This window comes from Fundulus heteroclitus, chromosome 21 (assembly GCF_011125445.2).
Source record: "Fundulus heteroclitus isolate FHET01 chromosome 21, MU-UCD_Fhet_4.1, whole genome shotgun sequence".
NCBI classification, from domain to species: domain Eukaryota; kingdom Metazoa; phylum Chordata; class Actinopteri; order Cyprinodontiformes; family Fundulidae; genus Fundulus; species Fundulus heteroclitus.
The window spans coordinates 34,285,440-34,429,618 of NC_046381.1; the positions used below are offsets into that span (position 1 = coordinate 34,285,440).

General features: G+C 39.0%; 4 protein-coding genes and 2 long non-coding RNA genes across 7 annotated transcripts in view; 1 reads left to right on the forward strand and 5 right to left on the reverse strand.

Annotated features, from left to right (window-relative positions):
- Positions 1-1,443: 1,443 nt before the first annotated feature.
- On the forward strand, positions 1,444-5,998 carry LOC118556991 (sialic acid-binding Ig-like lectin 14). Its single transcript, XM_036125781.1, has 3 exons — positions 1,444-1,498; positions 5,324-5,623; positions 5,700-5,998. Exons 1-3 carry the CDS (start codon positions 1,444-1,446, stop codon positions 5,978-5,980), a joined length of 636 nt encoding a protein of 211 aa, XP_035981674.1. The 3' UTR covers positions 5,981-5,998.
- LOC118556830 lies at positions 3,656-4,915 on the reverse strand. The gene is made up of 3 exons (XR_004927404.1): positions 4,538-4,915; positions 3,967-4,432; positions 3,656-3,845 (listed from the first exon to the last, which is right to left on the reverse strand). It is a non-coding gene; the product is annotated as an uncharacterized LOC118556830 (long non-coding RNA).
- Positions 5,999-23,254: 17,256 nt separating the features above from the next.
- LOC105922379 lies at positions 23,255-25,174 on the reverse strand. 2 transcript variants are annotated; one of them, XR_004927401.1, is made up of 6 exons: positions 24,693-25,174; positions 24,537-24,613; positions 24,246-24,412; positions 23,907-24,178; positions 23,629-23,817; positions 23,255-23,554 (listed from the first exon to the last, which is right to left on the reverse strand). It is a non-coding gene; the product is annotated as an uncharacterized LOC105922379 (long non-coding RNA). The 2 variants fall into 2 exon arrangements; XR_004927400.1 differs by having other exon boundaries at positions 24,537-25,174.
- Positions 25,175-28,274: 3,100 nt separating this feature from the next.
- LOC105922377 lies at positions 28,275-32,722 on the reverse strand. The gene is made up of 3 exons (XM_012858270.3): positions 32,631-32,722; positions 32,212-32,426; positions 28,275-29,576 (listed from the first exon to the last, which is right to left on the reverse strand). Exons 2-3 carry the CDS (start codon positions 32,252-32,254, stop codon positions 28,450-28,452), a joined length of 1,170 nt encoding a protein of 389 aa, XP_012713724.2. The 5' UTR covers positions 32,255-32,426; positions 32,631-32,722; the 3' UTR covers positions 28,275-28,449.
- Positions 32,723-43,736: 11,014 nt separating this feature from the next.
- On the reverse strand, positions 43,737-83,780 carry LOC105924887 (B-cell receptor CD22). Its single transcript, XM_036125116.1, has 6 exons — positions 83,448-83,780; positions 78,891-78,972; positions 76,594-76,893; positions 76,260-76,517; positions 44,071-44,122; positions 43,737-43,746 (listed from the first exon to the last, which is right to left on the reverse strand). The coding sequence occupies exons 1-6, from the start codon at positions 83,778-83,780 to the stop codon at positions 43,737-43,739; spliced, it is 1,035 nt and encodes a 344-aa protein (XP_035981009.1).
- Positions 83,781-93,668: 9,888 nt separating this feature from the next.
- LOC118556788 (vascular cell adhesion protein 1-like) overlaps positions 93,669-144,179 on the reverse strand; it is a 52,271-nt gene continuing 1,760 nt past the window's right edge. The window contains exons 4-15 of the mRNA XM_036125117.1: positions 144,055-144,179; positions 124,701-125,000; positions 124,367-124,624; positions 123,820-124,119; positions 123,525-123,743; positions 111,889-112,188; positions 111,594-111,812; positions 98,533-98,832; positions 98,199-98,456; positions 98,024-98,102; positions 94,674-94,713; positions 93,669-94,578 (exon numbers count right to left, since the gene is read on the reverse strand). The exon at positions 144,055-144,179 is cut by the window's right edge and continues 94 nt beyond it. Coding sequence (XP_035981010.1) covers positions 94,351-94,578; positions 94,674-94,713; positions 98,024-98,102; positions 98,199-98,456; positions 98,533-98,832; positions 111,594-111,812; positions 111,889-112,188; positions 123,525-123,743; positions 123,820-124,119; positions 124,367-124,624; positions 124,701-125,000; positions 144,055-144,179 — 2,626 coding nt within the window. The 3' untranslated portion in view covers positions 93,669-94,350. The remainder of the gene's footprint in view (positions 94,579-94,673; positions 94,714-98,023; positions 98,103-98,198; positions 98,457-98,532; positions 98,833-111,593; positions 111,813-111,888; positions 112,189-123,524; positions 123,744-123,819; positions 124,120-124,366; positions 124,625-124,700; positions 125,001-144,054) is intronic.

The following is a 144,179-nucleotide window of genomic DNA, read 5'->3' on the forward strand; positions in this document are numbered from 1 at the left end:
TATCCTCTGCTTCCAGAGTTTGTATTGGAAATGCAGACCCCGTTCTCAGTATTAAAACCAAAAATAAACTTATGATAATAATCCAAAGAAATACTGAGTAAACCTGCTTCAGTGTTTTTTTCTGGAACAATCTGGATCCTGATATAGATTGGGAACAGACATGGCTGTTGCCAAGAAAAATCTTTGTCTTAATAAAGTTCGAGAAATGTTTTTTACATAGATGTATTCCTGGTAATTCAGTACTGGCTAAAAAATATCTTCAAAACTTCAATCCACTTTGTTTGATTTCGGTGACGGTGCCACTAGAGTGAGGGAGTCCGTCCTGTTAGCGAAGGGTTGCCAGTTCAATCCCCCGGTCTGACCGTCTCAGTCGCTGTGTCCTTGGAGTCCATTCTCAGTTGAGGACGTTTGTGGGTATTTGAATCCCACGCGGGCCCATGGCTTGTCTCTCCAATATAGAACTCCTCTCTCCTCGAGGGTTCACAGGCAAAGAGAAAGGTGTGAGAAGGTGGCTTAGCTTGCAGTCTGCAGCTTCTCAAGTTTCAGGAACAGTCAACTTTTTTTTCAACAAAGGCCGATGGCACAACACTATCATGGGATTTGAGCTGAGAGTCCTCCTTCCAGGGACATGTGATTAAAAATGGGGTAATGTTTTTTTCTCTGATTTTAGTCCAGTCTTTATTCTCCTCACATGGCCAGACCCAACGGCTGTTCTTTTGTAAAAGTCAGATTTTAATCTGCCTTAAAGCACAATATTTCCTCTGTGCACCTTTTAAAAATATATATCTGTAAATCTATATATGAATTTGGGAAATTAAATTAGTTGCTTAGAAGGAATTTTCATCAGCATTTTTATTTTCAGCATGAAAGATGGAGGACGGTGAGAGTCTGAGGGCAGCTCTTTGTGTGAACAGGCTGAGAGTCATCATGTTAGTGAGTGTCTTCTTTCTTCCAGGTGAGCAGGTTGTTTTCTGTAAATCATTATTTACAAATGACTCATTTCTAGTCTGAGGTATTTGGTTCAGATATTGTTTAAAAGGCATCATGTGTAACATGCTGCTGCTGAATTGGATTTTGTGAATTGTGAACTTTCTCTGCAGGAATATTTTGCTCATTATTGTTCTGTTTTCATAGGGGTTTTGGCGTTTTGTCCATCACACCTCATAATTACCACACCTGGGAAGATGGAAGCACTTAATGGCTGTTGTTTGCACATCCCGTGTAACTTTACAGCTAGACGGGGAGATTATTCTTTTGACAGCAGTAGAGAAACTATTGGAAAATGGTTCAAAGATGGTGGAACTGATCTGGTTTTCAACAGTGGGGAGTCAGTTAACCGCTATCCAATGAATATTACTGGAGATCTGCGTCAGAAAATCTGCACCACTATGTTTATTGAAATGCAAACGTCTTTTTCACACAAGTACTACTTTAGAATTGAGAATGGACTCTACAAAGCAACAGATGATTGTAATTCCCTTGAAAAAAAAAGTGCTTGGTAAGACTTTTAACTTTACAATTTTACAAATGTATTTGTAAAACCAGAATCTAAATTGATGCAAACCTTATTTACTTTTTTATATCAATAATCTGTGTGTGCTACAAGTGACGCATGTTCAAACTTCAATCATCATTTCATGAGTTTTACATGCAAATAGGAATCATTCTGAGCGATCAAAAAAGAATAGGCTGCCGACCCGGCCTTCCACCTGACCTACACTGCTCTCAACCCTTAATCCCCCTTTAGCGGCTAAACTCAACTTGTTTTAGCTGCTGTCTCTGATGCAAAGACAGAATAATTTAAGATGTTGCAGTGGCTTTCTGTTTGTGTGAAGCGAGAAAGCAATCCACTGGAGGCATCTTCTGCTTGGTGCATTTATTGCTCGAGAGAAAAGATGCCCATACAGCATTCTGCATATGGACAAAAAATCACCAAGGCGTTACCATTCATTCAAACAGTAGCTACACCCCGTCTCCGTCTAGCAACCTGTCACCCATGAAAAGGTTGTGACCTATACTGGTTCAACCACAGTGACGCCTAGCCGAACATTTTTTACGGCTCACACACCCTCTTGGCATGTACAGGCCCCACATGTAGGTGCCCTTATGTTACATTTTTTGGGCTGTGCACAGCCGTGCCCACGGAGTCAAGGCTCAACCACCAGGTGGATTATGTTGAGCTCCACCCAAGAGGTCCACAGCCTAGGCCTCCTCGATGGGGTGCCATGGGGTCCCCAGAAAATTGTTTTTGTTTTTGAAAATGAATATAAAATAATAATAAAATAAATATATTCTTAACGGAATATAACAAAAACTATTCTGCGGCAATCACACATGAATGTCCAGTAACATTGCAACTCTCCTTTTTTAAAAGGATATATGAGCTGAGCACTAAAACACCGTCTGGTAGTGACAAATACAAAATCAACTCAAGTCCAGTGGAGCTGTGCATTGTGCAATTCTGCAATCATCACCTATGGAGAATTAACAATTATTTGGCAAAAAAAAAAAAAAACAGATCTGCTTTTTCAGGAAGGATATGCAATTATTTTCAGGACTTACGGTGTCTCCAGCTGCAGAGAACACCCCCTCAGACAGGGTGGAGGATGCCTGCACACACAGAAACCTTTGAGCCAGTCCAAACACCAGGAGCAGAGTCTCTCTCTTGCTCCACCACCATAGGGTGGCATTATCTTAGCAGGGGATTGGAGGCAGGCGTCTGTACACCTGGATCTCCTGATCCAGTCTTTGGGCCAAGGAAAGAATCAGTGTTGTTGGAATGACTGCAACTTGTTGTTCTCCTCTTCAAAGAGTTCCTCCAAGGTTGTCTTTTTTTTTTTTGCTTTACTGGAGGCGTCTAAAAATCTATGACTAATAAAAAAATCAAGCAAAAATATATAATCCATTTCATCTAAACTATCGTCACAATAAGCTAAATACTTAAATAGTCTTCTCCCTCCTCATCTTCAACTTCGAACCCCTCCCTCTGTGTCTCACCTTGCTCCTGGAGCTTGAGAAAAAAGTGACAAATAAACAACTAAATTTAAGAACCACAGAGCCATAAATAAAAGGTCTCACTCTCCCGATGTTAATGTGCTACAATCAGAGAAACTGTCAAATTCAAATATTTCATCTGCTTCTGCCTCTGTGTTTGATGCTTTGCTGCTTCTCTGATCCTGTCCCACACTTCATCCTTATCCACTTTGGATTTAAATTTGGGGTCTAAGATGGTGGCCTCCTCCAAGAATTTAGTAATATAGTCATAGTAATATCATCTTTATTGTCATTGAAACATACATTGAGAAATATATTACAATGAAATTTGTTTTCTGCTTTTAACCCACCACCCTTTTGGGAACAGTGGGCTGCCATGTGCAGCGACTGTTTGCTTGATAGTGGGCTCTGATTGGAGAATATGAATTACAAAGAGAGAAAACCTACATAGTTCTGAGCAAATTAACAAAGCTGACTGCCCCTGAACAGGTTCTTTTGGGACTCACTTTTGACAACACAGCCTAAAGAGTGCACAACAGATCATATTAAACCCCTAAAACCTCAGAAAAATTTAATTTGTTGTCATGGCCCCTTTAAGTATTTATAACTGTCATCTTCCATCCATCCATCCATTTTCTGACCCGCTTAAGTTGTACCTCGTACCGTTTAGAAATAACTTTTCAAATGTACTCCTTGATACTCTTCGTGATGGTAGTCATCTTCTTGCACGTTGTAGTGCTGTTGTAGCTTTTGCGGGATGAGCAAAACATCTCAACACAAGTCGGACGTTTGTCGCTGGAAAGGTATAGTGCCTCCGCATGAACAGTCCAAACTCCTCGGCTTTTCTTAGTCTGCAATATATAAAAAAAACAAAATTCTTTATCTTGGTTCATGAATTTAATGGTCATGTAAATCATCGATCATAATGTAATGTTTTACATGTGCACAATCTTAAGTACTTGATAAACGTACTGAGCACGTCTCGCTTCTCCTGGAGGACCACTTTTGCCATGTGGGACCTCTTCATCCATACAATCACAGACATGGTAACTTGACATCCTGTAGCTTTTTGACAGCTACCTCCATGTCTGCCGCATTATCAACAGTGGCTGCCACGACCTTTTCTTTGACATCATACACCTCCAAGATCTCATCAATCTACTCTGCCACAGCTGTCCTTTGTCTGGGCTTGGTACACGCCTTTGGTTTTGAGGTCTTTTATTTTAAGCCAGCCCTGACATATTGCAGAGTTAATGTGAGGTAATGATCTTGACTAAAACTTGTCCATCCAACAGCATTAATGGCTGCCTGCAACACATATTCCAGCTCAGAAATCAGATTTGCCTTTTCAGCCGCATACCAAGCAGGGATCAAGTGGCTGGTTAAATTGTCTCTGTTTGGGGCGTTGTACTTTGGGTTGAGAGTCTTTGTCATCCCTCTGAAAAAAAATAGATAGTGATAACGGGTAAAACATCTGGTAAGAGGAGAACAGGCAACTTTTACATTCTCTGACTTAAACCTTAAATTGAACACATTCACCTACCGAAAACCAGGGGCATATATCGTGGCAAACGGGTGCATGGCTTTTACCACAAACTTAGTCACTACTCTGTGACATTTGTCTTCTCTGGCCTGGGTCATTTTACTCTTCCCTGCCTCTCTGAAAGGATAAGCTTGCGGAAAACTGGAGCAAGAACTGCCACCCTCTGAGCCTGTCAGACTCTGTCTCTCCTCATGGTCATCTGTGCAATGTATGAGAAGAGATTGACTTAACGTTAACAGTTAGTGAAACCAGGTTTTTCAATAAGGCAAATTGCGCTAACATGATAGGTTGTTGGTTAGTTACCTGCGGCATTAACAGGAGAGGACGCGCTAACATGGCAGCTGCTGCTGGGTTGAAATTCCCTCCGGCAACATTCATTTAAAGTTATCACATCATGTGTGTGCAAATACTTTTGCATATTCGTAGTGTTTCCTCCCTTTGATGAAATATCCACAACAGTCGGTTTTTGATTCCCATCCCTACACTTAATTAAGTCTCTTTATGCCAGATGAGACCAAACAAATACATCTTTACCCTTGACCTGTCTGGTGGGGATATCACTGATGCCTCATGTTAACCATACTGTATTTAATTAGTTTTAAAATGGGTAACTTTCATGTAAGAATGATTCAGTATGGGTCAATTACATAACAGCAAATCAAGCTTGTAGTGTATATTAAACAGTTTTGAAACCTATGTATATTTATTACTTAAGTGTTTAGTCATTGCTGTGTTCACTAAATTTATTTTACCTTCTAATTCACACCGTCTTATGTGAACTCCCAGATACTCCTTGGAGTCCCAGCATTAACATCCCTGCTGATCTGAAGGAGCATCAGTCTGTCACTATCAGCTGCTCAGCTTTGACTCCCTGTCCACACTCACCTCCTGAACTCACCTGGAATCTCCAACAAGACTCTCACAGACAAACAGAGAAAAACACAGAGGGAACCTTTACAACTAAAATCCAGGAGAACATCACTCTGTCAGACACACATGATGGATACAACATCAGCTGTTCTGCCACATATCCTGTGAATGGAGGAAACAAGACAGCAGAGACAGAAGTGACTCTCAGTGTTTCATGTAAGTGATCCTGTCAGCACGTCATGGTTCAGCTGTTTCTGATCAGTAAAGTTAATGTGTGTCCAATTTTCCTCAGATGCTCCTAGAAACACCTCAGCATCCATCAGTCCATCAGGTTTGGTGTCAGCAGGTAGCTGGGTGGAGCTGAGCTGCTCCAGCAGAGCCAAGCCTCCTGCCAGCTTCACCTGGTTCAGGAACAGCAAACATGGAGCCATTAATGTATCTGTGGGGCAGGTTTACAGCTTCAATGCTACTGAGGGAGGAGAGTATTACTGTGAGGCTACAAATGATCTTGGAAATGAGACATCTTTAGTGATTCATATCACTGTTAATGGTAAATTGTTTATCTTTTTATAATTTACAGTCAAATTTACTCTACTCTATGTACTCAGCACATGTTGTTTCATTAAGGTTTACTGCATGAGTGTCTTTACTGGGCAGCAATTCCAGCGGGATGTGCTCTTTTCGCCTGTCTGTTTACTGGTCTGTGGTGAGTATCAGTTTAAAGTGTCTCAGTAGATGAAAGTAAGCTACAATTTAATCACATTGTTTTGAATCAGGTATTTTGTAAGGTCTCTTTATTTCTTCCTCCCATCCGATCTTGCTGTGTAAACAACCTGCAAGAGATTTAAAAGTTTGTATGAGGTCATGATTTACAGTGATAAGAAAACACGTTTCATTCCTTAAAGAATTCTTTTGTTTTCATGTAACACTTAAGTCTGCTTCATACTGCAAGAGAACAGATTTGTTTATCGCTCCCACAGTGAATGACGTCATTTTGTTCTCTCAGCCCCGTCTTGGGGTCTCACACTGCTTGTTCTCAACACAAACCCTCTTTGGTGTGTGTTATAGTGAGCCGGACTTCAGCAGCTGAGCTTCTCATGGCATTTGACCAGACCGAGCCAAAACAAACCTTTTTCATGTACTTGCCAGCCCGACAACAAAAGCTAAATTCAAGGTTCTCATGGAGTATGTAACAAGCTAAAAAACTATCTGAAGAATTCCCACTTTATTGTGGTAGATGGGTCTGAGTGTCCCTTTTTTGGCGTATTTGTTGGTCAGAGCTTCATTATTGATTTAAAGAAACACCAGCAGATTGCATCAAGTCAACGACTTGCAGCATTCACAGTTACAGTGAGCCAAAAAAAGTATTTAGTCAGTTACTGATTGTGTAAGTTCACCTACTTAGAAAGATGAGAGGTCTGTCATTTTCATCAGTGGTACACTTCTATGGAGCTAAACCAGTGACAGCTTGCAATGATATTGAAAAAGAGATTTGACAGTGTAAAACCAAACATTGAAAAGTTAAACATTTAAAAGTAAAGTATTTGAATAATCAAATATTGAAAAAATCAAACATTGATTAGTGAAACATTGTTAGAAAGTAAAAACATGACAATGTTCTCATTTTATGCAGGATCAAATTTAGTGTCACTGTAGATTTCCCTCAGCTACAATGTCACTACAGGCATGAGCTGTATAAGCTAATGAAGATAATATTAATTAGAATAATACCTTTTCTTGTGGTTGAACAGCGGTACTTTAACCAGAGCCTTCCTTAAGTTCACTGCAAGTAGATGAAGAGGAGATAAAATATTCTTGATTCTTGAGGAGTACCAGAAAAAAGAGAAGACTCGTGAAGGAGTCTTCAATTTAGCCCCACCCCTGACACCAAAACAGTGCCAGATTGTAATGACATCACAGCTGAAGGAAATCTTTAGTGACATCTCTCATTCAAAAGAGCTACAGCATAACATGGGAATATCATCATATGTTTTTAGTTTCTAACAATGTTTGAATTTACACTGTTTTACTTTTCAATGTTTGAGATTGCAATGTTTAAATTTTTCGACGCTTTCATTTTTTAACGTTTAATTTTTTAATATTTGATTTTGTGTTATGAACGGAACTGAACAGGTGGACTCAGTATTCAGGCTAACAAGCAGAGATTTCGGGTTCAGATGTTTTATTGCTCTCAGACAAGCAAGACAGGAACAAGCAGGCTCAATGGTCAAAATGGCAGTCCAAAAACCGGTACACAAAAAGCAGTCCAAAACAGGCAGAGGTACAGACAGGGCTAAAGCAAGCTCGGATAATGCTGGGACAGAATCAGGTCGGTAAAACGGTAAATCAGTCAGACCGGGCAGGAAAAACAGGTTCAGGGATCAGGCTGGCTCAGAATAAAAAAAAACACTCGGGTTTGCATCTACAGGTCAGTCAGAAAAGATACACTGGAACAAAACTCACCAAGTGGCTCGAAAATGATCTGGCAGAGAACTGAAGACCGACGCAGAACTATATAGTGGAGTACACAGGTGAAATGGAGTGAAAACTAATTACAGGGAAGGCAGGTGAAACTAATCAGGGCAAGAAAGCTGACAGATTGCTGAGGGGAGACCAAACAGAGCTAATAAAGTGACAGGTGGAAAACAGGTAACCTAAACAGAACAACACGTCTAAATCAAAACCAAACAAGAAAGACCCCAAAAGCAGAAACTTAACTAATAAATCTGATAACATAAACCAAGACAAAACCCAAATCGTGACATTTTGCAATGCCAAATCTCTTTTTTGATGTCATTGCAAGCTGTCACTGGTTTAGCTCCCTACATTTCGACTACGAGAGACAAAATGAGAAAAAAAACAGGATTTTGCATTGTAGGATTTTTAAACCATTTACTTGGGAATTATGGTGGAAAATAAGTATTTGGTCATAACAAAAGTTCATCTCAATGCTTTGTAACATAACCTTTGTTGGAAATGAGGCCAATCAAAAACAAGGTCTTCACCAGGTTTCACACACTGTAGCTGGTATTTTTGGCTCATTCTTCCATGCAGATCTCCTCCAGAGCAGTGATGTTTTGGGGCAATGCTGAATAACACGGACTTTCGACTTCCTCTACAAATTGTCCTTGGGGTTGAGGTCTGTAGACTGACTAGGCCACTCCATGACCTTAAAAATGTTTTTTACGGAGCCACTTCTTTCATTGCCCGAGCGGTGTGTTTGGGATAATTGTCATGCTGGAAAACCAAGCTATGTTCCATCTTCAACGCTCTGTCTAATGGAAGACGTTTTGGCTTAAAATCTCATAAAACATGTGCACCATTCATTCTTCCCTTAACCCCCCTAGGGCCAAAACACATAGATCAGTCGTCCTGTCCCCTTTTCAGCAAAAACAGCCCCAATGGATAAGGTTTCCATAAACAAAACTGTTATGTTTCATAATCATGTTCTGACAGGTCTCTAATGTCTTCCAGGTGCTTGAAGTCCAAACGTGCATCTGCCCAGAAGACTCGGGTGGGTAAACATTCATCTTCTGTGTACAGTATGATGCTGTTCCTAGTTGTAGATCTTCTTCCTGAAGAATATAAAATTTAAACCCTGCAAATACATACAATGTATAGGCATACAATTTTATTTTCTCGTTTCCTGACTTTAGATCAAAATAAATAAAAAAATTTCCCATTTTAAAATCAATTAGGATTATCAAATTATTCCATTTTCTAAATGCCAGGGTAATGAGAAAGAAAGCTGTTTTGATGTTTTATTATTATTATTATTATTATTATTATTATTATTATTATTATTATTATGCTTTTTTAAATTTTGAAGTTTACAGAAAATTCCTTACTATTGCCTCAGAAATTGTATAATTTGGGTCAAACATTTCAGATTGGTGTTTCAGAAGCATTTTTAATGTGGGAGGGGGCACAGCGGGGAATCTGATCATTACATTTACTGCATTCTGGTGTATTTTAAAAAAGGTTTTAAATGTGGTATATATCTGATGTCAACTGTATTTCTTTTTTCACAGAGCCAAACTCGTGATGTTCAATTGTCACCAAATAAACCAAAAGAAGAACTTCATTATGGAGAAGTAACATTTTACAAAAAGAAACCTAAAAATTCCTCTGTGCAGGTACCAGATAATGAACGTCAGGAGACCGTGTACTCAGAGGTAAAAGTTTCTAAACCAGAAAACAACTCAACATAGAATGCTGACATTTCTGAAGTTCTTTGTAATCAAAGAAAGGAAGAATGAATTCTGATGCGTGATGAAAAACTTTCTTTTGGTGTAACAAAACAATGACAGACTTATTTGGGACAATTTCATGGAAGAAGTTGAAGAGTTAGGCTACGTTCACGCTGCAGGGAAATGCGATTGAAATCCAATATTTTTGCCCATATGTGACCCATATGTGTCTTTTTCACTGCAGTGTGAACAGCCAAATTCTGGTGTTTTTACCCCCTCCCAAAAAAACAAACAAAAAAAAGATTTGTGCCTCTTCCATGTGTGATACTAGTTTGGATGTGTATCAGATATAAGATATGTGTTCAGATATGTCTGAATGGTCATGTCACATTTTATCCATCTTTCACGTCACTCTCCTGTCTCACACTACACATCCACACACTCCATTAAAGACTATTGTTAATAGCAGCACTGATTTCTTCTTACCTTACTTCGTCTTGCTATGATATAGTCTTAATATTATCCACTCTCACTGCTCAATAGCTTTCTACTAATAAGGAGAGATGCGGGCCAGCATTTGCATTTTTTTTTAAACAAAACTTTATTGAACACTTCTCGAAACAATTACATTCACCATTACTTCTGCAAACGGGCTGCTTTGCAGTCTTGAACCGTTCACACCGAAGTCTGATGACAGCCACATTTAATAGTAGCATGAACGGCCACCCACTGAATTTGAGAAGTTCAATGGCGTATTTTGAATATTTTGTCTTCCTGCCAATCTTCAGTATACATACAAAGGCTTTAAAACTGTTTTTCAGGCAACTGACTGGCAGTGTGCACCAACAGGTAGGGAAAGGGCAGCGCTTTCCTCAATGCAGCTAGAAAACGTGTTGGTCTCTCTGACATTTGCTCTTGTTTCTTCTTGATATGACTTTAAACTGTAGGTCCAATAGGATGTAAAAATTTATTAAAACTGTCACTTTTTAAAACCTCAGTCATGACTTACAATAATTCCAATGTATTCATCATCATCATCATCATCATCATCATCATCATCATCATCATCATCATCATCATATCAGGCCTTTAAAACATTAATTTAGCTAAATCCAGAAGTTGTAAAAACAAAGTGCACTTGCTATTTAAAAAACGTATTAAAACATAACGAAACAAAAATGGTTTTGAACATGCTTCATTTCAGGAAAAGGACAGACAATTCAACCCTTTCACAATTATAGCCTTTTATTGAATGAAAACATAGCCTAGAAGGAGAAGCTTTGTCTGGGGGAAAACAAAGAACACCGTTTTGATTAGTATTTAAGAGGGAAAGTAGCACCAAATACAGGCCAACCAAATGCAACTAATTAGCTGATCACAAACAAATAAGATCACCATCTCAAAGAAGGAATTTTGTCAGTTTGCTAGTCTGGGATATACAAGTGTGTGTAAAGACAATGCAGTGAAGGGAGAGACATCAGCAATGAAGCAATTTTTGCTTCCCATCTATCCTGAAAGGATTATAATGCTGTGTTTCAGCTATTTTAACATCATCAGTTTCCAATATAAGATACATTATTCACAACTATATAACATTATCGACAACTGATCAATCTTACAGGGCATTAATGTCCAAGTAAATTAATACCAAGGTCAGACTGGAAATCAACAGTCTACGAGCCTTACTTAGTATGTCTAATCTTAAAGTTTATTACTCTACAATTAAAGAATAAAATACAGATTGTTCTATAAGGTTTCTCAGGAAACAACATCTTCTTTAAAAAAGATGTATACTCTGAGACCTAGAAAAAGTGTACCTGTTAGTTTTCAGTTTACCACGTTTGATGTAAAAATGTTTAGCCTTTTCTTCTTTTGTTTTAGCTTCTGTCTTGTTTTTACCACCACCACAGAGCAAATGGATGTTGTACTTTTGGTGCACTAACAAGATTAATCAAACGTTAAAGGGGAATCCCTAAAATATACATATTTTTATCTGACACAGTTTTATAATTTAACATTTATGTATATAGCTTGTAAAATAGAAAAGCATTCGGGAATTCCTTACCACGCAGCAGATAAATGTGTTTGGTATCAGTTTCTATTGTTCTATGGTTTATGTGATATGTTATGTGATTTATTCTACTAAATAAAGTCATTAAATGTTTAAGTGTATTCTCTAGTCATTTATGTTGGACAAAGAATTCAAGCAGCTGTTTAAAATCATTGCTCTACAAAATTATAAACATTCCAAATTACTGAGTAAAAATACAGAAACTAACAGAAATTATGTGTTACAAGTAAAATTTTCTTTTAAATGAGAAAAATGCTTTTTACAAGCTAAGTTTTCTCACTGTCTCCACAGAATGTACAAAAAATAGCAGAAGGGTGAATTCTAGAACGAGTTTGGTTTTAAACATTTGAGCTAAATATCAGACAAACCTGCCAAGAGGAGCTTTTCCAAAATGTTACCCCATAATTCCACATTGCTCCTGCACGTGTCCAACGTGGAACCATGCTCTTAAATGAAATAAAATTACAACGTATTTGCTCCGTCGGTCAGACATGTATGGAGGACCAATCCTGCCATAATTAAAAATACACACAGAAATAAATGAAGGACTTAATAATATAAAATGGCTTAAGAAAAGTGGCTAATAATATGAATTTGTGTGCCATTTAATGTGACAAAATAATAAAAATAAGATATTTCTTCAACAATTCATCAATTATTCATCAAAAAATATATATTTTAACTTACACTTTTATTTTTACTTTTCTTCTTGCTTTTATGCTGACTTATTTTTAACCCTTGTATTTCTGAAACAATCATTTATTTCTGCCTCTAACATTTCTAGCTGTTTTTTTACCCAAAGGATTTACACCTGCCCATTTATTTCCTTTTCCCCTTTTTCCACTTTGTGTATTTCTAGTTCTTGTATTTAAAGCAACATTTTTAAAGCATGTTTTTACTCCACCATAAATATTTCTTTCTATTTTATTTTAACCTTATATTTCTGAAACATATATTTATTTCTGCCTCTAACTTTTCTAGCTGTTTTTTTACCCAAAGGATTTACGCCTGCCCTTTTATTTCCTTTTCCCCTTTTTCCACTTCGTGTATTTCTACTTCTTGTTTTTAAAGCAACATTTCTAAAGCATGTTTTTCCTCCACCATAAATATTTCTTTCTATTTTATTTTAAACTTATATTTCTGAAACAATCATTTATTTCTGCCTCTAACTTTTCTAACTGTTTTTTTACCAACCCAATTTTTGCCTGCCCTTTTTATTTCCTTCTCCCCTTTTTCCACTTCGTGTATTTCTACTTGGTGTTTTTTTTACTTCCTCTTTTTCCACTTTGTTTATTTCTACTTGGTGTTTTTTTACTTCCTCTTTTTCCACTTTGTTTATTTCTACTTGGTGTTTTTTTACTTCCTCTTTTTCCACTTTGTGTATTTCTACTTCGTGTTTTTTTACTTCTTCTTTTTCCACTTCGTGTATTTCCACTTCATGTATTTCTACTTGGTGTTTTTTTTACCTCCTCTTTTTCCACTTCGTGTATTTGTGCTTCGTGTTTTATTACTTCCTCTTTTTCCACTTGGTCTGACTGCAGCTGTTAATGTTAATACGATGGCAGGGAGGGAGGGGGGAGAGGGGGGCGGTGTCACCGGCAAAGCTTCACAACTATTGGCCAAGGCCTGCCTCCCCGGAAACGAGCCTGCATCAGCTGGCCGCTTTCCCAGAATGCACCGCGGCCGCAGCTTGCTTATGGACAGTGCTAACAGATCACAGTGGTAAGTTAAAAATTACCTTTTCTGCTGCTGTTGTTCTTTAAAAGTACGTTTGAGGCGACAACATTATACTTTTAAGCTTCCCTATATGGCCTGTTTACAGAGTTAGTGTGTAATTAAAAAAGAACAAGTCCGACATGAGTGGACCACAGTGAACCGCAGATTCATTCGGGAGCGTCAGAAAGCCATGGTGCGTTCAGGAGCATGGGACATTTCATATTTACAAGGAAAGAGGCATAAAACGGAACAGAACTTCACTCATACAATATTGTGTCTATCCAGAAACAGTGTGGGCTTTCTTACAATACTGAATGCTCTATAATTGTATTTCTGTTATTTTTTGATTATGCACACCTGCTAGCTTTTTATTCTGAAACTTCTAATGTCCCATGCTCCTGAATGCACCATAGCTTTCTGAATGCGCTGTGCTGTGTAGATAGATGCACGGCTGATCTTCCGCTGAAGACAAAGCTTTGCGGTTTCAAAACTCATGTCGGTTCTCACGGTTTACTGTTGTGTGAATGACAAGAGACCACAACAAATAAATCAGCCATTCCTCTAGGGAACGCAAAAGTATTCTGAGGTAACGCAAAAAAATATATATTTTCCCCATGTCCCCTAAAGGGCTCTGTATACACTTACCTCGGCCTTGTCGTGTGTCAAGTGCTGCTGGTTCTGATGTCGTTTTTTGTTGTTTTAATTCGGCAAAACGTTCATTTTTGTGTTTATCTCACTGACTTGTGTTGCTTTGCTAGCTCAACTGTGCCAACTGGTAGTCATTTTAATATTAACATGCCTATTTCCTACTTTTATCTTAAAAAAAACATTGAGGATGGTATTGAACAAGTGATAAGGTTGTGACTGACCACAGCATTGATCATTAAGATAGGAAAAGTCATTTCTATGTCTGCCCACTTATACAGTGATTAATCTATAAATGATGTGCAGTTAGTTCAGTTCATTCTCTTAGTGAAATGGCAAAATTAATCAATACATCTTACAATGAGAATCTTTACATTATAAAAACACCAGAGAAGAGAAGCCATTTGTTACATTTGCTATACTTGACTAGTTTTACAGGACTATACATTTTACTTTTTCTTTCTTGAGAACTATATCAATTTACATGTTAACCAGGTATAGTTTTATGATGTGAAAAGGTGAGAAATTAAAAAACAATTATAGTAACATTTGGCATTTTTTATTTACAGGAAGAAACACCAACAAAACATGTGAGGATAAGGAGAGTGCTGGTGACCCTCTTCTGGCTGGCGGCGGTGCATCCTATAGGGAAACAGCCGATATCTTTGTGATGCCCTTGTGTGCCAGGTGGTGCACAGAGTCATGAACTCCCTGATGGGGATCATTAAAAAAAAAAAAATTCTTCCCAAAAAGACAAGATTTGGAGGGAGTGGGTGCTGGTTTTGCCCGCCTTGCCGGGATCGAGGCGCTCAAAGGAGCAGTCGGTGCCATTGATGGGTGACGTGCGAATTGTTCCACCTGCAGAGCCACAAAATAAATGTTATTTAAACAGAAGACTCTTCCCTTCAATCATCCTGCAGGGTGTGTGTGACGCACGGGGAAAGATTTTGAATGTTTACATCGACAATGTAGGCTTTGTCCATCACTCACTGGTACTATGGCGCTCTCCGTTGTATAAAAATGCTTTATACCCACCTATGGGATTTTTTTTCTACACTGCAATGGTGCGTTCCCATGCCTCCTGGACCCAATCACCTCCCTGACGCCCTATCGCCCCCCAGTTGCCATTAAGATTCTCATTGTAAGATGTATTGATTAATTTTGCCATTTCACTAAGAGAATGAACTGAACTAACTGCACATCATTTATAGATTAATCACTGTATAAGTGGGCAGACATAGAAATGACTTTTCCTATCTTAATGATCAATGCTGTGGTCAGTCACAACCTTATCACTTGTTCAATACCATCCTCAATGTTTTTTTTAAGATAAAAGTAGGAAATAGGCATGTTAATATTAAAATGACTACCAGTTGGCACAGTTGAGCTAGCAAAGCAACACAAGTCAGTGAGATAAACACAAAAATGAACGTTTTGCCGAATTAAAACAACAAAAAACGACATCAGAACCAGCAGCACTTGACACACGACAAGGCCGAGGTAAGTGTATACAGAGCCCTTTAGGGGACATGGGGAAAATATATATTTTTTTGCGTTACCTCAGAATACTTTTGCGTTCCCTAGAGGAATGGCTGATTTATTTGTTGTGGTCTCTTGTCATTCACACAACAGTAAACCGTGAGAACCGACATGAGTTTTGAAACCGCAAAGCTTTGTCTTCAGCGGAAGATCAGCCGTGCATCTATCTACACAGCACAGCGCATTCAGAAAGCTATGGTGCATTCAGGAGCATGGGACATTAGAAGTTTCAGAATAAAAAGCTAGCAGGTGTGCATAATCAAAAAATAACAGAAATACAATTATAGAGCATTCAGTATTGTAAGAAAGCCCACACTGTTTCTGGATAGACACAATATTGTATGAGTGAAGTTCTGTTCCGTTTTATGCCTCTTTCCTTGTAAATATGAAATGTCCCATGCTCCTGAACGCACCATGGCTTTCTGACGCTCCCGAATGAATCTGCGGTTCACTGTGGTCCACTCATGTCGGACTTGTTCTTTTTTAATTACACACTAACTCTGTAAACAGGCCATATAGGGAAGCTTAAAAGTATAATGTTGTCGCCTCAAACGTACTTTTAAAGAACAACAGCAGCAGAAAAGGTAATTTTTAACTTACCACTGTGATCTGTTAGCACTGTCCATAAGCAAGCTGCGGCCGCGGTGCATTCTGGGAAAGCGGCCAGCTGATGCAGGCTCGTTTCCGGGGAGGCAGGCCTTGGCCAATAGTTGTGAAGCTTTGCCGGTGACACCGCCCCCCTCTCCCCCCTCCCTCCCTGCCATCGTATTAACATTAACAGCTGCAGTCAGACCAAGTGGAAAAAGAGGAAGTAATAAAACACGAAGCACAAATACACGAAGTGGAAAAAGAGGAGGTAAAAAAAACACCAAGTAGAAATACATGAAGTGGAAATACACGAAGTGGAAAAAGAAGAAGTAAAAAAACACGAAGTAGAAATACACAAAGTGGAAAAAGAGGAAGTAAAAAAACACCAAGTAGAAATAAACAAAGTGGAAAAAGAGGAAGTAAAAAAACACCAAGTAGAAATAAACAAAGTGGAAAAAGAGGAAGTAAAAAAAACACCAAGTAGAAATACACGAAGTGGAAAAAGGGGAGAAGGAAATAAAAAGGGCAGGCAAAAATTGGGTTGGTAAAAAAACAGTTAGAAAAGTTAGAGGCAGAAATAAATGATTGTTTCAGAAATATAAGTTTAAAATAAAATAGAAAGAAATATTTATGGTGGAGGAAAAACATGCTTTAGAAATGTTGCTTTAAAAACAAGAAGTAGAAATACACGAAGTGGAAAAAGGGGAAAAGGAAATAAAAGGGCAGGTGTAAATCCTTTGGGTAAAAAAACAGCTAGAAAAGTTAGAGGCAGAAATAAATATATGTTTCAGAAATATAAGGTTAAAATAAAATAGAAAGAAATATTTATGGTGGAGTAAAAACATGCTTTAAAAATGTTGCTTTAAATACAAGAACTAGAAATACACAAAGTGGAAAAAGGGGAAAAGGAAATAAATGGGCAGGTGTAAATCCTTTGGGTAAAAAAACAGCTAGAAATGTTAGAGGCAGAAATAAATGATTGTTTCAGAAATACAAGGGTTAAAAATAAGTCAGCATAAAAGCAAGAAGAAAAGTAAAAATAAAAGTGTAAGTTAAAATATATATTTTTTGATGAATAATTGATGAATTGTTGAAGAAATATCTTATTTTTATTATTTTGTCACATTAAATGGCACACAAATTCATATTATTAGCCACTTTTCTTAAGCCATTTTATATTATTAAGTCCTTCATTTATTTCTGTGTGTATTTTTAATTATGGCAGGATTGGTCCTCCATAGACATGCACATACAAGAACGTAACGGAGCCAGCACGGAGTATGTGGAATCTGGGGGTAATTGTCTCACTTTCATGCTCTAAAAATCTCATCCTATTGTCAAATTCTAAGTTAATTTCATTTTATTATCAGGGCCCTTCAGGCATGGGATCCACTAAAATCTCAATGAGACTAGAAACAAAGGAAATTTGAGTTCCTGCATCCAAGGTGTGTCTACGTCTTGTGCTTCAGCAAAATAAAGATCAAAATTGATAGTTGATAGCAGGAATGTCACATATTTAATCAAATATTCAGATTCATGACTTCAAAAATACTCTATTCAAGGACAAGTGCCGTTAAGAACTGACATTGTTCATTGACATCCTGACAGTTATGGACTGGAGAGCTGGAACCAAACTTATGTAGCATTCCATTTGCAGTCGGTACTCATAAATACCGGCTGCCCATCAGAAAAATCGAACTGTAACGGCCAAAAATGGTCAGAAAGTCGAAGAAATTTTAAGGACGATTGACGGATCCAATATGGCAGCTCCTTAACTTAAAGACTGTAAGCTGTGATAAAAAGAAAAAAATTCAAGACAGTTGTAAGAGTGCATCTAATATCAATGTTACATGTAGTGGCAGCAACTCTCCAGCAGTGGCTGCAACAAATTAAAAGTGGTGTTTGCATGTGGAACGTACAGCTTCAAAGGACATTAATAAGAGGAACTAGGAACAAACCAACGGCTTTCCTGACCGTCGCCATATGGGAATCCTAAACTTTTGTTTTGTTTTTTTTTATTTTGGAATCCTGACTTCTCCGTCTGTGTTAACGGTTTACTTGGGTTTGCCCCATTCCCGGCTCCCATTTCTGATTTCCAAGGCAAATGTAATGCAACATTACACACATTTGCCTGCAAACATGCAGACAGAGCAACAACAGAGTGTTTCCGTGAGACTAGCAAGTGTGGCAAAGTCACTGGATCAAAAGCAAGTTTTGATGTCAAGTTAAATGAGAAAATTTGACATTTTTCACCCGATCAGAGTGTTCCTAACACAAAATCAAGCGCTTCTATTCCTTTCCCTTCTCCATCGCAGCTGTTCATCTAAAAATAAATTCTGATTACCTGCGCTTCACACATTGATCTCACACCAAACAAAGATCTTCTGTTTAAAGGTTCAACAAGAGACAACACTGGCAGGACAAAATGTATCTAGTCAAATGGACACTGTTACACAAACTTTACATTATTCAAATTTGTTGCAGTAAATCCAAGGTAGAGTTCATAGGTACAGGGTGTGATGTGTCTCATTTGCATTTAAGAGACTGCACCAAAACAAGTTGCTCTCAGACACACCTCAGAACAGCTACATACATGCTGCCATACATACTGACAGCCCTGCCTCTGTCAGTCTACCCCAGGGCAGCTGCCACCGTCAGGGTGTGAATGGGTTCATGAATCAGTGAATAACTGATTGTGGTGTAAAACGCTCTGGGGTCGTCGGACTGAATAAAACAAGTACAGGCCATTTACCATTTTTTACAGAGTTAAGAATGAGCCATTCCAAGCAACTTATAATCATACTCTGCTAATAACTAAAAACTGTGGCAGGTGGTGATAGAATTTGGGAGGGTGCTGTTGATGTTGGAGGTTACCACACAAAAATAAACTACTTGAACATAAATCCATGCAGTCACTTGCTTGCTGCTGAGGTTTGGAGTCTGGTTGGTCCAGTCTAAAGTCCTTTATCTGCTGTTGGTCCATTTATCGCTCTAGTGAAAGCCTCGGATTCAAAAAAGCAGAAGCACACAAAGGTGATTTGTTCTGTGCGGCTAGCCTGTTCCAGACCAGGCTAACGGCCAGGCTTAGATAATCCTGCTGCTTTATCTGTTCAGTCAGCGGTCACACTGATCAGAAACCATGTGTTTTGTCGGTGATTGTTTTCTTATCTGAGTGTTTTGGTATTTTTATCAGCCTGCTTTAAAAAAAAAAAACAATGTCATCTTGCATCAATATAATTTGATTGTCAATCTTTTAATAGATATATTGATCTGAATCGATGTGTTGTAACACCGTAATTCAGTTGAGTACTATTATTATTTCCACATTATGGTGGTATCCTATACCATTACTAACGTTACTGTTTGTTTGTGTTTATGAAAACTGCTTTTGTTCTAAGTATTACAGAAAGGCCTTTAATAGACTATTTCATGTTGAAGGAATTAGAAAAATGGCTGATGAAGGAACAAAGGTGTTGTCAATAAAGTCATCTGTTACACCATTTTAACCAAGACATATTCGATTTTGTGTCTCTGGGGTCAACTATTTTGCTCTAGAACAAACGTAGTGCCCTGAAGTGCACAGAACTGATATATCTTACAGCCCCAAAAGTCAAAAATAAACATACCATAAGGCCCGGTGACTTAGCAACTGTTAATGGAAAGACTGTGATGCTATTTCAGAATCAGAATCAGAAATACTTTAATAATCCCAGAGGGAAATTGCTGTTACAGTACAACCGCCATCACATACATCATGAACATTTGGGGGAGGTCCGCATGATGCCGTTCCTCCATGTTTCACATTGGAGATCGTGTGTCCAGGGTGACGTCCGAAAATAAATTTCCCAGCATAAATATAGTTTTGCATGTAGACAGAATTGTTGGATTTAGTTTCTATCTGACTAGAGCACCATCCTCCACATGTTTGCTGCGTCCTCTACATGGCTTGGGACTGTAAAGCGGATGTTTTTTGGCTTTCTCTCAACAGTTGCTTGCTTCTTGCCACTCCTCTATAAAGGCCAGATCTGAAGCGTGCTTAACTAACAGTTTTTGTCCTTTCTTGTCCCGTCAGCTCAGGCAAACCATGTGTGGCCAGGTTTGCAGCGGTGCCGCAATCTTTCCATGTTTGGGTGATGGAAAGATTGTCCTTCAGGATTTAAGCTTCTCCACAACCTTCTCCCTGACCTGCCTGCTCAGTGTTTTGAACAAGATGTTATTTGCTTCATAATTATTTATTTCCTTCTTAGGTAACTTCTGACAGCAGTTGGTTGCACTGGATATTGGTTTGGGCTATTAGAGAAAAGGAGGCTGAATCCAAATGCATGCCACAGTCTGGATTTTTGTGTAAAGACGTGTTAAGAGCCGATTCCAACTCCTGTAATAGTCTTTCACTTGAACTACTTTGGTAACGGGTCATAGTCCTAGAGTTAGTCTACTCAAAGGTGAAATAATCTGATTCCCTCAAAGAAAACTAGAGCTACACCAAATGGGGTTTGAATGAAATCTCCCAGCTGGCAGGTTTGATTCTTTAAGATTATTTCTTTCCCGTTAAGGAAAACACGGGAAAGACCGAGGTTGTCTGTGAGTCTGACTACTACAATGTTTTAGATAATTTGTTTTTATCTCAAGAATGTCATGGTTGAGTTTTGGTTTGGCTTTGTTTTTCTGTTACTTTCATTTTTTCATCTCTTTTGGGTTAGGTTTGACTTTATTTATTGTTAGTTTTCAGTCATCAGTTATTTTCTGTCAATTTTCACTTCACCTCCTCAGCAGTCAGTCACACCTGATAATCAACCTGACTAGCCGCCCTGGAGAAGCTCAGCTCTGTGCCCTGGTGTCTCTCAAGTTCTGCTAACCTGACTAGCCGCCCTGGTGAAGCTCAGCTCTGTGCCCTGGTGTCTCCAATGAACTGATAACCTGAGTGCTATGAGGCTTGCTAGCCGAGCAGCACCTAGCAAGTGTGGACTCTCTGTCTCCGGGCCGTCAGCTCCTGCCATCACATTCATCCCTGACCTTCTGCAGTCCTGAACCTCCGGTCTTCATCACTCACCACCCAGCATACTTCCTTCAATAAAAACTCAAACTTTTAGTCCCGTGTGTGCGTCCTGAGTTCATCGGTAAACAAAACCCTGACAAAGAAAGATTTATTTGGCAAGTGATCCAGATTCTACTGACTTTAGAAATGTGTGTGGTGTCAGTAAATCAGCAGATTTTTTCCCTGAATGCTACTCTGATTCTGAGGTGAACAAGACTGAAACACAGGCTTCTAAAGATGTGGATAAACTGAATTCCTCAACTTCATTTTTAAACATTTCTTAGATCAAAATCACATCATATTATTGGTAAAAAATGCTACTCAAATATCTAATATTTTGAAACAAAGAAAAGTCACAGAGAGGAGTTTTGTGTAGTTTTCATGTTCTCCTCGCATATGTAAAAACCGTCTCCAGGTTCAGCAGCTTTCTTCAGTTAAGCTGTCCTTCCAGTGTTTGCCTCCATGTAGGGGGAAGGTACTTGCCTGTGACTTTTGCACATTTCAGCAACAAGACTAGTAATGTGCTTTACATAATAAAAACATAATAAAACACAAAAAGTACATTGCAGTAGTATTTGTGGCCAGGTAGAGCCAAAAAGCTGCTAAAAACAACCGCGCTGTGCTTTTTACTAGGAACTCTTTAATATATATATATATATATATATATATATATATAGAGAGAGAGAGAGAGAGAGAGAGAGAGAGAGAGAGAGAGAGAGAGAGAGAGAGAAAAAGAGAGAGAAAAAGAGAGAGAGAGAGAGAGAGAGAAAGAGAGAGAGAGAAACAAAGAGAGAGAGAGAGAGAGAGAGAGAGAGAGAGAGAGAGAGAGAGAGAGAGAGAGAGAGAGAGAGAGAGAGAGAGAGAGAGAGAGAGAGAGAGAGAGAGAAAAACAAAAACAAAAAAAACAAAAAAAAAAAAAAAAAGAGAGATAGATGAGTAGAGATAGAGAGAGATAGATAGATATATAGAGATATATATATATATATATATATATATATATATATATAGATATATATATATATATATATATATATATATATATATATTAAAAATATATTAAAATGGGACACCAGCCAGTGTGAGACTCAAGACCTACCAACTACAAAATCAATGCTTAATGGACTGCGTTATCTTGGCAGATAACTTTCACTGTGCAAGCAGTATAAAGCTAGAACTATCTGTGAGTCTTATTCATGCTGTGAAAACATTCCTATTATTTAACTCCCTCCCTCACCTGTCTTGGCAACATCTGCGCTGCGTCCTCTCTGGGTCCCAAACTACTCTGTCTGACCATTAAGGCTGCTGACATCAGGTACAATACAGCAAATTCTCTCTCCTCTTTCATCTTGTCTAGAGTACATTTCTGTAACTAGTTTTCAGCGACTTTTTTAATTTCTTCTAAAATGTTTATTATTGAGCATTTCTGTAAGGAGGAAAGGAACGGAGCAGCATAACCCACACCCTGAAGGTGTGTTCACAGCCAATGCAAATGTGCCGGCCCAAGCGATTTACAGATTTACATGTTATCCCTATGTACAGGTGCAACACAGGAGCGATGGCATGGCAAGCCATGCAGCAGACGTGTTTCTAGCGACGCAACAGCCACAATCTTGGTGTCGAACAGTGAAGCCACAGTGACACGACACCTACAATGGATGTGAAGCGACAGTTGGTGTGTTGTTGTGTTGCAACAACCAATCAGGAGCTAGGTGTGGCTGTGAGGTTATTATTATTAACGAGACAAGTCCAGAAAGGACCGAGCCTGAGAAGAGTGAGTGAGGAGACTGCAGTGGCAGGGGAGTGAAAGCGTCATTAGATGGCGCCATTGCACTCCAAAAACGGATCTAAAAATAAGTAAAATGTTTTTAAAATTAGTGTTTTTGTCCTAGACTTGAGCAGGGAAATAAGATTATCTGCCAATGGAATGAGTATTTTGACCCCTAAAATAGATAATTAGATATACTGTGCTTGAAATAAGATGATGGGGATGAATTGTTCCTATTTTAGGAGCAAAAATCTTATTCTATTGGCAGATCATCCTATTTACCTGGTCAAATCAAGGAAAAATATACTAATATTGAGAACATTATACTTATTTTTAGTTCTGTTTTTGTAGCGTGTACTGCTGTATTTTTGGCTGGTCGCCCCTAAACGAATTGCTGGCAATATGTCAGGCGAGCAACAACACCATATGTGGCCACAATAGAAACGCGTTGGGTGTGAAGACACCATGACAGCTATCTTCCTGACCCACAAGCAGAAACCAAGGGGAGACTCTGGGTAACTAAGGAGACAAGTTTATTCTCTCCAGGAGAAAAGTTAATTTGGGCTCAGCGGGGTTTCCACAGGTGGCCCAACAGTTTCTGGGGACGAGAAGACAATTAGTTGGTGGATGAGGAAAGGACAGCAGCTGGTTGCTGAGGGGAGGAGGGCTTACTGTGATGAGACTGCAGATGAACTGAGGGAGTGGAGGATCCTGGTAGCTGTGAGGTGGAGAGCGGGCAGGAGGGAGGAAGGGGCAGCTTGGAGACGACCGTGGATGGAGAACCCCAAAGTCTGAGCGGACTGAGGCGATCAGACCGAGAGAAATCCTGGTCAGGTGAATGGGCCGCTGGCAGGCAGCATCCTGGAGGAAAGAGGAGCCAAATGTGTGAACTCTGCTAAATAAACTCAAAGAAGATTAGTCTAGAAGTACTAATATTGACTTTACCCTACCAGAGGTTCAGCATCAGGTCAAGTTGGACCGTCTCAGCGCCTCTTATATCCCCCACAGCATCATTAAGGCACCATGAGCCACACCATCCAAGCTGATTCCTCCACTCTGCAGGTAGCAACACATGCTCAGGATCATGACGACTACAGACAACAGAAGATCGTTGAAACAATTACTGATACAACTGAAGAGTGGTTCTCCTGGGATCTGGTTCCACAACGGCACTGATCATCCTGGGATGATCAGAGACCTCAGAGGTCTGCAGAGTCTGGTCCTGTAATCAGAACCTGTTCAGGGTTTTCTGTCGACCATCAAGCTTGGTTTATCCTTCTAGGACTTACTGCGCATGTCTTCCGCCTCTTTATCCTGTGTGCTGTCCTTTGGTGTCCCTCTATTCTGACTGGAAACATGTTGTATCCAGAGGTTTCCAACCTGAGGAGACCCAACCAACCAGGATCAGCCGTTAAATGAAATCCAACCATCCGCCCTACAAAACTTAAGGCATCTCCTGCAATCATAAACATTTTATTTGTACAGTAAAAAGAGTAACACAATCAGGATATTCCACATAAAATGTAGTTAATAATAGTTAAAGTAAAGAAAAAGTGTGACTGAATGAGGGAATAATTTACTCTGATTAGTGAGTAAAATAAGTGGTGGACTCTCTGGAAGGCTCTGTGTTGATTCCAGCTCAGCTGCAGTGGCATCCCTGTCAAAGCAGAGACACCAATGGAAGATGAAGGAGGAGGATTGGCAATAAAATCTGGAACCACTGGAAGTTTCCTCACATCTGCAAACATCACAAGACCACTTTTATCCTCTCTGAAGTGTGCCAGGAGGAGTTTTAGGACCATCAGTCCACCTTCTTCTCCAGGGGACATGGCTTTCTGGACAACTTTGTTTTTGCAGTCTGCTGTCCTCCAGGTTCTAGCTGCTTTCTATCAGTCAGGCTAGCTTTGTTGACTGGACCAGCGGCTACTGACCTCATTACACTCTTGTGTGTGCAATGCTGTGTTCAGGTGGGCATGGATAATCAGCCACTCCTTCCCTCACTCGCTAACACAACGATGCGTTTAGGTACCAACACACAGTAATGTTTGATTTTAAGTGAGTACGTAGCCGCGCCCATGTATGAGGGGCTTGTTGCTTCAAGGCCTCAGTAAGACACAGACGGCTCCTCTGATGGCCGAGCGCTAAGTGTTCACGTCCATCGCTGTCGTGATTTTTGATGAGTTAGCGCAGCGGCAACCTTGGAGGACGGTGAGGTGGGGGGCCTCTGCCTCTGGGGAAGAGAAAGAGCCAACAGGAATGACACAGAGGGAAGGAGATCAGGGGGTTCCACACAACCAGAGGAAAAACTTTCATTTGGCAACAACCTGAGCCTTAAGTAACTTTACATCAACTGAATGATTCATCACATTCACTAAAACAATCTGAAATGACCAACCAAGGAAAAAATACAATATTTAGTCAAAATAAAGAGCCTAGTAAACCCTCCTCAGATACATACATTTATAACGAGTGAGGCTCCAATCAGGGGAGCCAGCCAGAGAGCTGCTCTGACTGCAGAGTGATGAGTGAAGCAACGCCGAGCAGCCAAGCCTAAAAACTAAATAGAAACAATCAATAAGAAATGAAGCAAAGCAGCAGGACGTCCTGCAGAGCTGCAGCAGCTACAATTTCTAGAAAGTCACACGTTGCAGTTTAAATGTAGAGCCAAGTGCTGAAGAGAACAGGCAGCTTCTACATACCAGAGCCGCTGACTTCCTCCAGCTGGACAGAAGAGGAGCGCATCCTGAGCCAGCAGCAACAGGTGGCATCGCAGGTCAGGAACGTCTGCCGTGCAGACAGCTCAGGTGAGAAGGTTTCCATCCAAAAGCCACAAACACTGAGATCAGCATGGTACACACCTACATCATGTTCTCACCACCCTGGAGGAGATAGACGTCACACCTCAGCACACCACTGTTTCTACGTGGACAAACAGGTTAGATTAAGCAAACCAAGCTCTACAGCCGCCGTGCAGACAGACACCATGTACCTACCACCCAGTCTGTTGTTTGCATGCTGCTGATCGTTGGAAAACCACAGAAAAGGCCAGGAAGGGCAATCGCACCAGTCAGCTAAACAGACAGGTGGTAGAGCCTCTTTATATACAGCGCCCCCTGCTGGCAGCTGGTCAGCAGATCCAAAACAGGCCTGATTACAGCTTGAAGGCCGGTTTAAATCATCTGGCTAAGTTAGCCTAGAAAAGGATGGTCTCCACATCCTGTCCCCCTGGCTTGTCTTCACTGAGTTCAATTGTCCCTAGGAAGCTCCTCGCTGTGCATCACTGAAACCCTGGATCACCAACGGGAGTTTTACCTTCCTGAACTCCAGAGAATCCTAAATGAAAAACATAACAGAGCCAGCCTACAATACTGGCTTTACTTTAAATTAGGGGTTGTAGGGTGAACTTTCTGAACATTTACTCACCTGTCCCTCACACTGCATTAAAGGTACATAGCCACGTTATACGCTTCGAAAAAACAAGAACAGCTAATACGCCAGCAGGACGTGATAATCTTTCATAAAAACTTTGTATGCAGCCAGAGTGAACTACTGATGTATAAATAAAAAAGTTAAATAATGTGGCTATGCACCTTTAAAATTTGCAGCTGAGATGAGGGTCATCTGTTGAAGTCACTGTAGATCTAGTCGGCATCTTCCTTCAGCCACAAAGCCACAGTAGTCCTGGTGCAAGGCGCTACTGAGAGCATCACCAGCCCTGAAAGACTCTAACATTTAAAACACAAACTCCTGCAGTGAGTAATAGAAAAGCCTCAGTGAGAGGCGCTACCGAGGGCATCACAAGCCCTGAAAGACTCTAACATTTTATTTTTTTAAATAGTGTCCTGTCTGGCAAGGTGGCAATAAGAATTGTTGTCTTAATGCCAAAAAGTGCCCAACAGATTTTACTTTCACAAGTGGAGCAGTACTGCTTTCGCTATAGTGCTCCGCTTGAATTACACATGTACATAGTTTTATTATAATTTATGCAGGGAGTATTTAATGTTTTATGGACACTACAATGATGAAGTAGAAGAGGAAAAGAAAAACAAGAAAAAGATAAAAGATAAAAGATAAAAGAAAGAAGAGATAAAAGGGAGAGAATTATAAAAAGTCTTCAGTCTGCTTCATGACCTGCAAGGAGAGATGTAAAAACAACAGCACAACCAATGGATATAGAATTATATAGTAACTACTGGATACCATCGCCGGAGTATATGTAGTATTATTTAATACAACATGTAATTACGCGGCAGCTGAAGATAACGATAAGGGTTTTCTGTATGTAAGTGAATCTGTAAGTATGCAATGAATTAGGAACTGAACCCAATATTCAGCCAGACAAAGGTGAAAACGTTAAGCAGGTTTTTTTGAGGGGTGAACAACTGGAGGGTGAGCATGAACAAATATAAACAGTCCTTGGGAGAATCCAGAGGGGAGACAGGCAGGATGAGCTGCAGGGAGCAGACACAGACCAGGGGAGTTATCCAGGAGGAAGGCAGAGCTCCAGTGGCCATCCAGACCGGGGACTCAGAACCAGGTCCACACCAGGTCAGAGTTACAGGCAACTCAGGAGCAAAAGGGATTAGACAGGCTTGGCAACTTACAGACAGACAAGGGTCGGGCTCACAGGTAGACAATCCTGGTGCAAACAGAAACCGAGGTCTAGTAGCAGATCAGGTCCGATAATCAGGCAGATAAAACAGAATCCAAACAAGGGTCGGGCAGGCTTGGTAACAGGAAGAAGACAAAGGTCAGAAACACAGGCAGGCAGGACAAGAAAATGCTGGAAGTTTGCACCAGGAGGATTGAGACGTTCTGGTAGAGTGCAGAGGGCAGAGGCAGGATTTAAATAGGCTGATAAACAGGTTGGCAGAATGAACTAATTAGGCAGAAACAGGTGGAGGAGATCAGGGGAAGGAAAGTGGCTTAAGGAGGAAACAAGCTGACAGAACATAAGTGGAAAGGGACAGAAACTAAACTAAACCAATTCAGAACATAAATAACCACAAAGACCAAACCTGAGATAGAAAATCAAACTAAGACTAAACAGAACACAAGCAAATAATAAAAACCTTTACCAATACTAAGACAGGAACTAAAACTATGATAAAGTACCTGGAATCAAGCACCTGTTTGTAAGAGTGCGCTTGAGTATGTAAAGTTTAACCAAAATAAAAATCCTCAATACTTGTTGTGAAGAGCCAAACACCTGTCCCCCACAGAGCACCAAGGCAGGCGCTGGTGGGGGACCCAAAGGGGGCCCCCAAAGTAAAGGTGCCTAAGAGAGGCCAACACAGGAACCCCCCCCCCCCCCCACCAAGGGAAGAGCAGATATGAGCTCTGTAGCATTTAAAAACACAAAATCCTTCAGTGAGCTACAGAAAGCCCGGTGCAAGGCACTACTGAGAGCTTCCCCAGCCCTGCTACAAAGACATGAGCTTTTGTAACAAAGAACCAAGAAATGATCTCCTTCAGTCATCAGGGATCAACACTCTAATCAGAGTCGCTGTCGGACTCGTTTCTTGGTCTAAACCACCAGGCTAAGGATCTCCCCCAAGTACTACCCCACGATGTGGAAGGCTGCGCATCCTCAAAGTCCTCTTCAGCTTCCGGTCTTCCTGATGAGCTGACACCTGGGGTTGAGGGACTGCTCTCTCGGAGGGTCAGCTTCTCCTGGGGGACCTTCTTCTTAATCTTCTTCACGCAGCACTCCTCCTCCTCAGCTCCTTCCTCCCTTCTCCTCTTCTTGGAAACCCAAACACCAGATGATGACGGAGTCGGCTCTTGAGGGGACTGCTCCTCTCTAAAACCCTCCTCCGCATTCATCTTCTTTGGACAAACCAAGGGAGCCAGGTCCTCCTCAAAACAGCCAGAATCCGCAGACTCCTCACCAGACACCACCTGAACACCTGCAGCTTCTAGAAGAGCACTAAAACTACAATCCTCTCCCTCATCCTCAGAAATATGAAGCACAAATGGACGCGGGGAGGTCCCTTGAGGTTCGGCGTCTTCTTCGTGCTCCAGGGGTTCTTCTGGCTCGTCTAGGTCCCACAAGATCTTGAAATTAGGTAAAAGTACCTGGACAATCCTACGTTTGGGAGAAGGCTCTTCTACAACACAAGTGTCTTCTTCTTCCTCAGTGTCCCAGCTAGAATGCCCTGACTCCTCACTAGACACCATCTGAACACCAGCAGCTTCTGGAAGATCACTACAACTGAAATCTGACTCATCCTCATCCTCAGAACTATGAAGACCATATGGACCCCGGGAGGTCCCTCGAGGTCCGGCATCTTCTTCATGCTCCAGGGGTTCTTCTGGCACATCTAGGTCCCACAAGATCCTGAAGTTAGGAAGAAGTACCTCGTCATCACCAGCGTCTTCTTCCTCAGCATCCCGGCTAGAATACCCTGACTCCTCACTAGACACCACCTTAACTCTAGCAGCTTCTGGTAGAGTGCTACAACTACAATCTGACTCATCCTCATCATCCTCTCTCTCATCCCCAGAACTGAACTCAGCAAAAAAGTGTGGAAACACAACAAAGTCATGCTCATCTTTACCCTCCTCCAGGTTACCTATCCGCGGTGGGAATCCATCAGCTGGACGCTCCACGATGTGGGCTGTGAGGAACAAAAAACACACCACTTCAAGATCTAGTTCTGCACAGAAATCTAAATTGAGATTAAAAACTGAAATAGAGAGGAAAACCTTAACCATGTGAACACCTTTGTGTGCTCTGAGCAGATTTCATCAATAAAATGTGATTAGGCAATAATAGCCTGAACTGTTATTTAAAGCCCATCTCCACACCAAACCAAACAGCAAGAAAACCGTCAAACATATTTTGGCATAAAAACAAGAATGACAACAAATGTTCTTGACTTTCTAAGAGAAACCCTTTTTTTCCTGCATGAGAACGTGAATACGTCAGAGAAACAACCGCAGCTTCAGCTTTGCTACCAATCAGTCACTGCAGACGGTTCATCACGTTCTCATAAGCTGGTAGAACAAATCAGCACTGGGTGGACGTTTAATATCAGCTCTAGATGGTGTGGAGGAGGACTTTAACTGGCAGATAAAACATCTTTAATCCCAAACTGTACCGATTTGTGAATAAAATAAAACGATCCAACAAGATGATTGTATTTCTGCTGAAGACGTAGGGTCCACAGGCGCTGGTTGTCTCACATTTTACGCTTGCATCAGCCGTTCATTAATGAAAAAGACTTCATTAATCTGTCCGTCACGAAGGCAAAGCTCAGGATGATGGACCAAAGAGGCTCCATTTTTCTTTTTCCCAATATTGTGACAATAAACCTGCTATGGGTTTGGTTATTCCTGCAGTTATCAACAAAGTACTTGTTTAAAAATATAACTATTTAACACTGGATACTACCTGCTCACACATCTTTTATGCAGCTCAATAAGTACTTTTTAATTCCTTCTTAATCTCCAAGGACACATGATCCATTCATTACTGTAACATAGTAACATGAATCACAAAACTCTTTCTGACCAAAATTAAATTGTTTCAATTCTTTTCAACTCCTTGATTTTTCAGAATCACAGCCAAAGCCAACCTGACACCCCATTATTAAATCCTATAGTATGACTAATGACCTACACACTGACACATATTTCCTAGAGCAGAAATGTACATCTATACAACCGAGTGTTTAAAGAGAGGCGATCTAGAGAACTAGGTCGAAACAAGTGATCTTTCCTTAAATCCTCCTACACAAACAGAAGTGTTTCACTGGTTTAGAAATCTAGAACCGGTGTTGAAATGCTCATTAGTTTGTCTGGAGATAAGGCCGTTCCATTTTTGCCTGTGCGAGTGCGTCTGCAGAACCACAGTTAGCTACTGGGGTTAGTTATTGCTCTTGTAGAAAATGTGTTAAGAAGACATACAGAACTGGAATACATTCATTTTCCTTATGACATTTTTCTCTTTGCTTACTCACACATTAAAAGAAAACAACAGGTCAATATTGTATATAAAGAGCTTCAAAAACCCTAAACCATTTATGGCTGCTAGTAGCATTATGAAATGTTATGAAATGTTATGAAATGTTTTACATCAACCTAAAGGTCAGCATCCCAGCAGCATTAACTCAGGTAAAAGCTCAGAACTTATATTGTTCTAAATGCTTCTTTTAATATTAGCGTCTCCATGGAGACAAAGCATTTCCTTGTTTTGTTTTTTTGCATTTTTTAAAAACGTGCGCATGCTAGGTTTCATCTTGTTTTCTAAAATCTGGACATCAAATTCAGCAAAATGGATTCTCCCAAACTAAAAGGAGTGATTTTTCCAGTCACCACCATTAACAAGCCCGACTCTGAAAAATGTTGCAGCTCCAGAAATGGAATGGACAAAGACAGCATTTTACAAACATGTAACACATTAAAAGCTCGCCTTTTAATACTTCTGAAGTAATCAAGTTGTTGTATTTTAAGCAATGTATCCAATTAGATCGATCACAGGTGCTTTCAGGGACATTTTTACTAAAAATGGACCATAAGCTGAGAAAAAACACGTTTTCCACAGCTTCTCTCAAACCAAAATAACCCCTTTTTTCTCTAATCAATTACTACATTTAGCATTGCTGATATTTCCCCACAAATATCTGCAAACCGACAAATTAGTCAGAAAGTAAATTATCTCAAAACAACAGCATTTAATGAACCTCAAAATTCTCTGTCTTAATAATAGTAATAAATAAATAATAAAGAATTTAGGATACTATTGGAAACACGTTGTCTTTCTAATGTTTTTAAAGTTTCATACTTATTTGATGCACTTTACCCGCTGTATCCATGGAGACCAAACATGTTTATCAAAGCATTTTTCAATGCTTGGCTATGCACCATCTAGTTTTCTAAGCCCTGGACATCAAAATTAACAAAACAGATTTCTTCCAACATTTTTCTTAAAATCAAAAACATACACTACTGTTAACATCTCAAACATTTCTCCTCAAATGTCAACAACCTAACTAGTAAGTCACAAAGAAACAAGAGTTTTCTCCAAATGTCTACCGCACATTTAACATTCCTGGCCTTTCCAGCTAAATTTAGTCAACTATAAAGCACTTAAATCCTAAAAAAACAACTATGCTAAAACATATGCTATCTGGGGTTTTTATACAGCAGAAAGAATTTCTTACATAGCACACAAAAACAAAATAAATTAAATGATGCATTACCATTCTAGTACCAATTTGTTAATTAAACCAGTAGAAAAATGCAATTAACCTTCCAACTGGTCCTCCAGGCGCTTCTCTCGGGCAGCAGTCATCTTCAGCAGTAGGCGAAGTACAGGCTTATTCAGCGAGTTTATTTCCTTCAGAGGCTTTTTAGGCTCCTTCAGGTTTCTCCGTCCGACCAAAGTCTAGGCGTAGAAGGAAGCACTGAAGAACGCGAAGGCCTTTTATAGGCGTTCTAACTCAACCGTTCCGTTTCCATGGCTTCTGTGGAAGAAGGCCCGCCTGAGAGAGAATTGGACTACAGACGCATGCTAATGACACCAGCTTTTTTATTTGATAAAATAACTGAAACAGAATCTTGTAGGAAATTACTGATGAATGTACATCAGTAACTTCAGGAGGAATCATCTACAGCCATCTGTTACCAGGGGCGGACTGGGGCAAAAAAGTGGCCCGGGAATTTAGTACCTGGCTGGCTCACCCAGGGGCCGGGGCGGCACATGATGGTGGTGAATGCTGGAGACCGATGATGGAGGTGGATTATAGAGGCGGATTATGCCGCTGGAACAATATGTTCACATATGTGGGAGACAAAGAATATGCATGTAAACAATATTGAAGAGATAATGACATAATTTCCTCTGAGGCCTTGATTAGAATGAATGTAGAATAGTTTTCATAGTTTCTTTGAATTGCCAGGAATAGTTGCTTAATAGTGTAAAGCAGGAAGAGGAGCAGACAGCACCTCAGCGTCAGGACTCTTCCTGCCTTCCCATCTTCCCTTGGAGTTTTGTTTATGGACTTTTAGGGTTTAATACTTTAGTTAATCTCTAAGTATTATTTTAGAGTTTGTAATAAATTATGTATTTTTAACCATTTTATTGATTTGTTTTTTTTCCATTATTACACTGCTTTTCTTGTTTTGGAATATTTTAATATATATATTAAAGAGTTCCTAATAAAAAGCACTGCGTGGTTGTTTTTAGCAGCTTTTTGGCTCTACCTGGCCACAAATACTACTGCAATGTACTTTTTGTGTTTTCTTATGTTTTCATCATGTAAAGAACATTACTAGTCTTGTCGCTGAAATGTGCAAAAGTCACAGGCATGTACCTTCCCCCAACATGGAGGCAAACACTGGAAGGACAGCTTAACTGAAGAAAGCTGCTGAACCTGGAGACGGTTTTTACATATGCGAGGAGAACATGAAAACTACACACACATCTCCTCCCTGTGACCTTTCTTTTTTTTTTTTAAATATTAGATATTTGAGTAGCATTTTTTACCAATAAGTATGATGTGTTTTTGATCGAAGAAATGTTCAAAATGAAGTTGGGGAATTCAGTTTACCCACATCTTTAGAAGCCTGTGTTTCAGTCTTGTTCACCTCAGAATCAGATTAGCATTCAGGGAAAAATCTGCTGATTTACTGATACCACACACATTTCTAAAGTCAGTAGAATTTGGATCACCTGCCAAATGAATCTTTCTTGAGATAAAAACAAATTATCTAAAACATTGTAGTAGTCAGACTCACAGACAACCTCGGTCTTTCCCATGTTTTCCTTAACGGGGAAGAAATAATCTTAAAGAAATTAAACCTGCCAGCTGGGAGATTTCATTCAAACCCCATTTGGTGTAGCTCTAGTTTTCTTTGAGGGAATCAGATTATTTCACCTTTGAGTAGACTAACTCCAGGACTATATTACATGATGACCCATTACCAAAGTAGTTCAAGTGGAAGACTATTACAGGAATTGGAATCGGCTCTTAACACGTGCCTTGACTCTCCAGAGGGAGATTTTTGTAAAGGAAACTTCAAAAAACTCAATCAGCAGCTCCCACATTAAAATATTTCCACTAGTGTGACCCTTCAGGATCACAGATGTTGATAACTGCTAGAATTAAAGGCACAGATAAATCGAGAAGCACAATGACCCAGTGGGGACAACAACAACAGGATTAGTGATAGCAACAGCAACTAAAACCTCTTTGTGGAGCATGTTAAAGTAGATCTGAATCTATTACTTCTGTCTTATCTGGTATTACCAACTGCATTTATTTACCACAAAAGGATTCTATGTGATAGACCAACATAATGCAGCGCATAATTATGAAGTTGAAGGAACATTTTTACACCAAAATCCAGACTGTGGCATGCATTTGGATTCAGCCTCCTTTTCTCTAATAGCCCAAACCAATATCCAGTGCAACCAACTGCTGTCAGAAGTTACCTAAGAAGGAAATAAATAATTATGAAGCAAATAACATCTTGTTCAAAACACTGAGCAGGCAGGTCAGGGAGAAGGTTGTGGAGAAGCTTAAATCCTGAAGGGCAATCTTTCCATCACCCAAACATGGAGAGATTGTGGCACCGCTGCAAACCTGGCCACACATGGTTTGCCTGAGCTGACGGGACAAGAAAGGACAACAACTGTTAGTTAAGCACGCTTCAGATCTGACCTTCATAGAGGAGTGGCAAGAAGCAAGCAACTGTTGAGAGAAAGCCAAAAAACATCTGCTTTACAGTCCCAAGCCATGTAGAGGACGCAGCAAACATGTGGAGGATGGTGCTCTAGTCAGACAGAAACTAAATCCAACAATTCTGTCTACATGCAAAACTATATTTATGCTGGGAAAATCATTTTCGGACGTCACCCTGGACACACGATCTCCAATGTGAAACATGGAGGAATGGCATCATGCGGACCTCCCCTAAATATTTGTGATGTATGTGATGGCGGTTGTACTGAAACAGCAATTTCCCTCTGGGATTATTAAAGTATTTCTGATTCTGATTCTGAAATAACATCACAGTCTTTCCCTTAACAGTTGCTAAGTCACCGGGCCTTATGGTATGTATATTTTTGACTTTTGGGGCTGTAAGATATATCAGTTCTGTGCACTTCAGGGCACTACGTTTGTTCTGGAGCAAAATAGTTGACCCCAGAGACACAAAATCGAATATGTCTTGGTTAAAATGGTTTAACACCTAACTTTATTGACAACACCTTTGTTCCTTCATCAGCCATTTTTCTAATTCCTTCAACATCAAATAGTCTATTAAAGGCCTTTCTGTAATACTTAGAACAAAAGCAGTTTTCATAAACACAAACAAACAGTAACGTTAGTAATGGTATAGGATACCAACATGATGTGGAAATAATAATAGTACTCGACTGAATTACGGTGTAACAATACATCGATTCAGATCAATATATCTATTAAAAGATTGACAATCAAATTATATTGATGCAAGATGACATTGTTTTTTTTTTTTAAAGCAGGCTGATAAAAAATACCAAAACACTCAGATAAGAAAACAATCACTGACAAAACACATGGTTTCTGATCAGTGTGACCGCTGACTGAACAGATAAAGCAGCAGGATTATCTAAGCCTGGCCGTTAGCCTGGTCTGGAACAGGCCAGCCGCACAGAACAAATCACCTTTGTAAGGTATGTGCTTCTGCTTTTTTGAATCCGAGGCTTTCACTAGAGCGATAAATGGACCAACAGCAGATAAAGGACTTTAGACTGGACCAACCAGACTCCAAACCTCAGCAGCAAGCAAGTGACTGCATGGATTTATGTTCAAGTAGTTTATTTTTGTGTGGTAACCTCCAACATCAACAGCACCCTCCCGAATTCTATCACCACCTGCCACTGTTTTTAGTTATTAGCAGAGTATGATTATAAGTTGCCTGGAATGGCTCATTCTTAACTCTGTAAAAAATGGTAAATGGCCTGTACTTGTTTTATTCAGTCCGACGACCCCAGAGCGTTTTACACCACAATCAGTTATTCACTGATTCATGAACCCATTCACACCCTGACGGTGGCAGCTGCCCTGGGGTAGACTGACAGAGGCAGGGCTGTCAGTATGTATGGCAGCATGTATGTAGCTGTTCTGAGGTGTGTCTGAGAGCAACTTGTTTTGGTGCAGTCTCTTAAATGCAAATGAGACACATCACACCCTGTACCTATGAACTCTACCTTGGATTCACTGCAACAAATTTGAATAATGTAAAGTTTGTGTAACAGTGTCCATTTGACTAGATACATTTTGTCCTGCCAGTGTTGTCTCTTGTTGAACCTTTAAACAGAAGATCTTTTTTTTTGGTGTGAGATCAATGTGTGAAGCGCAGGTAATCAGAATTTATTTTTAGATGAACAGCTGCGATGGAGAAGGGAAAGGAATAGAAGCGCTTGATTTTGTGTTAGGAACACTCTGATCGGGTGAAAAATGTCAAATTTTCTCATTTAACTTGACATCAAAACTTGCTTTTGATCCACCACAGTTTTTTTTTTTTTTTTTTTTACAGTATATGCTTGAACACGGCTTCTGTAGTGAAGAATTTTAGAAGTTGGCTTTGCAGATGACCAATTGAATATTTACCAAGAGCCATTCCTTATTTTCATTTGTTTAATTTTTGGATTTACTGTTTGTTTTATCTAAATAGAGTTTTTCTTTTTCCACCGGCTGCAGTAGATATCTAAATTATTTACATATTTTATGCTTTTATAATTTATTAGGAAGAGAGTGAAATGATGCCTTGGAGGTGTTCCTTTCCTACTGCATTTATAACCTGAACTGCAAATTAAAACTGCTCAAAGTTCTTTATCCCATCCCTGTCCAAACAGGTAAGTTTTGACTGCAGTTCACTTTAATAGAACTGAGCTTTTCCCACATAAACTGCTCTGTGTTGCAATGAAATTACAACTTTCCTTTACATTCTGGTAAGCAGTGACTTTGCCACACTTGCCAGTCTCACGGAAACACTCTGTTGTTGCTCTGTCTGCATGTTTGCAGGCAAATGTGTGTAATGTTGCATTACATTTGCCTTGGAAATCAGAAATGGGAGCTGGGAATGGGGCAAACCCAAGTAAACCGTTAACACAGACGGAGAAGTCAGGATTCCAAAATCCAAAAAACAAACTAAAACAAAAGGTTAGGATTCCCATATGGCGACGGTCAGGAAAGCCGTTGGTTTGTTCCTAGTTCCTCATATTAATGTCCTTTGAAGCTGTACGTTCCACATGCAAACACCACTTTTAATTTGTTGCAGCCACTGCTGGAGAGTTGCAGCCACTACATGTAACATTGATATTAGATGCACTCTTACAACTGTCTTGAATTTTTTTTTATCACATCTTACAGTCTTTAAGTTAAGGAGCTGCCATATTGGATCCGTCAATCGTCCTTAAAATTTCTTCGACTTTCTGACCATTTTTGACCGTTACAGTTGATTTTTCTGATGGGCAGCCGGTATTTATGAGTACCGACTGCAAATGGAATGAAACATAATATGGTTCCAGCTCTCCAGTCCATAACTGTCAGGATGTCAATGAACAATGTCAGTTCTTAACGGCATTTGTCCTTGAATAAAGTATTTTTGAAGTCATGAATCTGAATATTTGATTAAATATGTGACATTCCTGCTAACTATCAATTTTGATCTTTATTTTGCTAAAGCACAAGACGTAGACACACCTTGGATGCAGGAACTCAAATTTCCTTTGTTTCTAGTCTCATTGAGATTTTAGTGGATCCCATGCCTGAAGGGCCCTGATAATAAAATGAAATGAACTTAGGATTCGGCAATAGGATGAGATTTTTAGAGCATGAAAGTGAGACAATTACCCCCAGATTCCACATACACGGTGCTCGCTTCGTTACGTTCTTGTATGTGCATATCTGGCCGACGGAGCAAATACGTTGTCATTTTATTTCATTTAAGAGCACGGTTCCACGTTCTCCCTGACTACTCCGAACGTTACCGTCTGCAGACCCGCTCTCCGTCATTTACTGTCAAATTATGGAACAACTCCAATTTTCAGTTTAGTTCCAGTCCGTCTGGCTCCGGCCGGGTCAAGCTTCCAAATTGCAATCGTAGCAAACAGGAAAAAGAACGTCAGCAACCTAGAGATTGTTAACCACAAATTAAATATATTTTTTAACATTCACAATATAATTAACTGTTTTATTTAGATATCAGATTGAAACCACTCATTTTGCACCAAATAAGCAGATTTGTCATTTTAACATTTAATTTAGAATGTGGTATTCCTCTCCTAATAGATTTGAATTCTGCTTTCTAGACGCAGTAATCGCGGTTGTAGTAGGCCTTGTTTGTCATGGACTTATGGAGCCAGTCTGGAACAGAGTGGAAACGTGCAGGAGCAATGTGGAATTATGGGGTAACATTTTGGAAAAGCTCCTCTTGGCAGGTTTATCTGAAATGTTTAAAATCAAACTCTTTCTAGAATTCACCCTTCTGCAACTTTTTGTACATTCTGTGGAGACAGTGAGAAACTTAGCTTGTAAAAAGCATTTTTCTCATTTAAAAGAAAATTTTATTTGTAACACATAATTTCTGTTAGTTTCTGTATTTTTACTCAGTAATTTGGAATGTTTATAATTTTTTAGAGCAATGATTTTAAACAGCTGCTTGAATTATTTGTCCAACATAAATGACTAGAGAATACACTTAAACACTTGATGACTTTATTTAGTAGGAAAAATCACATAACATATCACATAAGCCATAGAACAATAGAAACTGACACCAAACACATTTATCTGCTGCGTGGTAAGGAATTCCCGAATGCTTTCCTATTTTACAAGCTATATACATAAATGTTAAATTATAAAACTGTGTCAGATAAAAATATGTATATTTTAGGGATTCCCCTTTAACGTTTGATTAATCTTGTTAGTGCACCAAAAGTACAACATCCATTTGCTCTGTGGTGGTGGTAAAAACAAGACAGAAGCTAAAACAAAAGAAGAAAAGGCTAAACATTTTTACATCAAATGTGGTAAACTGAAAACTAACAGGTACACTTAGTTGCATTTGGTTGGCCTGTACTTGGTGCTACTTTCCCTCTTAAATACTAATCAAAACGGTGTTCTTTGTTTTCCCCCCAGATAAAGCTTCTCCTTCTAGGTTATGTTTTCATTCAATAAAAGGCTGTAATTGTGAAAGGGTTGAATTTTCTGTCCTTTTCCTGAAATGAAGCATGTTCAAAACCATTTTTGTTTCGTTATGTTTTAATACGTTTTTTAAATAGCAAGTGCACTTTGTTTTTACAACTTCTGGATTTAGCTAAATTAATGTTTTAAAGGCCTGATATGATGATGATGATGATGATAATGATGATGATGATGATGATGATGATGATGATGATGATGATGATGATGATGATGATGATGATGATGATGATGATGATGAATACATTGGAATTATTGTAATTCATGACTGAGGTTTTAAAAAGTGACAGTTTTAATACATTTTTACATCCTATTGGACCTACAGTTTAAAGTCATATCAAGAAGAAACAAGAGCAAATGTCAGAGAGACCAACACGTTTTCTAGCTGCATTGAGGAAAGCGCTGCCCTTTCCCTACCTGTTGGTGCACACTGCCAGTCAGTTGCCTGAAAAACAGTTTTAAAGCCTTTGTATGTATACTGAAGATTGGCAGGAAGACAAAATATTCAAAATACGCCATTGAACTTCTCAAATTCAGTGGGTGGCCGATCATACTACTATTAAATTTGGCTGTTATCAGACTTCGGTATGAACAGTTCAAGACTGCAAAGCAGCCCATTTGCAGATGTAATGGTGAATGTAATTGTTTCGAGAAGTGTTCAATAAAGTTTTGTTTAAAAAACAAAACTGGCCCGCATCTCTCCTTATTAGTAGAAATAATAGTATTGAAATAGTAGTATTGAGCAGTGAGAGTGGATAATTAAGACTATATCATAGCAAGACGAAGTAAGGTAAGAAGAAATCAGCACTGCTATTAACAATAGTCTTTAATGAAGTGTGTGGATGTGTAGTGTGAGACAGGAAAGTGACGTGAAAGATGGATAAAATGTGACATGACCATTCAGACAGCAGACGCTTTGAAAAATATCTGATACACATCCAAACTAGTACCACATATGGAAGAGGCACAAATCTTCTTTTTTTTTTTTTTTTTTTTTGGGAGGGGGTGAAAAGACCAGAATTCGGCTGCTCACACTGCAGTGAAAAAGACACATATGGGTCACATATGGGCAAAAATATTGGATTTCAGTCGCACTTCAATGCAGCGTGAACGTAGCCTAACTCTTCAACTTCTTCCATGAAATTGTCCCAAATAAATCTGTCATTGTTTTGTTATACCAAAAGAAAGTTTTTCATCACGCATCAGAATTCATTCTTCCTTTCTTTGATTACAAAGAACTTCAGAAATGTCAGCATTCTAATTTGAGTTGTTTTCTGGTTTAGAAACTTTTACCTCTGCGTACACGGTCTCCTGATGTTCATTATCCGGTACCTGCACAGAGGAATTTTGAGGTTTCTTTTTGTAAAACGTTACTTCTCCATAATGAAGTTCTTCTTTTGGTTTATTGGGTGACAATTGAACATCACTAGTTTGGCTCTGTGAAAAAAGAAATACAGTTGACATCAGATATATACCACATTTAAAACCTTTTTTAAAATACACCAGAATGCAGTAAAATGCTTCTGAAACACCAATCTGAAATGTTTGACCCAAATCATACAATTTATTAGGCAATTGTAAGGAATTTTCTAAAAACTTCAAAATTTAAAGAAAGCAGTATAATAATAATAATAATAATAATAATAATAATAATAATAATAATAATAATAATACATCAAAACAGCTATCTTTCTCATTACCCTGGCATTTAGAAAATGGAATAATTTGATAATTCCGATTGACTCTAAAATGGGAAAATGATTGTTTATTTTGATCTAAAGTCAGGAAACGAGAAAATAAAATTGTGTGTCTATTTATACAATGTATGTATTTGCAGGGTTTCAATTTTATAGTCTTCAGGAAGAAGATCTACAATTAGAAACCGCATCATACTGTACACAGAAGATGAATGTTTACCCACCCGAGTCTTCTGGGCAGATGCACGTTTGGACTTAAAGCACCTGGAAGACATTAGAGACCTGTCAGAACATGACTATGAAACATAACAATTGTGTTTATGGAAACATTATGCATTGGGGCTGTTTTTGCTGTAAAGGGGACAGGACGACTGATCTATGTTAAGGGAAGAATGAACGGGGCCACACATCATGAGATTTTAAGCCAAAACGTCTTCCTTCAGAGAGAGCGTTGAAGATGGAGCATAGCTTGGTTTTCCAGCATGACAATTATCCCAAACACACCACATCCTACAATGTGATATCCTGTTTTTTTCTCATTTTGTCTCTTATAGTTGAAATGTATGGAGCTAAACCAGTGACAGCTTGCAATGACATCAGAAAAAGAGATTTGGCATTGCAAAATCAAATATTAAAAAATTAAACATTGAAAAATTAAAAAATTGAAAAATGTAAACATTGGAAACTCAAACATTGTTAGAAACTAAAAACTTATGATGATATTCTCATGTTATACTGCAGCTTTTTTTTGAATAAGAGATGTTTCCATCTTACTACAGATTTCCTTCAGCTGTGATGTCATTACAATCTGGCACTGTTTTGGTGTCGGGGGTGGGGCTAAATTGAAGACTCCTTCACGAGTCTTCTGTTTTTTCTGGTAAACCTCACGAATTAAGAATATTTTCTTTCTGCTTCATCTACTTGCAGTGAACTTATGGAAGGCTCTGGTTCAAGTACTGCTGTTCAAGAAAAGGTATCATTTCAATTAATATTATCTTAATTAGCTTATACAGCTCATGCCTGTAGTGATATTGTAGCTGAGGGAAATCTGCAGTGACACTAAATTTTATCCTGCATAAAATGAGAATATCGTCATGTTTTTATTTTCTAACAATGTTTCACTTATCGATGTTTGGTATTTCAATGTTTAATTTTTCAAATACTTTACTTTTTTATGTTTAACTTTTCAATGTTTGGTTTTACACTGTCAAATCTCTTTTTCAATATCATTGCAAGCTGTCACTGGTTTAGCTCCATAGAAGTGTACCACTGATGAAAATGACAGACCTCTCATCTTTCTATGTAGGTGAACTTACACAATCAGTAACTGCCTTAATACTTTTTTGGCTCACTGTAACTGTGAATGCTGCAAGTCGTTGACTTGATGCAATCTGCTGGTGTTTCTTTAAATCAATAATGAAGCTCTGACCAACAAATACGCCAGAAAAGGGACGCTCAGACCCATTTACCACAATAAAGTGGGAATTCTTCAGATAGTTTTTAAGCTTGTTACATACTCCTGGAGAACCGTGAATTTAGCTTTTGTTGTCGAGCTGGCAAGAACTAGCCTCGTGAGACCATCCTGATCTCGCGAGCTTTCAAGGTTTCACTCGCAGATCAGTCTGGCTACCCTCCGTTAAAGAAAATTTGGAGCCGTTCACCAAACGAACGTCCAATCAGCGTTGGCTTTGAGGCAGGTTGAGGTGTGACGCAATGAGGAGCGACAGTTCAGTCTAAAGAACATGGCGGCTTCAGCCGACGAAACTAGCGTTAGCGTGGCTATCGAGCAAGTTTTATCGGAATTACAGAGTATTTCTTTGCTGAGCTAACGAGCCTTTACCTGCAGCAGCAAGAGTAGCTTGGCTTGTGGTTGTGTTTTCGTCGTCGCTCTGTTACGAGCGACGACGAATCTGATTGGTTTATTTGGCCCGTCTATCACCAACATAGGCCAATCAGCTAACTAGTATTTTCGCCCCTTCCCAAAATTACTTCAACGGAAGGTTTCCAGATGGATATGCGGAGCAAATCTATCTGGCGGAGTCAGGTAAGGCAAGAACATGAAAAACGTTTGTTTTGGCTCGGTCTGGTCAAATGCCATGAGAAGCTCAGCTGCTGAAGTCTGCCTCACTATAACACAGGGTTTGTGTCGAGAACAAGCAGTGTGAGACCCCAAGACGGGGCTGAGAGAACAAAATGACGTCATTCACTTTGGGAGCTATAAACACATCTGTTCTCTTGCAGTATGAAGCAGATTTAAGTGTTACATGAAAACAAAAGAATTCTTTAAGGAATGAAACGTGTTTTCTTATCACTGTAAATCATGACCTCATACAAACTTTTAAATCTCTTGCAGGTTGTTTACACAGCAAGATCGGATGGGAGGAAGAAATAAAGAGACCTTACAAAATACCTGATTCAAAATAATTTGATTAAATTGTAGCTTTCTTTCATCTACTGAGACACTTTAAACTGATACTCACCAAAGACCAGTAAACAGACAGGCGAAAAGAACACATCCCGCTGGAAATGCTGCCCAGTAAAGACACTCATGCAGTGAACCTTAATGAAACAACATGTGCTGAGTACATAGAGTAGAGTAAATTTGACTGTAAATTTTAAAAAGATAAACAATTTACCATTAACAGTGATATGAATCACTAAAGATGTCTCATTTCCAAGATCATTTGTAGCCACACAGTAATACTCTCCTCCCTCAGTCACACTGAAGCTGTAAAAATCCCCTGAAGCTACTTTTCTGGCTCCCTCTGTGCTGTTCCTGAACCAGGTGAAGCTGGCAGGAGGCTTGGCTCTGCTGGAGCAGCTCAGCTCCACCCAGCTACCTGCTGACACCAAACCTGATGGACTGATGGATGCTGAGGTGTCTTTAGGAGCATCTGAGGAAAATGGGACACGCATTAACTTTACTGATCAGAAACAGCTGAACCATGACGTGCTGACAGGATCACTTACATGAAACACTGAGAGTCACTTCTGTCTCTGCTGCCTTGCTTCCTCCATTCACAGGATATGTGGCATAACATCTGATGTTGTATCCATCATGTGTGTCTGACAGAGTGATGGTCTCCTGGATTTTAGTTGTAAAGGTTCCCTCTGTGTTTTTCTCTGTTTGTCTGTGAGAGTCTTGTTGGAGACTCCAGGTGAGTTCAGGAGGTGAGTGTGGACAGGGAGTCAAAGCTGAGCAGCTGATAGTGACAGACTGATGTTCCTTCAGATCAGCAGGGATGTTAATGCTGGGACTCCAAGGAGAATCTGGGAGTACACATGAAAGATATTTAACAAAGGGAATTATAAGGCTCGCGTAGTTAACTTTCTTTTGCATTTACAAAAAAACATGAGGTTCGTTTGAGACAATTTCAATATTGATATTGAATGCATAAAATTCTGTAACGTTCCTGGCACTGGGGCTGCTAATTGCTGTCACCTGTTCCGGCTCCACCCCACCAGTATAAAGGTTCCGTCCCTCTCAGCCTCCAGTGCCAGAACGTCTCGAGCCATCTCGGTGAGAACTTCCAGCCATTCTAGTAACCTGTCTGTCCGTCTGAAGCCCGACCTGTTTTTGCCCTGTTTTTGAGCCAGCTCTGCCCCTCTTGGATTTTCCTGCCCACCTGAGTTCTGCCTGTCAGCCTCTGGATTTCGGACTGCCCACCCGTGTTCTGACCAAAACCAGCCTGTGAGTACCGGAGATTGCCTGTCCCTTAAACTGTCTCTTCTTCTGGATTCTGACCCGGACCTGGACCTGGAACCTCCTTTTGGATTCGCCCTCGGAAACCTCTGCCTGTTCTATTGACCTCCCGCTATCGGACCCGGACTGCTCTAGGACAAACGGCCTTGGATTATCCAGCACGGACTCTGCCGGTCTCAGGGACCAGAAGTAGCCCTGACAAGCCCGCCCTCAACCAGGTTAGTGATCAAGCTTCAAGTCCACAGTTCTGTCTGGCTCTGCTGATCACTAACCTGTCGTCTCACCTCCAGGAGCTGCCAGCCGGTGAGCGTGAGCCGCACGCAGCAAGGGCCGTGCAAACCCTTCCTTTTAATAAAACATCAAAGCGTCACTGACCTGTTTTCGGGTTGTCTTTTGGGTCCATCCAAATTCATAACAAATTCTTAAACTACTATTCTACGTTTTTTTTCTTGTAAAGAGGATCATGTGATCCTAAGAAACTCACAAGTCTTGAAGAACATGAATTGAGGAACTGAAGCAAGAAACAGGCAGAAAATCACCTTTGATACTGATACAGACTGTTGGTGATGTGCCATTATCCAGATCATTTGTAGCCTCACAGTAATACTCTCCTCCCTCTGTAGCATTGAAGCTGTAAACCTGCCCCACAGATACATTAATGGCTCCATGTTTGCTGTTCCTGAACCAGTTGAAGCTGGCAGGAGGCTTGGCTTTGCTGAAGCAGCTCAGCTCCACCCAGCTACCTGCTGACACCAAACCTGATGGACTGATGGATGCTGAGGTGTCTTTAGGAGCATCTGAGGAAAATGGGACACACATTAACTTTACTGATCAGAAACAGCTGAACCATGACGTGCTGACAGGATCACTTACATGAAACACTGAGAGTCACTTCTGTCTCTGCTGTCTTGCTTCCTCCATTCACAGGATATGTGGCATAACATCTGATGTTGTATCCATCATGTGTGTCTGACAGAGTGACGGTCTCCTGGATTTTAGTTGTAAAGGTTCCTTCTGTGTTTTTCTCTGTTTGTCTGTGAAAGTCTTGTTGGAGACTCCAGGTGAGTTCAGGAGGTGAGTGTGGACAGGGAGTCAAAGCTGAGCAGCTGATAGTGACAGACTGATGCTCCTTCAGATTAGCAGGGATGTTAATGCTGGGACTCCAAGGAGAATCTGTGAGTACACATGAAAGATATTTAACAAAGGGAATTATAAGGCTCGCGTAGTTAACTTTCTTTTGCATTTACAAAAAAACATGAGGTTCATTTGAGACAATTTCAATATTGATATTGAATGCATAAAATTCTGTAACGTTCCTGGCACTGGGGCTGCTAATTGCTGTCACCTGTTCCGGCTCCACCCCACCAGTATAAAGGTTCCGTCCCTCTCAGCCTCCAGTGCCAGAACGTCTCGAGCCATCTCGGTGAGAACTTCCAGCCATTCTAGTAACCTGTCTGTCCGTCTGAAGCCCGACCTGTTTTTGCCCTGTTTTTGAGCCAGCTCTGCCCATCTTGGATTTCCCTGCCTGCCTGAGTTCTGCCTGTCAGCCTCTGGATTTCGGACTGCCCACCCATGTTCTGACCAAAACCAGCCTGTGAGTACCGGAGATTGCCTGTCCCTTAAACTGTCTCTTCTTCTGGATTCTGACCCGGACCTGGACCTGGAACCTCCTTTTGGATTCGCCCTCGGAAACCTCTGCCTGTTCTATTGACCTCCCGCTATCGGACCCGGACTGCTCTAGGACAAACGGCCTTGGATTATCCAGCACAGACTCTGCGGGTCTCAGGGACCAGAAGTAGCCCTGACAAGCCCGCCCTCAACCAGGTTAGTGATCAAGCTTCAAGTCCACAGTTCTGTCTGGCTCTGCTGATCACTAACCTGTCGTCTCACCTCCAGGAGCTGCCAGCCGGTGAGCGTGAGCCGCACGCAGCAAGGGCCGTGCAAACCCTTCCTTTTAATAAAACATCAAAGCGTCACTGACCTGTTTTCGGGTTGTCTTTTGGGTCCATCCAAATTCATAACAAATTCTTAGACTACTATTCTACGTTTTTTCTTGTAAAGAGGATCGTGTGATCCTAAGAACCTCACAAGTCTTGAAGAACATGAATTGAGGAACTGAAGGCAAGAAACGGGCAGAAAATTACCTTTGATACTGATACAGACTGTTGGTGATGTGGCATTATCCAGATCATTTGTAGCCTCACAGTAATACTCTCCTCCCTCAGTAGCATAGAAGCTGTAAACCTGCCCCACAGATACTTTAATGGCTCCATGTTTGCTGTTCCTGAACCAGGTGAAGCTGGCAGGAGGCTTGGCTCTGCTGGAGCAGCTCAGCTCCACCCAGCTACCTGCTGACACCAAACCTGATGGACTGATGGATGCTGAGGTGTTTCTAGGAGCATCTGAGGAAAATGGGACACACATTAACTTTACGGATCAGAAACAGCTGAACCATGACGTGCTGACATATTTTAGACTTGATCATCACTAAAGGTCTAAACATTTCACAGGTCAATGTAACTGATGTTGCCTTATCCGATCACTTCTCCATTACCTTTGAATGTATCATTTCCAGTGACTCATTTAGCCAAAGGGACATCGTAAGAAAATGCACCTTTAAGGACAATGCCACAGAAAATTTTATTCAAGCTTACTCTGATACTTCAACCTTGGGCTGCAACTCAGTAGATGAGCTAGTAGATAACTTTCAGTCTAAAGTCTCAGACATCATAGACTGCATTGCTCCAGTTAAAGTGAAAGTTGTTTCAGGGAAGAAAAAATCTCCTTGGAGAAATGCTCCAGCAGCTAGAAGTGAAAAAAGGGAGTGCCAGAAAGCTGAACGCAGGTGGAGAAAGAATAGACTCCAGGTTCACTACGACATATATAAAGAGAGACTTTATAGATATAACTTACAACTGAAAAATGCAAGAGAATCTTTCTTCTCAGAGATCATCAAGAAAAACATTAATGATGCTCGTGTCTTATTTTCCACAGTCGACAGATTAACAAATCCTCCTGTGTCCGTGGCTTCCGAACTCCACTCCACCAGAGCCTGTAATGAATTTGCTAACTTCTTTACTGAAAAAATCCAAAAGATTAGAGGATCTGTTTGTACATCCACACCAGCTCCAGAACCAAAGCCGTATTCAGCTGGAACTTATCCTGACAAAATGTCCCAATTCAGCCAAATGAACCACAAAAGCTTAGAGCAGATCATTCAGCAGCTAAGTTCCTCTTCATGCTGCCTTGATGTTCTACCCACAGTTTTTCTTAAGAAAGTTTTACCTGTCATAGCGTCTGAGTTGACTCAAATAATAAACATGTCCCTTATGTCAGGTGTTTTCCCCCAGTCCCTAAAAACAGCAATTATCAAACCACTGTTAAAAAAGAACAGTTTAGACAAACTTCTGCTCCAGAACTACAGGCCCATCTCAAACCTCCCCTTTAACAGTAAGATTATTGAAAAAGCTGTATTTCAACAATTAAACACCTTAACAACGACCAGCTGCTTTGACGTTTTCCAGTCAGGCTTCCGTGCTCACCACAGTACAGAGACCGCCCTTATCAAGGTGTTTAATGACATCCATATAAATACAGACTGTGGAAGAACCACCGTGCTGGTTCTATTGGATCTCAGTGCAGCATTTGATACTGTCGATCACTCCATTCTGTTAGAAAGCCTGGAAAACTGGGTCTGCCTCTCTGGTACAGCTCTCAACTGGTTTAAATCCTACTTAAAGGACAGGGAATTTTTTGTATCAGTAGGTAACTTTACATCAAAGATGACAAAAATCACATGTGGGGTTCCCCAAGGGTCCATCCTGGGTCCCCTCCTCTTCAATATCTACATGCTCCCTCTAGCTCAGATAATAAAAAACAACAACATCAGCTATCATAACTATGCAGACGACACACAGCTTTACATCACCATGTCACCAGGTGACTATGAACCAGTTCAAGCACTGAGTAAATGCCTAGAAGAAATCAATACGTGGATGTGCCAAAATTTTCTTCAGTTGAATAAAAACAAAACAGAAGTAATAACATTTGGACCAATAGAGGAGAGATCAAAAGTTAGCACACAGCTCCAACTGCTTCAGCTAAAAACCACTAATCAGGCCCGAAACCTGGGAGTAGTGATGGACTCAGACCTGAACCTTCAAAAGCACCTAAAGACAGTTACAAGGTCAGCTTTCTATCACCTGAAGAACATTTCTAGGATTAAAGGACTGATGTCTTAGCAGGATCTGGAAAAACTAATCCATGCGTTTATTTTTAGTCGAATTGATTACTGCAACGGTGTTTTCACAGGTCTGCCTAAAAAGTGGATCAGACAGCTGCAGCTGATCCAGAACGCTGCTGCCCGCGTCCTCACTAAGACTAAGAAAGTAGAGCACATCACCCCAGTTCTAAAGTCCTTACACTGGCTCCCTGTATCTCAGAGAATAGACTTTAAAATACTTCTGTTAGTCTATAAATCCCTGAATGGCTTAGCACCTAAATACGTTACAGACTTGTTATCGGTGTATCAACCTTCCAGACCACTAAGGTCTTCTGGCTCCAGCCTACTCTGCATACCTAGAACCAGAACCAAACACGGAGAAGCAGCATTTAGTTCCTATGCTCCACTGATCTGGAACAAACTTCCAGAAAATTGTAAAGGTGCGGAAAGCCTAACTTCCTTTAAATCAAGATTAAAAACACATTTGTTTAGGATTGCCTTCAACTGTTCTAGTTAACTGAATCACCACTTCTTTGTTCTATTTTCTATCTACATTTTATTCCCACTTGCTTTTATTCTGTTTTAATTTGCTATATTTTAATCATGTAAAGCACTTTGCATTGTCCCTGTACTGAATTGTGCTATATAAATAAATTTGCCTTGCCTTGCCTTGACAGGATCACTTACATGAAACACTGAGAGTCACTTCTGTCTCTGCTGTCTTGTTTCCTCCATTCACAGGATATGTGGCAGAACAGCTGATGTTGTATCCATCATGTGTGTCTGACAGAGTGATGGTCTCCTGGATTTTAGTTGTAAAGGTTCCCTCTGTGTTTTTCTCTGTTTGTCTGTGAGAGTCTTGTTGGAGACTCCAGATGAGTTCAGGAGGTGAGTGTGGACAGGGAGTCAAAGCTGAGCAGCTGATGGTGACAGACTGATGCTCCTTCAGATCAGAAGGGATGTTAATGCTGGGACTCCAAGGAGTATCTGGGAGTTCACATAAGACGGTGTGAATTAAAAGGTAAAACAAATTTAGTGAACACAGCAATGACTAAGAAGTTAAGTAATAAATATACTAGGGCTGGGCAACGATTAAAATATTTAATCGCGATTAATCGCCCTGATTAATCGCGATTAATCGCGATTAATCGCATTGTATTTACAAACTCCAAGAATGAATTCAAAAGTAGTGTAAAGAGCACTTTTATTTTAATGTTCTGCTGCCATATGAACAAAAGTGTTGTAACATTTGTAGCACTTATTTTATACTGGATATTTTCAACCCATCTATTGAATTTAGTGCACTAGTTGATCTTTTCTTCATAAGAGAACAGCAAGCACTGCAGCCAAAATATGGCCTTTTTTGACCTGCTGTATATTAGCCAGTCCCTAAGCTTGATCTATCATGAAACTGTTGACCTTTTGGGTTTTGTGGTTTATATTTTATTATTACAATTAAATAATATTAATAATAATAATAATAATAATAATAATGTTATGTTCAGTGTTTTTTTGCTAATCCACCTCTTATATATTTCAATCCTTATGTAATTTTGTCTGTGTTGTGTGCACCTGCCTGTTGCTTTAATCCTATAAATTTCCCCGTCGTGGGATAAAAAAAGGATTAGCTAATGTTATCTTATCTTAAATAACACTTTTTAATATATGTACTGGGTTCTTTCAAGGTCTTAATTACATGTTATGTGTGGGCTCCAGTAACATCCATCCATCCATCCATCCATCCACTGATCTACCTGGATGTTCCCTGGAGGACTGAAACGCCTCAGTCAGAGACGTCTGTGGGTCTGTCGGGGCAATGAGAGAAGTTTCGTCTCCTCTCTCCGTTTCTGGGGCTCGACGTTTTCATGTTTTTTCACGTGCTTAGATAAATTTGTTGTGTTTCCACTGAAATGAATCGGCTTTTTACAAAACATACAGCTTGATTTCATTTACGGTATTAAAATAAAGCCAAACGGTGCTACTTCCCCTGTTCGTGTTTTTTTCGCTGCTGCGGTCTCTCTCAGCTGTTTGTGTATTAAGTTTGTGTGAGAGCTGAGTGGGCGGGCCAGGCTGAGCCTGCGTGCTGATTGGCTGGCGCCGCTGAGCCATGTACGAGACGGGAGGGGGAGTGGGAGAGTGCTGCCGTGACAGCGTGCTGCAGTCAGCGCGCCTGCTGACTGACACTGACTGAAAGCATGTGAGCAACATGCGTTAATGCGCGATAAAATAAATATCGCCGTTAATAGTCTAATGAATTAACGCGAAATTAACGCGTTAACTTGCCCAGCCCTAAAATATACATAGGTTTCAAAACTGTTTAATATACACTACAAGCTTGATTTGCTTTTATGTAATTGACCCATACTGAATCATTCTTACATGAAAGTTGCCCATTTTAAAACTACTTGAGTACAGTATGGTTAACATGAGGCATCAGCGATATCCCCACCAGACAAGTCAAGGGTAAAGATGTATTTGTTTGGTCTCATCTGGCATAAAGAGACTTAATTAAGTGTAGGGATGGGAATCAAAAACCGACTATTGTTGAGAACCGGTTCCCACCTTTTCTGTTTTTATCAATTTGCAAATGACGTCGAAGCAGACATATACAAATATATATATATACAAATATATACAAATACGAATATATATATATATATATATATATGGAATCATGAATGGCAACATCAGTTACCAGTGCAGCCACCAGGAACAAACACTCAAAGGTTTGGTAACATTTAATGACTAAAGGATGACAAAAGGGCAACTTGTAATACTTGCAATGTGGATATTTCATCAAAGGGAGGAAACACTACGAATATGCAAAAGTATTTGCACACACGGGATGTGATAACTTTAAATGAATGTTGCCGGAGGGAATTTCAACCCAGCAGCAGCTGCCATGTTAGCGTGTCCTCTCCTGTTAATGCCGCAGGTAACTAACCAACAACCTATCATGTTAGCGCAATTTGCCTTATTGTAAAACCTGGTTTCACTAACTGTTAATGTTAAGTCAATCTCTTCTCATACATTGCACAGATGACCATGAGGAGAGACAGAGTCTGACTGGCAGTTCTTGCTCCATTTTTCCGCAAGCTCATCCTTTCAGAGAGGCAGGGAAGAGTAAAATGACCCAGGCCAGGGAAGACAAATGTCACAGAGTAGTGACTAAGTTTGTGGTAAAAGCCATGCACCCGTTTGCCACGATAAATGCCCCTGGTTTTCGGTAGGTGAATGTGTTCAATTTAAGGTTTAAGTCAGAGAATGTAAAAGTTGCATGTTCTCCTCTTACCAGGTGTTTTTCCCGTTATCACTATCTATTTTTTTAGAGGGATGACAAAGACTCTCAACCCAAAGTACAACGCCCCAAACAGAGACAATTTAACCAGCCACTTGATCCCTGCTTGGTATGCGGCTGAAAAGGCAAATCTGATTTCTGAGCTGGAATATGTGTTGCAGGCAGCCATTAATGCTGTTGGATGGACAAGTTTTAGTCAAGATCATTACCTCACATTAACGCTGCATTATGTCAGGGCTGGCTTAAAATAAAAGACCTCAAAACCAAAGGTGTGTACCAAGCCCAGACAAAGGACAGCTGTGGCAGAGTAGATTGATGAGATCTTGGAGGAATATGGTGTCAAAGAAAAGGTTGTGGCAGCCACTGTTGATAATGCGGCAAACATGGAGGTAGCTGTCAAAAAGCTACAGGATGTCAAGTTACCATGTCTGTGATTGTATGGATGAAGAGGTCCCACATGGGAAATGTGGTCCTCCAGGAGAAGCGAGACGTGCTCAGTACGTTTATCAAATACTTAAGATTGTGCACATGTAAAACATTACATTATGATCGATGATTTATATGACCATTAAATTCATGAACTAAGATAAAGAATTTTGTTTTTTTTATATATTGCAGACTAAGAAAAGCCGAGGAGTTTGGACTGTTCATGCGGAGGCACTATACCTCTCCAGCGACAAACGTCCGACTTGTGTTGAGATGTTTTGCTCATCCCGCAAAAGCTACAGCAGCACTACAACGTGCAAGAAGATGACTCTACCTTCACAAAGAGTATCAAGGAGTACATTTGAAAAGTTCTTTCTAAACGGTACGAGGTACAACTTAAGCGGGTCAGAAAATGGATGGATGGATGGAAGATGACAGTTATAAATACTTAAAGGGGCCATGACAACAAATTACATTTTTCTGAGGTTTTATGGGTTTAATATGATCTGTTGTGCACTCTTTAGGCTGTGTTGTCAAAAGTGAGTCCCAAAGGACCTGTTCAGGGGCAGTCAGCTTTGTTAATTTGCTCAGAACTATGTAGGTTTTCTCTCTTTGTAATTCATATTCTCCAATCAGAGCCCACTATCAAGCAAACAGTCTTCCCCCCCCCCCCCAGCTGCTGCACTGTCAGACATCAGAAGAGGAAGGCGAAGCAGCGAGTTCAACCGGTTTTTCAAATATGGTTATAGCCAATGAGAGTGAAGTCCACTTGGTAGAGCTGCATATGATTAGCACAACCAACCCTTTTACTGAGCAGGGACATTTGGTCTGACAAAACAACTAGCTGATGTAATGTTTTTAATGAAATTTGGAGAAGTCACATATGTAGCAATATCAGCTACATGAAATGATTTATACAGTGATGTCGTGGCACCTTTAAACATAGTCATGATGGCACATTTTCCTTCTTTTCAAATATTTCAGGAATCTGATATCCAGAAATATCCACACGAGCCAGAGTGGCGCAGCGGAAGCATGCCTGGCCCATAACCCAGAGGTCAATGGACCAAAACCATCCTCTGCTATACAAGCTTCTACAACATGTTGGGGGGTTGTGGCCGAGTGGTTAGAGCAGTCAGAGAAGGTTGCAAATACCCGGTTCTATCCCCGGTCCTGGCACTCTGGGTCCCTGAGCAAGACCCTTAACCCCAGATTGCTCCCTGTGCGCTGCACATGGCAGCCCACTGCTCCCCAAGGGTGGTGGGTTAAAAGCAGAAAACAAATTTCGTTGTAATATATTTTTCAATGTATGTTTCAATGACAATAAAGATGATATTACTATGACTATATTACTAAATTCTTGGAGGAGGCCACCATCTTAGACCTCAAATTTAAATCCAAAGTGGATAAGGATGAAGTGTGGGACAGGATCAGAGGAGCAGCAATTGCATCAAACACAGAGGCAGAAGCAGATGAAGTATTTAAATTTGACAGTTTCTCTGATTGTAGCACATTAACATCGAGAGAGTGAGACCTTTGATCTATGGCTCTGTGGTTCTTAAATTTAGTTGTTTGTTTGTCACTTTCTTCTCAAGCTCCAGCAGCAAGGTGAGACACAGAGGGAGGGGTTCAAAGTTGAAGATGAGGAGGGAGAAGACTATTTAAGTCTTTAGCTTATTGTGATGATAGTTTAGATGAAATGGATTATATATTTTTGCTTGATTTTTTATGAGTCATAGATTTTTAGACGCCTCCAGTAAAGCAAAAACAAAAAAAAGACAGCCTTGGAGGAACTCTTTGAAGAGGAGAACAACAAGTTGCAGTCATTCCAACAACACTGATTCTTTCCTTAGCCCAAAGACTGGATCAGGAGATCCAGCTGTACAGACGCCTGCCTCCAATCCCCTGCTAAGATAATGCCACCCTATGGTGGTGGAGCAAGAGAGAGACTCTGCCCCTGCTGTTTGGACTGGCTCAAAGGTTTCTGTGTGTGCAGGCATCCTCCACCCTGTCTGAGGGGGTGTTCTCTGCAGCTGGAGACACCATAAGTCCTGAAAATAATTGCATATCCCTCCTGAAAAAGCAGATCTGTTTATTTTTTTGCCAAATAATTGTTAATTCTCCATAGGTGATGATTGCAGAATTGCACAATGCACAGCTCCACTGGACTTGAGTTGATTTTGTATTTGTCACTGCCAGACGGTGTTTTAGTGCTCAGCTCATATATCCTTTTAAAAAAGGAGAATTGCAATGTTACTGGAAATTCTTGTGTGATTGCCGCAGAATAGTTTTTGTTATATTCTGTTAATTTCTATAGAATATATATTTTATTATTTTATATTAATTTTCAAAAACAAAAACAATTTTCTGGGGACCCCATGGCACCCCATCGAGGAGGCCTAGGCTGTGGACCTCTTGGGTGGAGCTCAACATAATCCACCTGGTGGTTGAGCCTTGACTCCGTGGGCTTGGCTGTGCACGGCCCAAAAAATGTAACATAAGGGCACCTAAATGTGGGGCCTATACATGCCCAGAGGGTGTGTGAGCCGTAAAAAATGTTCGGCATCATGTTGTGGCGGCTAGGCGTCACTGTGGTTGAACCAATATAGGTCACAACCTTTTCATGGGTGACAGGTTGCTAGACGGAGACAGGGTGTAGCTACTGTTTGAATGAATGGTAACGCCTTGGTGACTTTTTGTCCATATGCAGAATGCTGTATGGGCATCTTTTCTCTCGAGCAATAAATGCACCAAGCAGAAGATGCCTCCAGTGGATTGCTTTCTCGCTTCACACAAACAGAAAGCCACTGCATCATCTTACATTATTCTGTCTTTGATGCAAAGACAGCAGCTAAAACAAGTTGAGTTTAGCCGCTAAAGGGGGATTAAGGGTTGAGAGCAGTGTAGGTCAGGTGGAAGGCCGGGTCGGCAGCCTATTCTTTCTTGATCGCTCAGAATGATTCCTATTTGCATGTAAAACTCATGAATTGATGATTTAAGTTTGAACATGCGTCACATTGTAGCACACACAGATTATTGATGTAAAAAAGTAAATAAGGTTTGCATCAGTATTGTGGTGAGCTTGCTGTAACCAAGTTTAGATTCTGGTTTTACACATACATTTGTAAAATTGTGAAGTTAAAAGTCTTACCAAGCACTTTTATGTCAAGGATATTACAATCATCTGTTGCTTTGTAGAGTCCATTCTCAATTCTAAACTTGTACTTGTGTGAAAAAGATGTTTGCATTTCAATAAACAGAGTGGTGCAGTTTTTCTGACGCAGATCTCCAGTAATATTCATTGGATAGTGGTTAACTGACGCCCCACTGTTGAAAACCGGATCCTTTCTTCCATCTTTTAACCATTTTCCAATGGTTTCTCTACTGCTGTCAAAAGAATAATCTCCCCGTCTAGCTGTAAAGTTACACGGGATGTGCAAACAACAGCCATTAAGTGCTTCCATCTTCCCAGGTGTGGTAATTATGATGTGTGATGGACATTGCGCCAAAACCCCTTTAAAAACAGAACAATAATGAGCAAAATATTCCTGCAGAGAAAGTTCACAATTCACAAAATCCAATTCAGCAGCAGCATGTTACACATGATTCCTTTTAAACTATATCTGAACCAAATACCTCAGACTAGAAATTATTCATTTGTAAATAATAATTTACAGAAAACGACCTGCTCACCTGGAAGAAAGAAGACACTCACTAACATGTTGACTCTCAGCCTGTTCACACAAAGAGCTGCCCTCAGATTCTCACCGTCCTCCATCTTTCATGCTGAAAATAAAAATGCTGATGAAAATTCCTTCTAAGCAACTAATTTAATTTCCCAAATTCATATATAGATTTACAGATATATATTTTAAAAAGGTGCACAGAGGAAATATTGTGCTTTAAGGTGGGTTAAAATCTGACTTTTACTAAAGAACAGCCGTTAGATCTGGCAATGTGAGGAGAATAAAGACTGGACTAAAATAAGAGAACAAAACATTACCCCATTTTTAATCACATTTTCCTGGAAGGAGGACTCTCAGCTCAAATCTCATGATAGTGTTGTGCCATCGGCCTTTGTTTGAAAACAATCTGACTGTTCCTGAAACTTGAGAAGCTGCAGACTGCAAGCTAAGCCACCTTCTCACACCTTTCTCTTTGCCATTTAGATCCTCTAGGAGAGAGGAGTTCTATACTGGGGAGACAAGCCATGGGCCCGCATGGGATTCAAATACCCACAAACGTCCTCAACTGAGAATGGACTCCAAGGACACAACGACTGAGACGGTCAGACCGGGGGATTGAACTGGCAACCCTTCGCTAACAGGACGGACTCCCTCACTCTAGTGGCACCATCACCGAAATGAAACAAAGTGGATTGAAGTTTTGAAGATATTTAGCCAGTACTGAATTAACAGGAATACATCTATGTAAAAGTTTTAAAGACATTTCTCAAACTTTATTTAAGACAAAGATTTTTCTTGGCAACAGCCATGTCTGTTCCCAATCTATATCAGGATCCAGATTGTTCCAGAAAAAACACTGAAGCAGGTTTACTCAGTATTTCTTTGGATTATTATCATATGTTTATTTTTGGTTTTAATACTGAGAACGGGGTCTGCATTTCCAATACAAACTCTGGAAGCAGAGGATATTGCACATAAGACCTATCGGCAGTGGATAGCAGCAGTTTTAAACCTGCTGAGATGGCATCAAGGACAATAGCAAATTCTTATAGAGGGATGTTGTATTCAGAAAGAATTTCACCATATCTAAACAATTGTTCCTCCTCGTCAAATAATTGTGTAAAATACCATAATTCACAGAGTCCTTAAAAAATTATTTACATTTGAAACAAATAGTCTGGTTATTCCAAATAAAACAGTTGTGTTGGAAAAAGTTATGTTTGTAAACTAATGTCCAGCATAAAGCTAGTTGTTTATAGAAGTTACCCCAAAACAACAGAGTTTTTAGTTGTCACATGATCAACTGAGAAAAAGTTCAATGGATGTAAATACTTTTGCAAAGGCCTGTATTGTAACTAAGTTTCCTAATGGGCCTCTAAAGGACACATTTTTTGGATAAAGAAGCTATAGTGCTTACTAATTAGTTAGGTTAGATTAAACAACCAAATAAAAACTTCATTACATGAAATATCTGGTATTTGGGAGCAAGAGAAAGCTGAAAGGTATATTGGGGACTAAAGCTACTTGTAGTGTCTGAAAAAAAAAATATATTTACATACTTCAGCTTTGATAGCAGAGTTACACAAGCTCGAGATGAAACCGAATGCAGAGTTGCTGAAACAGCCGATCGCTTCTCATTGTTCGTCATGAAGACTGTGAGGACATCTCTTAGCTACAGTCATCACACAACATAATGTACTAGCAAATCCCAAAGACAAAAAAGCAGAGGCGATGGTTCTATTATGAACCAAGGCATTGTGGGACAGGGAAGGACAAAATTTGTGAATGGGCTTTTACTGCAGAAAAGTTTGCAGTCCTAACAATGTTTGGTTTTAAAGATGATTAGGTTCCAAGATTTTTTTTTCTTTTTTAGCAGCTCAGGAAGCTGAAGTTGTTTGGTAGAATCCAATCTATACCAATGAGTGCTATGGTGCTGCATGGTTGGCCATGAACTCTTAACAAGGATTAGGTTTGCGGTGAGTCTTGACAACGATGTTGGAGAATTTAAGCCATAAAATATGGTGTAAATGCTGTAGTGAAAATTAAATCTTTGGTTGTTGTGTTTTTGGACAGAATATTTGCTCAGCGCTGAACTTCCTCTACAGCCAGGATTTTGCTGAGACGTCTGGTTGGCCAAGTGTTACTGCAGGTTGAGATCTAGTGGGGATGTGCTCCACCATGAAGGAATGTATGGTCAGTGAGAAAACACACACAACACACTACTGTTGGTATAAAAGGACGGTCGTTCTGAACCAGGTCGTTTCCCAGAACACTTTTGGTTTTATTCGCTTAAATTTTAACGTTCATCTTAACATATAATTGTCCTTTTCCATCATTAACTTTGTTCAAAATTGTTATGTGATTATAACATATAGTTATTTCCCATTGCAAATAAATAAAGGCTTTAACCAAGAGTTGTAAATCCGATAAATAACAATATCTAATAATAAAAATGAACAATAAGTTAAATAATGCTACAAATTCTTCAAAAAGTCAATGCTATTTTATTATTTGCCATTTCCCAGAAGAAAAACTGTAAATATATACACAGATGGTGTGTTTAAAGGCAGTAAATATCTGATCACGTCCATTTTATTTGATGTTTCCATGTGGAAAATAGACATCTATTCTGAGCCTGTTTTTCTACACAGGTGTGTGTATAAGACCTCATGATCAACAGCGAAGATTTATACCTTTTCACATAAATTGTAATTTATTAGATTATTCGATATTTTTACACATAGTGTGGTTAAGGCTGAAAAGTTGACTATATTAATTAACAGCCTGACTTACTTTAAAACAAGAAAAGTTTATTTTAAACATGACCTCTTAGTCAGTGAAAAAGTCAAAATGGTTTAGTGATGAGGCAGAAAAACTACTTGATACATCCTCTAAGTAGACGTGAAACCATAAAAAAATCTTTCAAGTACTTGATTAGGATTATATTATACTGCTGCAGCTTGTATGTGGAGATAAATATTATAGCTTTTACTTTAAAATAGCAGACACAGTCTAATGGAAACATTCTCACTTCTGTAGGGGTGTATTTTCTTTTCAAACGTTACTTGTTCCAGGCAGGTTTGCTTGATGCTAATACCAGAATATTTGTTCTTGCTCTTGTTGCATGAGCTCACTGAGGATCAAGAAAAATAGAAGTTGAAGAGGTGAACCTATAGACGCTTTAATGGGTGCTTTACCAATAGATTCTACTGAAATAGGTTTTGATAAATGTAACAAGGCTGATCAAAACTGTCAGCCCTTTAGAACTAAAGAAGCATGTAATTCCACTTTCTGCCACAGTGTTACCAGTAATTTCAGTATATTTTATTGTCCTGATAGACAAAAACAGGAATAGAAATAACATTAGAAGATGCAGGACAGGGTTTTTCAGAAATCCTAAAAGTGTGGCATATTCATATTTATCACTCTATGCTTTCTAAATGGAAATTGGCTATCCTAGAAGTAACCTATTTAGTCAATTATTATTCAATATTATATCAGAATAATTGCTGTACAGCTATTTTATGAAGTTTGAACAGAGGAGTGAAGAATACACCAGCCAGGTCACTCATGCAGCTGTTAAAAAGATTAGAAAAAAAGGTATACATACATGTGTTCTTTTGTGTGTTGGTGACAAGTTGTTAGTGTTTATACATATCTGTGTAGGACCTGCTGTTTTAGAACACCAGTGTGCAAACTAACTTCTTCATTAGGGCTGGGTATCATCTAGGATGAGCCGATTCGATACAATTCTCGATACACAGCTCACGATACGATACTCGATACATGGCTCAGCTTGCTTTGATTCCAATATCGATATTTATTACTTTGAATTAATGGTCAGTGATTCAATCACCAAAATCAGCCAAATATTATGTTTATGTTCTATTTATTGATCACAGACATATTAACAGGAAAATAAAGTGCATTTGCTTCAATGCATTTAACGTGTCACAGAAACCAAAAATGTGCCCAAACATCTGATTTTAGGGACAAAGGAGCTTCTAAAATCCTGTCGGCCGTTCCACAAATTCGTCTCACTTGCTCTCCTTCGCTGTGAACTGTAATGGTTGCGCTGTAATAACGCCCCCTAGAGGTTGGGAGGTATATTGATATTGAAAGCCAGAATATCGATATTAAATCGTTTTTAAAAATATCGATATTAATCTTTATATCGATTTTTATGCACAGCCCTATTCTTCATATAGTATTTTATATACCCTACCTTATTAGGCAGATAAAACTATAACCAACAGAGACAGAGAGCTGTTTAGCTATCTTGCTAATAATCATATGATAGCCCTAATTTTGATTCAAATGACTAACTCTATCAATTATTTCCCCTGATAGGTATTAATAGCCAAATAAAAGATTGTTGTTTCACAACACAGCAAACAAAAGCTTGACCTGAAATCCACCATAAACTCTTGTAAATGCATAGCCTGATGGAAGGAAAGAGGGAATAAACTTACCCTGAGCAAAACGTAGAAGAGATGTATAGTCGAACACCCAAATTAGAGTCCACCTAGTAAGTAATGATACCAGCAGCTTCAAAGGTTCAGAGTGAAACTGACTCTGAATGTGGTAGCATTCGTAGAATTCATTTGGGAGGAACTAGTGACAGTTCTCTGTTTGCAAAATGCAAATAGATACAAAAGGATGCTGATGAATGAGCAAAGCAGTATGTAAATCTGGGCAATATAGAAAGTATCATAGTTAATGAATACCAGGAGAAAGATTCTTCAAAGGACAGCAGCTTAGAAACTTAGTAAGTATAAGAAATAACTTGGAAAAACCAATGAAAAAGAATCAAGTTAAAAAACTAACATAACAACCAGTATAAGAAAATTTGTCACATTAGTGTGAATACAACCAAAAATCTGCATGTTTTTTAAAAAAAAAAATCTCATTATAAATGTAAGTCTTAGCCCCACTGAACATGCTAATTATGGTCCAAAAATCTTTAGTTTTAATTGACTTCGACATGAAAAACTTTGATCAGTTGTCCAAAACATTGCAGCAGTGCTCCACTAGGCTGCAAACACTACTCTGTTGATTCAGCACCTCACTTTGCAATTAAATTTGCATTTTAATGGTTCAATATGTGGCCAATGGTTCTAATAAAAAAAATCAGATGTTTGTATTAAACAGTCTTTTTCCCAGATCTGGTGGATAAGTTGACTCTCTTTGTTGCTATTTTTCAGAAGCAATTCTTCTCAAACTGTAATTCATTATAGAAACCCACTTCTAATCAAAGAAGTCTTTCAACTAATTTGTTATTTTTTTTGCTTGTTTTTGCTTTTTTCTCTTTTTAATTACTTTTTTTCTTTTCTTTTTTACACAGCTATCCAAACCCCACTCTGCCTTTGCAGATCTTTGTGACAGAGTATTAAACAGGTCAACTGTTCTGGGCCCATGAAAGAAGGAAAGAGCTGGAGCTCTGATCATTAAATTATAGGCAGGAATTCATCCATCCATCCATTTTCTTGCTCACTTAATCCCTCATGGGGTCGTGAGGGGTGCTGGTGCCTTTCTCCAGCATTTCAATGGGCGAGAGGCGCGGTAAACCCTGGACAGGTTGCCACTATGTCGCAGGGCAGCACATAGACAAACAGGACAAACAACCATTCACACACACACTCACACCTAAGGACAATTTTAGAGAGACCAATTAACCTAACAGTCATGTTTCTGGGCAGTGGCAGGAATCATTTCTCAAAATATTTTTATTTATGTGAAATATATTTTGGCCAAGACAAGTTTTTGTAAATTTCAAATTCCTTTTATTGTTGATGTCAACATTATTCGTTGTAAAAACATTTTAGAATATTTTAGATTATCTCGCCTTTTTGTAAAAATGAAGATATTATACTCCATGCGTCTTTTGTACTATTTTAATTATTATCTAATGGTTTTCTGAAGTTATCCTTTTTTGTCTCCTTATGATTCCAACTACCTTCTTTTGCATAATTTTTGTACCAAACTCCAGAAATATGTTTTTGTTTTTCTGCGGGCATTTTTAAGCGCACCCTTCCCCCTTTGTATCTATTTGATTGACATAAATCTTCAGTCTGGACATCATTTCTCTTTGTAATTCGGACCAAAGAAAGTGGCAGTAGCAGCATATTGTAAATTCACTAAGAAAATTAATTTGTACTAAATTATATTTAAAACTGCGACTACTGAACTGCATGATGTATAATGCTTTATCAAGAACAGTATCTATTTCAGCATTGTATTGCTGTACAGTATAATAACTGTAATATCTTTCCTCATTTTACTGTACATAATTAAGTTATGTTCAGTAAAATTATCTATATCATAGCTTTTATAATTGATTAAGTCAATCTGTGTTTCCATAATTTGATGTCTATCAATATCAAGGTAGGTTGTTTGTATTGCTTGTGTGCTACCACTAGGTAGCCACCGGAGGGCGCAGTTGAGCTGAAGCTGAACAGGGCACTGTTCCACACCTGATCCTCATCGTTATCAGCTGGAGTATAAGAGGAGCTGGCTGCAGGTCTTTCCATGCCTGAGTGTTCTCCTTTGTGGTTCCTCAAGCCTGAAGAAAACCTCTGATTCTTTCTGTTGCTCTTGTGCTTTTTCTGACCAGATATGTGTTCTCTGACTAAAGGTACCTCCTTTATTGGTTCCTGGCTCCGGTGGCAGGCCACTTGGATTTTCTTTGCAACTTCTCCTGCTCAATAACTTACCTGGAAATCAGACTAGGACCAGCAACCTCAAGGTTCCTCTGTCTCAGATCTTGTGCCCTGTCTGGTCTCCAGTACCACCACCACTACACCTAACTGACGTTTCAGCGTGGCCACCATTTTGGATGGGTCTCTCACGTGCCCCTAGTGCCCTATTTGTACCAAGGAAGCTGTTTGCCCATCTAGGAAACAGAGCTCCCTGAATTTTTACCCGATTTCCACACGGTTTGACCAACGGCAGAGATGTGGTCCATCTGTTGGGTTTCTGCATTGTTCAGCAGGCTCTTTTGTGTTGCTGCTCACATACTCTAGGTGAGAAGGGACCTTTAGGAGCCATGCTACAATTTTTCCATTCACACCCTTTAGTTCTGAGAGATGTCACCTCTGTTTGTGTGTTCTCTGACAAATTGCTGTTGTGCTGTACCTGTGGGCTTTCTATTAGTTTAATATATGTGGGAATGTAAGTGTGTACTCTTTAACAATGCTTCTCTTTAAAGTTCATACTATAAAGGTCACATTTGCAGAACCACATTTTCCACCACCTGTGCATTTTTACTCTAAAGTCCTAAAATCCCTGCACAAGTTGTACCTTGCTTGGTGTAACACAGTAGAGGATTTTATTTTTTAAAATGTCTCCCAGTCAAAAAAACAACAACAACTCATGCTGACATTAAATGGTGTAAGTCACTCCACTCATTGTCACCACTCAGATGTCTCTAGATAGTACTATATTGCATTCAGTAGCTACAATCGGTCTAGGCTTTAGCATGCAAGGAGTACCAACATTTACATTTAGTAACACCCGTCTACACACACAGCTCTAAGTAACCATGTCACCAGGTGACTATAAACACATTCAGTAGAAAAAAAGCCTGATAACATTAAATGCTTGTAGAAGATTGGTCCCTTATCTCATATGTGTAAAGGGTTTACAAACTTTTAATGATCCTCACAACCTTTTACAGCATCCAACTGCACAAGACAAAGAGACAATTTTGTAAATTAGCAGCTGAACTTAAAAGATTTCAGACGTAGAGGAGGAGCGTTCTAAGGCTGTCAGAGAAATCACACTCACTGTGTGAAATTTTGAAGTTTGCCTTTTAATATTAAAAGTTTATTAAGTACAGCATATTAATATTAATATATTTCTTACTGAACGTTACTTTTTCTTAAAAACAGCTTTGTTAATGACTTATAAATTCAGCATTTTTAACCATTACTTTTGATTGCTCAGAATGTGCAGAGAAATAAACTTGATGCTTGGGTTTTTGGTCAATTAAAAGTCTTTAATCAATAAAATGAGCATGTAACATGAAAGGCAGAGAAGAATTTAAAAGCAGACAAACTTCCATGTATTATTATACAGTTGATTTTCTAGGAAGAGAGAACTTCTGCATTGTGTTTTACATGGCGACTCCAAAATCTGAACAATTACTATTGGTCATCCTTGTTGCGCAATGCCTCGTGTTGCATTTACTGTACCGCACAGAAATAGGAAGTTAGTTACAATACTAGCAACAGCAAAGAAACTTTACAGTACATAAAGTTCACACAATGCATTTTGTTACCTAGTTACTGTCTCAGTAAAAAGAAAGTCACTCTTTCAGTCTGCATGTTTTACATTTTAGGACATAACAGAAATGATCTGGTTCAATTTAAAGCCACCCTAAAGATTGGAAAAACGCAACAGATTTACTGTGAATATTTCATGAACAAAAACAAATGCAAAATTGAAAAGCTGTGTATAGGGAAGTAAGTACACCCTGAGATTAAACAGCGTGGATGGAAAAAACTGCAGCTACAAATTTAAGTAATTTTCTATCTGACCATGGCTTTGTTGGCATAAGGTATTGTGCTAATGTGCTGCATTTAATTTTGCCCATGCAATGTTACTGTACATAGTGACTAAAATCTCCTGCTTTGGTCTCTTTAACCAAGTTTATGGTCAGCTAGATGTTTACATAGTGCTAAGGTTGTGTGGTTGTAAGACAAATCCAAATCATTACCACTCCATCGCCATGCTTAAACATTGATATAAGATATTTGTGCTGGGTTTAGATCTGACCATACAAGGTGCTGTGAAGTATGAGCAGTTTTCATAATTTCATCTATTTTTCCCAAAGTATGTAATTTCAGAAAAGTGTAAAAAATATATATAAAATTTAGCATACTAACTCAGAATTGTAGAGTTTGAGCGGTGGCATCTGGAATTTTTGTGTTTTCACATTTTGGTTGGAGTAAACTGAATGGGAACAAGCCAGGGACTCTACATCATACACCAGATAGAGAAAATGGTCTGTACCTGTATAGCACTTTGTCAAGTCCTGAGAAGCCCAAAGTGTTTTACACTAAATTCAGGCATTCACCCATTCACATGCTGATGGTGGCAACTATAGCCACAGCTATCTTGGGTTAGACTGACAGACAAAGGACACAACTACTGAGACGGTCGGAGCTGAGTTTCAAACCGACAACCCTCTGGTTATTGCACAAACTCCACTGTCGCTACAGAAAAGGGATATTTTTTAGCTATATTTGAAGCATCACACATAAGACAATTGATCTGAATAATTTAAGCAGGCTGGTTGAATGGAAAAGATTTGTACTGAAGATATATCAAATATATCATAGTAAGATGAAGAGTAAATAGTTCATTTGTCAAATTTTTTAAAGTACCTCCTCCAAAGAAGGCTGTAAATTTTCTGTTACATTGTTTGGCAAAGAAATAACCAGAAAACAAAATTGTATATTGACAACTTGATAAAGGTCATGATCAGAGGTGGGCACAGCCATGCTAATCCTCAAACAGATAATTGTAGTGCTTACTTTTGTAGTGCTTACTTTTAAATGGATGCAAACTGGTCTGCAAAACGTATCGTGAACGGTAATGCAATAAACCAATTTATTGCATTTATTGCAATTTATTGGTTTATTGCATTACCGTTCACCATACGTTTTGCAGACCAGTTAGCATCCATTTTATTGGGTTTCAAAACCTGTAAGTATGATTAAAACGTTCAATATATATTTATCTGCCGTTTACGTCACTGTCCTGGCTTTTGCTACACATCCACACAGACTTCTTTACACAACAGTAGTAGTAACGGCTACACAAAAACACACATTGTTAATTGCTGTGCTGTTTTCTTTGTACTTTCGTCTTGTTATGATCTGGTCTTAATATTGTCAGCTCCCACTGCTCAAAGAGATGCCAATATCCACTACTTTTTTTCTGTATACAGTTTGCTGCTGTGTGACCTTAACACTTTAATTAGTCTAACTAAGCTTTCTAGGTTTGTTACTGGCACCACATGATGAGGAAGGAGACTGAACTTGGAGCCTGGCTTTTGGGTTTCTGCATGGCTCAGCGGGACAACACTTCCATACAAAACAGCGGCTGGCTGACTGCCTAACCTATGGCACTCCTCAGGGGACAGTTAACCAGCATGTCTAGGATAGGAAAACATGTTTCTACATAGCAATGATGAATTTTTATTGCTTTTAGATTCAAAATAGTGCACCATAAATGTAACAATATTGATACAATGATAAGTAACCCAAAAAGTCAAGATTTCTTGCACGTTTGTTAAAAAGTCTGATGACAAGGGGAAAAAGGGACAGGAATTTCTCACACAGTGTTTCTGGCTTCCAGCTGTCACTGTCACATCCACTTATCAGTGACATGGAGCTTTTTCATTTATAAGGTAGTTGTAATAGAACTTGTTACCGGTGGGATTGAATATTATTTTTGATGCCTCCGCTGTCATGTTATTCTAAAACATTTATAGTAATTTATCCTGAACCGAAACAGCTATTCCCTCAAACATGCAGTGCTGTGCAGGTCCTTCATGTGCCGTGTGTGCGTGCAGTATCATGTCAGAAGATGCGAGACACAGTCTGAGAGACAACCATCGGTTGTCTCTCAGACTGCGCTATCCTTATCAGAGTTTCCTTATTTATCTTTGGTTTAACGGTAGTGAATATTCTCATTTGCAGAATATGAGTTTGTGAAGATAAGTTTTCGCTTATGACGGGCGTACACTGTACGATATTTTCAATCATTGTACTCAGATACAGCTCAAACTACAATGAAACTGCAGGGTTTGAAAGTTCACCGCTCACAATATCTATTCTTACACTGTATGGCCTGATGCGACCTGACTGTTCACACTGTACATCCAAAAACCACACGTCAGACTCAGCCCCGTAGAGAGATGCCGCTTGTCGGCCTCGTCTATCCGGAAGCCAAATGTAAACAGTAGAAGAAGAAAAAGATGGACGTGTCAATGCTAACTGTTAAATATGAGGCTCACTAGAGCGAAATGCGCTGCCCTGGCAATTCTACAAGTCGCTCCTCCATAGTTTGACTCCATGTTACACGTAGTGCCGCCATGCTTCTCTCCACTCCGGTGTTTTTGTCAGAGAAGAAGAATTCCCTTGTTTGCACATGCGCAGAGCTTGAGGTTGGGGTAAGTCGGCTCATAGAAGCTCGTAGCTCTGCTTCAACAGTAGGATGCGCTCATGATCACCTCACGAGGGCCAACTGAATCTCAAAATATTATGATTTTCATCCGACTGTACTATTCTTGATTGGGAGGTAGTCGAGAGACTAATCGGCCCTCGTTACCCCCTGTATACTACATGATGCAGGACCCATGATGAAGCTGAAACTCAGCCCAATCCAAAAACTACTCCTACAACTGAAGAATCGTCCCAAAAAGGGAAAAAAATCATATTGTGTATGCCCAGCTTTAGCTGTGTCCTTCAATGGTCATGATTAGTGATGAGGGAAAATGTACTTGTTACATGACAACGTCAGCTAAAACATACCCTAAAAGACATATCTTATGTGATAAGCATGCATGCTATAGACTTCAAGTTACGACATTTTATGAGAAAATGTGGCTTTGAATGTCATTATTACATTATAAATGCACAGCTTCCACTGTCCCTGCTGATTCTTCAGAACACATGTGATGGTTTAATCAAACAGTTCTCAAATTAAGTCACATTTTTCCCAGGACAGCCAGTTTGGACAGGAAACTGCAAATTACATTGGCAACAACTGCAATACTAATCATTTTGGAAGATGACAACGTCCCAGGAACTTCATTTCAACCTGCTTCAATCGATAAACCCAATATTTTACAGCTGAAACATTGCTTGAAAACATTACGTTTTGTTGGACATTTTTCTGGACTTCTGTCTTCCGTCAGCCATGACTCATACAGTCCAGTTGCCTCCAGTCATCACTCCACCCTAGATCACTTCCACCTGATGCTCCTAATTAAGTTGAATTCAGTCCACCTGTCCACCAGCCTACATAAACCCTCCACAGTCTGCTCATCTCCGCTGGAATGTCTCCTTACTCTTTCTCTCTCACTCTGCTTCGCTCGTCCTCACCTAGTCCTGCCTACGGACTCTTCAAGTGCCAGTCTTGAGACAGCTCAGGGTCCGATCAGTTAGTGACACAGTGTACCGAAATGCTCTGGATATCCATTGAGCAGCTGCATTCCTTACCAAAGTCATACTTACACATTTGAACAGGTTTTTGAGTGCATTGTACCAAATAAAATTCATCAGTAATCATATATAAGGCACACCAGATTATAGGGCGCACCATCAACTTTCGAGAAAGGATTTTAAGATGCGCCTTATAGTCCGAAAAATACAGTACTCAAAAAAAAACAACACAATCCCATTAATAGGGTTACTATGAAATGATTTCAAAATCCTCAATGAGCAAATATAATACCACTTACTATTATTGTGTCTTTTTTTAAGGCTATAAGAGTTTTGATTTGTGCACCTGCAGCCATACAATCTTTTGCCAAAGGAGACAGCAATGGATTTTTAGATAATTTTCCCATCACTTTTACTGTGAAATAAATACCACAAAATATTTTGATAAACTTAAGATCATTTTCCGCATCCCTAATAACTGACAAATCTATGTGCATTGAAAGACGAGGTCTTGAGATAATGACCATCTGAACCTTTATCATAAACCATCCACTGCAAACTAAAAGTAAAAGTTTGTCATCACACAACAACGGTTATTCTGTTTTTTCTTGATTACACTGATCCTCTGGACTCTCAGTAGTCTGCGTCGAGTTGTTTTCTGGCTTAGTCAGTTTTACCTCTGTGTACACCGTCTCCTGCTCTTCATTGTTTTGCACCATTACAGAGGAAGTTTTAGGATTCTTTTTGCCAAAGGTTATTTCTCCATAATGCAATTCTTCCTCTTGTTTCTTGACTGACATTTGGACATCACTCGTTTGACTCTGAAACAATAAATGTGTTTTCATGCAGAGGCTGTGCAAAATTTAGAACACACTGCAAAGCTGTAAATAAATGTTCGATATTTACCCACCTCAGTCAACTTGGGTGCTGAATGTTTGGAATTAAAACACCTGGAAGACACAAATAACATCAGGCAATGGAAGACAAGGCAAGTTTAACTGTATGACAGCATTTACACTCAAAGCTACCCAATTATAAAAGACAGAATGAAAACAACATGGCATAAAAATAAAGGCATAAACAAAACATTTTAAAATACAGATGTTAAAGGCAAAAGAAAACTATTTTAAATAATTTATTAGCTTGTTTGATCAAAGGTTGCACTGCACAAAAATATTTTCAGACAGATTTATACGAACCAACACTTTCTGCACATTTTAAGTTTACAGGGAGTTACGTCATTGCCACTTTTTTGCATTCCAGTTTCCCTCCGTCAGACAGTAGGAAAAAACATGGACGTTTGCAATGTTGTTAAAACAATAACGCTGTTCTAGGAGGTATTTTGTGCAAATATCCAGAACTGAAATATCCTGTCTGATAAACACTGAAAGGTAGCACCTGTACGACTGACTAAATGTTTTCTGGACATAGACCTACGGACCAGTTCCTCAACGTTGGCATCTGAGTGTCCCTCTAGATCAGGGGTGTCAAACTCTTTTTGGTTTAGGGGCCGCATACAGCTTATTCTGATCTCAAGAGGGCCACACGAGTAAACTCATTGCAAGATTAAATAGAACTAAGAAAGGTGAACTTGTTGTTGATTTTTATATTAAATGAATTTCACTTTTACACAATATATTATGAATAACCTCTGCGTTTTTAAGAAAAGTATGTGCAATTTCAACAATACTTTTACTCAGTTAAACATTTACTTGTGCATTATGTATAAGAAACCAAAACAGATCATGGATATAGCGAGATGTCAGTAAATTACTGATGTTGGCGTTCTTTTAAAGAATAGCGTTTAGAGAGATAGAGAGAGAGAGACAAAGAGAGAGAAACTCAAAACGGCAAAATCATCCAGCCAGGATTTTACCTTTTGATATCTGTTATGCACTAACTTAGTAAACCCTTTAGGGGACTTTTCAGCCATGACAAACATGATCCAGTCAGTGGGAAAACACAGACTGTCAGGGGGAGTAACAACGCATCCACTGCGGCCGTAACATTGCAGTCTTCCAGGCCAGGCTCGCCTGTCAGCGGGTCTCTGCCGCTCCTCACAAGTCTGAGCAGAATTAAAATAAATTGTAAATTGAATCGTTGGGTAAATGTGTATAAAACTCTACTCATGATTGGCAAAGCCCCAGGCTGGCCATGGAAAAGGGGCTATTGTTACTGCTTGCTTCCTTGCTGCGAGCCGCCATTGTTGTTTGAATCCAAACAGTCACTTCTCTGATACATCACATCAATGAAAATCCTGCCCGGCGATCCTGATTGGCTAATCAATTTTATGTGGTATTGAAATCCCTCCCAAAAGCAGAGATGTGGAGACATGTGGAGCTCAGCAAAACTACATCCATCTGGCGAGAGTCAGGTTCCCCGAGCTTATTCTTTTAATAAAAATCCAGAAAACTCACCTGCTGTTCGACTGACTACAAGATTTCCTGTTACCATAGTTACAGATTGTTTTTAAAACGAATGCAGTCCACAACTACTGTAAACTACTCCTGTTGTACCACAGGATAAATCTCAAGTGAACCACCTTCACTCTGCAAAACTCCAGACAGAAAAAGTGGAATTTCCAACGGTCATATCATTTTGGTTGTAATAAAGTCACACTGAGGAGGGAACAATGTACACATGGATCTGAAACATAACATTTGGAAAATCTGACTTAATTTTATCTTTTCACAAAAATTTCTGGTACTCACCAAAGAATAGCAAACAGACAGGCAAACACTAAACATCCCACTGGAATCGTTCCCCAATAAAGAGGCCCATACAGCGACCCTTAACGAAATAAACAGAATGTGCTGAATGAAATATGGTCTCAGATGGCTAGTTTAAATGTTTGAGCAAAATAGGTTCAATATAGTTAATAATTTACCTCTGACAGAAAAATAAATGACTGAAGATGTCTCATTTCCCAGATCATTTGTGGCCATACAGTAGTATTCTCCTCCCTTAATGGCTCTGAATTTGAGAATATTTCCAACAAATACTTCTCCCTCTCTGCCGTTCCTGAACCAGGTGAAGCTGGCAGGAGGCTTGGCTCTGCTGGAGCAGCTCAGCTCCACCCAGCTACCTGCTGACACCAAACCTGATGGACTGATGGATGCTGAGGTGTCTCTAGGAGCATCTGAGGAAAATGGGACACACATTAACTTTACTGATCAGAAACAGCTGAACCATGACGTGCTGACAGGATCACTTACATGAAACACTGAGAGTCACTTCTGTCTCTGCTGTCTTGCTTCCTCCATTCACAGGATATGTGGCAGAACAGCTGATGTTGTATCCATCATGTGTGTCTGACAGAGTGATGGTCTCCTGGATTTTAGTTGTAAAGGTTCCCTCTGTGTTGTTCTCTGTTTGTCTGTGAGAGTCTTGTTGGAGATTCCAGGTGAGTTCAGGAGGTGAGTGTGGACAGGGAGTCAAAGCTGAGCAGCTGATAGTGACAGACTGATGCTCCTTCAGATCAGCAGGGATGTTAATGCTGGGACTCCAAGGAAAATCTGAGAGTTCACATCAGACACACATTTAGCAAAGCAAAATACAATCATATGGAATAATCAGCAGCAAGCATGTTTTATTTTTCTTAACAGTTGGAGATATGTTTATTAGATTTTTCTTATAAACATACTTGAAACCAAAGGAAATATTTTGAAAATGCCTCTGATAAAAGGCCATTCCTGAAGAGAGAGAGAGAGAGAGAGAGAGAGAGAGAGAGAGAGAGAGAGAGAGAGAGAGACAGAGACAGAGATTCGGGCATCCCAGCATTTATTATCATTTAAAGTTGCTAAACTTGCACACAGACACGTGACATCAGGTGCACAGGATTACAACATTTTAACCCGGCATTTTGAAGAAGTTACTCCAAGTTTAAAACCTCATGCTCCTGACTATTGAAGTGGGGGTGAACACAATGTCAAAATAAAGAGTTCTCATAGACCTTCAGAATAAACACTGTAGCAGCATAGGAGTCTGGTCAGGGAGTTACCGAGGTCTCAAAAAAGTTTAAACTACCTTTTACACTGCACAGAAAATAGTCCACAAATGGAAGACAATCAAAACTACTTCCAACATACGTTGGTGTAGATTCTCAATCATCTAGGTCATGATCTTTAAAAATAAAACAACTGGACTTCAATTCTGAAGCTGAAGACGTTTTGCTTCCCATCCAGGAAGCGTTCTGAGTTCAAAATGTCTGGAGTGTGGAGTTCCAAGCTTTATAGCCCTGCAGGCAAAGCCTCGTTAGAGCTTGGATTTGCATGTAGATTAACCTGGAATTGATCGTCCCTCACGATGGCTCATCGTTTGCCTGGCTCACAGGAGAAATGTTGCGTTCACGTGTGGAGGTGTAAATTGGTGTGAAACTTGACAGGAATCAAACCTATTGATGAGCTGTAAGTTTTTGAAAGTTGAAAGTTGAGCACTCCTCCTCTGGTTAAAGTTGTTTTTCCTCATTTTACGTAGATGGCTTTCTTCACCCCTCTCTCAAACCATCAGTCTTCTCTGTCTAAAATGTGAACATTTTAGTCCTCAAAAGCATGTCCTTTGTTCTCAAGGTCCTGTCCTGAGGAGGTAGATTTCCTGTGCCATTTATCTGTGGAGAGGTTGTTTGGTTTCTCCAAACAACCTCATTATAGGCTTGGGTTTTTTGTCTTCAATAATAATAATAATAATAATAATAATAATAATAATAATAATAATAATAATACATCAAACTTATATATAGCTTTTTGGATACTCAAAGATGCTTTCCAAAAAAATTTATAAATACAGAAATATACTAAAAAGTTTAAACAAGTGGGTTTTGAGATGAGATTTAAAGTTCTGTAATGAGTCTGAGTTCCTGATGGTTTGGGGCAGTGAGTTCCAAAGGGTGGTAGCAGCAAAGGCTCGGTTCCAAAGGTCCGGTGTTTAATGCGGGTGATGAGTGTGAAGAGGTTTGTTAGAGATTATGAGATTACAGAGACTGGACTGCCAAATTGGTTGCCATGGAAATTACAGATAAACGGACTCTGGAGGCACAGAGTCCGACATACTTGGATTGGAAAGAATGATTGGGGAAAATGTGTCAGCAAAGACACGTCTGTATTATAGCAAGATCTTCTCCACCAATGTGATGAACAGAACACTGATATCATAATGGGCACGCCCCTGAATGGGTGTAACCCTACTTAATGTCTGTGTGAGGAATGAACGAGGCACTCTGGCACCTGTTGCGTTGGGTTGTTGTTAGAGTCCAGTACTGAAGCTGTAAACATCCCTCTGCCTATTAGATTAAATATGGTAAAATATAATTACGGTTTCAAGAGTCTTTTTATTACTACAGAGGTCTACAAAAGAAACACCACATTATCAGATAAAAGAACCTGGGGTGACCGTAAACAGGTCAATTATTTAACAGCTTGACATCAGCAGAGCGGAGGGAGCAGAAGGGGCGGTGGGGTTTCAGGAGGTCAGTCAGATATGGAGGGGCCATATTATGAAGGGACTTGTAGGTGAGGAGAAGAAGCTTGTACTGGATATGGTATTGGACAGGGAGCCAGTGAAGGTGTTGGAGGACTGGGGTGATGTGATCTCTGGACCGGGTACGGGTGAGTAGGCGGGCAGCAGAGTTCTGTATGTCTTGTAATTTTTGGAGATGACTGAAGGGAAGACCATAGAGGAGGCTATTGCAGTAGTCGAGTCTGGAGGTGAAGAAGGCATTTATGAGGATTTCAACTGCAGACTGGGAGAGGGATGAATGGAGGTGGGCGATGTTGCGGAGGTGGAAGAAAGATGTTTTGGTGATATGGCTGATATGTGTTTGAAATGACAGGGAAGAGTCCAGGATGACGGCGAAGTTACGAATGGAGGAGGAGGTGGAAACATTGTGACCATCAATAGTGATGCTGAAGTTTTGAACAGAAGGAAGGAGATTTTGGACCGGTGATGAGTTCTATTTTGTTGCTATTGAGTTTTAGAAAATTATTGTCCATCCAGGTTTTAATGTCTGAGATGCCGTGGTTGACAGTAGAAAATGACTGGGGTGATTGATTGTATTGATATGTAAAGTTGAGCGTCATCAGCATAACAGTGAAATTGGAGTCCATGATGGCAAATTACCTGTCTAAGGGGTAACACATAAATAATGAAGAGGAGGGGTCAAGGAGAAGAAGGATGGCCATTGAACCAGAGTCAGCGGCGACGAGGAGGTAATTGGTGACTTTGAGCAGGGCACTTTCTGTGCTGTGGTGGGTGCGGAATCCAGATTGAAAAGTTTCAAACAACTGAGAGGTGTTAAGATGTTGGTTAAGTTGGGAGATGACTGAGCATTCCAGGAAAGTGGAACCCCTGCCTTTCTGCTTCAAAATGTAAGAACAGCCCTTTTTGGAAAAATATATAAAAATCAGAGCTCTACAATTTTCAGATCCAGCCTGATTTTCTTCTTTTGGTGTGTTTTCTGTGCTTCACTGGCCAGTTTAAGTCCATAAGGTTTCTGCCTCTGCCTGCAAATCTTACAGTAATCAGGATTGAGGCCAGTTTTTTTCAGTAGGGGTATAATGGTGGAAAGTTTCAGGGGGGATGGGACAGAACCTGTGATAAGTGACGTGTTTGTGATAAGAGTTATGAGAGGGACTAGGGTGAGAATACGGGTTTTAAAGAGGGGAGATGGAATGGGGTCAAGATGACAAGCGGAGAATTTCATGTTTATGAGAAGTTTGGTTGTGTCTGAGACAGACAAGGAAGAGAAAGAAGTAAAGGAGAAGGATGTAAGAGGGGAAACTGTAGGTACCAGTGGAAAAGTGGAGGAGGTGGATGTCAGCGAGCTATGAATAGTTTAGATTTATGTTTGAAAAGATGTCAGGAAGTTATTGCACTTTTCTATTGTGAATTTAGGATGGACCAGCCTCTGTCTGAGGGTCCAATGGGGTTTGAAATGAACTGGGATCTTGTGTTTAGAGAAAACACTGCTGAATTTTCCAGAGACTCCAGCAACATATGGGATGACAATGTTTTTACAGTTTCTTCTCCACGTTCTGTGATGTATCATTTGGCTTTCCTTGCTGATCTGACAAAAGCCCAGTTAGGGTATCTGCAGGTTTGGAGAGCATCTTTGACTTGTTTCTGTTACTTGTTGTTCCTTCCTTTCCTAGTGGGGACATGTTAGGCTTGATGCTGTAAGGTTCTGATGAAAGTTTGTGTTCCAGTGGGTGGTGAGAATTAAAAAAAAGATATTGGTCTGTGTGAGTAGGTTTCCTGTAGACTTCAATGTTGAGGCTTCCATCTCTTTCTATGCTCATCAAGCAGTCCAAAGCTTCCTTTTCTTTAATTTGGGTTATGTTGGTTATCTAAAGAGTAAAATATTGTATTTTTGGTTATTAGTGAGTAATTAAATCTATAGATAAATAATAAAAATAAGATTAGGCATCAACATTTAAATATTTCTTCATAATGCCACTGAATAGCTATTGGGTGTGCTACATATTTTACATGACAGTATGTGTAGAATGCTGTTGTCAGAAATTTTTTGCTTTTGAGAAGTTTGCATATACTCACCTCCATCATTCATCAGGAAGTAACAGAAAAAAACAAATGCTTTTTTTCAACTCTGGCATAATTCTCACTGGATATTTGACAACTCTCTCCCCAGATATTATAGTGCTCAATTAAATGTATTTTATTTTTTTTTGATAGCAAAGATCACACCATCTGTCTTGAATAATGTTCAGGTTAGTTTTCTGTCACAAATTTAATTATGAATTGTGTTTGTGGTCATTGTTCTCTTGGAACATCCAGTTGCATCAACATTTCAACTTTTGAACAGCTCGTTTGATTAGCAATCGTTGCAAACATTGCATCCATTGTTGTATGTGTCTTTCAATAAACTATCGTACAACTAGCAATTACCTTTGATGCTAGCACAGACTGTTGATGATGCATCATCCCCCAGATCATTTGTAGCCACACAGTAATACTCTCCTCCCTCAGTAGCATTGAAGCTGTAAACCTGCCCCACAGAGACATTAATGGCTCCATGTTTGCTGTTCCTGAACCAGGTGAAGCTGGCAGGAGGCTTGGCTCTGCTGGAGCAGCTCAGCTCCACCCAGCTACCTGCTGACACCAAACCTGATGGACTGATAGATGCTGAGGTGTCTCTAGGAGCATCTGAGGAAAATGGGACACACATTAACTTTACTGATCAGAAACAGCTGAACCATGACGTGCTGACAGGATCACTTACATGAAACACTGAGAGTCACTTCTGTCTCTGCTGTCTTGTTTCCTCCATTCACAGGATATGTGGCAGAACAGCTGATGTTGTATCCATCATGTGTGTCTGACAGAGTGATGGTCTCCTGGATTTTAGTTGTAAAGGTTCCCTCTGTGTTTTTCTCTGTTTGTCTGTGAGAGTCTTGTTGGAGATTCCAGGTGAGTTCAGGAGGTGAGTGTGGACAGGGAGTCAAAGCTGAGCAGCTGATAGTGACAGACTGATGCTCCTTCAGATCAGCAGGGATGTTAATGCTGGGACTCCAAGGAGAATCTGGGGTTTCACATTATACAGACAGTTTGGAAAGTTAAACATATGTAAAATATTTAGAACAGTCGCCAGTTGGGGAAAATATAGTTTACTTCTTGTAAACATGAGAAATATGTTGGCATTCTTTGCATTTGCTCAGTGTGTTAATTTTTTTATCATGAATATAAAAAACATCTGGAAAAAAGTTTCCTAAAGAGATTTTATCCCAAACATGGTGATAATAATTTTTGTTTGATCAATGTTGATTTCACAATACAAAACTAATCAATTGTTTTCAATAATGGACACCATGCTTTGTCATTGCTGAGAAAGCATGTGCTAAGATTCTACATTTGTCAATTGTTTAAATATTTTTAAATTATTAACCAACTTTTTATTTACATTAAAAACACAATTACTCGTTTTCGTTTAAAGCTTAAGATGACCTTTTCATTTGACCAAAATGCTTGTTCTGACTGAAAGTAGTATTACATTTTTAAAGTGCCTTAGTCGGATTGGGTTCAAGCTTAAACACTAAAGATACAAAGCTAAAATAATGTGTCATGATTTGGGGTTTTGGTTTATTTTGCCTTTGGACTTTTCAGGACTTTTCATATCAGCCTGTCATCGCTCAGCCACCAGTGATCATCCAGTCAGCTCAACCTCCCTCCAGCCACCACCCTGCTCTAGATCATCTCCAACTGTTGCCACTAATTAGTCAACTCAGCTCACCTGTGCACCTGTCTACATATACCTGTGTCAGCCAGCTCATCCCTGTCACAACATCTCTCTTCTTGTTTGGTATGATGAGCCCTGCCATTACCAGATCCTGTGTGCTAGACTCTTCAGTTAAAACTTTCCTGTGTCTGCATGCTGCAGTTCTGCCTGTTTTCTCCGTGAGTCCCAGCCGGTTGCTCTGCCAATTCTGGTGGTTCCCCGGTTTACATGACGTGTTCTGCTCTGTCTCTACCTGCATCTTCTGGTCTCCTGCTGATCCCTGTCTGCCTGCACCATCTGCCATAACTCATCTGTTCAAGTCTGGTGCTGCTTGCCTGCCTCACCTGCCATTATTCATCCTCACAATAAACCTTTTAAATGTAACTCTGTGTCCAGCTGAATATGAGGTTCAACAGCGTAATCATTGCTGAATGCTGGGGGAAATTATGGGTAGTAATTATATTAACTATTTGATTTCTGTAATGCCAAAAAAGATTTCTCCCTTGATATTTATAAAGGGAATATCAATTGTTGAGTATAATTTCTGAATAAAATATAAAATAAAACAAGACAAAAATACATTTATATTGTAAAAAAAGAGACACTTCTTTGATGATCTTTATCTTCTAAGAAGATAATAGGGATCATTTCCCATAAGAAATAATCTTATTGGAGGAAAGCAAATAACCAGGGGTGTGAATTATTCTGATTTACATTAAACCTCAGTATCATAGTATAAGACAAAATCATTCTTACCTCTTACTTTTATCTGAACAGGCTCACAAACAGCTGTTGCCCTAAACGGCCAGTTCTGAATTCGGAGGAGGTATTTGTTTGTATGACTTGTGTTTAAGTCAGGAAACAGAGTGGTGCAGTTTTCCTCTTTCAGGTTTCCGATCATTTTCAGTGAATAGATGTTAACTGAGCCACTGCTGTTAAAAATTGCAGTATCTATATGTGTGCTGTTTCTCAACCAAATTCCATAAATAGTTCTGGTCTTGTCATATCTGGAATCCGTTGAATTAAAGCTGCATGGCAGTAGCAAACAAGATCCACTCAGTGCTTCAATCTGCCCAGGTGTGCCAGCAAAGAGAACTGGATCGGGACAATCAGCCAAAGCACCTGTAAAAACAGACCAATGAACATAATGTGCAGCAACATGTTCTTGAAGAGAAAGTTCATGATCCATAAAGTTTTGTTCAGCTGCAGCATGCGAGACGTGGAACCTTAAAATCAGGACCAAATGATTCAGGCTAAAAATCATGTGATGTCTCCAAATGAAATGAAGTGAACCTAGAGCTCACCTGGAAGAAAAAAGATGCTCAGTAACATGTTGACTGCCAACACGCTCTCACACAGAGCTGCCATCTGATTCTGATCGTCCTCCTGGAAAGAAGTTTTCATAAAATCTGTTCCTAGATAAATCATGCTGTTCCACATACAGTATACATACACAACTAGTGAAATATTTGGACTCACCTTCTCATTCCAGGGTTTATCTTTATTTATTACTACGTTCGGTAACTCCTTCAAGACTGTTGGAAAACCATCTCAGGCGACAACCTCAAAGCCCACTGACAGAATACCAAGAGTGACCAAAACAGGAATTAAAAAAAGGGGGGTTATTTTGAAGAATATCAAATATGTTTTGAGTTACTTTACAGTTTTTGTGTACAACATAAATCTACATAGGTTTACTTCATAGTTTTGATTTCTTCACCATGTATCGAAAATATAGAAAGTAATAAAATTAAGGAAAACCCATTGAATGATTGAACATATATACTTGCCTTTGTATATATTTAGCGACATAAAAGTGAAAAAAAGAAAGCAGAGAAGAAATGTTGTGCTTACAGGTTGCTGAATATCTCACTTCTACATCAGAACAAAAGTCTAAAGATCTGAAAATCAACTAAAAACTGTTACAATTAATTGATAAACTGAAGCAATTTACTTACTCTGAGCAAAACCAAAACAGACGTAATCCAATATTAAGTCAAAAAAATCCAGCAAATGAAGTGGTGACCCCAGGAGCTGCATGCAGACAAAAGGACAGCATAATATATTCATGAGGAGCTAGTGATGATTTGTCCAAAGATACAGACTGAATCAGAGCAGAAGTGAAAAGGGGAAGCAAGTGAAAAACAAATTAGAGGACAGGAGCACAGAAGTAAATTAAATAAGAATGCAGCAACAAAACAAAAGGAAAAATAAATAAATTATGCCTGTTAAACACAGGCTCCATTCGGCTCTGCCTGCTTTGCGAGCATTTCAATTACAGTCTCTTTTTGTACCTCTTCAGGAGGTAGTCTGGCTAGTGCGGCGTAGGGCTGAACATGGGATGGAATGTGATGTGAGCAGACTGATGTTCGACTGACCAAGACTGAGAAGAAACAAGGGTTCACCAAGGAAGTGCAGGGAAAAGATAAACTGAAGGGCAAAAACATTAATATTAAGGACCGCGATGAAGGAGTGGGTCAAACCCAAATATACTATTTACAAGCCATAACCCATGCCTGAAGGAAACAAAAGAAAAGAAAAAGGACTCTCCAGTTTTCTTAATTATATGCTGTATTTAATAACCTAAATTAGATCCATGGATTTAGCGAGACTTGCTCTCATTTTATACACAATGAAAGCTATTAAGTTTTGTCTTCAAAGAGTGTTTGGTTCAAAATGTTCTTCACAGCCCCTGATGGGACCACTGTGTGTGGGGGAGGAGGAAGAAGACAGAGAGCAACTGCTCCAGTAGATTATCCGCAGCAGATGAAACCCAAAGAGCATGCCGCCAAATCAGCACAGCAGAAATATCTAATATCCAAGCTATAAAAATAATTTCACTGCGGTTAAAGGTCAGCATTTCATGTCTTTTGAAGTTCTTATCATTGTTCTCACCATGGCAGAGGCAAATACATCATAATAAAGGCCTGAATTTTAACTCTATGAGGCAAACTTTGCAACAGCTCAGTCGCTTCTGTCACCTCCCATGCTTGTGCAGGCAGAAATAAGCTGTGCCTTATTTAATCATTAATTAAGGCTGATTTGTGATCCAGATATTTATCCCAGTGGATTAGTTTATCCTTCATAAAATATTCAAGAGATTCTTGTATGTACAATGATACAAAGAGTATTTGTATTTTTATTTGTTGTAGTTATATTTTTATTAATAATTATTTTACTTTTTTTTTCTTTACCATTTCTTACAGTTTTCTTTAAAGTATCAATGTCACACAGTAATGTGTAACAGCGACAGAGCACACAACACTGATGGCTGGTGGTGGGGCTTAAAGCCACAGATTCAGCTGCCAGTGGGGTCCATGGAAATGCAACAGGCAAGGAGCGGAGAGCAGTGCGCGGATGAAATTGTCAGTGGGAAAGCAGTATTAGTGTCTTACTGCGGAGGGTTTGGATGCAACATGCTGACATACAGACACAAAAAGTGAGAGTAAATCAGACCGAGGAAGTAAAAAAAGGGAGAAACTGAACTTCAATAATCTGTGGCATACTATTTGTGAAAATGTCAGCAAACACTTCCCCTTTGGCCTTTCTGTTAAACGGGTTTGTGTATGCGTGAGTTCTTTTCCATCATTTCTGATTGCAAAAGATAAAATTTGCACTAGTTCCCTTTCCACTTTTTTCACAAAATGTCTTTCAAAATGTACAAAAATGTCCCGCATCATTATCAAATAAAGCAGGTTTTGAGTCAAGAGTGTTTGTCCCCTGAGGCAAGCCCTGGAGGGAAACAATAAAAATGTTTTTTTTAAATATTTAAAGGATTAGCTTATTTAAAGAAAATGCTCTATCTATCACGGCTCTGGAGCTGATTTACAGCTTTTTCCCACTCAGACTAATAGCAAACAGTAAACTCTATTTACCCTTTGCTATCTGAAGAGAGTTATTCACGCTTTTATAACTTACTTCTTGGACTATTTAATTGCCCTGTAAGCCCTTTCTGGACCACTCTTCCCTCCATTGCCTACAAACTACCCAGAATTAGGAAGCCCATGTTCTAACAGGCACTACAATGCAAGAACACTTAACTTCAGCCCTGGCTTCTCACCATTTTGCTTCCAGTCCATTTTACATTGAATTTTCTCTTTTTCACCATTTATGTGACCTACTTTGCATTTAGATTCCAGTCAGAGCATCCTGGTCAATAGACCAGCTTTCTTAAAGAAGCAATAAGTAATAACGACACCTAGTGTTTCAAACTGGTCTAAAACAAACACAGCTGACAACAACCTATTATGCAATTTCCTCAACAGTTCATTGCTGCTATAAAAACTCACAGAATTTTTACTTACACAGGCAGGGGTTCTCCTAGTCTGTTTGGTGCCCTGGGCGAACAACCCCACCGGCGCCCCCCGGTGGTTATTGATTTGATGTTCAGGCCTAATCTCCAGTTGTCCCATGGGAGAGTAGCATGCTTCAAATGATTCCCCAGCTTGAGCCTCTGTAGAGTGACCAACGCACCCAAAGGAAACCGTTACCTCGCCCGGGGAGTTTCAGAAACGCAGTTAACATTTAAAACTGTACACCAGATATTTTATCTCAGACATGGCGGCAGCGAGGGGAACACATTAATAGCATCAATTAAAAGATTTTTAACAGCAGTGATATTAAGCATCAATACTGTCAATACTTTATTTTTTTATCTTTATGCCTTTCTGATAAGTTCTGTTACTATACAATTTAATTTTAGATAAGGTTGTTTTTCATTACTGATCTAGCGCCTAAATCCGTGTTTTTGCCGCAGTCACATCCGAATTACTCCTTCTAGGACAGTAAAAGTAATTCTTATCTCAAATTTCATCAGTTAATTATAATTAGCTGTTTTTAATTATTTGCAGTACTGTCAAATACACTGGCCAAAGTATTACAGTATTTATATTAAAGTATAAATATTTTTTGACCATCAAAATACATTTGTGTCATTTGTTCTAATAACCGGAGAAAAGAAAACAAGAACAACTTTTTTGTGCTTTAATAAAGTCTTGCAATCACATTCTTGACATCAGACATGAGCTTAGTGCAGCTTCTCGACAAGGACTGGTGAAGGGGCATCTGCTGTGGCCCTGGTGCCACAAACATCTAGAGATCCAGAAAGGCTTCATTCGGTTGCAAGTTTGATGACCAACAAGGACACACATTATTAAAATTCTCCACAGCTCCCTCCCTCTTCGTGTTCTTTGACTTTGGAATTCTTTAATTTACTTCACATTAGAACACAGACTCCATTTGCATCATCAGGATAAAAAACAACCATTTACCACACACACAAAGATAAGTTAAATATTAAGAACCAGTGAGCCATCATCCTCTACTGAACATAAAACATGTCTGATCCTCCACCGAGCCCTAAAAGGCTCCAGATTACTAGTCAGTGTGTAGAAAGCATGCTCTACTGTCAGACAAGCCACAACCAGACCTTTCAGGCTCCGCACCACATCTGTCCAACCCTGACCCAGCATCTGATTCTTCCTGGTCCTCCAAATTGCTAATTTAGCCACCCCAAATAAAAAAATAATTAAAACCAATGTCAGTTTTCTCCTTACTGTGTATTTGGGTCCAAAAACAAACAGAGGAACAGAAAAAACCTCTCCTAAAGCTTCCACCCTTTCCTTCAAAACTCTGAAAAGATCAACTAGCCAAGGACAACCCACCACTAAGTGCTCTAATGTTTCCCTCTGAGTGCAGAATGGACAGCCCTCCCCAGAGCCTGGATCTAGGTGAGCTCTGTGTCTGTTCGTGGCTATTGCTCCATGTATCATCCTCCACTGAAGGTCCGCCATCCTTTTCTCAACAGGGGGTTTATACAGGACCCTCCACCTGCCTTTAAGGGTAACGTCTGAAGCAAATACCTCACACCATTTTGACTCCTTCACTCCAGCCAGAGAGCGAAGGTTCAGCACCTTCACACAGTTGTAGTAGAGCTGCTTCTTCCCACAGGAGCTGAAAGTACCCAGCACTGGTGTTTTCATGGTGAGAAGAAAACCACTCTCCTCCTGCCAGTCCTCAGCAGCGGGACAGACGCTCAGAGAGGGAAAAATGTACATGACGTCATCCTTCCACTGGGCAGCGGGATTCTTAGCGCACCCTCTTAGTGGCTCAGACAGGGACTGCCAGACTTCCTCCACAATCCTACTCAGCACTCTGGAGGACCTGATGTTTGTAATGTCACCGAGCATTTCCATGGATGCTTTTGTGAGGTGGCCCAGTTAAGTAATGCCGGCCTCCACAAATTTAGTTCTTAATGTAGTAGAGGAAAACGTGGGGTTTCCAAGGAAGTTGTTGTGAAACAATGGCTCCTCATAGATCCACATCCCTGGCCCGGGGTCCTGAGTTCTTGTGACCTTTGTGTCTGCCAGGCATTAATCACCGAGCTGTAGAAAGGTGTGAGTCCTGTCAGGTCAACTTCACTTGATCTTAGCTGAAATAACTGCTTATCCGGCCCAAGCCGGCCAGCAAACCTGAGCAGCAGTCGAGCAGTAGCTAACCAGCAGCGACTGCAGCCATACAACAACCTCTATGCCGTCTACAGTCTGAAAGCCGCGGTTCTGGACAGAATGTCTACAAGTCAATGTCCTCCCTCTGCCACAGGGAGATACAAGACCGGTGCCCTCAGCCAGTGTTGACCGGACCAGAAGAAGTCCACCAGAAGCCGCTGCACCTCTTTTAGTAGGCCTGATGGTGGCACCAACACGATGAGCTTGCGCCACAGAGATGATGCGATCAGGTTATTCACTATCAGAGCTCTTCCCCTATAGGACAGGTGAGGTAGCCCTTCACATATAGCAACTTCACATAAAAAATTCATACAGTGGTTTACACAGGCCAGCCAAACTAAGCGAAGTAAAACAAATTGACGTATAATAACATTATAAGGCGCCATTTCTTTTTTAGGCCAAAAGGTGTGAAAAAGAAACCAACATAGAAACTCCCAGTAAAGCCTCAAGAAAAATTTTGTTCAAAGAAAAACTACTAGAAATTTGAGTTTTATATGGTCTATCCACATAACATCGTATTTATGTGCACCGTGCTTGGATAAACTGTGTTAGACGAAAACCAAACTTTCTCTAATAGATAAAAATTAAACATACGAGCTTGTGAAGATTGTCAGTCATCCAGGTCAGGATCAATCCAAAAAGGTTAAAAAATAAAGCTGGACTTCTATTCTGAAGCTGAAGACGTTTTGCTTCACATCCAGGAAGCGTTCTCAATTCAAAATGTCTGGAGCAGTGTGCAGGTCCAATCTTTACAGACCTGCCGGCGAGGCCTCATTAAAGCTTAGATTTGCAGTACAAGGCGATGTTGATGGTATCAGCGGAAGAGCAAATGTACAACAAATGTACAACATACTCTATAAGTTTGTATTTAACCTCATAGAGTATGTTGCACATCAGATAGTGTGGAGTACATCAGGCATTAGCCTTTCCCTAGATCCTGCAGCCAAAGACAAATATACTGAAGACAAAATAAAAGGTTACAAATCAAACTCTTCACATAAGGCTTTAAGCTACATAGCTTTAGAGTTAGTTCAAGGTTTTAAAGAGTCCAAAAAGCAGCTCAGATAGGTGCGGAAAGCAGTGAGGTTATGCTTTGGTTTTGCAAATGTGCTGGCATGTATGTGAAATTTTAATTTAAGCAATATTAATGACATATTTTATCCCAGATCCTTTAACACTAGAAATTCCAAAGAAAACGTGTTTAATATCCAGTGTAACATGGATATCCAATTTAAGGTCACACCAAAAAGTGTTACTTGTTGTGCAGGAAAGGTAGCTTTACAATCATTCACACATTCACACCCTGACGGTGCTGAGCTATGTTAGCAGCCACAGCTGCCCTGGGCCAGACTGACAGAAGCGAGGCTGCCATACATCAGTGCAAAAAGATGCTGATAACTTAACAAAGTGGTCTGTAAAACAGGAAATATAAAAAGTATCATTGGTAATGAATACCAGGAGAAAGACTCCGCAAAGGACAGCAGCTTAGAAACTTAGTAAATATAAGAAATAACTTGTAAAACAAATGAAAAAAATCAAGTGAAAAAAACTAACATAACCAGTATAAGAAAAGATGTTGCATTGGTCTAAATACAAATACTAAATACAAAAATCTCTTTACAAATTTATTTTTTTAAAGTCCTAGCCCCAGTTACCACACTATTGAATGACTCAAAAAATCTTTAGTTTTAATAGAGTTCAACATGACATGTTTGATCAGTTGTCCAAAACATTGCAGCAGTGCTCCACTAGGCTGCAAACACTACTCTGTTGATTCAGCACCTCACTCTGCAATTAAATTTGCATTTTAATAGTTCAATATGCGGCCAGTTATTCTTAATTTAGTTTAAAAAAAAATATCAGATGTTTTTTCCAAATTTGGTGGACAAGTTGACTGTCTTTGTTACTCTTTATCAGAAGCAATTATAAAAAAAGTATTTTCTGTTGTTTATTCATCTTTCAATTTGTTTGTTCTTTTTTTTTCCTTTTTTCTCTTTTTACTTTCTTCTCTTTTTTACATAGCAATCCAAACCACACTGGACCTGTTCTGTCTTGTTTTGGATTCTTGTTTAGCTTGTGTGCTGTTGTAGTTTATCCGGTCTTTATATTAGTTCTGATCTCCCTTCTGTGCTCTGTTTAGTCTTGGTTTTATCTTCTGTCTTAGGTTTGTTCTTCATGGTTATTTATGTTCTAGGGTTGGTTTAGTGTCTGTTCCTTTCACGTGTTTTCTGTCAGCTTGTTTCCTCCTGCAGCCACTTCCCTCCCTCTGATTACCTCAACCTATTTCTGGTTAATTGGCTCACTCTCTCTCCTTTGTTCTCCTGCCTTTTTAAGTCTGTCTCCTCTGCCACCTCCCTGCCAGTTCATTATCATCTCTTGTCTTGTCTTGTTCTATAGTGTCTTTCCACGGCTAGCCTCCGGTGAGTTTAAGTTCCACGTTTTCTGCCATATCCCTGTATGAGTTTTTGGACTGCCTTTTTGTGTATCATTTTTGGATTATGATTTTGACCACTGTTTTGCCAAGATCTTCTCATTAAATCCTGCATTTTCACTAACCTCGGTTGTCTGGTCGAATTCTGGGTCCTCCTGTCTCTGAGCCTCCTTGACAAACTGTTGTTATGCCATAAGCTGGTTGAATATGCTTATTATTATTATTAATTATAATTTGGTATTATAATTTAAATAATAAATCATTCAACTCAAAATTCCGCTATAACAAATATAGTTCAAATGGTGGTGATGTTAGCTATAAGCTTATAAGTATTTATACCACTAATGTATTAGTTAATTTGCTGTTATGAACTCATTTATGCTGGAATAAATGATCAGGTCGGACTGTTAACCGACCAGGTTCATCCAGCAGGCTGTGAGTACCCCAATGTAACTGCAATTAGAGTTTAAATCCTTATTCCTTATCACCATCCAATGATATTGTCTCTGTATTAATGTCAGATGTTAACTCCAAAGGAGGTTAGCTCTGATTTCTGAATACCCAGGCAACTGTGAATTGGACTGAACACAAAACAATGTCTATTCCGCAGTGGTTGGTTTTATTGAACCAAAAGCAATTCCCTGTTACAGTAATTCTCTGATTCAAACAACTTTGGAATTCTTACTCATTACTAAACTAAAACATGCAAAATATATATGTGGAAATAAAGAACAAAACAAAAATAAACAATGGATTAAAATGAGCGGTTAGCAGATCTTAACTTAACTCAAAGTTGTTTAACACCGCCCTCGAAACACCGGCATTTCACGTATCAGCATTGACAGACAGAACAGCTTCGGGAATCTCACTGGACGCTTTGATGTCTTACACAAAGCTAGTTCAGCTAAGCTACCTACAGTTCAGATATACGTCACCCTCCCAAGATGGCTGCTACGATGACGTATGAGGGGAGGTCCTAATGACGTAACCACGCTTACGCTGATAGGATAATGCCTCGCTTCGAGAGGGGGGGCAGCTAACTGGGAGTTTAAAGCAAAGCCCGCGACTTGAGCTCGGACAAAGAAATTAAACTGATAAGAAGCGAAAGAGAGAGAGGGGGGAAGCAGGGAAGAAGATGGAAAGGAATAAAGCGGTAACCCACGGCGGGGTTCTTCATGGATCACAAATCAACACAGCAAATCAATTGTAAAATGCATGCACATACAAAGAAAATGTTCAGCAAAATAATTCCAACTTCGTCGTGGAATAAAAGCATTAACCAACACCTACAAAGTTCTACCGCCTGCCCAGGCACTTCTAAACACCCTGTTGGTGAGACAGAAATGAAAGGGGGGAAAACCCCGTTACTTTGAGTTGCCTCGGGGCTGGTCCGGAACGCTCCGAGTGTGGCTTTCTGGACGCGCTTCGACGAGCGCAGTTGTCCACAGGCTGCAGCGGGACGGGGAAGAAGCTGCTTCGTTTCTTCCTCCGGGTTCAACAGTCGCTTTGTTGGCCAGACAAAAGCGGGGTCCTCTTCGATCACTGGGAGATCCGGCGTCTCTCAGTCTTTTGATCAGAGGGAATTTAAAAGTACTTATTTAAGTCGACCTCCTGTTATAAAGCAGGGAATAACCGTTGCGTCGAAAAATCTCGGTCCAGCGAGCAATCGAACACGTGGCGTGGGAATCACCCCAACGGAATCAGCTGTGTGTGTGTGTCTTCTCGGGTTGGCCAAAAGCCAGGGAAGAAGGGAGATCGTCGTGTGTGATCGGCTTTTATAGCCATCACCATAGCAACCTTATCTTGATCGGCGGCCATTTTGCCGTGTTGCGTGATGGGAGTTGGTGGCCATTTTGACCACATTGCATGATGGGAGTTGGTGGCCATTTTGACCACATGAGTTGGTGGCCATTTTGACCACATTGCATCATGGGTAACGCAGTCCGTTACGTCCCGAATTGATGCCGTTTTCTGTCACGTCTGAACTGGCACAACACTGTCATTTTTCTAAATATTTTTATTTATGTGAAAAATATTTTGGTCAAGACAAGGTTTTGTAAATTTCAAATTCAGTTTTATTGTTGTCAACATTATTCTTTGTAAAAATATTTTCGGAATATTTTACTTTATCTCGCTTTTTTGTAAAACTGAAGATATTATACTCCATGTGTCTTTTGTACTATTTCAATTATTATCTAATGGTTTTCTGAAGTAATCCTTTTTTATCTCATGATTCTTACTACCTTATTTGAGTAGCACTTACATTTTGTTGTATCCAATACAATGACAATAAAGGCTATTCTATTCTATTTACATCAGTCTTTCAGCCAAGATTCTTTTATAGCAATCAGCAATCAGATTAAAGTTTATTGTGAATTCACTAAGAAACTCTTATTTTTACCAAATTATATTTCAAACTGTGACTATTGAACTGTATGATGAATGATGCGTCATCAAGAATGGTATCTTTTTCAGCATTGTATTGCTGTACAGTATTATAACTGTAATATTCTTCCTCATTTTACTGTACATAATTAAGTTATGTTCAGTAAAATTATCTATATCATAGATTTTATAATTGATTAAGTCAATCTGTGTGTCCATAATTTGATGTCTACCAATATCAGGGTAGGTTGTTTGTATTGCTTGTGTGCTACCACAAGGTAGCCACAGGAGGGCGCAGTTGAGCTGAAGCTAAACACGGTACTGTTCCACACCTGATCCTCATCATTATCAGCTGGAGTATAAGAGGAGCAGGTTGCAGGTCTTTCCATGCCTGAGTGTTCTCCTTTGTGGTTCCTCAAGCTTGACGCACACCTGTGATTCTTTCTATTGCTCTTGTACTTTTTCTGACCAGATCCGTTTTCTCTGACTAAAGGTACCTCCTTTATTGGTTCCTGGCACCCGTGGCAGGCCACTTGGATTTTCTTTGAAACTTCTCCTGCTCAAAAACTTACCTGGAAATCAGACTCGGACCAGCAACCTCGAGGTTCCTCTGCCTCAGATCTTGTGCCCTGTCTGGTCTCCAGCACCACCATAACACACTGGCTTGTAGCTCAGATCCTGACCACCTCCCTGGCGTTCTCAACCATAGACATTATATAAGTAGACGTTTCCGTATGGCCGCCATCTTGTATGGGTCTCTCACGTGACCCCAGACTTGTTTGCACAACTAAAATAGATCATAACTCCCTGAATTTTTACCCGATTTTCACACAGATTGGTTTGACATCACCATGTCGCCAGGTGTCTATGAACCCATTCAAGCACTGAGTAAATACTTAGAAGAAATCAATACATAGATGTGCCAAAATTTTCTTCATCTGAATGTAAACAAAACTGAAGTAATACTTTTTGGACTAATAGGGGAGCGATCAAAAGTTAGCACACAGCTATAGCTAGTAAACACTGATCAGGCCTGATATCTGGGTGTAGTAATGGACTCAGACCTGAAGCTTCAAAAGCATCTGAACAGAATTACAAAGTCAGACTTCTATCACCTGAAGAACATTTCCAGGATTAAGGGACTAATGTTTTAGCAGGATCTGGAAAATCTCTTCCATGTGTTTATCTTTAGTTGAATCAATTACTTCAATGATGTCGTCACAGGTCTGCCTAAAAAGTGAATCAGACAGCTGCAGCTGATCCAGAACGCTGCTGCCTGTGTCCTCACTAGGATTAAGAAAGTAGAGCACATCACCCCAGATCTAAAGTTCTTAGACTGGCTCCCTGTGTCTCAGAGAACAGACTTTAAAATACTACTTAGTCTATAAATTATTGAAGTCTTAGAACGAAAATACATTACAGACATAGCAATATGTCATTACAGACCTTATTAGCAAAAATATATTACAGACCTTATTCCGTTACTCATCCTGTTCTGGAAAGGAGGGTCCGTCGGATAGTCGAATCTCGGATTTAGGAAGAGCAGTGTGGTTTTCGTCCTGGCCGTGGAACACTGGACCAGCTCTTCACCCTCAGCAGGATCCTGGAGGGGGCATGGGAGTTTGCACAACCAGTCTACATGTGCTTTGTGGATCTGGAGAAGGCATTTGACCGTGTCCCTCGAGGGATCCTGTGGGGGGTACTCCGGGAGTATGGAGTACCAGGCCCTTTAATAAGGGCTGTCAGGTCTCTGTACGACCGATGTCAGAGTCTGGTCCGCATTGCCGGCAGTAAGTCGGACTCGTTTCCGGTGAGAGTTGGACTCCGCTAAGGTTGCCCTTTGTCACCGATTCTGTTCATAACTTTTATGGACAGAATTTATGGGCGCAGTCAAGGTGTTGAGGGGATCTGTTTTGGTGGCCTTAGGATCACGTCTCTGCTATTCGCAGATGACGTGGTCCTATTGGCTTCATCAGGGTGTGATCTACAGCTCTCACTGGAGCGGTTCGCAGCCGAGTGTGAAGCGTCCGGGATGAAAATCAGTGCCTCCAAATCCGAGACCATGGTCTTGAACCGGAAAAGGGTAGAGTGCCTTCTCCGGGTTGGGGAGGATGTGCTGCCCCTAGTGGAGGAGTTCAAGTATCTTGGGGTCTTGTTCACGAATGAGGGGAAGATGGAGCGGGAGATCGACAGGCGTATTGGTGTGGCGTCTGCTGTGAAGCGGGCGCTGTGCCGATCCATTGTGGTGAAGAGAGAGCTGAGCCAAAAAGCGAAGCTCTCGATGTACTGGTCGATCTAAGTTCTTACCCTCATCTATGGTCACGAGCTTTGGGTCGTGACCGAAAGAACGAGATCCCGGATACAAGCGGCCGAAATGAGTTTTCTCCGTAGTGTGTCTGGGATCTTCCTTAGAGATAGGGTGAGGAGCTCAGTCATCCGGTGAGGACTCAGAGTAGAGCCGCTGCTCCTCCACGTCGAGAGGAGCCAGTTGAGGTGGCTCGGGCATCTGGTTAGGATGCCTCCTGGACGCCTCCCTGGTAAGGTGGTCTGGGCACGTCCCAGGACACGCTGGAGGGACTATGTCTCCCGGCTGGCCTGGGAACGCCTTAGGATTCCCCCTGAGGAGCTGGCCCAAGTGGCTGGGGAGAGGGACGTCTGGGCCTCCCTACCGAAGCTGCTATCCCCGCCACCCGACCCTGGATAAGCGGAAGAAGATGGATGGATGGATGGATGGATGGATGGATGGATGGATGGATGGATGGATTGATGGATCTTCCTGTTTAATCACACTTGCATTTATACAGATTTAAAAATGACAATATCTATAACAAAGCATGAAAATGTGTTCATTTTACATAAAGTTAAGGTGAACTCTGCGTCTTCTAGTTCAAAGGTTGGTACTGGTAACCCTTTGTATGACAACACTAGTGAAGTAGCTCTCAGTTTCAAAAAGGTTTAAGACCCCTGGTCTACAGAATCTAACTGCACTAGACGAAGAGAAACTAAAAAATGACTGGGAAGAGTTTGTAAATGAGCAGCTGAAATTAAAAGATTTCAGACGTAGAAGAGGAGCGTTCTAAGGCTGTCGGAGAACTCAGCACTCAGCATTGTGTGAAATTTTGAAGTTTGCCTTTTAATATTAAAATATATTTCTTGCTGAACTTAAAAACTGCTTTGTTAATGATTTATAAATTCAGCATTTCTATTCATTACTTTTGATTGCTCAGAATGTGCAGGGAAATAAACTTGATGCTTGGCTTTTTGGTCAAAAAAAAAGATTTAATCAATAAAATGAGCATTTAACATGTCATGAAAGGCACAGAAGAATTAAAAAGTAGACACAATTTTATCTAGCTTTATTTCTAAGTGTTGATTTATTTTGAGTATTTACAAATTTTAGATTGTCCCACAAGTTTGGATAAAGAAAACTTAGGCATGGTTGTTCAATAACTTTAAAGCAAGTGTCATTCCATTTGTGTTGGAGGCATAAATGGGAGAGAAGCTAAAACAGAATAGAAATTGAAGTGTTAATTCCTGAAACAAATGCTGAACATCATTACATCAAACCTGGTAAACTGGTTATAGGGAATAATTAAAAAAAAAATCTGACATTTAGAAAATAATCTCCCAACTTCCTTATCTGTATTTCTGCTGTGTTTTATATTATGCTACATTCACTGAACCTTGAAAATGGAAAGGCAAACCTTCCTAGTAGAAAGGAATGCATTAGCAATGATATTGTTATCCTAAAATGTTGTTTATCATACAGTTAATTTTCTAGGAAGAGAAAACTTCTGCATTGTGTTTTACATGGCAATTCCAAAATCTAAACAATCACAATTGGTCAACATTGTTGTGCAATGCCTCATGATGCATTTACTGTACCGCACAGAAATAGGAAACTAGGACAATCCTAGTAACAGCAAAGAAACTTTACAGTGCATATAGTTCACACAATGCATTTTGTTACACAGTTACCGTCTTAATAAAAAGAAAGTAGACACTCTTAACAACCAAACCAAATCACTTTAACTGATTTGTTAATTTCTCAGTTCAGCTGAAGTCAATTGTTTCATTTTAAGTGTAAGGCAATCCAAACTTTTAATTTGTACTTCAGTTTCTTCTTTTTCTTTTATGTAAGTGACCCCCGGCTGCTGTTTGTAAACATAATCTGTGTACTGTTCTTTTTTACTCGATCATCTATATTTTTTACAAAAACGTCTCAAATGCACAGAAAAAATGCAACTGCACTGACCTTAATCTAATGCTATAACATTAGCCCGGACCATCGAGTCAAGCAGAAATGATAGTATTCATTCAATGTGTTTATAAAATAGTACACATCTTCGAGACTATTCCACACTCATATGATTCAGTCCAATTAAAATAAATTTTTATTAAGGGGCAGCACAGTGATGCAGTGGTTAGCACTGCTGCCTTGCAGCAAGAAGGTCCTGGGTTCAAATCCAACCCTGGGTCTTTCTGCATGGATTCTCTCCGGGTACTCCGGCTTCCTCCCACAGTCCAAAAACATGACTGTTAGGTTAATTGGCCTCTCTAATTTCTCCTTAGGTGTGCGTGAATGGTTGTTTGTCCTGTCTGCCTCCATGTTGCCCTGCGACAGACTGGGGACATGTCCAGGGTGAACCCCGCCTCTCGCCCATTGACAGCTGGAGATAGGCACCAGCACCCCTCACAACCCCAGCAGGGATAGGTGTGTTAGAAAATGGATGGATGGCTAAGAATAAGCATTAATTTGAAATATGACCACACCCTCGCCTTGTCATTGCATTACTGCGCTGCTTCTTTCACAGTGCAAATGAATCAAAGCCAGCTTCATTCACAGCACAAATGACCAAGGCAGGTCGGCATCGTTCATAGAATTATCAAATCATGGCCAGCTTCTTTCATAGCACTAACGAACGAAGCAGGCTGCTACTCATTCACACTGTGACTCAGCCTATGAAGCCTGTGTTGAGGCATGAACGAACATTCAGTACGCAGATCATACTGAGAATGGCGCTGTGTCAGTTACTCGCATACTACACCAATGGACAGAGACAAAAGACAGACATGATTCTTACTTTTAATTTTGCCCTTTTATGAGGACACCAATAACTATCATTAAGAGAGCTCCATAAAATAATTATCTAAACAGCATTTGTATGTGCAGGCCTTTGAATGTAATGCCGTGCACCTGCAGCCATACAATCTTTTGCCAAAGGAGACTGCAACGGATTTTTAGATCATTTTCCCATCACTTTTATTGTTATCCTAATAAATATCACAAAATGTTTGGATAAACTTAAGGCCATTTTCTTCATCCCTAATAACTGACAAATATTTGTGCATTGAAAGATGCGGTCTTGAGATAAAGACCATCTGAACCTTTATCATTAACCATCCACTGCAAACTAAAAGTAAGTCATCACACAACAAAGGTTATTCTGTTTTTTCTTGATCACACTGATCCTCTGGACTCTCAGTAGTCTGCGTTGAGTTGTCTTCTGGCTTAGTCAGTTTTACCTCTGTGTACACAGTCTCCTGCTCTTCATTGTTTTGCACCATTACAGAGGAAGTTTCAGGATTCTCTTTGCAAAAGGTTATTTCTCCATAATAGAATTCTTCCTCTTGTTTCTTGACTGACATTTGGACATCACTTGTTTGACCCTGAAACAATAAATGTATCTTCATGCAGATCCTGTCCAAAATTTAACAGTAGTACACACTGCGAAGCTGTAAATAAATGTTCAATATTTACCCACCTGAGTCAACTGAGGAGCTGAATGTTTGGCATTAAAGCACCTGGAAAACACAAATAACATCAGGCAATGGAAGGCAAGTTTAATTGTATGACAGCATTTATACTCAAAGCTTTACAAAGTGCTTTGCAGGAAATCCAAGGAAAGGCAGAATGAAAATAACAGCATAAAAATAAAGGAAAACAAAATAGGTGTTAAAATACAGATATTAAAAGGCAGAAGACAAACATTTTAAATAATTCATTAGATTGATAAAAAGTTGCAATGCACAAAAACATTTTCAGACCTGGTTTAAAGGAACCAACAGTTTCTTCACATTTTAGGTTTGCAGGGAGTTTGTTGCATAGCTGAGGAGAATGAAAACTAAATGCTGCCTCACCTTGTTTACTTCTAGTTCTGGGAACACCTAGTAAGCAGGTCTCTGAAGACCTGGGGTTGTGCATGGTTCGTACTTAAGAAGCAATGCAGAATTTTTTTTTCGGTTATCTGACTTTTTGACACTAAAATTTATCTTATTCGATGCTAAGGATTGCATACTTTAACCTTCACATGAAGTGTTGTTGGTTAGTGCAGTCAACAGATTTCAGAGGAAAAGAAAACAAAATGGTTAAGAAATATTATGTCTTTCGTTGTGTGCTTGTTTTATGTGTAATTCTGATGTCTGATCAAAAATTTCATTATGGTAAGACATGATGATTCTTGATTCGGTTCTTGACATTGTTGCGTTTAAGATGGAGCTACAGCTAATGCTGTAATGGAGTAAATTACTCAGCAGAGTGTGGCCCAAACATTTCTGATCAGAAACGCATTGCTTGAACAACTGTCAACAGAGCTTGTGTGCTTTTGCTAAATGTTTGAAGTAAACCTTGTGTTACCTATTGGCTCATTGAAATCATAATGTGTAACAGTTTGCTTAGCGGGTTTTTCTTGTTAGCAAATTTTGCAAGGCTTCTACCAAAAAAACGAACATTATGAAGTACTAAATATAGTTTGAATATAGCCATAGTTCGTTTGAAATTTATGATTATTTATTTATTCAGTTGTATGCTCTGTCATCAATGCATACATTTATATGTTTAAGGGTTTTCACCTGAAAAACTGACTGAAAATGTCTTTCAATTCCTGTGAGAACATAAATGATGCAAGAATGTTTAGTCAGTGAGTGGTAGCCAGCTGATTTGCCTCTGATATAATATTAAACATCACAAAAAATGAAGATAGTGTTGGTGGTCTTTGGGCGAGAGTTGGGGTACACCCTGTAGAGGCCGCTAGTCGGCCACAGGGCAATGTAGAGACACAAAGGACCAAACCATGCACGCACACTTAAACCTAAGGGCAAACTCCATGCAGAAAAAAAAAGCAGGCCATGGTCAGAACCCAAGACCTTCTTCCTGCATGACAACAGTGGTACCTACTGTAGCACTGTGCAGCCATAATTCTTGACAACAAAAGTTTAAAATAAATTTTAAGTGAACATTATTTAATTATTTGAGGGGAGATATAGGCCTACAGATCCCAATAATTAGGTCTAGACTAGCATTAGTTTTGACCATGATCAGTTAACTAAGATTTTAGTGGATAGTGGATCTTTGTTATGTCTCTGCTCTGTCTTCCATGTCCTGCTTTGTTTTGTTGTATCTGTGACCAGCAGCTTGCTTTTCTTCACCTTTGCCTTGCCCCTGTCTGACTCTCCATAGGCCCCAGTTTTCTGGACCTAGACCTCCAGACCTGTTCCTTAACCTCTGCCTGTCCCTCTGGATTTTTTCTGCCTGCCTCTGCCCGCTGTGTAGAACCCACACCCAGACTCAGGATTACCCGTTAGACTCTTCCTCATTCACAGCGTTTAGGGGTCTCTGTTTTTGCCACATTCTCTGTGGCAGTTTCCATCAGGACTCGCTTGGAGCCCCAGGTTCTAATTATCAGATTCAGGGAAACCTCCTGGACCCAGCGTAATGAGCCTGCTGGTCTGATCCTGTCAGCAGTCACTGCCACACTACTGCCTGCTTGTTCAGCTAGCACTGTCAATTAGATCTCAGCAGTTACACCTGCAGTGACGGCATTCCTTGTTTGCCTGCCTGTTGTGACCAGCTCTCGTTCTGTGGTTTTCTGCCTGTTTGCCTTGCCCTCTCCCTAGTCTCCAGTTGGCTTCTGTTTCTGGACACCGAAGCCTGAACCATCTCTTTACTTTGCCTGTGCCCCTACCTGATTCTGCTGCCTCCCGTTTACCGACTCTAGCCTGGACTCCGGATTCCCCGATTGCTTCAGCCTCTGTCTGGTGACCTCTGCTTGGAGTTCGCTACCTGTGACTGACGCTCATGCCTGGATTCTGGATTCATCCTCTGCATTTGCCCTACTGGAGACCTCAGCCTGTCCCCATGATTACCTGTTCATTAACCTAGCCCTGACATCGGATTCTAACGACACTAAGGGGATCAATCGTTTACTGATTCAGATTATCTCTGAAGCCGACAGGACTGGTGCAACCTCCCGGTCATTGAGAAGGTTAGTGGCTTTTGTTCAGTGCTCGTTCAACCTTTAATGAGCTGGTCCTGGCCACTAACCTGTCTCTCCTTTTTACAGTGGCTCCTGTGTGTGTTTCTGTCCATTCCTAATCATATACATCAGCATTTTAATAAATCTGTTAAATCTTCCTTGGTGTCTTATTTTTTTCAGTATTGTTCTGATCTCACAAATTACTAGTCTGCCACTAAATGGTCTCTTGGTTCTTCAGTGGTTCCTGTGTGCATTTCCAGTTGTTTCTTGCCTCACATCCGCATTTATAATTTTAATACCCAAGAAAATTCACCTGCTGTACGACTGAATATTGGGTCTTCTGTTACTGTTACAGAATTTTACACATGTTTTAAAATGATGCAGTTTACAACTATTGTAAACGAACCCTGTTGTACCACAAGTTGAATTTCCTGTGAACCACTTTCACTCTACAAAGCCCACTGTTGAAATTCCACACAAGAAAGTGACTTATAGACTCTGGAGTCACTGGCAGACAAACTCTGTGCCTTGATTTTATTGCTGATAAAAAGGTAAACATTTTTAATTTTTAATATAAAATCCAGTTTGTTCAGAATGCTGGTAAAACTCAAAGAGGACCATTTACACTAAAGGAGAATAGCTGTATTTACACCAGCTAGGGAGCTGACAAATTAGGGAGTTAGTTTTGAAACTTTCATCCTTCCCAACAGAGAAAGTGGACCTTCCAACTGTCATATCACTTTTGTTGCAAAAAAGATGAAAAAGCACACTGAAAAATGTATACATGGATATGAAACATAACATTTAGAAAACATAGCTTAAGTTTAGTTGTTTTACACAATTTAACTTATGAAACTTACCAAAGAATAGCAAACAAACAGGCAAACACCAAACATCCCGCTGGAATCGTTCCCCAATAAAGGGGCCCACACAGAAAACCTTAATGAAACAAACGAAACATGCTGAGTGAAAAATGGTCTTGCATAATAGCTTAAATGTTTGAGGAAAGTAAGTTCAATATAGTGACCAATTTACCTGTGACAGGAAAATAAATCACTGAAGATCTCTGATGACCCAGATCATTTGTAGCCTCACAGTAATACTCTCCTCCCTCAGTAGCATTGAAGCTGTAAACCTGCCCCACAGATACATTAATAGCTCCATGTTTGCTGTTCCTGAACCAGGTGAAGCTGGCAGGAGGCTTGGCTCTGCTGGAGCAGCTCAGCTCCACCCAGCTACCTGCTGACACCAAACCTGATGGACTGATGGATGCTGAGGTGTCTTTAGGAGCATCTGAGGAAAATGGGACACACATTAACTTTACTGATCAGAAACAGCTGAACCATGACGTGCTGACAGGATCACTTACATGAAACACTGAGAGTCACTTCTGTCTCTGCTGTCTTGTTTCCTCCATTCACAGGATATGTGGCAGAACAGCTGATGTTGTATCCATCATGTGTGTCTGACAGAGTGATGGTCTCCTGGATTTTAGTTGTAAAGGTTCCCTCTGTGTTTTTCTCTGTTTGTCTGTGAGAGTCTTGTTGGAGATTCCAGGTGAGTTCAGGAGGTGAGTGTGGACAGGGAGTCAAAGCTGAGCAGCTGATAGTGACAGACTGATGCTCCTTCAGATCAGCAGGGATGTTAATGCTGGGACTCCAAGGAGAATCTGGGAGTTTCACATTATACAGAGAGTTTCCAAAGTGAAACATACCATAGAAAATATTTACAATAAAAGGCTTAACAGTTGCCAGTTGGTGGCAAATATATAGTTTACTTGTTGCAAACATGGAAAATATGTAGATACTCTTTGTAGTTGTTCAGTGTTATGTTTATTATCATGAATATAAAAAAAACATCTGGAAAAATGTTTCATATACTGATTCTATTCCCAACACAGCGATAATTCTTGTTTTGAATCAATAATGATTTCAAAATAACAAGTTAACATATAAAGGTTAAAAGTTAGGATCTTTTTTTAAGTCATAGACACCATGTTTTGTTGTTGCTGAAAAAGTTTGTGGCAAGGTTGTATATTTCTCAACTGTGTAAATATTTTAATTTATGAACCACTTTTTATTTACATAACAAATCTTAAAAGACAATGAATTAACTTTTTTCAGTACTTTATATTATAATATTTTAATTTCACCAAAATGCTTCTTCTTATTGAAAGAAGTATTAAAGTGGCTTTGCCAGATTAGGGTTCAACCTTAAAAACTTGGAGCTCATCACCAAAGATATATCGCTAAAATATCAGCAGAAATATAAAAAAGTAATTATATCAGCCATTTGATTCCTGCAATACCTATTAAGTATTGAAATATATTTTCAAACAGACTGCAAAATAAAACACAAAACAATAAAAATAGATACACACACACACACACATACATACATATATATATATATATATATATATATATATATATATATATATATATATATATATATTATTCTGCTTCTTTGAAATATTATCTTCTGAGAGATTAATTGAAATCATATTCCATTAGCATAAGCTTATTGGAGGAACTAAGATCATCAAAATATATCAGAGGTGTAAATCTTTCTGATTTACATTCACCTCAGTATCATAGTATAATAAAACAAAAACTTTCTTACCTCTTATTTTTATCTCAACAGGCTGACAAACAGCTGTTGCCATAAACGGCCAGTTATGAATTCGGAGGAAGTATTTGTCTGTATGACTTGTTTTTAAATTAGGAAACAGAGTGGTGCAGTTTTCTTCTGTCAGGTTTCCGATCATACTCAGTGAATATATGTTAACTGAGCCACTGCTGTTAAAAATGACAGGGCTTGGGTTGGCATTAAAATTTGTGGTGCCTCTCAACCAAACTCCATAAATAGTTCTGGTCTTGTCATATCTGGAATCCGTTGAATTAAAGCTGCAAGGCAGTAGCAAACAAGATCCACTCAGTGCTTCAATCTGCCCAGGTGTGTCAACAATGAGGACTGGATCGGGACAAACAGCCAAAGCACCTGTAAAAACAGACCAATGAACATAATTTGGCAGCAAAATCTGATGCAGCATCTTATAAGAAGTGCTTTTAAACCAAATAAAGATCAAATGTTTCAGACTAAAAATGATTCATGTGACATCTCCAAATGAAAAGACATAAACAAACAGCTCACTGGGAAGAAAGAAGACACTCAGTAACATGTTGACTGCCAGCACGTTCTCACACAGAGCTGCCATCAGACTCTGATCGTCCTCCTGGAAAGAAAAGGTTTTTATAAAATCTGGTCCTAAATAAATGCTGTTCAACATATAATATATATACGCTACCAGTCAAAGGTTTGGACTCTCCATCTCATTCAAGGATTCATCTTTATTTTTATTAACTTTGGAAACTCCTTCAAGGCTGTTGGAAAACCATCTCAGGCGACAACCTCATGTATCCCATTAAGAGAATGCCAACAGTGACCAAAATAGTAAATAAAACAAACGGGGTGCTATTTTAAAGAATATCAAATAAAACTACACAGTTTTGCTTCATAGTTTTGATTTCTTCACCATGTATCAACAATATAGAAAGCAATAAAATTAAGGAAAAGCCATTGAATATTTCAACATATATATTTGCCTTTTTATATTTTAGACATAAAAGTGAAAAAAGAAAGCAGAGAAGAAATTTTGCGCTTTGAGGTTGCTGAAAATCTCACTTCTACATCAGAACAAAAGTCCAAAGATCTGAAAATCAACTAAAAACGGTTACAATTAATTGATAAACTGAAGCAAATTACTTACTTTGAGCAAAACCTAGAACAGACGTAATCCACTATTTAAGTCAAAAATCCAGCAAATGAAGTGGTGACCCCAGTAGCTGCATGCAGACAAAAGGACAGCATAATATATTCAGGTGGAGCTAGTGATGATTTGTCCAAAGATACAGACTGAATCAGAGCAGAAGTGAAAAAGGGAAGCCAGTGAAAAACTAATCAGAGGACAAGAGCATAACAGTACAATGAATATTAGAATTCAGCAATAAAACTAAAACAAAAGTAAAATAAAAAGTATCAACACTTGAGCAGAAATTAGAAATAATATTTTGTTTCTCTATAGGGAGCTCTAATGTGGTTCAGAGAACTTGACAGGCGTTTCAGGGACTTGTGGCCCTTTTTACACCAGCTCCACTCGGCTCCGCCTGCTGTGCGAGCATTTCAACTACAGTCTCTTTTTGTACCTCTTCTAGTAGTCTGACAGGAGCGGAGTACGTCTAAAGCTGGAATGGAATGTGAAGTGAGCAGACTGCTGTTCAATCGACTGACCAAGAACAAGGAGAAACGAGAAGGTTTTCACAGAGGAAGTGCAAGGAAAAGTTAAACTGAAGAGCGACATTATTATTATTAACGACAATGATGAATCAAGTAGGTCATACCAAAATACACTATTTACAGTCCATAATTCACGCCTCAAAGAAATAAAAAAATAAAACAAAACAGGATTCTTAAGCTTTCTTAAGCATACTGAGACACGCGTGTTGTATTTAATTACCTAAATAAGATGCACAGATTTAGTGAGACTTTCTCTCATTTTACAAGCACTGAAAGTTATTAAGTTTTGTCTCTAAAGAGTGTTTGGTTAAAGAGTGTTTAAAACCTTAAACAGTATTAAAAATGCTTTTATTTTTATTTCAGATGGAATTTAGTATTCAATGAACCCCCAATGTGTGTGTGTGTGTGTGTGTGTGTGTGTGTGTGTGTGTGTGTGTGTGTGTGTGTGTGTGTGTGTGTGTGTGTGTGTTGTGGCGGCAGGTGTAGAGGGGGGGCCCAAAAAGACTGCGTTGTCCCGGGCCCTAGCAAAGCTGTCAGCTGGCCTGAGGAGCGGTGTGGTTTTCATACCCGCCGTAGAACAGTGGACCAGCTCTACACCCTCTTCAGGGTCTTGGAGGGGTCATGTGAGTTCACCCAACCAGTTTACATTTTTGTGGACTTGTAGGAGGCGTTCAACTATGTACCCTGGAGACTTCTGTGGGTGGTGCTTTGGAAATATGCTGTGCCAGACCCTCTTTCACAAGTTGTGCTGTCCTTGTACGACATTTACCAGAACTTGATCCGTATTTTCAGAGAGGGCTTGAATTACGATATCGGTTTGAAAAGCAAAGCCTGCTACATCTGTGGTTACTCCATCATGCTCTGCTCCAAAATTTCTTGGCGCTCGAGGAGAACATGTGTGATCATCATCATTACAAGCAGAATCCAAACCTAATTGGATAGGATTACAAAGTTTCAATTCAAATGTTAAAATGACAAATCTGCTTCCCTATTTGGTCAAAAATAAGTTGTTTTCATCCGATATTTAAATAAACGTTAATTTTATTGTGAATATTAAAAATAATGTATTCATCTTGTGGTTGACAATCTCTATTTACACCATTTAAATTTGACAAGTCGGAGGTTGTTGTTGTTCTTTTTACTGTTACTGTTTACTGTTTTACTGCTCCGGAACGGAGCAGGAAATTGGAGTTGTTCTGTATTTTGACAGTGAACAACAGGTAGCGAGTCTGCTGACAGTGATGTTTTGAGTAGTCACGGTAAATGTGTGTTTACTGTTGTCACTAATTAAAATAACAAAGCAGTTGCTCGGTCGGTCAGACATTCATGTACCTGATCGGAATGGAACAGTCATGGAGGATGTGGAATCTGGCGGTAAATCTCAGCGCTAAGCCTCAACATATCTTACAAACGGCACATTATTAGATGTTTGATAGGAAAGTTAAATTTGGAGAAAATATTTAAAGTTCTAACGATAAGGTAAGATAAAAGATCAATCAACAGTTAAATTGTGTGACTAGAACTAGTATATGCAATGACATTTGTTAAATACACACACAGGCACAGATGTTTATTTTTTTCTCATTCTGTGTCTGAGCTTCTGAAAAAATACCCGAACTTCCTTATCTGTATTCTATTGTGTTTTCAATTATGCTACATTCACTAAACCTTGAAAATAGGAAGGCAACCCTTCCTAGTGGGAAAGAAAACATTAGCAACAATATTGTTCTCCTGATATGTTGTTTATTAAACAGTTGATTTTATAAGAAGTGAGAAGTTTTGCATTGTCTTTTACATGGTGATTCCAAAATCTGAATAATCACTATTGATCATCTTTGTAGTGCTACTCCTCGTAATGTATTTACCGTACCACAGAGTCAAGACATTACTCGCAACAGCAAAGAAACTATATTACAGTGTATAGATCACACAATACATTTTGTTACACAGTTACTGTCTTATATTAAAAGAAAGTAGACGCTCTTTCAGTCTGGAACATTTACACATCAAGACATAACATTATTTACAGCCATCCTTAAAGGTATACTATGCAACCGGGGTTGATTTTCCAGCGAGGCTCCCCCCAGAGGGCGAAAGTAAAAGTGCACTGTCATAAAGATGCTCAGCTGTTCTGGTTTCTCCGTCAACAGGCGCGGTTGTTTTGAGCTTAGCAGACAGGCGAACGCGACGAAAAATGGAAAAAACGGCAGTACAAACAATGACTAACACAGTGAAGGTATGAACATCAAGCTTCCCGCAGCGCTATCTTGGCGAGGCGGCCAGCCGCCGCCACCGCCGCCTCGCCAAGCCGCGGCCGCCTCGCCAGTTTTATTATTATTATTATTATTTTTTTTTTATGTTGGCGAGACGCTACCCCCACCGCCTCGCCAAGCCGCGGCCGCCGCCGCCGCCTCGCCGCCGCCGCGGTAGCGTCTCGCCGACATAAAAAAAAAAAAAATAATAATAATAATAATAATAATAATAATAAAACTCGATATGCTTCCATGTTTATTTGACGTTAACACGCGGTTCTTTGTTGTTGCATTCGCGCGTCCATATAGTGAATGGCAGGGCAAAAACACATGGAGTTCTCGCCGTAAAGCGAGACTTCTGTGTGTGCGGGCCGTGAGCTCTTGCAATTGCAAGTGCGGTATTTCCGCCAAAGACCCCCAGGGCGGCCGAGAAAACCTTTGTTCGACCTGAAATGACTCATTTAATCATCCAAAATGGTATGGAACACATTAATTAACTGAAAAATGTTGCATAGTATGCCTTTAAGTATGGGAAAAAAACACAAAATATTTACTGTGAATCCTTTATTTAAAAAAGAATTGTGAAATTCAAATTGTCTAAGCAACTTAAGTTCACCCTGAGATTAAACAGCATGAGGGGGGAAATTGCAGCTTGAATTTGAAGTTGTCATTTTCTGTCTGAGCATGGCTTTGTTGGCACGAGGTATTTGTGCTTATATGCTGTATTTACAGTAGTTTTGCCTGTGAAATGGTGATAGTAATGACCAAAATGTGCAGCTTTGGTCTTTTCAACCGGGTTTATGTTTACAGAGTGCCAAGGTCGTGTGGTTGTAAGACAAACCCAAATCATCACCACTCCATCGCCATGCTTAAACTTTGATATGAGATATTTGTGCTTGGTTTGGATTTGACCATACTTTGACCATAATTTGGTAATTTTTTTCCAAAAGCATGAGATTTCAGGAAAGGGTAAGAAACATTTAACATACTAACTGAGGTTTGTAGAGTCTGAGAGGTAGCTTTTACAATTTTTGTAGTTTCTCATTTCGTTTATAGTAAATCTGAAGGGGTTTCCACTGCTGGAAATTTTTGGCAATAGTTTAAATCATTTTGATCTTGTGATAAATGTTTTCTCTATTGAATGCAGTGTTACAAATTGTTAAGAAATCACTTTATGACCCTTGAATGATTGCCAGCAACAATTGCTTTTTCTAAGGTTACTGCTGATTTCGTCCCTCTTGAGTCTGAACTGTGTCTGCGATGTAATTACTCTTGGGTAGCATAACCAATGATATTCTAAGACTAAAAGTCAAAAATATTTCTCTAAAGTGTCCACAAACAACAGAGCAGGCAGAACAATCAATGTTGGATGGAAAAAAGCCTGAGACCCAACACAAAACTGTGAAGGGATCTTTTTAGCTGCATTTGAAGCATCATAACCAATCAGAATTATTTAAGCAGACAGGATGAAAGGAACAGGTTTGTATTCAATATTTTTCAAAGCTATCATTGCAATATAAAGAGTCTACAGTCCATTTGTCAATTTAGTTTAAAGAAACTATGATTAACTGTACAGGAGAATTATTAGAATCACCAAGACCTAAAATGTACCTTTTTGTTGTTGCTTTCCTTATTATTCCCCTTGGTTCTATGAGGACGCCAAAAAATTTCAATAAGATAGGTTCATAAAATAATGATCTAAACAGCATTTGTATTTGTGGAGCTTTGACTGTAGTGATGTGCACTCACAGCCTTTATATCTTTTTCCAAAAGAAACTGCAATATAAATTTTTTTTCTCATCACTTTTATTGTTACCTTAATAAATGCCACAAAATAATGTGATAGACTTTTAAGTCAAATTTGGTCAACCCTAAAAAACAACTGACAAAACCATGTGTATTGGAGGATGAGAAGGCCTTCAGCAGAGTGAGAAAATTAGACCCCAATGTCCTCCCGCAGCCTAAGCCTACATCAGCACAACTACAGAGATAGCTCAGGGTAACCTAAGCCAATCTAACTATTAGTTTAGGAAAAAAGGAACATTTTAAGTAGTCTTAAAAGTAGACAGGGTGTCTGTCTCACAGACCAAAAGACCTGACCTGCAGTCTGAGAGCGAAGTGCTCTGTTAGGAACATACGGGGTAATCAGAGCTCTGATATATGATGGACCTTGATTATTAAGGAAAATTTTGAATTCTCTTCTTGATTTAACGAATAGCCAATGAATGGAAGCTAAAATTGCAGAAATATGATCTCTCTTGTCAATTTTCATCAGAACTCTTGCTGTAGCAAATCTCCTTACTTATGACATCCAACCACAACAACCTACACATACTTCATACATTCAGCAGCAACGCAATCACCTCACACAACCACGTCAACCTCCATACCACCATCAATAATCTGCTTATGAGTCTGAGCTTTAGTCCACTATCTCCTCCCCAAATAATAATAACAATAATAATACAATAATACATTTCCATTCAGTTCCAATTTGTTTGTAATGGCATTTTCAGCTAGCATTGTGTTATTAATGTATGGCACTTTAAGTTGCCTGCATCATCAGGTTCATCTCGGTTGTGGCCCTGAGGTTGTATTAGTTGAGGCCCTAGATGTAGGATCCTGCTGCTGTAGGATGTAGTTGTCTTTTTTCTCACACATATTATGCAGAACGCAACATGTGGCCACTACTGTAGGCATGAACTTGTGGTGTATGTTAGACACTTTGACCAAGACACACCATCTAGCTTTGAAATGTCCAAATGTGTGTTCCACTTTGAAATGTATGGCATTAAGATGCTGATCAAACAAGGTCTGTACTTCTGTAAGATTCCTTCATGAGCCAAGGCAGGAGAGAGTATGCAGGGTCACCAGCAATTAGTAGAGGTACTTACACTCCCTCAATCTCCATGCTTGCCTGGGTGTATTTTACTGGATGTCTGTAAAGAGTAAACATATGTGCAATAACCCAGTGCTGCTCTACTCTTTCACACCAAGTAACACCACTAAAGATAGTACTCCTTTTAGATTGTATTTATATATTACTATTTTACTAAATCACAAGTCCCTTCAATAGAGACTTAAAACTAAACTAGATCTAAACAAATGGTTAAGTAGGACTAGGTCAGGTACAAATCTGAACATGAATAAACAGGTCTAAATAAGGTTTACAGACTTGAAGTATACTCTGTCATAATTTATGACATATTTATTTATATTTATTTGTTTGTTTTGGACTTTTCCGGACTTGTCGAGAATCAGCTCTGTCACCTCTCAGCCACAGAAACCCTCCAATTAGCTGAGTCCACTCCTCAGTCATCAGCCCAGACCAGTTCCACCTGCTGCCGTTAATCAGCTCCTACTCGGCTCGCCTGTCCCCCGGCCTTCATATACCTGCCTCACTCACCCACTCACTGCCAGATCGTCTCATCACCTCACCGGCTCTGCTGCTGTGGTGTTTTCAGTTCTTGTGTGCTCAAACTGTATCTGGTCAATTGTGGTTCTGCCAGCAACTCCTGGTCTGTCTTCATTGAACATTTCCTATAAACCCTTTTTAAAATGTACTCTGTGTTAGCTGGATTTTGGGTTCATATCTACAAACGTGACATACTATAGCTAAACTACAAATAAATACTGAGAACTAGCTTTAACCTGAAATGTTTGTAATTCTGCGTGAAAGGCTGGTTGAAACTATTGAACAAATAAACCTGCCTGAAGAGATTACAGTGTTTTCGGATTATAAGGCGCACCTAAAATCCTTCCATTTTCTCAAAAATGTATTGTGAGCCTTATGATCGAGTGCACTTTATATATGATTACCATAATTGTTGTGCTTACGGACTGATTTTATGTGGTGCAATGTGTTTAAACATCTGTGAAAATGTGTAAGTATGACTTTGGTAAGCATCAAAGCCGCTCTGCTCAATGGATATTTGGAGCGTTACGGTACACTGTGTCACTACCTGATCGGACCCTGGAGCTGTCTACAAGACTGCCTGACTGTAATGTCTAAACTGGAAGTGCATTCATGTAAGGCAGCCCGCACCTGGAGTATGCGCCAGCAACAATAAACCAAGTAAGTTAATTCAATATAATGTTGCTACCCCCAAGTATGATGGGCTTGTCGTGCTAACGCCTTAATAAGAAGCCAACATCTCTTCTGATCACTGATAGTTCCGTGACTGACATATGAATATAGCTTATAATCAATGTTTACATCCATCACCACCATGTTTTTGATGAGTTACCATGTGATTGTGAATTAACATGTGATTTGAATTGCAATTCTTATTTAATGGAAACACCGCAGTTGCAAAAACATGTATTATCAAAATTAGCAGAATATCGACAATGTTTTGCACACATTTCTAATGTAAACGTAGCTATTACTGTGTTTTCCTTCCCAACGGATTCCCTCGGCTCTTTTATTGTTTTGGCTTGGCTCTGCTGGAGCAGCTCAGCTCCACCCTGTCATGGTTTTCAGATGACGAGTCCACATGCAGATACGATCGGGAAGCAAGGCACAGTTTTAAGATGTTTATTTAGGAAACAGGCAGGTATAATGGACGGGACTACAGGCAACTTCAACAGGGTCAGAACGTCACGGCTGGAGAGACTGCAAAGAGAAGGAGTGTAAGTGACTCTGAAAGGTGAACCAGAAGAACTACTAGAAGCTGTGCTGCTTACCATAAAGCTGGGCGGACCTAACCGGGGAGAAGTAGCGCCGAGGGAACTCTCTGATCCTACTCTGTTGGTGATTAGGCGGCTAGTGGCTGAGGGCGGCAGATGTTACTGGTGAGGGATCCAGAGCGAGCCTCCTCGGCAGTGGGTGACAGATGGATTGACCAGAGTGCGAGAAGAGCCAGCAGAATCCGGGAGGGGGAATCTCAGGCCCCGCTGGGTAACATCCGGGGAGTATGAGGGGAGCGCCAGAGCAAAATCTGAGCAAGAGGATTCTGTAGCTCTGTCTCTTCGGACAAGACGGGTGAGTGCATCCAAGCACCAAAAACTGTGACAAAAACAGGGAGATTCAAAATTAGTCAAAATTCAAAGACGAAAAACTCACGAGCAGGTTTTCAGGAGTTGGGTCAGAGGCCACGTCGTACCACGACTGGTTAAGGCTCTGGCATCTTCCATCTGTCAGCGCTCTGCTTAAGAAGCCAGAGGAAGCTGCCTGCAACGAGCTGCAGGTGTGGGCCACGCCCCCTCAGCCAACTAGACACACCTGAGGAGTAGAATAGAGCAGAACAACACAGAGAACCCTGACACACCCAGCTACCTGTTTCCAGTTTGTAGCCGATTATGCAGACAAGGGACCCATATGCGCTTTTAAACAAAATGTAAAAACAAAACACAAAAACCCCACAAAACAATAAAATTACAAAGATATTTTTTAAAGATCGACACAGAATATTGTTTTATAGCATTAAAGAAAAAAGGAAATATAACAGCAATGGGTGGATGGCATACAAACTGATGTGTAACATGTAAATGTAAAGAGTAAACTGTAAATTAAAATAGTTTACATTTTTCAGAAAATTTATTTATATTTTACCAACAAAATGCATACATAATTACAATCCAAGATGGTAAAGTGAAACCAGAAATCACCCTGAAACTGTGTAAAATATATTACATTAAGTCTTAAATGTGGCAGTTATGTCAAGTAAATTCAATATTTCCTTGATCCATTTAGTCTAATATTCCAGAATGAGCTTCAGTGTTGAAACATATTTTTGTACAAGTTTGTGATGCAATGGGGGAGATGAAACTCAAAAATCTAGAACAATATGAAGAAAAGAATGGATTAGTAGTGCTTCAGTGCTTTGGCATTTCCCCTTTAATAAGTAGGACTTCCAATGACAGCAAACTTGACATCTTCCTTGTACTTCTGGGTCATGCTGCCTTCGTCCTGTTGGGATTGTTGACATATTCTGGTTCTTCTTTCTTCTCCTGACATGAAACAAAAAGAAACGTATTGTTGTTCTGCAGCTTATTGAGGCTTATACAGGTTTAGAGGGAAATATGGAACTTTTACTTCTGCACTGCCTAAGGAAACAACAAACATGTTTTTCAAAAACACTGATGCTACAGTCCATGGATGTCACTGAGTCTATTTTAGTGGCGCTAAACCAGCCTAAAACATTCATAATCTCACCTAAAACTCTGGTAATTAGATATATATTCATACAAGTAATCAATGCAGAGGTGTAGGGGAGTCCAGGTATAGTTTCAACATGGATGGAGTTGTAACACCATCAACCTCACCAGTCAGGGATTAAATATGATTCATATTAACATTTCACTATTTAATAAGTTACTCCTCGATCTCATGATTAAAAAGGCTTTAAAGAGCATATCCTGATTTTATTGAGGAACAAAATGGACATTGACCAACCTAAAGACTGTTTGGTACTCAATAGGCAACAGATTATGACTTAGACTCAATCAAATATAGTGTGTTTGGTAAACTCAAATCCATTTTCCCAGGATCATGTCCTAACAAGAAAAACTGTGAAGCAGGCATGGGCAGAGAAAAACCATAGACGTTTGCCTGTAAATGTTTTAAAAGAAACATCTGATCACATCTTAAGGAAAATAAAGTTTGTCAGATCAGTGGTAAAGAGACATGCGATCTGCCATGTAGCAATCCAGTGATTTCTTAGGGTAGGTTACCAGAGCAACCTCATCTGACTTCTGCACCTTCTCTTTAAGTGACCTAGAAACCCCTCCTCTACTCTAATTGATCTACTCCGACTCTATGATTCATATCCTAAGCCTATGATGTGCTCAGAATGAGCAAAGAACCTGAGGGTTGGTTCCAGTTCAGAAAGCTCACTTTTCAGCAATTTCTATAATCCATGCCAAAGTGATAGAGTTATGAAGAAAAATCTGAAATACTCACTGGTAAAAAAGAATTTGAAAGAAGAGGAAATGGAAAGAGGAACAAAGGTCATGAAAAAAAATAATATAACAGGATAAAATAAAGGGGGCACAGATATCAGATGGAAAAACCTGCAAAAACAATTTATTAGCCAACACTAAAGATTCAAAGGCCTAAAATGACAAAAGCTGGTTGGCAGTGAGCCGTTTAAGCAGTAAAAGCCAAAAAAGGTGTGTGAAAAATGTGTCCATGCAGATGTTGGACCTCATAAACCTTCTCCTCGGGGCTACCAACATTGTGATTCTGAGTAATAATATAAACACTCAGCCACAACCAATGAGTGTATCTAGCTTACCTCCTCTGGTTTGTTGGAGAGTCTGATCCAGCTGAAAGAAGCAGAGATGAGGTTGATGAATATTAAACTCCAAACAGCAATATGTAACAGAGACCAGCAGGTCTACAGCTGTGAGTTACCAACTTAGAAAAGGCTCTTACATCTCAAGGATGAGGATTGTACTGCAGAGAATTATAACTCCCAGCATCACTAATATAATGTGGATCCAGGCTGCAGATTCTTCGGTACCTTCAACAAGACAATGAGCTCAATTTTTCAGATATGGAGAATGTTTGGGTTTTAATCATAAATCTGCTGTTTGTCAGTGATTTAAATAAATGATCTTCTGCTAATTTGTTGGTTTATTTTATAAACCCCAATCTGAACAGATGCAGTAATTCTTCATAAATACAATGAAGTCTGTAGCATCACACATTTAAAGCTAAACTAATTCATCTGAAATGTACCCAGGGTGACTTTTGTTTAAGAACATTGTTGATGCAACAAGTCTTTACCGCAATATTCTAAGATTTTTGTGACATAAATTGTTCTTCATTTCTTCATTATTTTAATATCTTTAATATTTTTTGAAAAGGAGAACAAACAAAACATAAAGCAGAATTTACGTTTTATATCAAGACGGATCACTGATGATCTCTGATCACCCAGATCATTTGTAGCCTCACAGTAATACTCTCCTCCCTCAGTAGCATTGAAGCTGTAAACCTGCCCCACAGATACATTAATGGCTCCATGTTTGCTGTTCCTGAACCAGGTGAAGCTGGCAGGAGGCTTGGCTCTGCTGGAGCAGCTCAGCTCCACCCAGCTACCTGCTGACACCAAACCTGATGGACTGATGGATGCTGAGGTGTCTTTAGGAGCATCTGAGGAAAATGGGACACACATTAACTTTACTGATCAGAAACAGCTGAACCATGACGTGCTGACAGGATCACTTACATGAAACACTGAGAGTCACTTCTGTCTCTGCTGTCTTGCTTCCTCCATTCACAGGATATGTGGCAGAACATCTGATGTTGTATCCATCATGTGTGTCTGACAGAGTGATGGTCTCCTGGATTTTAGTTGTAAAGGTTCCCTCTGTGTTTTTCTCTGTTTGTCTGTGAGAGTCTTGTTGGAGATTCCAGGTGAGTTCAGGAGGTGAGTGTGGACAGGGAGTCAAAGCTGAGCAGCTGATAGTGACAGACTGATGCTCCTTCAGATCAGCAGGGATGTTAATGCTGGGACTCCAAGGAGAATCTGGGGGTTCAAATTATACAGTAACAAAGTGAAAAATATGATGTCAAATATTTACAATAAAAGCTTAACAGTTGCCGGTTGGTGGCAAATATATAGTTTACTTGTTGCAAACATGAGAAATGGGTAGATACTCTTTGTAGTTGTTCAGTGTTATGTTTTTGTCATGAATATAAAAAAAAAAACATCTGGAAAAGTTTCTTAAACTTACCAACACAGCGATAAATCTTGTTTTAAATCAATATTGATTTCACAATAACAAGCTAATGTATCAAGGTTAAAAGTTAGGATCTTTTTTTAAACCCTACATACCATGTTTTGTTGTTGCTGAAAAGGTTTGTGCTAAGATTCTACATTTGTCAACTGTTTAAATATTTCAAACAGTTAACTTTTTATTTACATAAAATGTTCCTAAAAGACAATGAATTACTCTTTTTTTCAGTAATTTTTTTCATAGCATTTTAATTTTACCAAAATTTTTTTCTTTTTTCTTCACAGCTCTAGTGGCTTGCTTTTTAACTCAGGAAGGAGGGTGGAAGAGGGGGAGAGACATACAGCAAAGAACCATGGGTTGGAGTTGAACCCAGGTCGACCACATCGAGGACTAAGGTCTCTCTACATGAGCCGCGCTACCCGCTGCTCCACCAGCGCACCCACCTAAATGCTTCTTTTGGCTGAAAGTAGTATTAAAGTTTAAAAGTGGCGTAGCCAGATTTGGGTTTAACCTTAAACACTTGGAGCTCATCACTAAAGATAAATTGGCAAACTACCAGCAGACATATAAAAACAATGGGCAGTAATTATATTAGCCATTTGATTTCTGTATTTTAAAAGGAAAGAACAATCATAATAAAACAAAATCTTTCTTACCTCTTACTTTTATCTGAACAGGCTCACAAACAGCTATTGCCGTAAACGGCCAGTTCTGAATTCGGAGGAAGTATTTGTCTGCATGACTGGTGTTTAAATCAGGAAACAGAGTGGTGCAGTTTTCCTCTTTCAGGTTTCCGATCATTTTCAGTGAGTATGTGTTAACTGAGCCACTGCTGTTAAAAATGACAGGGCTTGGGTTGGCATCATATTTATAATTTCCTCTCAACCAAACTCCATAAATACTTCTGGTCCTGTCATATGTGGAATCCGTTGAATTAAACCTGCATGGCAGTAGCAAACAAGATCCACTCAGTGCTTCAATCTGCCCAGGTGTGTCAGCAAAGAGGACAGGATTGGGACAATCAGCCAAAGCACCTGTAAAAACAGACCAATGAACATAATTTGCAGCAAAATATGATGCAGCATGTTATAAGAAGATTTTTTAAACCAAATAAAGATCAAATATTTCAGACTAAAAATTATTCATGTGACGTCTCCAAATGAAAAGACATAAACAAACAGCTCACTGGGACGAAAGAGGACAATCAGTAACATGTTGACTGCCAGCACGTTCTCACCCAGAGCTGCCATCAGACTCTGATCGTCCTCCTGGAAAGAAAGGTTTTTATAAAATCTGGACCTAAATAAATGCTGTTCAACATACAATATATATACCAGTCAAAGGTTTGGACTCTCCATCTCATTCAAGGATTCATCTTTATTTTTATTAACTTTGGAAACTCCTTCAAGGCTGTTGGAAAACCATCTCAGGCGACAACCTCATGAATCCCATTGAGAGAATGCCAAGAGTGACCAAAACAGTAATTACAACAAGCGGGGGTTATTTTAAAGAATATAACATATGTTTTGAGTTTCTTTGCATTTTTTGTTTACAAAATAAAACTACATAGGTTTGCTTCATGGTTTTTATTTCTTCACCATGTGTTGACAATACAGAAAGCAATAAAATTAAGGATAAACCATTGAATAATTAAACATATATATTTTAGAGACATAAAAGTGAAAAAAGAAAGCAGAGAAGAAATTTTGTGCTTTGAGGTTGCTGAAAATCTCACTTCTACATCAGAACAAAAGTCCAAAGATCTGAAAATCAACTAAAAACGGTTACAATTAATTGATAAACTGCAGCAAATTACTTACTTTGAGCAAAACCTAGAACAGACGTAATCCACTATTTAAGTCAAAAATCCAGCAAATGAAGCGTTGACCCGAGCAGCTGCAAGCAGACAAAAGGACAGCATAATATATTCAGGAGGAGCTATTGATGATTTGTCCAAAGATACAGACTGAATCAGAACAGAAGTGAAAAAGGGAAGCCAGTGAAAAACTAATCAGAGGACAAGAGCATAACTGTACAATGAATATTAGAATTCAGCACTAAAACTAAAACAAAAGTAAAATAAAAAGTATGAACACTTAAGCAGAAATTAGAAATAATCTTTTGTTTTTCTATGGGAGTTCTAACGTGGTTCAGAGAACTTGACAGGCGTTTCAGGGACTTGTGGCCCTTTTTACACCAGCTCCACTCGGCTCCGCCTGCTGTGCGAGCATTTCAACTACAGTCTTTTTTTGTACCTCTTCTAGTAGTCTGACAGGAGCGGAGTACGTCTGAAGCTGGACTGGAATGTGAAGTGAGCAGACTGCTGTTCAATCGACTGACCAAGAACAAGGAGAAACGAGAAGGTTTTCATCGAGGAAGTGCAGAGAAAAGTTAAACTGAAGAGCGACATTATTATTATTAACGACCATGATGAATCAAGTAGGTCATACCAAAATACACTATTTACAATCCATAATTCACGCCTCAAAGAAATAAAAAAATAAAACAAAACAGGATTCTTAAGCTTTCTTAAGCATACTGAGACACGCGTGTTGTATTTAATTACCTAAATAAGATGCACAGATTTAGTGAGACTTTCTCTCATTTTACAAACACTGAAAGTTACTAAGTTTTGTCTCTAAAGAGTGTTTGGTTAAAGAGTGTTTAAATCCTTAAACAGTATTAAAAATGCTTTTATTTTTATTTCAGATGGAATTTAGTATTCACTGAACCCCCAATGTGTGTGTGTGTGAGTGTGTGTGTGTTGTGGTGGCAGGTGTAGAGGGGGGGGGCCAAAAAGACTGCGTTGTCCCGGGCCCTAGCAAAGCTGTCAGCTGGCCTGAGGAGCGGTGTGGTTTTCATACCCGCCGTAGAACAGTGGACCAGCTCTACACCCTCTTCAGGGTCTTGGAGGGGTCATGTGAGTTCACCCAACCAGTTTACATTTTTGTGGACTTGTAGGAGGCGTTCAACTATGTACCCTGGAGACTTCTGTGGGTCGTGCTTTGGAAATATGCTGTGCCAGACCCTCTTTCACAAGTTGTGCTGTCCTTGTACGACATTTACCAGAACTTGATCCGTATTTTCAGAGAGGGCTTGAAATTAGGATATCGGTTTGAAAAGCAAAGCCTGCTACATCTGTGATTACTCCATCTAGCTCTGCTCCAAAGTTTCTTGGCGCTCGAGGAGAACATGTGGAATCATCATCATTACAAGCAGAATCTAAACCTAATTGGATAGGATTACAAAGTTTCAATTCAAATGTTAAAATGACAAATCTGCTTCCCTATTTGGTCAAAAATAACTTGTTTTCATCCGATATTTAAATAAACGTTAATTTTATTGTGAATATTAAAAACAATGTATTCATCTTGTGGTTGACAATCTCTATTTACACCATTTAAATTTGACAAACCGGGGGTTGTTGAAGATCTTTTTACTGTTTGCTACGATTGCAATTGTGGAACTTAACCCGACTGGAGCCAGACGGACTGGAACGGAGCAGAAAATTAGAGTTGTTCTGTATTTTGACAGTGAACAACAGGGAGCGAGTCTGCTGACGGTGATATTTTGAGTAGTCACGGTAAATGTGGAACTGTTCTCACTAATTAAAATAACAAAGCAGTTGCTCGGTCGGTCAGACATTCACGTACCTGATCGGAACGGAACAGTCATGGAGGATGTGGAATCTGGGGCTAAATCTCAGCGCTAAGCCTCAACATATCTTACAAATGGCACGTTATTAGATGTTTGTTAGGAAAGTTAAATTTGGAGAGATTATTTAAAGTTCTAACGATAAGGTAAGATAAAAGATCAATCAACAGTTAAATTTTGTGACTAGAACTAGTATATGCAATGACATTTGTTAAATACACACACAGGCACAGATGTTTATTTTTTTCTCATTCTGTGTCTGAGCTTCATAAAAACTACCCAAACTTCCTTATCTGTATTCTATTGTGTTTTAAATTATGCTACATTCACTAAACCTTGAAAATAGTTCCTAGTGGGAAAGAAAACATTAGCAACAATATTGTTCTCCTGATATGTTGTTTATTATACAGTTGATTTTATAAGAAGTGAGAAGTTTTGCATTGTCTTTTACATGGTGATTCCAAAATCTGAATAATCACTATTGATAATCTTTGTAGTGCTACTCCTCGTAATGTATTTACTGCACCATAGAAATGGCAAGTCAAGACATTACTCGCAACAGCAAAGAAACTATATTACAGTGTATAGTTCAAACAATATATTTTGTTACACAGTTACTGTCTTAGTTAAAAGAAAGTAGACGCTCTTTCAGTCTGGAACATTTACACATCTAGACATAACATTATTTACAGCCATACTTAAGTATGGAAAAAAAACACAAAATATTTACTGTGAATCCTTTATTTAAAAAAGAATTGTGAAATTCAAAAGTTGTCTAAGCAACTTTAGTACACCCTGAGATTAAACAGCATGAGGAGGGAAAATTACAGCTTGAATTTGAAGTTGCCATTTTCTGTCTGAGCATGGCTTTGTTGGCATGAGGTATTTGTGCTTATGTGCTGCATTTACAGTAGTTTTGCCCGTGCAATGGTGATAGTAATGACCAAAATGTGCAGTTTTGGTCTTTTCAACCGGGTTTATGTTTACAGAGTGCCAAGGTAGTGTGGTTGTAAGACAAACCCAAATCATCACCACTCCATCGCCATGCTTAAACTTTGATATGAGATATTTGTGCTTGGTTTGGATTTGACCATAATTTGGTTATTTTTTTCCAAAAGCATGATTTCAGGAAAGAGTAAGAAACATTTAACATACTAACTGAGGTTTGTAGAGTCTGAGAGGTAGCTTTTACAATTTTTGTAATCTGAAGGGGTTTCCACTGCTGGAAAATTTTGGCAATAGTTTAAATCATTTTCATCTTGTGATAAATGTTTTCTCTATTGAATGCAGTGTTGACCCTTGAATGATTGGCAGCAACAATTGCTTTTTCTAAGGTTACTGCTGATGTCGTCCCTCTTGAGTCTGAACTGTGTCTGCGATGTAATTACTCTTGGGTAGCATAACCAATGATATTCTAAGACTAAAAGTCAAAAATCTTTCTCTAAAGTGTCCACAAACAACAGAGCAGGCAGAACAATCAATGTTGGATGGAAAAAAGCCTGAGACCCAACACAAAACTGTGAAGGGATCTTTTTAGCTGCATTTGAAGCATCAGAACCAATCAGAATTATTTAAGCAGGCAGGATGAAAGGAACAGGTTTGTATTCAATATTTTCCAAAGCTATCATAGCAATATAAAGAGTCTACAGTCCATTTGTCAGTTTAGTTTAAAGAAACTATGATTAACTGTACAGGAGAATTATTAGAATCACCAAGACCTAAAATGTACCTTTTTGTTGTTGCTTTCCTTATTATTCCCCTTGGTTCTATGAGGACGCCAAAAAATATCAATAAGATAGGTCCATAAAATAATGATCTAAACAGTATTTGTATTTGTGGAGCTTTGACTGTAGTGATGTGCACTCACAGCCTTTATATCTTTTTCCAAAAGAAACTGCAATATACATTTTTTTTCTCATCACTTTTATTGTTACCTTAATAAATGCCACAAAATAATGTGATAGACTTTTAAGTCAAATTTGGTCAACCCTAAAAAACCCTGCTGACAACCCAGGGTCCAGACCAGGAAGCAGAGCCGTAGTTTAACACACCTCTCTGCAGCTTCTGTACTGTTACCCACCCATTATCCTATTGAGACGGTGTCTTTCCCACGGCCAAAACTTAACAGATCAAAAACTGATCTAAAAGGAACAAATCATAAAAACCTAATAAAAATCAATACGGTTCACCTTGAACCTAAAAATAAAACAATAAAATGTGGTCTATTAAATATAAGGTCTCTCCCTCCAAAGACTTTGTTAGTTAATGAATTGATTTCTGATAAACAGATTGATTTGTTTTGTCTCACAGAAACCTGGCTACAAGAGGACTACGTTAGTATAAATGAGTCAACCCCCTCCAGTTATTCAAATTTCCACATTCCCAGATCTGTGGGAAGAGGAGGAGGAGTGGCAACTATCTTTCAGTCTGATTTATTAATTAGTCCCAGGCCAACTAATAATTACAGTTCTTTTGAACATTTAACCCTCAGTTTCCCTCATCCAAACTGCAAAGCAATAAAACCTCTTCTGTTTGTTGTTTTGTATCGTCCACCAGGCCCTTACACTCAGTTTTTGGATGAGTTGTCAGATTGTATATTAGGATCTAAAGTGCCTTGAGATGACATGTTTCATGATTTGGCGCTATATAAATAAAATTGAATTGAATTGAATTGAATTGAAAACAACTGACAAAACCATGTGTATTGGAGGATGAAAAATTGGAGGAGGAAAAAAGGAACATTTTAAGTAGTCTTAAAAGTAGACAGGGTGTCTGCCTCACAGACCAAAAGACCTGACCTGCAGTCTGAGAGCGAAGTGCTCTGTTAGGAACATACGGGGTAATCAGAGCTCTGATATATGATGGACCTTGATTATTAAGGAAAATTTTGAATTCTCTTCTTGATTTAACGGATAGCCAATGAATGGAAGCTAAAATTGCAGAAATATGATCTCTCTTGTCAATTTTCATCAGAACTCTTGCTGTAGCAAATCTCCTTACTTATGACATCCAAACACAACAACCTACACATACTTCATACACTCAGCAGCAACGCCATCACCTCACACAACCACGTCAACTTCCATACCACCATCAATAATCTGCTTATGAGTCTGAGCTTTAGTCCACTATCTCCTCCCCAAATAATAATAACAATAATAATACAATAATACATTTCCATTCAGTTCCAATTTGTTTGTAATGGCATTTTCAGCTAACATTGTGTTATTAATGTATGGCACTTTAAGTTGCCTGTATCATCAGGTTCATCTCGGTTGTGGCCCTGAGGTTGTATTAGTTGAGGCCCTACCTAGATGTAGGATCCTGCTGCTGTAGGATGTAGTTGTCTTTTTTCTCACACATATTATGCAGAACGCAACATGTGGCCACTACTGTAGGCATGAACTTGTGGTGTATGTTAGACACTTTGACCAAGACACACCATCTAGCTTTGAAATGTCCAAATGTGTGTTCCACTTTGAAATGTATGGCATTAAGATGCTGATCAAACAAGGTCTGTACTTCTGTCAGATTCCTTCATGAGCCAAGGCAGGAGAGAGTATGCAGGGTCACCAGCAATTAGTAGAGGTACTTACACTCCCTCAATCTCCATGCTTGCCTGGGTGTATTTTACTGGATGTCTGTAAAGAGTAAACATATGTGCAACAACCCAGTGCTGCTCTACTCTTTCACACCAAGTAACACCACTAAAGATAGTACTCCTTTTAGATTGTATTTATATATTACTATTTTACTAAATCACAAGTCCCTTAAATAGAGACTTAAAACTAAACTAGATCTAAACAAATGGTTAAGTAGGACTAGGTCTGGTACAAATCTGAACATGAATAAACAGGTCTAAATAAGGTTTACAGACTTGAAGTATACTCTGTCATAATTTATGTTTATGTTTGTTTTGGACTTTTCCGGACTTGTCGAGAATCAGCTCTGTCACCTCTCAGCCACAAAAACCCTCCAATTAGCTGAGTCCACTCCTCAGTCATCAGCCCAGACCAGTTCCACCTGCTGCCGCTAATCAGCTCCTACTCGGCTCACCTGTACCCCGGTCTTCATATACCTGCCTCACCCACTCACTGCCAGATCGTCTCATCACCTCACCGGCTCTGCTGCTGTGATGTTTTCAGTTCTTGTGTGCTCAAACTGTATCTGGTCAATTCTGGTTCTGCCAGCAACTCCTGGTCTGTCTTCATTGAACATTTCCAATAAACCCCTTTTAAAATGTACTCTGTGTTAGCTGGATTTCGGGTTCATATCTACAAACGTGACATACTATAGCTAAACTACAAATAAATACTGAGAACTAGCTTTAACCTGAAATGTTTGTAATTCTACGTGAAAGGCTGGTTGAAATATAAACTATTGAACAAATAAGCCTGCCTGAAGAGATTACAGTGTCTTCGAATTATAGGGCGCACCTAAAATCCTTCCATTTTCTCAAAAATTTATAGTGAGCCTTATGATCGAGTGCACTTTATATATGATTACCATAATTGTTGTGCTTACGGACTGATTTTATGTGGTGCAATGTGTTTAAACATCTGTGAAAATGTGTAAGTATGACTTTGGTAAGCATCAAAGCCGCTCTGCTCAATGGATATTTGGAGCGTTACGGTACACTGTGTCACTACCTAAACGGACCCTGGAGCTGTCTACAAGACTGCCTGACTGTAATGTCTAAACTGGAAGTGCATTTATGTAAGGCAGCCCACACCTGGAGTATGCGCCAGCAACAATAAACCAAGTAAGTTAATTCAATATAATGTTGCTACCCCCAAGTATGATGGGCTTGTCGTGCTAACGCCTTAATAAGAAGCCAACATCTCTTCTGATCACTGATAATTGATAGTTCCATGACTGACATATGAATATAGCTTATATCAATGTTTACATCCATCACCACCATGTTTTTGATGAATTACCATGTGATTGTGAATTGACATGTGATTTGAAATGCAATTCTTATTTAATGGAAACACCGCAGTTGCAAAAACGTGTATTATCAAAATTAGCAGAATATCGACAATGTTTTGCACACATTTCTAATGTAAACGTAGCTATTACTGTGTTTTCCTTCCCAACGGATTCCCCTCGGCTCTTTTATTGTTTTGGCTTGGCTCTGCTGGAGCAGCTCAGCTCCACCCAGCTACCTGTTGCCAGTTTGTAGCCGATTATGCAGACAAGGGACCCTTATGCGCTTTTAAACAAAATGTAAAAACAAAACACAAAAACCCCACAAAACAATAAAATTACATAGATATTTTTTAAAGATCGACACAGAATATTGTTTTATAGCATTAAAGAAAAAAGGAAATATAACAGCAATGGGTGGATGGCATACAAACCGATGTGTAACATGTAAATGTAAAGATTAAACTGTGTAAATTAAAATAGTTTACATTTTTCGGAAAAGGTATTTATATTTTACCAACAAATTGCATACATAATTACAATCTAAGATGGTAAAGTGAAACCAGAAATCAGCCTGAAACTGTGTAAAATATATTACATTAAGTCTTAAATGTGGCAGTTATGTCACGTAAATTCAATATTTCCTTGATCCATTTAATCTAATATTCCAGAATGAGCTCCAGTGTTGAAACATATTTTTGTACAAGTTTGTGATGCAATTGGGGGAGATGAAACTCAAAATTCTAGAACAATATGAAGAAAAGAATGGATTAGTAGTGCTTCAGTGCTTTGGCATTGCCCCTTTAATAAGTAGGACTTCCAATGACAGCAAACTTGACATCTTCCTTGTACTTCTGGGTCATGCTGCCTTCGTCCTGTTGGGGTTGTTGACATATTCTGGTTCTTCTTTCCTCTCCTGACATAAAACAAAAAGAAACGTATTGTTGTTCTGCAGCATATTGAGGCTGACACAGGTTCAGGGGGAAATATGAAACCATGAGATAATGGGGATGTTTTCTCCATTCATTCACACATGACTGAACCAAATGATGTTACTTCTGCACTGCCTGAGGAAACAACATAAACATGTTTTTCAAAAACACTGATGCTACAGTCCTTGGATGTCACTGAGTCTATTTTAGTGGCGCTAAAACCAGCCTAAAACATTCATAATCTCACCTACAACTCTGGTAATTAGATATATATTCATACAAGTAATCAATGCAGAGATGTAGGGGAGTCCAGGTATAGTTGCAACATGGATGGAGTTGTAACACCATCAACCTCACCAGTCAGGGATTAAATATGATTCATATTGACATTTCACTATTTAATAAGTTACTCCTCGATCTTATGATTAAAAAGGCTTTTAAGAGCATGTGCTGATTGTGTTGAGGAACAAAATGGACATTGACCAACCTAAAGACTGTTTGGTACTCAATAAGCAACAGACTTAGACTGAATCAAATATAGTGGGTTTGGCAAACTTAAACCTTAACTTAATCACCAAAGTGATAGAGTTAAGAATAAAAATCTGAAACACTCACCAATACACTGGTAAAAAAGAATTGGAAAGAAGACGAACAGGAAAGAGGAACAAAGGTCATGGGAAAAAAAGAATATAACAGGATAAAATAAAGGGGGCACAGATATCAGATGAATAGGCACCTGCAAAAACAAGTTATTAGCCAACACTAAAGATTCAGAGGCCTAAAATGACAAAAGCTGGTTGGCAGTGTTGAGCAGTTTAGCCAGTAGAAGCCAAAAAAGGTGTGTGAAAAATGTGTCCATGCAGATGTTGGACCTAATAAACCTTATCCTCGGGGTTACCAAAATTGTGATAATAAATAGGAATATAAACACACAGCCACAACCAATGAGTGTATCTAGCTTACCTCTTGTGGTTTGTTGGAGAGTCTGATCCAGCTGAAAGAAGCAGAGATGAGGTTGATGAATATTAAACTCCAAACAGCAATATGTAACAGAGACCAGCAGGTCTACAGCTGTGAGTTACCAACTTAGAAAAGGCTCTTACATCTCAAGGATGATGATTGTACTGCAGAGAATTATAACTCCCAGCATCACTAATATAATGTGGATCCACACTGCAGATGCTTCGGTACCTTCAACAAGACAATGAGCTCAATTTTTCATGTATGGAGAATGTTTGGGTTTTAATCATAAATCTTTATTTCTGCTGTGTGTCAGTGATACACGAAATGGTTTCCTGTTTTTTATCTGGTTATTTTATAAACCCCAATCTGAACAGATGCAGTAATTCTTCATAAATACAATGAAGTCTGGAGAATCACACATTTAAAGCCAAATTTATTCACCTAAAATGTACCCAGGGTGACTTTTTTTCTAAGAAAATTGTTTATACAAGTTTTTACAGCAATATTTTAAGATTTTTGCAATATAAATCTTCAATTTTTCATCATTATTTTAATATTCTTAATAATTTTTCAAAAGAAGAATAAATAAAACATAAAGCAGAATTTACGTTTTATATCAAGATGGCTCATTGATGATCTCTGATCACCCAGATCATTTGTAGCCTCACAGTAATACTCTCCTCCCTCAGTAGCATAGAAGCTGTAAACCTGCCCCACAGATACATTAATGGCTCCATGTTTGCTGTTCCTGAACCAGGTGAAGCTGGCAGGAGGCTTGGCTCTGCTGGAGCAGCTCAGCTCCACCCAGCTACCTGCTGACACCAAACCTGATGGACTGATGGATGCTGAGGTGTTTCTAGGAGCATCTGAGGAAAATGAGACACACATTAACTTTACTGATCAGAAACAGCTGAACCATGACGTGCTGACAGGATCACTTACATGAAACACTGAGAGTCACTTCTGTCTCTGCTGTCTTGCTTCCTCCATTCACAGGATATGTGGCAGAACAGATGATGTTGTATCCATCATGTGTGTCTGACAGAGTGATGGTCTCCTGGATTTTAGTTGTAAAGGTTCCCTCTGTGTTTTTCTCTGTTTGTCTGTGAGAGTCTTGTTGGAGACTCCAGGTGAGTTCAGGAGGTGAGTGTGGACAGGGAGTCAAAGCTGAGCAGCTGATAGTGACAGACTGATGCTCCTTCAGATCAGCAGGGATGTTAATGCTGGGACTCCAAGGAGAATCTGGGAGTTCACATGAAAGATATTTCACAAAGGGAATTATAAGGCTTGCGTAGTTAACATTTTGTGAATTAACAAAAAACCATGAGGCGCGTTTGAAACGATTTCAATATTGATATTGAATGGATAAAATTCTTAAACCATATTCTACATTTTATCCTGTAAAGAGGATCATGTGATCCTAAGAACCTCACAAGTCTCGAAGAACATGAATTGAGGAACTGAAGGCAAGGAACGGGCAGAAAAGTACCTTTGATACTGATACAGACTGTTGATGATGCATCATCACCCAGATCATTTGTAGCCTCACAGTAATACTCTCCTCCCTCAGTAGCATTGAAGCTGTAAACCTGCCCCACAGATACATTAATGGCTCCATGTTTGCTGTTCCTGAACCAGGTGAAGCTGGCAGGAGGCTTGGCTCTGCTGGAGCAGCTCAGCTCCACCCAGCTACCTGCTGACACCAAACCTGATGGACTGATGGATGCTGAGGTGTCTTTAGGAGCATCTGAGGAAAATGGGACACACATTAACTTTACTGATCAGAAACAGCTGAACCATGACGTGCTGACAGGATCACTTACATGAAACACTGAGAGTCACTTCTGTCTCTGCTGTCTTGTTTCCTCCATTCACAGGATATGTGGCAGAACAGCTGATGTTGTATCCATCATGTGTGTCTGACAGAACGATGGTCTCCTGGATTTTAGTTGTAAAGGTTCCCTCTGTGTTTTTCTCTGTTTGTCTGTGAGAGTCTTGTTGGAGATTCCAGGTGAGTTCAGGAGGTGAGTGTGGACAGGGAGTCAAAGCTGAGCAGCTGATAGTGACAGACTGATGCTCCTTCAGATCAGCAGGGATGTTAATGCTGGGACTCCAAGGAGAATCTGGGAGTTCACATTATACAGACAGCTTACAAAGTTAAACATGCTATATAAAATATTTACAATAAAGGCTCAACAGTTGTCAGTTGTTGGCAAATATATTGTTGTTTTATCAAAATTCTTCTTTTGACAGTATGGTATTAAAGCTGTAAATTGGCTTAGCCAGATTAGGGTTCAACCTTAAACACTTGGAGCTCATCACTAAAGATACATTACCAAAATACCAGCAGAAATATAAAAAAATATGTAGTAATTATATAAGCCATTTGATTTCTGTACTGCCAATGAAGATATTTCATTTGTTTAAAAAGGAAATAATTATTGAAATACATTTTCAAAGAAATTACAAAATAAACACAAAACAATAAAAATACATTTATATATCCATCCATTTTTTGACCTGCTTAATCCCTCAAATATTTTTTTAAATGACACTTTGAAATTGTTTTATTATCAAGAGAAATGAATAAGAATAATTTTCCATTAGCATAAGCTTATTGGAGGAACAAAAAACATCCAAATGTATCAGAGGTGTAAATCATTCTAATTTACATTGAACCTCAGTATCATAGTATAATAAAACAAAATCTTTCTTACCTCTTACTTTTATCTGAACAGGCTCACAAGCAGCTGTTGCCCTAAACGGCCAGTTCTGAATTCGGAGGAAGTATTTGTCTGTATGACTGGTGTTTAAATCAGGAAACAGAGTGGTGCAGTTTTCCTCTTTCAGGTTTCCGATCATTTTCAGTGAATAGATGTTAACTGAGCCACTGCTGTTAAAAATGACAGGGCTTGGGTTGGCATTAAAATCTGTGGTGCCTCTCAACCAAATTCCATAAATACTTCTGGTCCTGTCATATGTGGAATCCGTTGAATTAAACCTGCATGGCAGTAGCAAACAAGATCCACTCAGTGCTTCAATCTGCCCAGGTGTGTCAGCAAAGAGGACTGGACTGGGACAATAAGCCAAGTCACCTGTAAAAACAGACCAATGAACATATTTGGCAGCAAAATCTGATGCAGCATGTTATAAGAAGATATTTTAAACCAGATCAAGATCAAATATTTCAGACTAAAAATGATTCATGTGACATCTCCAAATGAAAAGACATAAACAAACAGCTCACTGGGAAGAAAGAGGACACTCAGTAACATGTTGACTGCCAGCACGTTCTCACACAAAGCTGCCATCAGACTCTGATCGTCCTCCTGGAAAGAAAGGTTTTTATAAAATCTGGACTTAAATAAATGCTGTTCAACATACAATATATATAAACACTACCAGTCAAAGGTTTGGACTCTCCATCTCATTCAAGGATTCATCTTTATTTTTATTAACTGTGGAAACTCCTTCAAGGCTGTTGGAAAACCATCTCAGGCGACAACCTCATGAATCCCATTGAGAGAATGCCAAGAGTGACCAAAACAGTAACAGGGGCTTTTTTAAAGAATATAAAATATGTTTTGAGTTTCTTCACAATTTTTTGTTTTTTAACATAAAACTACATAGGTTTGCTTCATAGTTATGAGTTCTTCAACATGTATCGACAATATAGAAAGCAGTAAAATTAAGGAAAACCCATTGAATGATTCAACATATATATTTGCCTTTGTATATTTTAGAGACATAAAAGGGAAAAAGGAAAGCAGAGAAGAAATCTTGTGCTTTGAGGTTGCTGAAAATCTCACTTCTACATCAGAACAAAAGTCCAAAGATCTGAAAATGAAATAAAAACTGTTACAATTAATTGATAAACTGAAGCAAATTACTTACTTTGAGGAAAACGTAGAACAGACGTAATCCACTATTTAAGTCAAAAATCCAGCAAATGAAGTGTTGACCCCAGTAGCTGCAAGCAGACAAAAGGACAGCATAATATATTCAGGAGAAGCTAGTGATGATTTGTCCAAAGATACAGACTGAATCAGAGCAGAAGTGAAAAAGGGAAGCAAGTGAAAAAACTAATTTTTTACATAATAGTAGGAACATAATAGTAGAATGAATATGAGAATTGACCAACAAAATTAAAACAAAAGTAAAATAAAAAGTATGAACACTTAGGCAAAAAAACAGTTTTTTTTTTTCTATAGGGAGTTCTAACATGGTTTAGAGAGCTTGACAGGGGTTTAAAAGACTTGTTACACAACCTTTTTACATCAGCTCCACTCGTCTCCACCTGCTGTGCGAGCATTTCAACTATAGTCTCTTTTTGTACCTGTTCAGGAGGTAGTCTGACAGGAGCAGAGTACGTCTGAAGCTGGGCTGGAATGTGATGTGAGCAGACTGCTGTTCAATCGACTGATCAAGAACAAGGAGAGACAAGAAGGTTTTCACTGAGGAAGTGCAGAGAAAAGTTAAACTGAAGAGCGACAACATTATTATTATTAATGACCACGATGAAGGTAGGTCAAACCCAAATACACAATTTTTTGGGTTTATACTGAGACATGTTTGTTGTATTTAATTACCTAAATAAGATGCACAGATTCACTGAGGCTTTCTCTCATTTTACACACACTGAACGTTATTAATTTTGTCTCTAAAGAGTGTTTGGTTCAGCAGGTTGTTCAGCCCATATTGAACTAACGTGTTTGTGTGTGTGTGTGGGGGGGGGGGAGGGGGGGGGGACAGCAGACTGTCTGCAGCAGATCAGAAAACTCTTCTGGACCTGCGCAGCATGAATATCCAATACTCAACCTATAAAAAAATTATTTCACTGTGGTCAAAAGTCCACCGTTTTGTGCTTTAAATTCGTTATCATCAAAAACTTCCCTGTAAAGCCCTAAATTTTAACTCCATGAGACGAACTTTGGAGCAGATCAGTCGCTTCTTCCCTCTCTGCCCACATCTGTGCAGGCAGAGGCAAAGATAAGCTGTGCCTTATTTTATTATTAGTTCAGGCTGACCTTATCCAGATGTTTATCCCAGTGGATTATTGTTCCCTTAAAAAATATTCACAACTTTCTCGCATTTACAATACAAACATTGTTTGTATTTTTATTTATTTTTTATTCATGTTTTGTTCATAGTGATTTATCTACTTTTCGTTATTTACCATTTTTTGCCGATTTCTTTAAAGTGTCAATGTTACACAGCAATGCTTCACAGCATACAGTCAAACAATGTGAGCGTCCTGAAATCCAAAATAGATAACCAATAAAAACACAATAAAAAAACACTGAACTGTAGAAATGAATATACTGAATTTACGAACCTCTGTTGGGATGTTAAAAGTTCAAAATATGGCATCAGAAAAATACTGAACAAGCCTGGCATGTTGTGAAGGGATGCCAGAATAAATCATTAAGAATGATTCAATTCTTAATGATTAGCTTTGTAAGGAGTCACGTCACTGATCCTCCTCACAAAATATCTATCGCCTTTGTTTCAAATGATCTCTATGCTGTGAGAAGTTTTTTTATTATTATTATTATAACTTTATTTCTACAGGCAAGTCATTAAGAACAAGTTCTTATTTACAAAGGCAGCCTGGCAAGTGGAGTAACCACTTAGGAAAAAGGAAGTAGGGCTAAAATAAATACAATACATTAGTAATGCATACATAACATACAATTTAAAACACAACAATCAACCCAAAAATGACTATGTAGGGAAGCAACTGCAAGTGTCTGTGAACAAGGATGATATAATTGTTTTAAAGGATGACATTGAGATTAGTATATCCAGTTTAAGAATATTTTGCAGAGCGTTCCAGTCACAAGCGGCAGCAGATTGAAAAGAAGCAAGACCAAGGGTAGTGTTGGTTTTGGGAATACATAATTGTAGATGAAGTGATGACCGTGTGTTGTATGTGACAGGCTTTGGCTGCAGCAGGTGACCTAAATAAGGTGGTGAGCGGCCGAGAAGGGTCTTGTAAATGAAGATGAACCAGTGAATGTTGCGTTGATTGTGAAGGGAGGGCCAATTGACAGATGGTAAACACTGTCAAGTTTTGATAGAGTGGACTTGCAATCAACCCTATATAGTGTCTTCATAGTCTAAAATGGGTAGAAAGGTCATTTGGATAACAGTATGTTTCGCAGAAGTGGTGAAGGAAGAACAGTTTCTGTAAAGGAAGCAAAGCTTGGCCTTGACTTTAGATTGCTGCTTTGAAATGTGAATGGAGAAAGAAAGTGACGTTTCCAACCAGGGGTCCGTTCTTCGTACGTCGCTAACTCAGTTAGCAGGATTTGATTGTTGACGATTTGGCATGATCTTGGATCGTTTGGTTCTTCGAAAGACATCCTGCACTTGTTGTCATAGCAACATGTGCCCCAGCTTAAGCCTGCTCTCGAGCAGGCTTATTTCATGTAAACAATATTAGATCACGGCTGTATAAGCGGAGGAGATAGGGAAGTCTGCCGTAGCCATGTCCATTTTTACGACAGCAACCTGTTGCGGAAGATGCAAGAATAATTTGCAGAGTTTTTCAAATTAATCGCGTATTGCGCAATAGACAGGATCCTTTAGCGCAGCGCGACAGTGTAATTGTAGAGAGATTTTTCTTGGTGGCTGTTATAAACAGACAAATATCATTTAACAGTGGCTTTTAAAGAGGAAAAAGTGGTGTTGGAACCATAAATCTAAAATATTTAAGTTATTTGTATGATGGTTTGCTTTTTATTTTTATCCTATTCAGTAAGAAGATTTGTTCGGGCCATTTTATTGTGAAGTTTAGTTTACTTTGAAAGGCTTGCTTCCTGTCGAGCCGTATACTGTATTAGAAAAAACTATGGATGGATTATCTAGCCACGGAGCAATACAGATTTACCGTGTAAACTGTGGATGACTTGGAAAAGGAAAATTTTATTTTATGAGAATAAATTTTAAGGATAAAGATTTTTTTTTTTGTTAAAATTCCCAGTTTGCACGTGTCCTTTACTTCCCGTGTCTAAGGAATGACACTGAAATTTGGATCTTTTGACATAACAAGTGCCTTTTTAAAATAAAGTATAATAATTAAAGGCTACCATTTTGTAGAATATTCTTGTACTTCACTTTTACTTGTCCCCATGTTCTAGTGGGTCCCGTGGACGCTCTGACATAAAAGTAAGAACAAAGTAAATATGATATTATTAAAATGCAAAAATTCATACTGTAGAAAGTGATAGAAACATCTACCATGGACAGTATTTACGCATTAATTTGTCTGCTGCTTTTTGCCAGCCCTCTCTCCTGGCTTTAACTGATTTTTAGGTGTTTTAATTAATGACTCAAATTCGGCATAACCCTCCATTAAAAGCTTGTGTTCTGCTTGGGAGAAAAACTGTGGGCGTTCTTTGTCCATGCTGAACAGCCAATAGCAGCGCTGCTGATCATTGTTTCTACTATCGATACATTTCCCCTTTTAAACAAACGCATGAACACGCAGTTGTCTCAGATAACTCAATCCAGCCATACTAATCGTAAACAACAGGTGTGTTCGAAGAACCCAATTAGCCGGATCATGATTAGCCGGATGAAATCATCTTGGATGTGTCATTTGATCTTGGATGTTTTAAGCAACGTACGAAGAACGGACCCCAGATGCCCTAGTATTTATATGCAGTGACTTGTTCTAAAAAAAAAAACTTACAGGTGGAGATGTTAAGGGCAGGAGGAGGCGTAATACCCTTTTTTTAGGGGTATTAAGAGTGAATTTGAGTTGTGTAAGAGATTACAATAAGATAAGATAATGTTTTGGAGAAATTCGCTTTCAACTACTACTGTAGTTGGAAAAGACAGTGTAGCCTAAACAGCATCAGGTGAGGACCCCATGACGTAACTTCCCTGGATATGGCCGCAGGAGGAACATTTATGAGAAATCAAGGAGACAGATAATACGAATGGTAACAAAAGATCCCAAAAAAACTTCTAAGGAGATTAAAGGTGAACTTCGAGCTCAAGGAACATCAGTGTCAGATTGCACCATCCAGTGTCGTTTGAGCCAAAGTGGACTTAATGGGAGACGACCAAGGAGGACACCGTTGTTGAAAACAAATTAATAAAAAAGCCAGACTGGAATTTGTCAAACTACATGTTGACAAACCACAAAGCTTCTGGAAGAATGTCCTATGGACAGATCAGACAAAAATGTAACTTTTTGCCAAGGCACATCAGCTCTCTGTTCACAGATGGAAAAATGAAGCATATCAAGAAATGACTTGAAACAGACCCATGGGGCTGCAGCCTTTGAAGGATTGTAAATAAAAAAATGTTTCCAAATGCAGGCCTTAAAAGCTGGGGGTTATTTCAGAAAGTGGGTTCTGTGAAAACCGAGTATTCCGAGTATGAGTCCCCTGTTAACCCTGAGTCATCTGTTCCAGAGAGAGGGGATCTTGCTCATCTTGCTCTGCTCCAAAGTTTCTTGGCGCCCGAGGAGAACATGTGCGATCATCATTACAAACAGAGTGCAAATCTAATTGGAGAGGATTACCAAGTTCCAAATCAAATGTTTAAATGACAAATCTGCTTCCTTATTTGTTAAGAAATAAGTTGTTTTCATCCGATATTTAAATAAAAGTAAATTGTATTGTGAATATTGAAAATAATGTATTTAATTTGTGGTTGACAATCTCTATTAAAACCCATTTTAAATTTGACAAGCCAGAGGTGTCATGTTTTGTTCTGATGACCCGAACACACTACACATAGGAGGTGGGAATCTTTTGTGAGTTTATTGAAAGAGATGGTTGTTAGATGATGAGACCAGAGAGACAAGACTGCACGGGAACAGGGATGTAGATGATGGCTGGAGCAGACGGCCCGGAGTGAGAGTCCACAATCACTAGGTGGCAAGGAAAGCTCAGTACTGCTCGGCTAGCAGGCCTCGTAGCAACACCAGGACACAGAGTAGAACTTCTCCAGGGCGGCTAGTCAGGTTAGTAGTTCTCTGGAGACACCAGGACTAAGAGCATAGCTTCTCCAGGAACAAGCAGCAGAGTACAAAGTCTTTCAGAGAGACTGGCAGGACTGACCTTAAACGAGAAAGCAAAAACAAATCTTCCAAGGCAAAAAATGAAGACTGGCATGAAGAGGGTGTAGAACGATGACAGACCGGCACTAGAGTTCTTCTTCTTCTTCTTCTTGATTTTATTGGCGGTTGGCAAACAACTTTCCGGTGTGCATTACCGCCACCAACTGGTGAGGAGTGTGGGTCAAAATGGCCATACTCCCAAAGATACTTATATTTATGTATCTATATCTATAATATTAAATTTACAAATACTAAATCCTCCTAATTATTCCTGTTATTATTAAATATTTAAATAAGTATTGATAACATTTATTTTTTGACTTTTTCTGCAGAATATCTATTATATCAAATTTAATTTTCTCCTTATTAAGATCTCTAACCAAAATCCTTCTTTCCTCTTCATATTTCTTACAATACATCACTACATGTTCTACTGTTTCATCTTGTTCACAATATTCACATTTGCCCGACATATGCTTCCCTATTTTGAATAGTGTTTTATTTAATCCTGTATGTCCAAATCTAAGTCTTGAAATAACTGTTTCCTCTCTTCTGATTCCTTCTGCTATCCTCATTTCTCAGACTTTCCGTTGAATCCTATACAGCCATCTTCCTCTCCTTTCTTCTTCCCATTGTTTTTGCCACCTTTCCTTCATTCTTTGTTTAATGATACTTTTAATTTCTGTCTTACTTAAATTAATCATATCAATAGTTCTATTTTTTGATGCTTCCTTAGCAATCTTATCTGCGATTTCATTTCCATTAATCCCTATATGTGCTGGTACCCAAATAAATATAACACTAATACCCATCATTTGAATTTGATATAGAATTTGCTGTATTTCAATTAATATATCTAATCTACTATCTGAAAAATGATTTTGTATACTAAGTAAAGCTGAACTTGAATCTGAACATATTATTGATCTTAGTGGTCTTACTTCCTCTATCCATTGTAATGCTAATATTATTGCTAATAATTCTCCTGTATATACTGATAATTCATTATTTATTCTCCTCTTTACTTTGATATTGAAATCTGGAACATAAAATGCTATGCCTAACCTATCATTCACATTTTTAGATGCATCTGTATATATTTGAATATAACCATAATAACTATTAACATATTCCTGTATGAGTTTATGATTAATATTGCCTTCTTTTTTCTTTTCCAACCATGACAAATCTACTGTTGTTTCAGGTATGAGCCAGGGAGGGATTACTGATATCGATACAGTTGGACTACAATTAATTTTATCTAACTCAAGTTCTTCTACTTTTTTTCCCCACTATCCATCCAAAACTTCCTGTTTGTCTCCTCTCCCTTTCCCAACACGGCTGCAATATTTCTTTTGTAGGATGATTTTGACCATGACCCTGTAAACTAATCCAGTAATTTAGTAACAGTTGTGTTCTCCTGATTTCCAGTGGCATTTCCCCAGATTCAACCTGCAACGCTACAATAGATGTTGTTTTAAATGCTCCTGTAATTAACCTTAACGCTTGTGTTTGTATACCCTCTAACTTTTTAAGTGATGTACTTGCTGCTGATCCATAAATCACACTACCATAATCTATTGCTGATCTTATTAATCCTGTATATATAGCCTTTAAAGCAGTTCTGTCTGCTCCCCATTCATGACCAACTAAACATCTCATAATATTCAAAACTTTTTTGCACTTATCAATAATTTTTTGAATATGAAATGTCCATGTAATTCTATCATCAAACCATAAACCAAGAAATTTAAAATTTTTAACCCTTTCTATCTCTTTATTATATAATTTAACCTTCACCATACTATTGATTTTTTTCCGAGTAAAAAACACAGTTTTCGATTTTTCCACTGAAAGTTTGAATCCCCACTTATATGACCAATCTTCTATCTTTTTAATAGCTTTTTGTAATTTCTTCACAATATAATCAGTATTACGACCTCTCACCCAAATTGCCCCATCGTCTGCAAAAAGAGAACACCTAAACCCATTTTCTATATCTTTAAACACATCATTAATCATTATAGAAAAAAGTAACGGACTAATTATGCTTCCTTGAGGTGTTCCATTTTCAATAAAATATTTTGACGAATAACTCCTTCCTATTCTAACCTGTATTTTCCTTTCACTTAAAAAATCTTTTAACCATCTATATACTCTACCTTTAATATCCATCTTCACTAGTTTGATCATCAATCCTTCCCTCCACATCATATCGTACGCTTTCTCAATATCAAAGAACACAGCCACTACACTTTCTTTATTTATTTGTGCTTTCCTAATTTCATGTTCTAAGCACAAAGATGAATCCATGGTATTCCTTCCTTTTCTGAAACCACTTTGCCATCTAGATATATATTGATTCCTTTCCAAATAATATACCAGCCTGTCATTGATCATTTTCTCCATTATTTTACAAATGTTTGAAGTTAAAGCTATAGGTCTATAATTTCCTGGGTTTGCGCTATCTTTTCCTGGTTTACGTATTGGTATGATCACAGCTTCTTTCCAAACCTTTGGCAGCTTTCCCTCCTCCCAAACTCTATTATATAATTCTAACAAAATGTCCTTTGATGGTTCACTAAGTTGACTTATCATAACATAACATATTTGGTCTTTTCCTGGCGCTGTCCTCTTTGCTTTCCTTAATGCACGATTTAATTCTGCTTTTGTAAATGGTACATTGATTAATTTATTGTTTTCACCATCTTCACTTAATATCTCTACATTTTCTGCTATTGTCTCCTCTCTTCTTCTTCTCCCTTCTTCACTTAAATTTTCTGATCCGTGTACTTTAACAAAAGTCTGAGCTAACATTTCTGCTTTCTCATCATCCTTCTTTGCTGTAATTCCATTACCTATTAAAACTGGATAACCAAACTCTTTTTTCATCCCATTCATTCTTTTAACCATTCCCCATATTTTATCTATTTTAGTTTCTCTTCCTACTGAATAACAAAACTTTCTCCAATATACCTTCTTTGCATTTTTAATTGTTTTTCTCACTATTGCCTGCTGCCTTTTATATTCAATAAGATTTTGTATATTATGAGTTCTTTTTAATACTTTAAATGCTTTATTTCGAGATTTAATCACATTTCCTCATGCTTCTGTCCACCATGGTACAATTTTCTTTTTATAATTCCCTCCTTTCTTATTAATTGACTGTTTAGCAGCTTCTAAGACCGCTTCACATATGGAATAACTCAGCCCCTCTATATCTTGACAAATATTAACTGTCTTTAAATTTCTTTCAGTAATCATTTTAAATTTTTCCCAATCAGCAGTACTAAAGTTCCATCTATCTACCCTCATCTCTTCCATATTTAATCCTACTTCTATCGATATAACATAATGATCACTTCCTATTGTTTCATTTTCAACTTTCCATGTACATATACCAGCAATTGTTTCTGATACTAAAGTTAGATCAATAGCTGACTCCCTTCCATTTCTAATATTTATTTGTGTACCATTTCCATCATTTAAACATATTAGATTATTTATATCAATAATTTCTTCGATTACCTCTCCATTATTATCATTTTGAGTTCCCCATAAAGTGCTATGTGCATTAAAATCTCCACAACATATAATCTTCCCTTTTAAATTGTCTGTTAACTCTCTTAATAACTCTAAAGATAACCTTTTACATGGATTATAAAAATTAATTATCGTCACAGCCCCAATTTCACTCCAAACTTCAATTATTATCATTTCCCAAAGTTCTCCTATTTTCAATACTCTGTATGACATTTCTTGTTTGATAAATATAACACATCCACCTCCTAAACCATCCTCTCTATCCCTGTGTATACTCTTATATCCACTAATAACAAAATCTAACGTCGATTTCAACCAAGTTTCTTGAACACATATAATTTCTGGTTTATTTTTTAGATTGTTAATATAGCCTTTAAACTCCTGCCCATTCTGTATTAAACTTATAGCATTCCATTGCAGAATAATCATACTGCTCTTCCTTCACCACTTCCTGGCTTCCCATCTGTCTCTAATTGTTTTTTCACTTGTTCCCATGATAGTTCCCTCATATCCAAGATTTTTTCAGCTCCTTTTATTATTATTTTAATTTTTTCTGTTTTATGTTTGACTTGGTCTGTACAGTTAATCACATAGGCTATAAACAGAATAAGTTTTTCAGTTGTTATATTTGTTGTTGTTTTAACTTGTTCTCTGATGCTGTTCTCTGATCTTATGTTATGAATCACTTTTCTTGCTTCCACCCCTGAATTTTGCCCTTGCACTCTTTTCACTGCTTCAGCATAACTTATGTTACTCCCCATCTTCACCTTCTGAACTTCAACAGCCTTCTTCCTAACTTCACAACCTGCATATGTCACTGAATGCTGACCTCCACAGTTGCAACACTTCATCTGCTCATCCCCTTTACATTCTTCATACCTGTGCTCTCCTCCACACCTTGGACACCTTTGCTTACCTTTACACACTGCCGCTACATGCCCATACCTCTGACATTTATAACATCTTAAAGGTGGAGGAACATATGGTCGAACAAAATAACTCATACATCCGATTTTAACTCTTTCTGGCAACACCGAATCTTGGAATTCCAATAGCACAGACAAACTATTAACTCGCTCACCATCAACTGTTCTCAATAATCTTCTCACTTTTTTCACTTCACCACCTTGAATGTTGCGTCTTAATTTTTCCAGATCCTCTTCAACAGGAATGCCATAAATCACTCCACTGGAACCTTTGCTTTCTTCAAGAACTCTTCTATCAGACACCACTTTTTTGCAAACACTATCAATGTTTAATGCTTTATTTCGTTGAACTTCATCTTTACATTTTATTAACAAACTTCCATCTCGAAGAATTTTTGCACTTTCTACCTCTCCCACCTTGTGTTTCAATTCCTTGGATAATGCCACTGGACCCAGATTAATACCTTCATCCTCCTTTCTAAATTTAAGGATTATTTTGAACCCACTACCTTCAATCTTCCTTCGAATAATCCTAATTTCTTCCTCAGGACTATCCTCTCCCAAAGATCTTTTATTTGAAACTTTCCCTTCCTCCCTACGCCTTGTATCTGTCTTACTTCTATCTTTTCTTCTAGATACTTGGGACCATTCACCACTCTCCATTTCATCCCCACCATCTTCTTCCTGTGAGGCCATTTCGACCCAGTCACTCACCAGTTTATGCCAACCGCCAAATCACAATCCAAAAAATAAATAAATAAATAAATTCCAAAACAGTCAACATTCCCGCCGCTGTCGATCCGACCTACTTCAGCTCAACCACCGGCACTAGAGTGAGGCAGAGGGAGGCTTAAATAGGGAGGCTAGCAGGTGAAATGCATCTGACTGATTAATTACCAACAGGTGTGACTGACTGCAAAGGGAGTAAAGTGAAGGCAGAGTGGAATGGGAAGGGAGAAACTAAAAACAATAAATTAAGTCAAATCATAACTAAAACTTAAACAAGTTGGAAAAACTGAAAACTAATGGTAAACAAAAGCCGAATCAAAACTAAACCATGACAGGAGGTTGTTGAAGTTATTTTTACTGTTTGCTACGATTGCAATTGTGGAGCTTAACCCGACCAGAGCCAGACGGACCGGAACGGAGCAGAAAATTAGAGTTGTTCTGTATTTTGATAGTGAACAACAGGGAACGAGTCTGATGACGGTGATGTTTTGAGTAGTCACGGTAAATGTGTGTTTACTGTTGTCACTAATTAAAATAACAAAGCAGTTGCTCGGTCGGTCGGACATTCACGTACCTGATCGAAACGGAACAGTCATGGAGGATGTGGAGTCTGGGGCTAAATCTCAGCGCTAAGCCTCAACATATCTTACAAACGGCACATTATTAGATGTTTGATAGGAAAGTTAAATTTGGAGAGATTATTTCCAGTTAAATTTTGTCACTTCAACTAGTATACACGATGAAATTTCTTAAACACACACACAGGCACAAATGTTTATGTTTTTCTCATTCTGTGTCTGAGCTTCCTTATCTGTATTCTATTGTGTTTTAAATTGCGCTACATTCACTAAACCTTAAAAACAGGAAGGCAGCCCTTCCTAGTGGAAAATAAAACATTAGCAACAATATTGTTCTCCTGATATGTTGTTTATTAAACAGTTGATTTTATAAGAAGTGAGAAGTTTTGCATTGTCTTTTACATGGTGATTCCAAAATCTGAATAATCATTATTGATCATCTTTGTAGTGCTACTCCTCGTAATGTATTTACTGTACCACAGAAATGGCAAGTCAAGACATTACTCGAAAAAGCAAAGAAACTACATTACAGTGTATAGTTCACACAATACATCTTCTTACACAGTTACTGTCTTAGTTAAAAGAAACTAGACGCTCTTTCAGTCTGGAAGCTTTACACATCAAGACATATATTATTTACACCCATCCTAAAGTACACAACAAAATATTTACTGTGAATATTTTATTTAAAAAAAATTGTGAAATTAAAAAGCTGTGTAAGCAACTTAAGTACACTCTGAGATTACACAGCATGAAGGGAAAAAAATTACAGCTTGAATTTGAAGTTGTCATTTTCTATCTGACCATAGCTTTGTTGGCATGAGGTATTTGTGCTAATGTGCTGCATTTACAGTAGTTTTGCCTGTGAAATGGTGATAGTAATGACCAAAATGTGCAGCTTTGGTCTTTTCAACCGGGATTATGTTTATAGAGTGCCAAGGTCGTGTGGTTGTGAGACAAACCCAAATCATCACCACTCCATCGCTATGCTTAAACTTTGATATGAGATATTTGTGCTTGGTTTGAATTTGACCATAATTTGGTTAATTTTTTCCAAAAGCATGTGATTTCAGGAAGGAGTCATAAACATAAACAGTTAACATACTAACTGAGGTTTGTAGAGTCTGAGAGGTAGCTTTTAAAATTTTTGTACTTTCCCATTTCGTTTATAGAAAATCTGAAGGGGTATCCACTGCTGGAAAATTTTGGCGATAGTTTAAATCATTTTCGTCTTGTGAAAGATGCTTTCTCTATAGAATAGAGTTAAAATTGTTTAGAAATCACTTTATGACCCTTGAATGATTGGCAGCAACAATTGCTTTTCAAAGGTTACTGCTGATGTCGTCCCTCTTGAGTCTGAACTGTGTCTGCGATGTAATTACGCTTGGGTAGCATAACCAATGATGTTCTAAGACTAAAAGTCAAAAATCTTTCTCTAAAGTGTCTACAAACAACAGAGCAGGTAGAACAATCAATGTTAGATGGAAAAAAAGCCTGAGACTGTAAACCAAACACAAAACTGTGAGGGGATCTTTTTAGCTGCATTTGAAGCATCACACAAGATAACCAATCAGAATTATTTAAACAGGCAGGTTGAATGGAACAGGTTTGTATTCAATATTTTTTGCAGGGGTCGAGTCCAACCCTGGGTCTTTCTGCATGGAGTTTGCATGTTCTCCCTGTGCATGTGTGGGTTCTCTCCGGGTACTCTGGCTTCCTCCCACAGTTCAAAAACATGACTGTTAGGTTAATTGGCTTCTCTAAACTCTCTTTAGGTGTAAGTTTGTGCGAGAATGGTTGTTTGTCCTGTCTGTCTCTGTGTTGCCCTGCAATGGACTGGCAACTTGTCCAGGGTGTACCCCGCCTCTTGCCTATTGACAGCTGGAAATAGGCACCAGGACCCCTTACAACCCCAACAGGGATAAGTGTGGTGTTGGGTAGGACACTTAACATTGTTTTATAGCATTAAAGATAAAAAAATATATAACTATCACGATATAGGTTTTGTTTTGGTTTATGTTTGTTCTTTGCTTTATTTAGATGAGTTATGTTCAGTTTTCTCCCAGCTATTTGCCAGCTCCCCTCTTAGTCACTCCCCTTCTCCAGTCACCATCCAATCAGCTTCAGTTTACTTCCAGTCACTTCCCTTCCCCTGATTAGCTCCACCCATTCCAGTAATTAGTATCACTCGATTCACCTGCTCACTCCCCTACTTATACCTGCCTCTGCCCGCTGCAATCTGCCAGATCAATTTGAGCCTTTTGGTGAGTCTTATCCAGCGTTCTTTTCTGATAGTCCTGAGAATATTGACCCAATCTGCCTTTTTGACTTCTGAGCCTGCCTGATCCCTGAACCTGTTTTTCCTGCCCTGTCTTACTGCTTACTCGTTTTGCCGACCTGATTCTGCCTTTGGATTATCTGAGCTTGCCTGATCCCTGTCTGTATTCCTGCCTGTTTTAGACTGCCATTTTTTGACCACCGAGCCTGCTTATCCCTGTCTGATCTATTTTTTGAGCTTTATTAAAGCCTTTTCATTTACCTCGCTTGTATGGTTTGAATACTGGTTCTCTCTAGTTCATGACAATAGCATGTAAATGTAAAGATGTAACTAGTAAATTAAAATAGTTTAAATTTTTTTTAGAAAATGTATTTATATTTTAGAAAGCAAATATAAAGCATACACAATTACAATCTAAGATGGTGAAGTAAAATCAGAACTCAACCTGACACTGTGTAAAATATATTACATAAAGTCTTAAATGTGGCAGTTATGTCAAGTAAATTAAATATTTCCTTGATCCATTTAGTCTAATATTCCAGAGTGAGCTCCAGTGTTGAAACATATTTTTGTACCAGTTGGTTGATTCAAAGGAAGGAGATGCTACTCAAATCTAGAACAATATGAAGAAAAACATGGATTAGTAATTTGGGTGCTTGAGTGCTTTGGCATTGCCCCTCCAATAAGTAGGACTTCCTTGTACTTCTGGGTCATACTGCCTTCGTCCTGTTGGGGTTGTTGACATATTCTGGTTCTTCTTTCTTCTCCTGACATGAAACAAAAAGAAATGTATTGTTGTTCTGCAGCATATTGAGGCTGATACAGGTTTAGGGGGAAATATGAAACCTTTAGATAATGGGGATGTTTTCTCCATTTATTCACACATGATTGAACCAAATGATGTTACTTCTGCACTGCCTGAGGAAACAACATAAACATGTTTTTCAAAAACACTGATGCTACAGTCCATGGATGTCACTGAGTCTTTTTTAGTGGTGCTAAAACCAACCTAAAACATTCATAATCTCACCTACAACTCTGGTAATTGAATATATATTCATACAAGTAATCAATGCAGAGATGTAGGGGAGTCCAGGTATAGTTGCAACATGGATGGAGTTGTAACACCATCAACCTCACCAGACAGGGATTAAATATGATTAATATTGACAGTTCACTATTTCATAAGTTACTCCTCGATCTCATGGTTAAAAAGGCTTTAAAGAGCATATCCTGATTTTATTGAGGAACAAAATGGATATTGACCAACCTAAAGACTGTTTGGTACTCAATAAGCAACAGATTATTATCAAATATAGTGTGTTTGGATATATATATATATATATATATATATATATATATATATATATATATATATATATATATATATTAGGGCTGGGCAACGATTAAAATATTTAATTGCGATTAATCGCCCTGATTAATCGCGATTAATCGCATTGTATTTACAAACTCCAAGAATGAATTCAAAAGTAGTGTAAAGAGCACTTTTATTTTAATGTTCTGCTGCCATATGAACAAAAGTGTTGTAACATTTGTAGCACTTATTTTATACTGGATATTTTCAACCCATCTATTGAATTTAGTGCACTAGTTGATCTTTTCTTCATAAGAGAACAGCAAGCACTGCAGCCAAAATATGGCCTTTTTTGACCTGCTGTATATTAGCCAGTCCCTAAGCTTGATGTATCATGAAACTGTTGACCTTTTGGGTTTTGTGGTTTTTATTTTATTATTACAATTAAATAATAATAATAATAATAATAATAATAATAATAATAATAATAATAATGTTATGTTCAGTGTTTTTTCGCTAATCCACCTCTTATATATTTCAATCCTTATGTAATTTTGTCTGTGTTGTGTGCACCTGCCTGTTGCTTTAATCCTATAAATTTCCCCGTCGTAGGATAAAAAAAAGGATTAGCTAATGTTATCTTATCTTAAATAACACTTTTTAATATATGTACTGGGTTCTTTCAAGGTCTTAATTACATGTTATGTGTGGGCTCCAGTAACATCCATCCATCCATCCATCCACTGATCTACCTGGATGTTCCCTGGAGGACTGAAACGCCTCAGTCAGAGACTCCTGTGGGTCTGTCGGGGCAGTGAGAGAAGTTTCGTCTCCTCTCTCCGTTTCTGGGGCTCGACGTTTTCATGTTTTTTCACGTGCTTAGATAAATTTGTTGTTTGCACTGAAATGAACCGGCTTTTTACAAAACATACAGCTTGATTTCATTTACGGTATTAAAATAAAGCCAAACGGTGCTACTTCCTCTGTTCATGTTTTTTCGCTGCTGCGGTCTCTCTCAGCTGTTTGTGTATTAAGTTTGTGTGAGACCTAAGTGGGCGGGCCAGGCTGAGCCTGCGTGCTAATTGGCTGGCGCCGCTGAGCCATGTACGAGAGGGGAGGGGGAGCGGGAGAGTGCTGCCGTGACAGCTGCTGACTGACACTGACTGAAAGCATGTGAGCAACATGCGTTAATGCGCGATAAAATAAATATCGCCGTTAATAGTCTAATGAATTAACGCGAAATTAACGCGTTAACTTGCCCAGCCCTAATATATATATATATATATATATATATATATATATATATATATATATATATATATATATATATATATATATATATATATACATATATATATATATGGCTTGATTGATATACACGGTGAGTAGTAACATTGTATTTTAGTGTTGCAACGATTACCTTACATAAAACTAAGAAAAATGTCCTAAAACTGTGAAGCAGGCATGGGCAGAGAAAAAAACAACATAGAGGTTTGCCTGCAGATGTTTTAAAAGAAACATCTGATCCCTTTTTAAGGAAAATAAAGTTTGTCAGATCAGTGGTAAAGGCACATGGGATCTGCCATGTAGCAATGAGCAAATAACTCAAAGATCCAATGATTTATGAGGGTAGGTTACCAGAGCAACCTCATCTGACTGCTGCATTCTCTTAAGTCAGCTAGAAAACCCTCTGCTCTACTCCAATTGATCTACTCCGACTCCTCTATGATTCATATCCTTAGCATATGATGTGCTCCAGTAATTTCTATAATCCAGGCCAAAGTAAACAATTGGCATAGTTAGGAAGAAAAATCTGAAACACTCACCAATACACGGGTAAAAAAAATAATTGGAAAGAAGAGGAACAGGAATGAGGAAGCAAGCTCATAAAAAAAATAATATAACAGTATAAATAGCCGGTTGGCCTTGTTGAGCAGTTTAGCCGGTAAAAGCCAAAAAAGGTGTGTGAAAAATGTGTCCATGTAGATGTTGGACCTAATAAACCTTGACCTTGGGGTTACCAACATTGTGATTCTGAGTGATAATATAAACACACAACCACAACCAATGAGTGTATCTAGCTTACCTCTTGTGGTTTGTTGGAGAGTCTGATCCAGCTGAAAGAAGCAGAGATAAGGTTGATGAATATTAAACTCCAAACAGCAATATATAACAGAGACCAGTAGGTCTACAGCTGTGAGTTACCAACTTAGAAAAGGCTCTTACATCTCAAGGATGATGATTGTACTGCAGAGAATTATAACTCCCAGCATCACTAATATAATGTGGATCCAGGCTGCAGATGCTTCGGTACCTTCAACAAGACAATGAGCTCAATTTTTCATGTATGGAGGATGTTTGGGTTTTAATCATAATTCTTTATTCTACTATTTGCCAGTAATTCAATTATGAAATGATCTTCTGCTAATTTTATAAAACCCAATCTGAACAGATGCAGTAATTCTTCATAAATACAATGAAGTATGTAGCATCACACATTTAAAGCTAAATTTATTCACCTAAAATGTACCCAGGGTGACTTTTTTTTCTAAGAAAACTGTTTATACAAGTTTTTACAGCAATATTTTAAGATTTTTGTAATATAAATCTTTAATTGTTCTTAATTTCTTCATTATTTTAATATCCTTAAAAAATTTTCAAAAGAAGAATAAATAAAACAAAGCAGAATTTACGTTTTATATCAAGACGGATCACTGATGATGTCTGATCACCCAGATCATTTGTAGCCTCACAGTAATACTCTCCTCCCTCAGTAGCATAGAAGCTGTAAACCTGCCCCACAGATACATTAATGGCTCCATGTTTGCTGTTCCTGAACCAGGTGAAGCTGGCAGGA

What these genes read in the sequence shown, in the direction of transcription:
- LOC118556991 (XM_036125781.1), top strand. Translation starts at nt 1,444, where the DNA reads ATGGACTCTACAAAGCAACAGATGATTGTAATTCCCTTGAAAAAAAAA. An exon ending in CTTGAAAAAAAAAGTGCTTG is followed by an intron (nt 1,499 to 5,323) that starts GTAAGACTTTTA and finishes GTGAACTCCCAG; the next exon opens with ATACTCCTTGGAGTCCCAGC. An exon ending in AGTGACTCTCAGTGTTTCAT is followed by an intron (nt 5,624 to 5,699) that starts GTAAGTGATCCT and finishes AATTTTCCTCAG; the next exon opens with ATGCTCCTAGAAACACCTCA.
- LOC105922377 (XM_012858270.3), bottom strand. Translation starts at nt 32,254, where the DNA reads ATGACTGCTGCCCGAGAGAAGCGCCTGGAGGACCAGTTGGAAG. An exon ending in CCTGGAGGACCAGTTGGAAG is followed by an intron (nt 29,577 to 32,211) that starts GTTAATTGCATT and finishes TGTTCCTCACAG; the next exon opens with CCCACATCGTGGAGCGTCCA.
- LOC105924887 (XM_036125116.1), bottom strand. Translation starts at nt 83,780, where the DNA reads ATGGAAATGCTCGGTGACATTACAAACATCAGGTCCTCCAGAGTGCTG. An exon ending in AGGAGTCAAAATGGTGTGAG is followed by an intron (nt 78,973 to 83,447) that starts GTATTTGCTTCA and finishes ACTTCTTTCCAG; the next exon opens with GAGGACGATCAGAATCAGAT. An exon ending in AGTGACTCTCAGTGTTTCAT is followed by an intron (nt 76,518 to 76,593) that starts GTAAGTGATCCT and finishes CATTTTCCTCAG; the next exon opens with ATGCTCCTAGAGACACCTCA.